Source organism: Suncus etruscus, chromosome 4, assembly GCF_024139225.1.
Source record: "Suncus etruscus isolate mSunEtr1 chromosome 4, mSunEtr1.pri.cur, whole genome shotgun sequence".
Taxonomy (NCBI): domain Eukaryota; kingdom Metazoa; phylum Chordata; class Mammalia; order Eulipotyphla; family Soricidae; genus Suncus; species Suncus etruscus.
Genome location: NC_064851.1, coordinates 146,651,314 through 146,763,483, shown reverse-complemented (window position 1 = coordinate 146,763,483; position 112,170 = coordinate 146,651,314). Strand labels below are relative to the sequence as shown.

The following is a 112,170-nucleotide window of genomic DNA, read 5'->3' as shown; positions in this document are numbered from 1 at the left end:
GCATCAGTGGTTCCTAGCAGAAAATCTGCTTGTTAGATGTAGAGTAAATAGTACTCTCAGCTTAATTTTAGTCTTTGTTCATTACAGTACATGTAGGAAAAAGAATTAAAAATCTGACTGCCCAACAGACTTGTTCCATATCCACTTACACTTTGGAAAGGAGAATCCAATGAGATGAATATATTCCAAAATCCATTTGCAAACCTGAAAGTCTGCTTCCAAACTAGAATGTTTTTATACATCAAATATTTCTATCTATAAGAATTTCATACCAGGGCCCGGAGAGATAGCACAGCGGCGTTTGCCTTGCAAGCAGCCGATCCAGGACCTAAGGTGGTTGGTTTGAATCCCGGTGTCCCATATGGTCCCCTGTGCCTGCCAGGAGCTATTTCTGAGCAGACAGCCAGGAGTAACCCCTGAGCAACGCCGGGTGTGGCCCAAAAACCAAAAAAAAAAAAAAAAAAAAAGAATTTCATACCAGCCCAAAACAAATCAAAATGGACTTAACCTTCTCAAGTAATGAGCTATAAAGTTTAGTACCTATTTGAAGATGTAAACCATCCCTGGCTATGAAGAAAAAAATAGGATTTTTTTATATCAAGCCAGCAGTCAAAAGTAATAGGATGGATCTTCCCTTTGCTTTTCCACTCTGTTCCAAAGACCCATTGGTGAATAAGTGGTGGGCAACATGCAGAAGTGATATGGCTGAGGTGAGGAAAACTGCAGCAACAAGTCAGTAGATTTTTCTGGGGAAGGATCCCCTCAGTGTCCATCTAGAGGAGAGAGCGGAGAAGAAGTCATCTTGCAGTCACAACAGGAAGGCCGCAGGGAGAATGCCAGAGCCTACAAATTTTCAAACTACATACCACTAAGGTAGGTAGCCTTTTGTAAACTGTTTTTAACTGAAATTCTGTTTCCATGGGGATTCTTAGGTGATGAGAACTGAATTTAGGGCCTAAAAATTGTGTTATGGACAAAACCATTAGCAAAACAAAACATTAAAATTTACGTTAAAGTGGTCACTTAAATTTTAACCAATTTAATTCATATTGGTTCCATGTATTTTAATCCTTCTATATCTGAGTAACTTAAATCTCATGCAAGGTAACAGAAAAGTGTATTTATATAGAGTGTGAGATTCCATAGTTCCTTAGAACATGTTAACATGTACAAATTACACTATATAACATGACATTTAAAAACTTACATCAAGCAGTCACAGATGGTTCATTTTTACTGTAAAGGCTGATCAAGGAAGATGCCCTGGGTTTGGTAGATTTCTTTGAGGACCAACAAAACTGTATCTTCAGATTCCCTACAAAGAAAAATGATGTGGTAAAAGAGGAAATAATATTTGTGCTAAGCTATTTTATATAAATTATCTAATTTAATGTACACAGCATAAATTGCAAAAGCTAAAAAAAATTAAATCTGACTAGATAAATATCTTCTACTTAACAAACACAATATAGGGCTTGATCAACAGTACAGTAGGTAGGGCTCTTGCCTTGCACTCAACCGATCCAGATTCAATCCCTGAACCTTCAATATGAGTTCAATATGCTCCTCCAAGCACTTCCAGGAGTAATTCTGAGTGCAGAGCCAGGAGAAAGCCCTGAGCACTTTCAGATATGACCCAAACAAACAAAAATATAATCTGGGTTATATATGATTTGGAGAAAACATATTTGTAATTTATATCAAAGACTAATCAATTTAGGGGCCGGAGAGATAGCATGGAGGTAAGGCGTTTGCCTTTCATGCAGAAGGATGGTGGTTCGAATCCCGGCATCCCATATGGTCCCCTGTGCCTGCCAGGAGCGATTTCTGAGCATAGAGCCAAGAGTAATTCCTGAGCGCTGCCAAATGTGACCCAAAAATCAAAACAAAACAAAAAAGTGAACTCAGACCTCCATCTAACACCATGCACAAAGACCAAGGGACAATTTCTGAGTGCATAGCCAGGAGTAATCCCTGAGTGTCACCAGCTGTAGCCCCGAAAGCAAAAACAAAAACAAAAAACGGGGAGAAAAAATGAACAAATACTTCCTCAAAGAAGAAATACAGGGCCCGGAGAGATAGCACAGTGGTGTTTGCCTTGCAAGCAGCTGATCCAAGACCAAAGGTGGTTGGTTCGAATCCCAGTGTCCCATATAGTCCCCCGTGCCTGCCAGGAGCTATTTCTGAGCAGACAGCCAGGAGTAACTCCTGAGCACCACCGGGTGTGGCCCAAAAACAAACAAACAAAGAAATACAAATGGCCAAAAGGAACATGAAAAAATGCTCCACATCACTAATCATCAGGGAGATGCAAATCAAAACAACAATGCCAGAGACTGGCGCACTTCACAAAGAACAAGAACAATCAGTGCTAGATGGGGAAGTGGGGAGAAAGGAATTCTCATTCACTGCTGGTGGGAATGCTGTTTAATTCAGCTCTTATAAAAAATAATACGAAGATTCCTCAAAAAACTGGAAATTGGGGGGCTGGAGAGATAGCATGGAGGTAAGGCATTTGCCTTTCATGCAGGAGGTCATCGGTTCGAATCCCAGCGTCCCATATGGTCCCCCGTGCCTGCCAGGAGCAATTTCTGAGCCTGGAGCCAGGAATAACCCCTGAGCACTGCCAGGTGTGACCCAAAAACCACAAAACAAAACTGGAAATTGAGCTCCTATATGACCCAGCTATAACACTCCTAGGGATATATACACAAAGATACAAAGATATAAAGATACAAAGATGCACCTATATTCATTGCAGCATTATTTACAATAGCCAGACTCTGGAAACAAACAAGATGCCCTTCAACCAATGAATGACTAAAGAAACTGGTACATTCACAATGGAATATTATGCAGCCATCAAAAGAGATGAAGTCATAAAATTTTCCTATACATGGATGTACATAAAATCTATTATGTAGAATGAAATAAGTCAGATGGAAAGAAATAGATGCGGAATAGTCTCACTCATCTATGAGTTTTAAAAGACAGGCCGGAGAGATAGTGCAGCAGTAGGATGTTTGCCTTGCAAGCAGACGACCCAGGACCAAGTGGTTTGAATCCCAGCATCCCATATGGTCCCCCGTGCCTGCCAAGAGCAACTTTTGAGTGCAGAGCCAGGAATAACCCCTGAGCAATGCCAGGTGTGACCCAAAACGCCCCCCCTCAAAAAAAAGACTTATTATAAAACTTTTTTTTTGGTTTTTGGATCACACCAGGTAGAGCTCAGGGGCTACACAGAGCTTTGCACTCAGAAATTCCTCCTGGCAAGTTGGGGGGACCATATGGGATGCTAGGAATTGAACGGGGATCCTCCCTATGTTGGCCGTGTGCAAGGCAAACGCCCTACCGCTGTGTTATCACTCCGGCCCTTTAAAGCTGTATTAATTAAGGTTAAGTGTTGAGCCAGAGATTGAGTACAAGAAGGCACTTACCAATGATGTGGTCTACCTAGGCTCAATGCCCAATACCATAAGGTCCCCTTGAGCACAGACCATTTTACTCAAAGACATTATTTGCTATAAAAATTGGTAAGTCAGGGCTAGAGCAATTAAACAGCATGCAAGATGCTGTTATTGAACTATTGTTGCTGTTACTGAACATGCCTATCCAGGAGTGATCCCTGAGTGCAGAACCAGGGGTTAGTAATCCTTGTACAATGCTGGGTATGGCCAAAACCAACCAACAAATACAACAAATACACAACCAAACAACAAAAACATAAACGAACAGAACAGCCAAGGCAATTCAGTGATTTAAAGATTTGGTTTATCCGTGTAGATAAACTAGCCAAATGCTAGAATGTGGATCACCATAATATAAAAGAGTGAGCCTCAAGTTTTACCTTTTACCATATTAAAATCATAGACATAAAGATAAATGGTAAATGATGGGGCCAGAGTGGTGGCGCAAGCGGTAAGGTGTCTGCCTTGCCTGCACTAGCCTAGGATGGACCACGGTTTGATTTCCTGGACTCCCATATGGTCCCCCAAACCAGGAGCGATTTCTGAGTGCATAGCCAGGAGTAAGCCCTGAGCATCACCGGGTGTGGCCCAAAAACAAAAAAAGAATAAATGGTAAATGAGATCTGTATAGAGAGTTCAGAGGGCTAGAAACCAGGCCTGGTACATAGTGGACCAGAACAATAACCAGCACTATATGTTTACTCCCTCTCCACCCCCTCACATTGCCAGCATTGAGCACTGAATCATCTTGCTTGAACAGCTGGGTTTAGAAACTCCACAGCTTATGGGTCCCATAAGCTACTTCGGAGACCACAAATCGACAAGATTTGAACCCTCACAGCTGTACCTGCATCCAAGGCAAGCAACGTATCCCCTGTACTATTTACTATTACTCTAGCCCCACAAGAAAATCTTTTTTTTTTTTTTTTGGTTTTTGGGCCACACCCTGTGACGCTCAGGGGTTACTCCTGGCTATGTGCTCAGAAGTTGCTCCTGGCTTCTTAGGGGACCATATGGGATGCCGGGGGATCGAACCGCGGTCCGTCCTAGGCTAGCGCAGGCAAGGCAGGCACCTTACCTCCAGCGCCACCGCCCGGCCCCAGAAAATCTTAATGACGTTGGGTTTATCAAAAATTTCTGGGGCTGGAGTAATAGTCCAGTGGGTAGGATACTTGCCTTGCATGTGGCCAACCTACATTCAATCCCAGGCACCCATCTGGGTCCCTGAGGCCTACCAGGATTTATCCCTGAGCTCAAGTGTCAGGTAAGCCCTAAGCACATCCATGTATGGCCCCCAAACCTGAAGTTAAATTAAAAATACAAAGCAGGGGGCTGGAGAGATGGCGCAGCGGTAAGGGTATTTGCCTTGTATGTGGCTCATACAGGACAGACTTCGGTTAGATCTCCCGGTGTCCCATATGGTCCCCCAAGCCAGGAGCGATTTATGAGCACATAGCCAGGAGTAACCCCAAGCATCACTGGGTGTGGCCCATAAAACAAAACAAAACAGGAACTGGAGTGATAGCACAGCTGGGAGGATGCTTGCCTTGCAAATGGCCAGCCTGGGTTTGATCCCAGGTATCTCATATGGTTCCCCAAACCTGCCAGGGGTGGTTTCTGAGTGCAGAGCCAGGCATAACCCCTGAGCTGCCCGCTATGGCCCCAAAACCAAAGAAAAACACCAAAATAGTTTTTTGAGGGATGGAAGGATTAGGGGCCACAGCCAACAGTGCCCACAGTGTTTAGAGAAGAACATCAAGGACCACGTGCTAACTTCAATCCAGACATCCTAAAGGCTAAACATGCACTAATTCCATTGAGCTATCTTTGGCTTGTAAAAGAAACTTAGTAATAAAGATAATCCATTTCTGGACCAGAAAGATAATACTTGTTTTACACATGGCTGGCCCTGATTTGTTCTTAGACATCACATATTAAGCCCCAAGCACTCCCAGGAGAGATCCTTGCACACAACTGGGTACAACCCAAAAACAAAACTGAAAAAAGATGATTTTTATGCTAAGAGTTTACTCCTGGCTCTGCACTCAGGAATTACTCCTGACAGTGCTCTAAGATAATGTCATAATGGAGTGCTGAGGATTGAACCCAAGTTGGCTGCATATAAAGCAAACAAACTATCTACTGTACTATTACTACAGCCCAGCTGATCTATTTTTTATGAGAAAACTCAATTTATCAAAGATGATTCATGGGTAGCATATACAAGATAAAATATCTCATATTAATCAGTATGGTAATGAAAATTAAAACCATAAATGAGATACCATTATAATACACATCAAAAAGCTGAAAGACTGACCCCTAATATAGCCATACCAAGTGTTGCTGAGGATATAGAGCAATTCCAATATGCTAACAAGAATGAAAAAGTGCTAAGAAAACAGCATTTAAAAAAAAAAAAAAGGGCTTATCACATATCACCCATACCTGAAAAATTAAATATACTCATACCCATTTTATTTCTCCACCTCTCTCCTCTCTTCTCTCTTTGGTTTTTGGGCCATACAAGTGGTCTCAGGGCTTACTCGTGCTATGGCTAAGGGACCATATGGAATGCCAGAGATAGAACCTGGGTCAACTGCATACAAGACGAGCATCTTTACACCAAGTCTCAATTTCTTAGTAAAATGTCTGACACTTTTATGTTTAAGGTTGGGAAAATACTCCACTCCAGCTCCAGTTTTTGTATGTTCCAGCTCATTCATAGGTGTCTTGTCTTACAAATAACACACTTTTAGCATCATGCTAACTGAACTCATGGCTGCTAATGTTATTTTGACCCAGGAGCTAAAATTATAAAATGAAATCACTCTAGGGGCCAGAGAGATAGCCTGGAAGTAGGGTGTTTGCCTTGCATGCAGAAGGACGATGATTTGAATCATGGCATCTCATATGGTACCCTGAGCCTGCCAGGAGGAATTTCTGAGCGTAGAGCCAGAAGTAGACCCTGAGCGATGCCGGGTGTGACCCAAAAAAACAAAAACAAACAAAAAAATGAAATCAATCTAACAGCAAGAGTAGAACAAACTTATCCTACTTTCTACATCTATCAAATACCTATAGAACAAAAGATCCAGAAAGTAAGTAAGTAAAAAGCTTTTTACCAGTAGCACAGATGACTTTGTAAAGCAAATAAATATTCATTAAAACTTTCGATGGGCTTTTCCTGGAGAACATAGTCAATGCGTTGACCTCCATTCAGCAACCCCACGTTGATGGGTGGGTCTTCTTCCTTAATTGCGGGCTCTTCTGTGCTATCATCTGCACACAGAGGAACCAGATCAAGAACTGAAAAAAATCCCAATCTTCCGAGGTTGGCTTGCTATACCAAGTTAGATAATCTATTCTCTACTCAGAAAGCTTCCTCTCATTTCCATCAACCTCCTTAAAGGTGCTCAAGTCATCTGATTTTTTTTTTTTGGGTCACACCCGGCAACACTCAGGAGTTTCTCCTGGCTCTATGCTCAGGAATCGCTCCAGGCAGGCTCAGGGAACCATGTAGGAAGCCGGGATTCGAACCACCATCCTTCAGTGTCTAAGGCAAATGCCCTACCACTGTGCTATCTCTCCATCCCCAAGTCATCTGATTTTGTCCAAGCCTTTTCTTTTGTATACCTTTTAAAACTAATTCATAGTCCTTCCATTTACAAATTGAAAAAGAGGGGCTGGAGAGATAGCACAGCGGCGTTTGCCTTGCAAGTAGCTGACGCAGGACCTACAGTGGTTGGGTCAAATCCCAGCGTCCCATATGGTCCCCCGTGCCTGCCAGGAGCTATTTCTGAGCAGATAGCCAGGAGTAACCCCTGAGCACTGCCGGGTGTGGCCCCCCACAAAAAATAAAATATTTAAAGAATGTAATATGAAATTAAGAGGGTATCCTAGGGGCCAGAGTGATAACACAGCAGTAAGGCGTTTGCCTTGCATGCTGCTGACCCAGGATAAACCTGGTTCAATTCCCGGCATCCCATATGGTCCCTCTGCCAGGGGTGATTTCTGAGTGCAGAGCCAGGAGTAACCCCTGAGAGTTGCTGGGTGTGAACCAAAAAAATTTAAAAAAAATTAAAAAGAGGATATCCTAGCTAGGTATTCCTAGCCAGTACCCAGCCAGAAAAATAGAACTGAGCCATATACAGTTATTTCACTGTAAAAGGTAATTCATATAGTAGGCACCATCATCATAATCCCCAGTTGCAAATGGGTAACATTTCTGCATTTTTTGGTGCTGGGGATCCAACCCAGGGCCTTATACATACAGAGCATGCACTCTAACATTGAGCTTAATCCCTTACCCTAGAGAATCTTTTTTTGTTGATCTATTTTTTTTGTAACCACACTTAGTAGTGCCTGGGAGACTGTAGAGCAGTGGTCCTCAAACTATGACCCATGGACCACATATTGTACTTGTATCTGTTTTGTTTCTTCATTGCAAAATAAGATATATGCAGTGTGCATAAGAATTTGTTCATAAGTTTTGTTTTTACTATAGTCAGACCCTCCAATGGTCTGAGGGACAGTGAACTGGCCCCCTGTTTAAAAAGTTTGAGGACCCCTGCTGTAGAGGACCGTGAGGTTTAGGGAATCAATCCAGGGCCTACCACAACTAAGCAAGTGCTGTAAGCCATTTGAGCTATCTCTCTCACCCCAAGGAATGTGTTTAAGCCTCGTTACCAGATAATCAGATAATTATGCTGTTTTTCCTCACAATTCATTTTCCTATATAATTTGAGGCTATTAGATTATACAAAAGGTCAACAAAAAAGCTCAAGGATTTATGGTATTCACCTATACAATAAAAAAAGAAAAAGAGAGCCCGGAGAGATAGCACAGCGGCATTTGCCTTGCAAGCAGCCAATCCAGGACCAAAGGTGGTTGGTTCGAATCCCGGTGTCCATATGGTCCCCCATGCCTGCCAGGAGCTATTACTGAGCAGACAGCCAGAAGTAACCCCTGAGCACCGCCGGGTGTGGCCCAAAAACAAAAAAAAAAGATATATTAAAGGATATAAGGCCTTGCCTTGCATCTGTCAACCCTGAATCAAACTCCCAGAACCACATATAGCACACAAACACCCCCCAAGCACCAACAGGAGTGAGCAGGGGCAGGAAAAACCCCTGAACACAGCCAGGTCTGGACAACCCACCCTCTTCAAAAAAAAAGGAAAGGGGGGCCGGAGAGATAGCATGGAGGTAAGGTGTTTACCTTTCATGCAAAAGGTCATCAGTTCGAATCCCGGCGTTCCATATGGTCCCCGTGCCTGCCAGGAGCAAATTCTGAGCACGGAGCCAGGAAAAACCCCTGAGCACTGCCGGGTGTGACCCAAAAACCACAAAAAAAAAATAAATAAATAAAAAGGAAAAGAAAGAAGCCCCAGGGAAAACAAAAACAACACATCATGAGAGCTTCTTATCTGGCATAATATGGGAATCACTAACCATTAGGCTTCTCTGAACTTGATTCAGATTCTAGTTCCGTTTCTTCTGCAGCTTCTGCCACTGGTAAGGCAGGGTCTGGTGTTCTGGTGAAGGATTTCCAGGCCATACGTAATGAGCCTAGAAGGTTGTTCTTAAAGTCCATGCTCATCCTGGTCAAGCCCTCTCTCAGTTCTGAAATGAAGTGGACAAAAGAGCTTAGGGCCTAACACAGCTGGATGAATGAACTACAGCTAGTTAGTTTGTACTAATCAGAATATCAGAATTTGAAGTTCTACAGTCAGACATACCAAGGTGCATTCGTTTTCTGCCTTTATGATGTGGGATCAGCATTGGCTCAAATTCGACTCCTGGGACTATCATGGGTTCAATTCTGTAGGCTACAGGATCAAACTACACAGGACAAGTATGAGTTACATTCACCTCTCCTGAAGAAATGGAATAATCTAAGCAACTGTACGGTAGACTCATTATATTGAAAGATATTTTCTCAGTATGAAATTTGTTTGTAGTGGTGAGAAATAGGAGACATTGGTGGAGGGATGGTCACAATGGTGGTAAGATTGGTGTTTAAACACTGAGTGCCTGAAACAGCCATATTATGAACAATTTGGTGAATCAGTTACTTTAAAAAAAATTTTTAAGTTACATTTTCTGTTGTATCACTTCCAAGTCAACACTGTTTTAAGTTGTCTATTTTAAGTTGTTCTATAGAATAGTATAGAAAAAAAAAAAAAAAAACCGGGCCCAGAGAGATAGCACAGCGGCGTTTGCCTTGCAAGCAGCCAATCCAGGACCAAAGGTGGTTGGTTCAAATCCCGGTGTCCCATATGGTCCCCCGTGCCTGCCAGGAGCTATTTCTGAGCAGACAGCCAGGAGTAACCCCTGAGCATCGCCAGGTGTGGCCAAAAAAAAAAAAAAAAAAAAAAAACAGAAAAAAAAATCAACACAACCTTATTAAGGTAAGCCTATTAAAGCTATTGAAAAAAGAAAGGAAAAGAGCTACTGAATGCTTACAGGATGATAAATATTGAAGAAACCTTTGCATGTTGGAAATTTGTAGTTGGGATCGATTCTTTTTAGTCCTCGAACAGTAAGAAACATCCCAATGGGAGATCCAAAGGCAAAGAATATTTCTGGTTTATATTTAAGTCGAGGGTACCTTACAGACACCTGTAAAAAGGAAATAAAAGCATTTCTCATTGAAAGACAATTTTCAGGGGCCAGAGAGATAGCACAGCGGTAGGGCGTTTGCCTTGCATGCAGCCGACATAGGACAGACGGTGATTTAAATCTCAGCACCCCATATGGGTCCCCGTGCCTGCCAAGAGTGATTTCTGAGCACAGAGCCAGGAGTAACCCGAGCACCGCCAGTTGCGACCCCCACCCCCCAAAAAAAGACAATTTTCAAGCCAGATAGTACATGCCAAAGGTTTGATCTCTGGTACCATATCATCCCTGAGCATCACAAAATACAGCCTGGATGTGCCCAAGCATCTGCAGGTGTGGCCCTGGAGGCCTCCAAGCAATGCCAGGGTAGCCGTGGTGGTCCTGGGCACCACAGGTCCGAACAGTACTGCACTTTCAGCCGTAGCACAGAACAGTTGGCTGAATAGTATGAGGTGGTACTGGAAGCACACAGTGGGAGGGAAAAATAAATGCCAGGTTGGTCAAGTAGTTTAAAAGGAGGGCTGGAGCACTTGTTTTGCATGTAGAGACCTGGGTTCAATCTAATGCACTACATGGTCTCCCAAGCACTAAGCTAAAAGTATCCCTCATGTACCATCAAGTGTGGCCTCAAAACCAAAATTTCCATTTATTCCCACCATACCAATGGGAAAATAAAGAAACCAAAGGGAATTAATACTATTACCTGTCCAATGCCAACGTCCAAATACTCATTTCCGGTATCATCAATACCTTTGCAGACCTCTGAAACTTTGGGGTCAGACAAATTCATCCCTGAAGTTGATGGTGGGATCAGTCTATTAATACCCTAAAAATAAAAAGTAGTTTTGTGGAGCTGCTATGAATAAAAAATACCCAAAGGATTGTGTAATTTCATCTAGTTTAAAAGGATGCTTGGGAAATTGTTTATTTATCTTGCTTGTTGTTTTTGGACCATATCCAGCAATGCTCCGGAGTTACTCCTGGCTCTGTACTCAAGGATAACTTCTGGAGGGCTTGGAGGACCATATGAAATGCCAGGGATTAAACCTAGATTGGCTGGCTACAAGATAAGCGCCTTGCCCACTATACTATTCTTGTACTCTTGGGAAAGTTTTTAAATGATAGCCAATAATACTAGCTGATGGACACTAAAGTTGCTTTAAGTTATCTGTAAATTCATTTGTAGCAAATACTGAAATAACACAATGTTGAGGCGTAATGCGTTTTTAAAAAGTTGTATGTTGGCTGGAGAGATAGCGCACAGGTAGCGCGTTTGCCTTGCATGTAAAAGGACAGTGGTTTGAATCCCGGCACTCCAAATGGTCCCCTGAGCCTGCCAGGAGCGATTTCTGAGCATAGAACCTGAGCGCTGCCGGGTGTGACCCAAAAATCAAAAAAAAAAAAAAAAAAGTTGTATGTCTCTGTGGGAACAGAATAAGATGACTACTAAAGTAAAAACTGAGGGGTAGAATGATAGCACAGTAGGTAGGGTGCTTGCCTTGTATGGGGCAGACCTAGGCTCAGTCCCCGGCATCATTTATGGTCCCCTCCACCCACCACAAGTGATTACTGAGTTCAGAGGCAGGAGAAACCTATGAATATCACGTGGCTCAAAAACAACAACTACAACAACAAAAAGATGTTGGAAAAAATAAAGAACTGAGAAAGTTGCTTTAAAAATGCTATTTAAAAAAAAAAAAAAACAGAAAAACCAGGATCTCTAACTACGGAAACCTGACTGGGATAACTGTGACTGTGAAGAACTTTTACTAGGATCACAGAGAAAGACTTTGGGGTGAGACAACTTAGTATGCCTGGAGCCTGTCATTGGTCTTATACTTCATGGGTAAAGTCCCCTGTTTTTTTGTTTTGTTTTGTTTTTCATTAATATCATTTAAAAGGTCTCCCTGGTTTTTAGGCCAATGCCTGCCTGCACTGACCTGGGTTTGATATCTGGCAACCCATATGTCCCCTCAGCCTTCCAGGAGTAATCCTTGAGCACAGCCATGTTTAGTAGTGTCAGCATCACACTGAACAAGACCTGTACATAGACAGGCCTTAGGACTGAGCTATATGGCCTGACTGGCTGAGTACTGCCACAGTAGTACCCGAGACCCTAAAAACTGCTTGAGATCACCTCCCAACAAGGTCATACATTATAGAGTTCTGTTTATCATGAAACATCTAGAGTATAAGAAAAATTCTAAAGGGGTACCAATGGGTTGGAGCATTGCTTGCAGTGATCCCTGATATTAATTTAGAAATATCCCCAAAGCCTCACTGGATGTGGCCCCAAAATAAATACACACAAAATATAAATATATAGAAAAGAAGTCAAGAGTTCATAGGAAGAAATAATGGAGAGGAAGCACAAAGGAGCAAGGCCAGAGGGCTTTCCTTGCCTTACATGCAGCTGACAGGTTTGATCCCTATCACCACATATATGTCCCTCTAAGTAAGTACTTCTGGAATGATCCCTAAGCAGAGCAAGCAGTGAGCCCTCAATGTGGCCCAAAATAACAACAATAAAGAATATAAAATTGGGGCCGGAGAGATAGCACAGTGGTAAGGCGTTTGCCTTGCATGGAGGATGGTGGTTTGAATCCCAGTATCCCATATGGTCCCCCGAGCCTGCTGGGGGCAATTTCTAAGCATGGAACCAGGAATAACCCCTGAGCGCTGCTTGGTGTGACCCAAAAACCAAAAAAAAAAAAAAAAAGAATACCAAATTATTGCTAAAGAGTAATGAAAATGTTCTGGAATTAAGAGCAATTATCCAGTGTTTTTCAACCTTTTTGTGCAAAGGCACATCTTCTTCATGAAAAAAAAAAAAAAAACAATGAGGCACACCACCATTAGAAAATGTTAAAAAAAAAAATTAACTCTGTGCCTATATTGACTAAAGTAATTCTCTTGAATAGGAATAAAAAAAAAACACAAAAAAATTATTTTTAAAATACTTTACTATAAAATAATAAAGTACTTTATAATGGTTCATATTTCTGTTCACTTACTCAGTGCGAAACCTGGGCCTGTTTGGCTGACCACAAAGCTGATATCCTGGCAGGAATTGAAGAAAGACACACGTAGCTCTTTGTCAACAGCTCTCAGTTTCTCTCTGTCTTTAATTTTTTTCTGTTTGTTTTTGTTTTTTGGTGGGGGGACACACCTAGCACCGCTCAGGGGTTACTCCTGGCTCCATGCTCAGAAATCGCTCCTGACAGGCTCGGGGGACCATATGGGATGCCGGGATTCGAACCACCAACCCTCTGCATGAAAGGCAAACGCCTTACCTCCATGCTATCTCTCCGGCCCCATCTGTCTTTAATTTTTATAGGCCGTAACATGTGCTTCGGTTCACAAATAGACCAATTATGCTGAAGCCACATGTTATAGATGACACTGGAATTTTTTCCCACAGCACACAAGACAATATCACATAGCACACTAGTGTGCCACGGCACAGTGGTTGAAAAATACTGGATTATACTGTTCTGTAAATACAGTAAAAAGCATCCAGCAGGGCCGGGCGGTGGCGCTGGAGGTAAGGTGCCTGCCTTACCTGCGCTAGCCTAGGAGACAGACCGCGGTTCGATCCCCCGGCGTCCCATATGGTCCCCTAAGCCAGGAGCGACTTCTGAGCGCATAGCCAGGAGTAACCCCTGAGCGTCACCGGGTGTGGCCCAAAAACCAAAAAAAAAAAAAAAAAAAAAGCATCCAGCAACAACAAAAAAGCCAGTCAGCCATGTCCAAGGCCACTACCTTACCCACTATACTACTCTCCGGCCCTGGGATAAGACTTCTAATGATATGACTAATAATATTTTTATTTATTTATTTATTTTTGGTTTTTGAGCCACACCTGGCAGCGCTCAGGGGTTACTCCTGGCTCTACACACAGAAATTGCTCTTGGCAGGCTCGGTGGACCACATGGGATGCCGGATTCGAACCGCCGTCCTTCTGCATGCAAGGTAAACCCCTTACCTCCATGCTATCTCTCCAGCCCCAACTAATAATATTTTTAATATCAGTAAAAATATACTTAGGGGCTGGAGCAGTGGTGCAAGTGGTAGGGCATTTACCTTGAATGCGCTAACCTAGGACAAACCACGTTTCAATCCCCTGGCATCCCACACAGTCCCCCAAGCCTGGAGCAATTTCTTTCTTTCTTTTTTTTTTTTTTTTTTTTTTTTTGGTTTTTGGGCCACACCCGGTAACGCTCAGGGGTTACTCCTGGCTATGCACTCAGAAGTTGCTCCTGGCTTGGGGGACCATATGGGACACCGGGGGATCGAACCGCGATCCGTCCAAAGCTAGCGCAGGCAAGGCAGGCGCACCTTACCTTTAGCGCCACCGCCCGGCCCCTTTTCTTTCTTTTTTTACTGGGGGGGGGGAGAGGTTACTCCAGGCTCTACGCTCAGAAATCGCCTGACAGGCACGGGAGACCATATGGGATGCCGGAATTCAAACCACTGTCCTTCTGCATGGAAGGCAAATGCATTACCTCCACGCTATCTCACAGGCCCTTCCGGGAGCAATTTCTGAGCACACAGCCAGGAATAACCCCTGAGCGTCACTGGGTGTGGTCCCCCAAAATAAATAAATAAATAAATAAAAATATACTTAATTGCTAAAGAAACCTAAGACCAATCAACAATATGTTAGTTCATTAAACACAAAATACGAGGATATAAAAATTGTTTAAATCAGTAATCTATATTAATACATACCAATGAGTTTTTTCTGGTCCTAAAATAATTTAGTATCTTTTTCCTTGGTCCTAAGGGTATTCCCACATCTTGTAGATCCTTGTCAGAACATAAAATCTAGGCATAGGAAAAAAAACCCACATTATTATTAATTCATTTATTTATTTAAGTGTTTGGGTCATACCCCGTGGTAATCAGGACTTATTCCTGGCTCTGTACTGAGAGATCACTCCTAGCAATGTACAGGGTGACCATAGTAAGTACCTGGAATCAAAGCAGGCTCAAGAGAATGAATGATGAGTGCTTTACTAGCTGTTCTTATTTCTAGACAAAATAAGATCAAGCAGTGATCTTTTTTTTTTAGGGGGAGTTGGTTTTTGGGTAACACCGAGCAGCACTCTGGGGTCAATTGTGGCTCTATGCTCAGAAATCGCTCCTGGCAGGCTCGGGGGACCATATGGGATGCCAGGATTTAAACCACCATCTTTCTGCCTGCAAGGCAAACACCCTACTTCCATGCTATCTCTCCAGCTAATAAAAATTTTTAAATAAAATAAGTCAATAACTGGTATGATATATAAAGCTTTACAAAAACTGCTTACCAAAGCTTCCTTATCTATTTTCTCCTTTTCAAAGACACTATAAAATTCAGAGAGTTGAAGTTTCTTCAGATCTTCCTCTAGTGTCAATGTGTCTCCATGATCCATAACCACACTTGAAGAATTCTAAAAATCAAGTTGCAAAGTTCATATACTCTAAGTTCATTTGTTTTCCTTTACTAAGCAATTTTGTAGTAAAGAAACCTGATATGTAAGATTTCCACAAGATATTTCTTTTTTATTTTTTTCACAAGATATGTATTTCTTAACTTTAAAGAAGTTTAACTAAAATATAAATTAAGAAGTAAGCTCTAAGATTTTTAACTTCAGTTGAAACTTAAAATAATCAGGGGCCGGGAAGGTGGCGCTAGAGGTAAGGTGTCTACCTTGCAAGCGCTAGCGTAGGACGGACCATGGTTCGATCCCCCGGTGTCCCATATGGTCTCCCAAGCCAGGGGTGATTTCTGAGCGCATAGCCAGGAGTAACCCCTGAGCGTCAAATGGGTGTGGCCCAAAAACCAAAAAAAAAAAAAATAATCAAAGTATTTTTTCATCATCATTTACAAAAAATTCCTGAGTTCTTCTTAGGAAGAGAACTTTCATGTCTAAGGCATAAAACAATCTAAGATAAAGCTCCTAATCTGAAAGAACTCAGTGCCCAACACAATAAATAAAACATTTAAAATATATATATATATATACAATATTTGCTACATATTAAATTAGCACTATACATAAATGTTCACAACATTAAGAGATGCTTAAATACCAAGCCCTCTCACTATTCTTTGAAACATAATTTCTAAAATTTATCAGATTGCATATATTTCATCATCTGCAAACTCCATTTCAGCTCAATGATTCTAAAACAGGATTCTATTAATAAAGCAATAGTATAAATTTAGAATAGAAACCACCTAATTATTGTAGAACGTAGCAAATATTTAAAGAAGCATATTACTTCTATCAGACATAAATGACAGAAAAAATTACAAGTTTATTAAAACCAATATAAACCTAATGTAAAGGTTTGAGACTAAAATAATACAACATTCAAGTCTAAATTTTAAAAAAATCCATACAATAAGACAGGGGTCTCAAACTCGCGACCCGCGGGGCCGTTTGCAGCCCTTCTACAACATTTTGTGGCCCTGCCCTAGAGGAATCTTTTTTTGTTTTGTTTTGTTTTGTTTTGTTTTAGTTGTTTGGGTCACACCCCCCAATGTTCAAGGCTGACTTTGCACTCAAGGATCATCCCGACTTTGCCTCCTGCGGCCCCCAGGTAAATTGAGTTTGAGACCCCTGTTTAAGAGAACCTAACTGAACGTCTAAATTACCTTTTCACTGTCAATATCCCCCAAAGAATCTTTCTGATTTGTGAGGATATCAAACAATATAAGCGAACCTACAAGTAAAATAGAAAAAGGGACAATGTCTAAGCATCAGCACTACCGAGCTATCTTTTATATAAAAAATAATGTCAATTACCCAAGGTAGCAAAATCTACAAGCAAGCGGTCTTTCATTCCAATCTAATACCTCCCTCCAGCTCTTCCCAGGTTATCAGTTTTAGACCTAAGAATCTGATACTGATAAACATACTTGGGGCCGGAGAGAGAGCACAGTGTTAGAGCATTTGCTTTGCATGCAGCCAACCCAGGACAGACTGTGGTTCAAATCCCGGCATCCCATATGGTCTCCCGAGCCTGCCAGGAGTGATTTCTGAGAGCAGAGAAAGGAGTAACTCTTGAGTGCTGCCAGGTGTGGCCCAAACACCCTCCCACCCCAAAATAGGTGCCCTGGTAGCTGGAGAGATAGCACAGAGGTAGAGCATTTGCCTTGCATATGGCGACCCAGAATAGACCTGGGTTCAATTCCCAGCATCCCATTTAGTTCCCTGAGCCAGGAGTGATTTCTGAGTGCAGAGACAGGAGTAACCCCTGAGCACCATGGTTGTAGGGCCCCCCAAAAAATAAAATAAAATAGGTGTCCTTAAAATGTGAGTCTTCCCTGATCACAAAAAACTCATATGTTACCTAAACTATGACCAGCAATGGATACACCCCCTTTGAAATCAGGGTTCCTCTGTAGGAAAAGTGTATATATCCGATTCATTTCAGAAGCAACTGTGTCCACAATAGTCTGACAGTAGGTGGGGCTATTGTAGAAGAAGACATCCAGAATAGTGTCATTGGTGAAATGCCTGAGCCGGTTAATGCTGGGCAAAGTTATTCGCTGCAGATCTCTAAAAAAAAAAGGAAAAGATAGTTTAAGCAGGAAACTTAATACAATCCATAACCATTTCCAGCTTCTTAGACTTGGGGGTGGGGGCCTTCATGAAAAATTGTCATGGTAACCAATAGGTTTTAGACACTTAATAGTCAAATACTGATTCCAAATCAAACATGTAATGAATCTGAAGTATTTATGGAAGTACCAGAAAAATACTCAGCTCTGCTACACTTCATGGACAAAAAGGGCTTGTGAGTGAAAAATGATTCAAAAACCCTGATCCTAGTTACTATCCAGCTTAGTCTTGTCAAGCTTAAACTTAGGAAATTTAGAAAAAGGTAGCTGAGAGACCAGAGAGATAGGACAGTGGGTATGGCGTTTCCCTTGCAATGTTGTTGATCTGGATTCAGTCCCCATGGTTCTCTGAGCCCATCAGAAGTGATTTCTGAGTGCAGTGCCAGGAATAACCCCTGAGCACTGCTGGATGTGGTCCAAACTACCCCCTCAATTTAATTTACTTGAATTTAAATATATATATATATATATAAAAATGTATATAAAAAAAGAACAGGGGCCGGAGAGATAGCATGGAGGTGGGCATTTGCCTTGCATGCAGAAGGACGGTAGTTCGAATCCTGGCATCCCATATGGTCCCCCAAACCTGCCAGGAGCAATTTCTAAGCGTAGAGCCAGGAGGAACCCCTGAGCACTGCTGGGTATGACCCAAAAACCAAAAAAAATTAAAAAATAAAAAAATAAACAAATGGAACAACATTAAATTAAGAAGTTTCTGCACCACAAAGTAAACGATGACCAGAATATAAAAATAGCCCCAAAGACTGGAAGAAATTATTTGCCCATCACTCATCTGACAAAGGGTTAATATAAAAGTTACATAAAATGTTCGGAGAGATAGCATGGAGGTAAGGCATTTGCCTTTCATTCATTGGTTCGAATCCTGACATCCCATATGGCCCCCCGAGCCTGCCAGGAGCGATTTCTGAGCACAGAGCCAGGAGTAACCCCTGAGTGCTGCTGAGTGTCACCCCCCCCCAAAAAAAAAGTTACATGAAACAGTGGTAGAACTCTATAAGAAAAACATTAAGGGGCCGGAGACATAGCATGGAGGTAAGGCGTTTGCCTTTCATGCAGGAGGTCATCGGTTCGAATCCCAGCGCCCCATATGTCCCCCGTGCCTGCCAGGAGCAATTTCTGAGCCTGGAGCCAGGAATAACCCCTGAGCACTGCCAGGTGTGACCCAAAAACCACAAAAGAAAAACATTAAGCACTATCCAAAAATGGGGAGAAGAGTCAAATAGTGTAGCATTAAATAATTAACGATGGGGCTGGATGGTGAAGGATGGAGGTGGATGGATAGAGGGATTTTTCTCTGTCATCCCAGGCCACGTGGCTCCGCAATCCCCATTCAGCTGGCGGGTCCCAGGTTTAGGTGAACGGCAGAATCAGACTCATCCAGAGACAGGCATCAGGAAGTATCAGCTTTATTCAAACCCTGTCCACCACATTGTGGCCTATGTCATAAAGGGGGCATAAAGAATTTTCTAGATGCAGTAATTGTATTATAAATGTATTTCTTCATTACATTAAGATATATAAACTAACCAGATTCAATTCCCAGCACCACAGACTCCAAACCCTGTTGGGAATAAACCTTGAACCACAGAGCCAGAAAGCACTGAGCACTACCAGGTCCCAAATCAAACTAAAACAACAATATCTACAAACAGAAACATTTAAAGATGAAATGATAGGCAGTCTAAGATTTACTCCAAAATAACAAGGTGGGGAGGACAGAGAATGGCTGAGAAGAATAAAGGTACATGTTTGGGTTATTTGGGGGTTTTGTTTATTGAGGCCACAGTGGTGCTCAGGGGCTCTGTGATCTGCGGTCACTCCCAGAGGTGGAGACCATGCACTCAAGTCGTTTGAGCTTTCCTTGTCTCAAGACCGTGAGTTTGATCCCTCCTGACATTACATGTGCCACAATCCTGAAAGAACTGCTGTTTGGGACCAAACCAACTGCCACTGAAGCATGTGACCCCAGTAAGCAACATGGTAGTGTGTGTGAACACCAAGATCAAGGGTGTGAAATAGTCATAACAGTAGCAACAACCAAGGAAGGGAAGGAGAAAAAATATGTACATAATGGAAGATGGCCAGTAGACATAGGTATAAAGATAAAAAAAAAAAGGGCAGACAAGGGGCCGGAGCATAGTGGGTAGGTAGTTTGTTGTAGTAATAGGTGGTAGTAGTAGGCAGTTTGCCTTGCACATGGCCAACCCAGGTTCAATCCTTGGTATCCCACATGGTCCCCTGAGCCTGCTGTAGGTAATTTCTGAATGCAGAGCCAGGAGTAACCCCTACGCATCTTTGAGAGTGGCCCAAAAAACAAGCAAGAGGGGGTGAAGAACAGGGAAGATGTGTTTTGGCAAAGTGAGAGTAGGTAATCATAATCAACACATGAAAATTTACTACATATACTGCTTTTATGCATATAACTCTCTAAAATGAAACACTTAGAAAAAACACAGGGGCTTTTTATAGAATTCTCAACATTAGGTATTATTTTTAAAATTACAAGTCAAATGATAAACTGACCAGCTCTATCTAACAATGAAAAATTTCTAAAAGATTAGGGCTGGAGTGAGAACATAGCTGGTAGGGCATTTGCCTTGCAGCCATTGACCCAGGTTCCATCTCTGCCATCCCTCATGGTCTCCCAGGATAATTTGCCAGGGGTAATTTCTAAGCACAGAGCAAGGAGTAACCCCTAAGGACTGCCCCAAAACTAACAATATAAAATTCCAAAAGATGAAATAAAGTGAGTCAGCTAGAGGCCAAAGTCAAAATCAGAATCCACATCTCAAAAAAGGATGCTCATGGGGCTCAAGCACAGCGGTAGGGCATTTGCCTTGCAAGCAGCTGACCCAGGATCAAAGGTGGTTCGAATCCCAGCATTCCGTGTGGTCCCAACCATGCCTGCCAGGAGCAATTTCTGAACAGATAGCCATGTGTAACCCCTGAGCGCTGCCGGGTTTGGCCCAAAACCCAAAACCAAAAACAAACAAAAAAAAAGGATGATATGGAACTAGACACTACAGTGGGTAGAGTGTCGCAGGGCTGCGGAGCTGAAGTCGAGGAGTCAGAAGTTCAAAAAACTGAGGACTCGGGTGTCGGAGTCAGAGCATTTATCTACCGACTCCACAGTCCTGTTATCTACCAACTCCGCAGCCCTGATTGCACACAGCTGACCTGGATTCAAACCCCACCATGCCAAGCTCACCATGAGTGATCCCTGAGTGCAGAGACAGAAATAAACCTTGAGCACCACTGAGTGTGACCCCAAAACAAAACAAAAGGATTTTGTTGGTATAGTCTAAAAAAAGGATTTTGCTTGTATAGTCTAAATATAAAGTTCAAGTTTCCTCAAAACTCCCAGAAACGTTCTCAAAGATTCAACTGATGGGGCCGGGCGGTGGCGCTGGAGGTAAGGTGCCTGCCTTGCCTGCGCTAGCCTAGGACGGACCGCGGTTCGATCCCCCGGTGTCCCATATGGTCCCCCAAGAAGCCAGGAGCAACTTCTGAGCGCATAGCCAGGAGTAACCCTGAGCGTCACAGGGTGTAGCCCAAAAACCAAAAAAAAAAAAAAAAAAAGATTCAACTGCATATATATACTATATATAGTGAGAACATGTTCTAAGTCACTTCTTGTGAATCAGCTCAAATAGGAAAGTACAAACTCCATACCAAGTAACAGCAACACCACAACAGAGCATAGTCCAAACCACAGAAAGATAAAGGATATTGTGTCAATTGAAAGGCATAGGGAAACCATTTCCTTTTTATTTTCTTCTTTCCATTTTTGCTTTGGAAACACACTCGGCGGTCCTTAGGACTTGGCTCCTGTCATGCATGATGGATCACTTCTGGCAATGTTTGGGGAACCATATACAGTGCTTGGGCTGAATCCAGGTTCTCTATGTGCAAAGCAAGCACATACTATTTCTCCAGTCCTAGAAAAGCCATTTCTAAGAACAGCATGGAAATGTGCTCACTTTCCTTTATCTTCCAAAGAACCATGCAAGTTCTGTACCATAACTTTATTACACACTTTTTTTTTTTTTTGGTTTTGGGTCACTCCTGGTGGTGCTCAAAAATCACTCCTGGCAGACATGGAGGACCATATAAGATGCCAAGATTCGAACCACCGTGTGTACTGGATCAGCTGTGTGTAAGGCAAACGCCCTACCGTTTTGTTATCTCTCCAGCCCTATTACACACTTCTTTCGAAAGAGTCCACAGCTGAAAATTCTTAATGGAGACAGTAAAGTGGGTAGATCACTTGCCTCACATGCAGCCAAACCTAATTCAATCCCCAGCATCCCATATAGTCCCCCAAGCTCAGCCAGGAGTAATTCCTGAATGCAGAACAGAAGTAATCCTAGAGTATTGCTGGGTATGACAATCTTTTCTGCTATAACCACGAAATTTAAATTTGGCATTTATAAAATTTTCTGCAACAGACCAGAGTGATAGCACAACAGGTAGGGCATTTGCCTTGCACGTGGCTGATCTAGGTTCAATCCCTAGTATCCTATATGGTCCTCAAGCACTGCCAATAGTGTTCCTGAGTGCAGAGCCAGAAGTAACCCCTGAGCACTGCTGCATGTGGCACAATAACCAAAAAAAAAAAAAAAGTGCGATTTAAGAAAGTCATCACTTAGGGCCGGAGAGATAGCATGGAGGTAAGGCATTTGCCTTTCATGCAGGTCGGTGGTTCGAATCCTGGAATCCCATATGGTCCCCTGAGCCTGCCAGGAGTGATTTCTGAGCATAGAGCAAGGAGGAACCCCTGAGTGCCGCCGGGTGTGACCCAAAAAAAAAAAAAAAGAGGGGCCGGAGAGATAGCATGCGAGGTAAGGCGTTTGCCTTTCATGCAGGTCAGTGGTTAGAATCCCAGCACCCCATATGGTCCCCTGAGCCTGCCAGGAGTAATTTCTGAGCATAGAGCCAGGAGTAACCCCTGAGCGCTGCCAGCTGTGACCCAAAAACCAAAAAAACAAAACAAACGAAAAAAGAAAGGCATCACTTGAGGCTGGAGAGATAGCATCGAGGTAAGGTGTTTGCCTTTCATGCAGAAGGTTGGTGGTTCGAATCCCAGCATCCCATGTGGTCCGCAGAGCCTGCCAGGAGCAATTTCTGAGCATAGAGCCTGGAGTAACCTGAGCACTGCCAGGTGTGACCCAAAAAATCAAAACAAACAAACAAAAAAATCTAATAAAGAAGAAAGCCTGGGACCGGAGAGATAGCATGGAGGTAAGGCGTTTGCCTTTCATGCAGGAGGTCATCGGTTCGAATCCCGGCACCCCATATGGTCCCCCGTGCCTGCCAGGAGCAATTTCTGAGCCTGGAGCCAGGAATAACCCCTGAGCACTGCTGGGTGTGACCCAAAAAAATCACAAAAAAAAAAAAAAAGAAGAAGAAAGACGTAACTTAAAGGTCATTGTACTAATTATATTTCAGGTTATAATTGCTAACAATGTTTGGGGTTTCTTTTCTCTCCAATTCTGGGGAAACATTATTTAAGTATTGTCACAAAAAATAACTATCTGGGCCAGTGGTGGCACAAGCGGTATGGCGTCTGCCTTGCCTGCACTATCCTAGGACAGGCCATGGTTCGATCCTCTCACCTACCATATGGTCCTCCAAGCCAGGAGCGATTTCTGAGCGCATAGCCAGGAGTAACCCCTGACTGAGTATCATGGGGTGTGGCCCAAAAACAAAAAACAAACAAAAAAACTATCAACTTTGTACATCCTTTTTTTTGGTTTTGGGATCACACCTGGCAGCACTCAGAGGTTACTCCAGGCTCTACGCTCAGGAATCGATCCTGGCAGGCTCAGGGGACCATATGGGACACCGGGATCTGAACCACTGACCTTCTGCATGCAAGGCAAACACTTTACCTCCATGCTATCTCTACAGCCCCAACTTTGTACTTCTTGAGGTATGGTTAACTTTTGATATCTGAAGATGTGGACAAAATCATTGCACTACTGGGTATGGGACAAGAAACAAAGAGTTCAACTTTGCCATTATATGCTTTTAAAAAAGTCTGTTGTGTCGTCAGAAAAAAATGAAGTCATGAAATGTTCCTATACGTGGATGAACATGGAAACTATTATGCTGAGAGAAATAAGTCAGAAGGAGAGAGAGACACAGAACAGTCTCACTCATCTATGGGATTTAAGAAAAATAAAAGACATCATTTTAATAATACCCACAGACAATAGGAAAGAGGGCTGGCAAGATCAGCCCACGGTATGAAGTTTACCACAAAGAGTGGTGAGTTCAGTTAGAGAAATAACTACACTGACAACTATTATGACAATGGTAGTGAGAGAAATATAATGCTTATCTCAAATACAGGCAGGGGTGGGGGAGGAAGGTTAGGGGGTCATTGGTGGTAGGAATGTTGCACTGGTGAAGGGGGGTGTTCTTTTTATAACTGAAACCCATCTACAAACATGTTTGTAATCATGGTGTTTAAATAGAGATATTAATCAAAAATAAATTAAAAAATAAAATAAAATTTTAAAGTCTGTTGTGGGGCTGGAGCAATAGCAGTGGGTAGTGCATTTGCCTTTTACATGGCTGACCCAGGTTCAATCCCTAACATCCCATATGGTCCCTGAGCCCGCCAGGAGTAACCCCTGAGGACCATCGGATGCAGCCCAAAAGCCACAAAAAGAAAAAAAAAGTCTATTGTAATAAATATTAATGGTTAAATAAAGCAGAATAAACACCTATTACACACAGTTTATTACCTTTAACCCTGGCTACTTAACCTTTAATAACACTTAATCATACAAAACTAAGAAAAAGAAACAGAAGTACAAAACTTGGTGCAGACAGATAGAATAAAGTACCCATACTGCACACAGGTAACCTGCGTTGAATCCCAGCATCATATGTGATCTTTCAAACACTGCCAGGGTCAGAAATAAATACTGAGCACAGCAAAAAGTAAAAAACTCTCTAGGTTAAATAAATTTTAAATATACAATAATCCATAGCAGAAATGCCACTAAGCATGATCAGAAAACATACTACAATTCTAGTCAACAAATCAAACATTAGTATGGGAGTGAGAATGTAGCTCAAAGCTCTGAAGCATATGTCTTGCAAAAAACAAAGCTCTGGTTCTATCCCAGCTAAGTACAATCCCCATTCCCAGACAGCTGGATGTGGCCCTACTGGCTCCCAGCACCGCCAGACCCTAGCAGCACCACATCCCAACCAACAATAGAACCATTCGGCTCACACTTTCAGGCCAAATATCATTAGGAGGGCACCTTCCCTGCTAGCACTGCAAGTCCTTTCCAAATCACACTATTGGGGAGGCATAATCCCTACGACTATCCCCGCAAAAAAAAAAAAAAAAAAAAAAGTATTACTCACACATCCACTCCAGTAGAATGCAAAGGACTATGCCAGTTGACTGGAAGAAATTCTACCCTCCCAATCTGTTGATTTTCCTGAGCTTTCTTAAAATGTGTTTGCAGCAGGTTCAAAGAAACACTTCGAAAATCATTAACTGTAAGAGAAGATTAACTTAAGCATCAACAGAGAAAAATGACAAACCATGTAATTACATCATCAATATAGACTTAGCATACATATTAACTTGATTCAAATACAGCAAAAAGATATTCAGGAAAATTTGCCGGTATCAATATAAAAAGATATTTCTTTGAAATAGAAACAGCTTTTATCACATAAAACATTACATTAAAGGAAAAGTTAAATTCAGAACTTCTACTGTAGGTTAAAAAAACTGTTTCAATTTTTTTTTAGTTTTTGGGTCACACCCGGCAGTGCTCAGGGGTTACTCCTGGCTGTCTGCTCAGAAATAGCTCCTGGCAGGCACAGGGGACCATATGGGACACCGGGATTCGAACCAACCACCTTTGGTCCTGGATCGGCTGCTTGCAAGGCAAACGCCGCTGTGCTATCTCTCCGGGCCCCTGTTTCAATTTTTTAAATCTTATCAGTACTGCAAAAGACCTCAAAGTCAGATTCCTATCCTAATATTCTGGTTTTTAGAAACCACCAGTGCTTAGAGAATCAGAGCAATGGTACAGCCTGGGTAGAGCGTTAGCGTTGCATACAGCTGACCCAGATTGGATGCTCAGTATCCCATATAGTCCCCTAAACTTTCCAGGAGTAACACCTGAGTGCAGAGCCAGGAGTAACCCCTGAGCAACACTGGGAGTGGCCCCAAAACAAAACCAAAAAAACCAACTACTGCTCAATATTTCAGTTTTGTTTTTTGTTTGTTTGTTTGTTTTGAGGTCACACCCGGCAGTGATCAGGGGTTACTCCTGGCTCTACACTCAGAAATCGCTCTGGCAGGCTCGGGGGACCATATGGGATGCTGGGATTCGAACCACCGTCCTTCTGCATGCAAGGCAAACACCTACCTCTATGCTATCTCTCCGGCCCCAATATTTCAGCTTTTTAAAACATGCTGAAATTTATATCTTATCAATTTTAACCTGAAAGTTTATATTTAGTTGCATTAGTAGGGAATAAGACCCTCAAACTGGGACAGAAACACTTTAATTGCTATCAAGTTTAAAGACTGCTACCTTTCAAGATTGAATTATACTAGTGGCCTGCATCAGGGGTTTTTAACTGCAGGCGGTAAAACAGATTGAAAACCACTGACCTAATATATCAATTAGAATATCAAAAGGTTTATCATAATATAGTTACAAAAGTGGCTGAAGTTAAATTCCACAAAATTACATCATCATTTTTTTAAGTGATGCAAGGTAGTTTTGGGGGTTTGGTTTGGTTTGAGGGTCACTCCTGGCTATGTTCAAGGCTTGCTACTGGCTCTACACACTCAGGGTCACTCCTGGCGATGCTTTCACAGGGTCATATAGATGCAGGGAATTGCAGATCGACCTTATGCAAGGCCAGTAAGTATCTTACCCACTATCTTTCTAGCCCTGATACATGGTATTTTTTGCTGAACAAAAGTTGCTTAGAAAGATGTAAGAGAGGGGCCAGAGAGATAGCATGGAGGTAAGGCATTTGCCTTGCATGCAGAAGGTCAGTGGTTCGAATCCCGGCATCCCATATGGTCCCCAGAGCCTGCCAGGAGCGATTCCTGAGCATAGAGCCAGGAGTAACCCCTGAGCGCTGCCAGGTGTGACCAAAAAACAAAACAAACAAAAAGATGTAAGAGAATGAGGGGAAAATGTTCAAGAAAGAAAATAGGCTTTTCCAGCATGGAAATAAGCAAGCAAAGAAATAGAGACAGAAAGCAAGATCCGTGTTCAAGAGAAAACATGGGCTTGAAGAGCAAGCCTAAATTATATCAACATTATTTTTTAATATAATTTAATTGTATCACCATGATATACAGTTACAAAGAATGGATTTCAGTCATACAACGTCCAACACCCATCCTTTCACCAGTACACATTTCCCTCTCCCCCGACCTGTCTGTAGGGCAGATATTTTTCTTCTACTGTTTTTCTTTTATACACTGTGATTTGCAAAATTGTTACTGAGGGGTATCATGCATATCACTGTATTTCCTTAAAGCACCCAGTTCTTGTCCAGAGCAATCACTTCCAACTATCACTGTCAAAGTGGACTCTTCTCTTCCCTATCCCATATTTTTTGTGGCAAGCTTCCTAGAGGATCTGACTGATCCTCCTAGTCCTCCTCACTTTTGTCTGTTTTTTTTTTTGTTTGTTTTTTTTTTTTGGTGTTTCGGGCCACACCCAGTGACGCTCAGAGGTTACTCCTGGCTATGCACTCAGAAGTCGCTCCTGGCTTGGGGGACCATATGGAACACCGGGGGATCGAACCACGGTCCGTCCTAGGCTAGCGCAGGCAAGGCAGGCACCTTACCTCTAGCGCCACTGCCCGGCCCACTTTTGTCTGCTTTTGATTTTTAATAGTATCTTTATTTAAACACCATGATTACAAACATGGTTGTAGTTGGGTATCAGTAATAAAAAGAACACCCCCCCCTTCACCAGTGCAACATTCCCATCACCAATGACCCCTATCTCCCTCCTCCTCCCACCCCCCACTTGTATTCAAGACAGGCATTCTATTTCTCTCACTCATTAACATTGTCATGGTAGTTGTTAGTGTAGTTATTTCTTTCTTTTGTCTTTGGATATTATTACCATACTATCTTTTTGTTTAATATCCCAGAAATAAGTGGGATTATTCTATGTCTATATCACTCCATGACTCACTTCACAAAAAATTGTTAAAAGACTATTAGCCTAAGAAATATACTGTTACAATAGGTCTAAACTAAGAATCAAGCTGATTTAGATATTCTAAACTCACATGCTTTGCAAACCTACCACACTGTACGATGCTTCTAAAGCGGAGATCACAAGCTGGTCCAATCCCATGGACTACAAAAACCAAGTGATCTATTTGCAAAGGTTCCCCTATGAATGAAAAAAGAAAGAAAAATCATTCTACATAGCAAATCATGCGTTCTAAAACTCAAACATTCACAATAAATAAGTGATAAATATAGGCAAGTTAATATAAGCAAATATCTTTTTTTTGGGGGGGGGCCACACCCATTTGATGCTCAGGGGTTACTCCTGGCTAAGCGCTCAGAAATTGCCCCTGACTTGGGGGGAATTATATGGGACGCCGGGGGATCGAACCGCGGTCCTTCCTTGGCTAGCGCTTGCAAGGCAGACACCTTACCTCTAGCACCACCTCACTGGCACTATAAGCAAATATCTTAAAGGAAATAAATTGTCTTCTAATATTTAACTACTTAATAAAATTGATTTATCTTAAATAAATATTAAAAAGTTTTAAGTTATAAAGGAAAAAAAAAACACAAAGAAAAAGGTTAAGGCACTTGTCTTGCATGTAGCTGACCCCAGTCAGATCCCTAGCAACACATATGGTCCTCTGAGTACCACCAAATGTGGCCCAAACATGCCTCCTACCCCCCCAAAAAAAACTGTAAAAATATTTTTACTGGGCCCGGAGAGATAGTACAGCAGTGTTTGTCTTGCAAGCAGCCGATCCAGGACCAAAGGTGGTTGGTTCGAGTCCCGGTGTCCCATATGGTCCCCCGTGCCTGCCAAGAGCTATTTCTGAGCGGATAGCCAGGAGTAACCCCTGAGCAATGCCGGGTGTGGCCCCCCCCCAAAAAAATATTTTTACTATTAACTGCAATCTTAAGGAGAATCTGAATAAGTAATATGGAATATCCCCTACAGTTTACATATATATGTGTGTGTGTGTGTGTGTATATATATATATATATATATATATATTGAATATTAACATTGACCACATTTGGTTTCTTAATCTCTTGCCTTTTATATGTATATAAATCATATATTTACTTTCCGGAATTATTTGGGAACAGATTTCAAACAGGATCAGATTGCAAATATATATTTGTTATAATCTTATATACAACCATAGTGCAGCTATGTCAAACAATTTAACAGTAGTATATTTTAGCTAATATTCTTTTGTGTCTGTGGGGTGGGAAGAATGCTTGAATCAAATACTGCAGTGCTTAGCTATTGCTCCCAGAGGTGTTCAGAGGACCATGTGGTGTCAGGATGAAGCCTAGGGTTGATGTAACTCAAGCAATGTGCTTTGAGCTATCTCTCCAGCCCTCTAATACTATATATTGGAATGGGTGTTGTTGAGCCATATCAATAGTGATCATGGTACAAAACAGTGAAGAAATTGAAACCAGGCCTAACATGGAAGGCAGGTGCTCTGAGTCACATACCCAGTCTCTTAAATATATAACATATAACAGAACTGAAATTTTATTTTATTTTTGGGGGAGAGTGTTTGGGCCACACTTTGCGATGCTCAAGGGTTTCTCCTGGCTCTGCACTCAGAAATCACTCCTAGCAGGCACAGGAAACCACATGGGATGCTGGGGATTGAACCTGTTCCTCCCAGGTCGTTCGCGTGAAAGGCAAACACCATTCCGCTGTGCTATTGCTCCGGCCCCAGAACTAAAATTTTAAACTCATCTTTTAAATTACCCTAAGTCTAAGATTCTGTCCAAGAGACAAGCCTCTGTAAAATAAAAGAAATTTTATAATCCAGTTAAGTATATTATAAAACCAGGGGCAAGAAAGGTAGTATACCAAAGTAGCCATCTTCTTTAGATATGGCTGACCCAAGTTTGATCCCCAGCATCTCATATAGATTTAAGCACTGCCAGGAATAATTCCCAAGTGCAGAGCAAGGAATAATATCTGAGCACCATAGTAGTGAATCAGCCAACTGGGCTGGGAATTTAATTCAAGGGCCCATGGATGTGACACTTAACTTACCCAGGCAACTCTGATAAGGCTAGAGTCCTCCAGGCACCCCAACAATGACAACAACAACAAAGTATATTGTAAAACCAATCATAAATGGCCCCATTTAGACATCAAGGTGCAACTGAAAAAGTTTTCCTCAGTTCAAAATCTTTAAGGATTTAACAGGAATAATTTTTTTTGTTGTTTTTTTGTTTTGTTTTTGTTTTTTTTGGGCCACACCCGGCGGTGCTCAGGGGTTACTCCTGGCTGTCTGCTCAGAAATAGGTCCTGGCAGGCACGGGGTACCATATTCGAACCAATCACCTTTGGTCCTGGATCAGCTGCTTGCAAGGCAAACACCGCTGTGCTATCTCTCCAGGCCCAGGAATAAATTTCTAATCAAGTAGGTAGAATCACTCTTCTTAGAATTTAGGATTAAATCAGTTCATCTGTCCTAATGTCTACCTGATTTATATTGCCAAATTTTACCCAAACTCCTATATATACTTAGCAACTTTGTAAGAGACTTCCTAAGATTCTTATTTTTGGGGAGGTGTGGAATTTAGGCCACACCCAGTGGCACTTAGGGGTTACTCCTGGCTCTGCACTCAGAAATCACTCTGGGCAGGCTCAGGAGACCATATGGGATGCTGGGAATCAAACCTGGGTCCATCCCGGGTCAAGGCAACCGCATGTAAAGCAAATTATCCTTCTGCTGTGCTATCACTCCAGCCTCCTCCTAAGATTCTTTATAGGTGATGTGACCTTTTCAGGGTCAAGAGGTGGAGTCGAGGGCATGCTTTTTAGAGCCATAGTTATTCCTGGAATTGTGATCAGGAGTGACCCAGTGCTCAAGGGATCATATGTGGTACAGTGCAAGAAATCTGAACCAGTATTTGTAGAATACAAAGCAAATATCTTAATCCCTGTATTCTCTCTGGCCCATGGCTTTGATCTTAATTTAGAATAAAGTCATAAGATTAAAGATTATTCTTAATTCATGTTACTTAAATAAAAAATATATTTAAAAAAAGATTATTCTTAAGCCTGAGAAAATCCAAATTCATAGGAAAAGGTCATCATTGAAGTCATAAAAATGTGTCAGAAATGAAAAGTAAAAATTATTACCACAATGAATGTCCACAGAGATGTTCTCAACCCCTCTCTTCACTGTTCTTGGTCGACCTTGCTCAGTGGGTGTTGAACCCCATTCATCAGAGCCTGCAACTGGCTGGTAATGCACCATAAGCTTAAATATATAACATTAAAAAAAATCAGGGCAATAAAGATATTCTACTTTAAAGCCATGTCTATCCATTCAGAAAAGTATGATTCCCAATCCCTAATCAGGCCTTTTTTGTACTAAGAAATGCAAAAACCATCTTTCAACAATCCCCTATTACATGGAAGTCCACATAATTTCAGTGACTTCTTCATCTCAAGAGCAATATTTTCCCTAAGAAAATTTTGTCTTTGTGTTTTTGGGGTTGCTGATATAATACAAAGTATATGCTTTATCACTGACCACACATCCCTAACCCACTCCTAAAAACTTCTTTTTCATATTAGCTTAACAGGATAAGTAATAGTAGTTATTTAGTTTTAAGTTACTTAACTATGAAGAATATATAAAATATATAAATAAATATATATAAAATTTCTCAAAGATCATCCTAAATAGAATCCTTTTTTTTAAATAGAATCCTTTATTAAAAAAAAACAAAACAATCTAGTATCTTCCTTAGAAATGAAAGTAACCTTTACTCCCATATTACACAAAGGTTTTATTTTTCCTTACCTTTGGATTGTGTAATATAATAATTTCCCTATTAGGAGACTCTAGTTTCTTTTTCCATTCATCCTGTATTATAGCAAGCATGTAAGTTTCCTTGAAAACAAAAAACATTTTATTAAATTTCTCTAATGTATTTTTCTTAAAATGAACTTTATTCACAAGAAAACTGATTTAAAATATGAGTTATCTACTCCAATTTATCAAATTTGATAATCTTTTTAAAATTAGAAGAGAAAATAGCAAAGAATTTTTCCTACTTGTATCATTTAAACTGAAGTAAATTCTGTTCACATTTCTTTCAATAAGTTTACAGTATATTTTCCATAAACTTAAGAATGTAAATTTTTTTTTCCGTTTTGTTTTGGGGCCACACCCGACAGCACTCGGGTTATTCGTGGCTCTGTGCTCGAATATCACTCCTGGCAGGCTCAGGGGACCATAGTGGGTGCCAAGGATCAAATCTGGGTTTGTCCAGAGTCAGCCATATGCAAGGCAAACACCCTGCCACTGTGCTATTGCTCCAACCAAAAAAAAAAAAGTATTCTTAATTACATCCTCCAAACAAGGCCAGAGAGATAGCATAAAGGTAAGGCGCTTGCCTTGCATTCAGAAGGTCGTTCGTTCGAATCCCGGCATCCAATATGGTCCCCCGAGCCTGCCAGGAGTGATTTCTGAGCCTAGAGTCAGGAGTAAGCCCTGAGCGCTGCCGGGTATGACCTAAAAACCAGAAGAAAAAAAAAATCCTACAAACTAGAGATCACTGTCCATAATTTATATATTTTTTCTTTCCATAAATTAAAAAAAAAAAAAAGAAAGCAAAATCCAGACTGTTTTTAGTTTAAGAAAAATAAAAGCCAAAAAGCAAAAACCCATTCTGTGGTCATGGTTCAACTAGTAACAACAGGGCATCAAGGAGGTGACTCAGACAAATCACAAGCCTTGAATACATACAAAACTCTGGGCTCAATACCCAGCAATAAAAAAAAAATTCAAATATGATGGGGGTAGAAATATGGTTCAATTGATATAACACATGCCTTGCATGTCTAAGGAGGCCCTGGATTGAATCCCTGGCATCATATGTCCCACCACCAGCACCACACCTCCATCACATGTAGCCTCTACAACAATAATGTATTATATTGATAATGATCACGTTGAGGGCTAGAGAGATAGCACAGCGGTAGGGCATTTGCCTTGCATGCAGATGGATAATTTTCGAATCCTGGCATCCCATAAGGTCCCTGGAGCCTGCCAGGAGCAATTTCTGAGCACAGAGCCAGGAGTAACCCCTGAGCACTGCCAAAAAACAAAAAAACAAAAACAAACAAAAATAATGATCACTTTAAAGAAACATTTTTGGTTTTGGTTTTTGGGGGGATTACACCCGGCGGCGGCACTCAGGGGTTACTCCTGGCTGAGCTCAGAAATCACTCCTGGGTCGGAGAGATAGCACAGAGGTAAGGCGTTTGTCTTGCGTGCAGAAGGACAGTGGTTCAGGGCCCAGAGAGATAGCACAGCGGTGTTTGCCCTGCAAGCAGCCGATCCAGGACCAAAGGTGGTTGGTTCGAATCCCAGTGTCCCATATGGTACCCCGTGCCTGCCAGGAGCTATTTCTGAGCAGACAGCCAGGACTAACCCCTGAGCACCGCCGGGTGTGGCCCAAAAAACCAAAAAAAAAAAAAAAAAAAAAGGGACAGTGGTTCAAATTCCAGCATTCCATATGGTCCCCCAAGCTTACCGGGGGCAATTTCTAAGCATAGAGCCAGGAGTAATCCCTGAGCACTGCCGGGTGTGACCCAGAAACAAAAAAAAAAGAAAAAAAGAAAAGAAATCACTCCTGGCAGGCATGGGATGCCGGGATTTGAACCACAGTCTGTCCTGGATTGGCTGCATGCAAGGCAAATGCCCTACTGCTGTGCTATCTCTCCAGTCCCCCAAAAAAAACATTTTTTGAGAAACATTTTAAATTAAAGGTATAATAGTTTCCATAGTATTGAATCAGCCAACTGGGCTGGTAGCTGGATTCAAGGCCCCAAAGATGAGACGCTCGACTTTCTCAGGCAACTTTGATAAGGCTAGTCTTCCAGGCACCCCAAGTGCTCAGGGAGCCTTGAGGACTATAGCCAGAGATAGAAATCAGACACATGCGTAGTATGGACTCTGCTCGCTGTATTATCTCCTGGATTCAGGTCAGACACATGCCTAGTATGGACTCTGCTCACTGTACTACCTCCTGGATTCTTTTTTTTTTTTTTTTTTTTTTTTTTGTGGTTTTTGGGTCACACCCGGCAGTGCTCAGGGGTTACTCCTGGCTCCATGCTCAGAAATTGCTCCTGGCAGGCACAGGGGACCATATGGGACGCTGGGATTCGAACCGATGACCTCTTGCATGAAAGGCAAACGCTTTACCTCCATGCTATCTCTCCAGCCCCCATACCTCCTGGATTCTTTCTACAGTATTTTAAAGTTTGAACATTTCATTTAATCATAGGAGTTGAAGAGATTGATCTTAGACCTAGAGCACATGCCTTACATATGAGAGGTTTCAAATTTGATCTCTAGCACTGCATGTAGCCCTGGTGACCCACTTAACACAGTACACTGCAGGGCCTTACACAAGATCTGATCTTTCTTCCAAGAATCACAGTGAATAAGCCTCAGAACCCAAGCACAACTGGATTAGTGCCCTTGCAAAAAAATTACTTATCCTGGAATTTGCAAAATAATTTATATAAAACATGATGCAAAAGGACCTGAACTCTTTCTGGAAATTTCATAAAATTATTCATGAAGAAGAAAAGATATTAAATAAAGATCATTAAAGAAAAGATGAGTTAAAAAGGGTCAAAAGGAATACCTCTAACACTTGGCTGAAGTTCTCCGAATAAGGGACATATTTATTATCTTTGTCACCCTTGTAAAACCAGGTACACCGTCTCACTTCTGAAGCTAGTTCGTCCCAGTATACAGCATACCGCATCCTCTCCCCCAAATGAACGTCATATCTGCCCCCATCAGTGGGTACAACTTTCCCGTTACAATCTTTTCCTACCAAGGATTGGAAAGGAGGAAAGAAACATGTATATATCAAAATAAGTTTTGCAAAATACAAGACTGAGTTATATTCTATATAGCCTTATGAAACATAAAGTTCTGCTTGGTTAAACATTAAACAAAATGGCACATCTATCCTGGGGACCACCCGCATCTCAACCTGAAGCACGCACCTGGCACATTTCACTCACCTATGGAAAAGCCCATGTCCTTGTTCCTTCTTTCCTTCTTTGCTAAGCTAAGAGCATGCTTTCCTTGTAAAATGCCAGGGTTTGGGCTTCACACACAGCATGACATGATTCCCCTAAACACTACTACCAGAAGTTGCCTCTGGTAACTTTATGGCCCCAAAATAAAGATTTAAATAAAAAAAAATTAGTGGGGTGAGGGGTTGAGACAAACTTGGTACTCTTCAGGGGATCATATGAAGTACTAGAGATCTAACCAGAATCAGTCATATATGCAAGGCAGGCACTTTAACCCCTATACTATCAAACCAACAAAAAAATTTTCCCTTTTTTGTTTTTTTAGGGCCACACCCAGCAGTGCTCAGGGGTTCCTCCTGGCTCTGGACTCAGGAATCACTCCTGGCAGTGCCAGGGGTCCATTGAGATGCCAGAAGGGTCATCTGTGTGTAATGCAAGCATACTATCTCTATGGCCCCGATCCAAGAAAAAAAAAAATTTTTTTTAATTTTGGAAGGATTTTGAACCACATTTGGCAGGACTCAGAATTTATTCTTGGTTCTGTGCTCATCATTCCTCATGGTGCTGGGTATCAAACTAGGATCAGCAGTATGCAAAGCAGGTACTTTAATCCCTATACTATCTATCTTAAAAATTGGGGGGCGGGAGGTTGTACGTTTTTGGGTCACACCTAACTGCTCAAGGATTACTCCTTGCTCTGATTCAGAGGCCACTCCTTGTAGGCTCAGAGAACCATAGAGGAGATGCCAGAGATCAAAGCAGGGTAGACTGCATCCAAGGCAAATGACCTACCCACTGTATAATCTCTCTGCCTCCTCCCTCAATTTTAAGTTATCTAAGAAGGCTTTTCTAAATATTTTTATTCAAACAACAAGAAATAAATTAATCACCATGAGTCATGAAAACCAAGTAACAACAGCATCCTTCTAATTCCATAAAATTGATTGAAAGTTAAATTGAAAGATAGCACAGTGGTGTTTGCCTTGCAAGCAGACGATCCAGGACCTAAGGTGGTTGGTTCGAATCCCAGTGTCCCATATGGTACCCCGTGCCTGCCAGGAGCTATTTCTGAGCAGAGAGCCAGGAGTAACCCCTGAGCAACGCCAGGAGTGGCCCAAAAAACAAAAAAACAAAAAAAAGAAAGTTACATTTCTTCTTTTTCTAATATAACATTGCCAGGGATCGAACCTGGGTTGGCCATGTGCAAAGCAAATGCCCTTCCCCCTACTTCTGTGCTATCACTCCGGCCCCACCTTGCCTCCTTTAAGAACAAAACCTGGACATATGCTAAAACTCAAGAAATACTACATAACAATACAGAAATTAGAATACAAATTACAAATTTCAAAATACAGGCCAAATTCTTAAATATTACAAATTGGCTGGGTAGTAAGGTCTATCTTTTTAGGAAAATCTATAAGCAATACCTAGAAAATCTTGTTTTAATAGCATCACTACTGGGATAATAATATAATCTGCAAGAGATGAGAACTGGGAAATGAAAGTAATTTTGATCCTACCAGAGCCATAAGCCTCTTCCAGCTGCTGTGAATCCTCAGAGTTGAAAGGAATCCATGTTTCCTTAGAATCAACAATCTTACAATAAAACCAGTGAGGAGAAACTGGTTCATACAAACTGCCAGGATCCATGTCTAATAGTTCAAAGGAACTACATGAGTTGGACGATGGGGATGGATCTGACTGGGACAAATGTTCCTGTTGTGAGTTCACTGATGACATTTCACAACCTAAAAGGCACACACACACACACACAAAAACACAACAAATTTTATTGTCAGGAATATAATTTGGGGGGGGGTCACACCCAGCAGCGCTCAGGTGTTACTCCTGGCTTTATGCTCAGAAATAACTCCTGGCAGGTTCAGGGGACCATATGGGATGCCGGGATTCAAACCACCGACCTTCTGCATGAAAGGCCTTACCTCCATGCTATCTCTCCGGCCAGGAATATAATTTTTGACAAAAACACACACAAAACTGTGCAGATATGGAAAGCAAAGGGAACGAAATGCTTTTTCTTTTTCTTTCTCTTTTTTTTTTTTTTTGGTTTTTGGGCCACACCCAGCGGTGCTCAGGGGTTACTCCTGGCTATCTGCTCAGAAATAGCTCCTGGCAGGCACATGAGACATTGGGATTCGAATCAACCATCTTAGGTCATGGATCGGCTGCTTGCAAGGCAAAGGCTGCTGTGCTATCTCTCCGGCCCTGAAATGTTTTTTCTAAAGAAACCAACACCTCTGGGGATGGAGTGATAGCACAGTGGGTAGGGCACTTGCCTTGCATATGGCGGACCGGGATTCGATCCACAGCATCCCATATGGTTCCCTGAGCCTGGCAAGAGTGATTTCTAAGCACAGAGCCAGGACTAACCCCTGAGCATAGCCAGATGTGGCCCAAAAACCAAGAAAAAATAAGAAAAGGGGGGGGGGCAGAGAAATAGCACAGTGGTAGGGTGTTTGCCTTTCAGGTGACTAAGGACCAACAGTAGTTCAAATCCCCGCATCCCATATGGTCCCTTGTGCCTGCAAGGAGCAATTTCTGAGCAGAGAGCTGGAAGTAACCCGAGTGCCCCCAGGTGGGGCCCCCCAAAAAAAAACAAACAAAACAAACAAAACAAAAAAAACCCACCATCTTTGATTTAATTCTTATCTCTGCAACTTTTAATCAGATAAAAGCCCAGAGGAGCTGGAGATATAGTACAGCAGGACAGACTGGCATTTGATTCCTCATGTCCCATATAGTCCCTGGGCACCACCAAAGGTAATTCTTGAGTGCAAAGCCAGGAGTAACCCCTGAACATCACCAGGTGTGGCCCAAAAACAAAAGGGTAGAAGGAATGACACTGAAAATCACAAGAAACGCATCGCATCGTTAAAAACCAATTTAAGGGGCCAGATAGCACAGAGGTAGGGCGTCTGCCTTGCACACAGCCGATCCAGGACAGATAGTGGTTCGAATCACGGCATCTCATATGGTCCCCCATGCCTGCCAAGAATTTCTGAGTACAGAGCCAGGAGTAACTTCTAATTTTTTTTTTTTTTTTGGTTTTTTGGGTCACACCCGGCGTCACTCAGGGGTTACTCCTGGCTCTATGCTCAGAAATCGCTCCTGGCAGGCTCAGGGAACCATATGGGATGCCGGGATTTGAACCGATGACCTTCTGCATGAAAGGCAAACACCTTACCCTCCATGCTATCTCTCCGGTCCCAGGAGTAACTTCTGAGCGCCGCCTGGTGTGACCCAAAAACCAAAAATACGAGGAAAAAAAAATTTAAGGGGCTGTAGTAATCGCGCACGGCCAACCCAAGACCGATGGTGGTTCAATTCCTGGCATCCCATATGGTCCCCCGAGCCTGCCAGGAGCTATTTGTGAGCACAGAGCCAGGAATAACCCCTGAATACTGCCAAGTGTGGACCAAATACAAACAAAAAATATTTAAAACTTTTATTTTGAGGGCTGGAGTGAGAACACAGTAGGTAGGGCATTTGCTTTGCATACAGACAACGGGGTTCGATTCTCAGCATCCCATATGGTCGCCCAAACCTAACAGGAATGATTTCAAAGCACAGAGCCAGAAATAACCCCTAAGCACCACCGGGTATGCCCAACAACAGGCTTGGGAGATACTGTAAAGGGCTGTAGCATATGCCTTGCTTGCAGGAGTCCTGGGTTTGATCACTGGTACTGCATAGTCACCTTAGTACCATTAGGAATGAGTAATCCCTGAACAATGACCATATTAGATAGTACAGTGGGTAGGGCCTTGCATATAGCTGACCAGGGATCAAACCCCAGCATCCCACATGGTTCCCTGAGTACTGCCAAAAGATCCCTGTGGATCACTGGGTGTGACCCCAAAACAATAAACTAAAACAAAAAAGTTAGTAAGTACTTTCATTGGGAGGTTTTGGTTGGTTGGTTGGTTGGTTGGTTGGTTGGTTGGTTGGTTGGTTGGTTGGTTGGTTGGTTGGTTTGAGGGCCACACCCAGCAACACTTGGGTTTTCCTGGGACTATGCTCAGAAATTTTTCCTAGCAGGGTGATTGGAGCAATAGCAATTTGGGTATGGCATTTACATTACATGCAGCCCACCCGTGTTTGATTCCCAGTATCCTTATGGTCCCGAGCCTGCCAGGAGTGATTTCTGAGCACAGAGCTAGAAGTATCTCCAGAGCGTCGCTGCATGTGGCCCAAAAAACAAAATAAATAAATAAAACTTTTACTTTTATTAATTAATTTTTTTTTTTTTTGGTTCGGGGCCAACACCTGGTGGTGATTGGCGGCTACTCCCAGCATAGGAGCCGGCCAGGATCATAACCCAAGCGTCCTAAAGCAAAATATGAGCTGAGTTTCTGGAGCTCATTCGCTCTCTTTCTCGCATACAAGTTGCATCTGAGGGGCCTGAGCGGTGGTGCAGCGGCAGGGCGTTTGCCTTGCAGGCAGCTGACCTAGGACGGACCTGGCTTCGATCCTCTGGCATCCCATATTATGGTCCCCCAAGCCAGAAGCGATTTCTCATTGCATAGCCAGGAGTAACCCGAGTGTCATCGGTGGGGACCCAAAACCAAAAACTAATATTTATTATTAATATTATAATTAATGATCATAATTAACTATAATATTAAATATTGGTTATAATTAATATTATTGTTAATGATTAATAATAATAAAAATAAAGTTGCGTCTGAGTCTTCACCAAAGCCCCCAAACTGACACCTGGCATCTGGGCATCTGGAGTTCGGCCTCCAGGCCTCTTGGCCTTGCCCATTTAGGAGATGGTGGAAACCCTAAAATGTTTCCAATAAAATAGAAAACAAAAAAAACCCTCCTAGAAGAACCAGAACTCTTTGGAATGCTCCTTATTTCAGTGCATTTCATTGGGTGGGTGGGGGGCTAGATGCAGATTCTGGAGGCGAGGGGTGCCCCTGTCATCCGTACCCCACTCTACCCACCAACGTGCTGGAGAGACATCCGGGCATCGGGTTGGGCGCAGAGCTCAACCAGGGTGACGCCTTGAACAAACCCACGCCTGGGGCTCTGTTTTGGTTTTTGCGGGGTCACACCGGCAGCGCTCAGGGGTTAGATCCTCCTGGCAGGCAGGTGGGATGATGATGGGGGACCATATGGGATGCCGGGATTCGAACTCCCGTCGGTCCTGGGCGGGTCCGGGATGCAGGTGAACCAAGCAGCCTTCGGGACGGAGTGAACGTTCTCATCCGCGCAGCGCCGGCCCCTCCCGTCTCCGCGCGATCCCTGACCCCTGACCCCCGACCCCTGACCCACGACCCCGGCCGCCGCCGCCGCCGCCCGCGGAAGCCAGGGGACTCCTCAGCATCTTCGGGCACCGGCGGCGGCGACGCCAGCGAGAGGGAGGCCTGGCTGCGTCGAGCTCGCCAAGCCGGGGACCCCCCTCACCCCGCAGTGCAGACCGAGTCCAGCCAGCCCGGCCCCGCTTCCCGCGCCACCTCGGCTCCCCTCACCTCACCTGGCGGCCCTCCCGCCGCTCGCGCTGCCGAGCCCTCGCCGAGCGGGACTCATGTCCCCGTGGAGCGGCGCGGCGGCCTTTTCCCGGGAGCCGGGCGGGGCGGGGCGGGGCGGGGCGGCAGGGGAGGGGCGGGGCGAGTGAGGCCTCTGGCTCCGCCCCCAACTGGCTCGCGCGCGGGCCACGCAGGCGAGAGAGCAAAGGTGAAACGAGGCGAAGCGAGGCGAGGCGAAGCTGGCGGTGCTGAGAAAGAAGTCTCGCGAGAAGTGGAGGAAATCGCGCGAGATGTGAGCGTGTGTGGCTCCTCCCCTGCGGGCGCTGGGCGCGCAGCGAGGTGCGGAGGTGGTTGCTGTTCCCTCTGCCTCGAGGCGCTGCTGGCTCGCTCGGAGGAATTTTCCAGAGACTGTGTGGATGGATGATGGATGGAGTGGATCCATTCTTTGGGTTTCTAAAAAGATATTCTTCTGTGTGTGTTTTTCCCCCCTCATCTGGAGTGCTCAAAGGAACCAATGGGGTCCCCCACCTTGGAACTGGGCCCCCTACTTTGCATAGCATGCAACCAGAGCCCTTCCCTCAAGCTTGGGCCCTGTTTTTATTTACTTATTTTTTCACATTATAGGGCAAGGATTCAAGGAATATTTCTCCATGTTTTGGGTTTTTTTATTTATTTATTTTACTAGAGCACCGTTGTTTACAGTTATTCAGTTAGATTCTTGACATACTATGACCCAGTCACCAACTCCTACCTTCAGCATCAAGCTCTCTCTCCTAATGTTCCCAGAGTCTCTCTCATATTCCTCCATCCCCCCAGCCTGCCAAATTGACTGGTGCCTTTTTAAGTTTGGTTGTGAAAATTTGGGTCTCATGATTTCAGTGATGATGAAATCTCATGATTTCATCAGATTTCATGATTCTATATTTGGATATTTAGGTCTGTCATTCCTTAACCCTAAAGATGTACCTGAATACCTTTGACCCTGTGTCCCCATTAGTTCTCATCTGTCTCTTCCTCTACTCCCTTCCACTCTATTTCTTCCCTTCCCCCTATACTCTAGGTATGTGATCTAGCTATTTCCCCCTTTGAACCACAGCATTCCCTCATCCAGTTACCCTAAATACCACATTCAAGTGATATCATCCTGTGCTTATGCTCCTTCTTCTGGCTTACTTCATTTAACATATCTTCCAGTTCCACCTATGTTGCATTCCATGTTCTCGTTTTAAGAAAATAAAAGAAAATGGAAGAAACCAAAGGACATAGAAAAAGGGATTTTTGGAGCAGGGCAGTGGCGCTAAAGGTAAGGTGCCTGCCTTGCCTGCGCTAGCCTTGGACGGACCTCGGTTCGATCCCCCGGTATCCCATATGGTCCCCCAAGCCAGGAGTAACTTCTGAGCACATAGCCAGGAGTAACCCCTGAGCGTTACCGGGTGTGGCCCAAAAACCAAAAAAAAAAAAAAAAGGGATTTTTACAATACATTATCCTATATTATTTTGTTCTGTGTCAAATTTACAACTCCTTGAAAAGTTCCAGAAATTCTCGACAGAGGATGAAGAAACCTGGACTGTCCCACTCTAGGATCTTATCAAATAATTTACTAATTAGACTATTAATAGTAGCTAACACTTACTGAGTTTTATGTGCTAGAGTAATATAGCCTGGATAGTTATGCTTATTTGCAGAGGTAAAATGACTCAGTCATGCTACCAGCATGTAAGGAACCCAGTAGTCTGACTCAATGCCCACAGTTGAGTAACTTAACCTAAAATAATCAAGTCAAGTCAAATGACAGAATGCAAGCTTGAATTCAGTCTACCTACAAATCCCATCCTATAGGCCTATAAAGTCCATCAGTTTGAACACAGGCCCATCATGGCCCTGACCTCGGTTTGATTTCCAGCACCACATGATCTACTAAGTATTGCAGAACAGAGGCATAACTCAGGTACTCCCCAACAGAGCAGGGTCTGAGCAGCACCTCAACCCCCCACATTCAATCACTGGCCCCTGGTGCTGGGGACCCAGGACCTCCCAAGCACTGTAAAATTAAAACAAATTCCACTATATCCTTTCCAAATTAGTTTTTTTTTGGGGGGAGGAGGGGGCACACCCGGTTAGCACTCAGGTTACATCTGGCTCTACACTCAGAAATTACACTCCTGGCAGGCTCAGGGGACCATATGGGATGCCGGTGATCAAGCCTGGGCCAGTTACTTTTAACAAAAAAATTCTAATAGAGCCACTGGCAGTAGAGCTCAGGGGACTTAGAATTGCTCGTAATGAGGCCCTTTGGGTGCAGCCCAGAGTGCTAGAGAAGAGATGAGAGTTGTACATACAGCCAGCAGAGGGGGAAGGGAAGTCTTATAGTATCAGAGATTGATTTCTGGCCTCTATATTTCATTTATTTTGGTTTTGGGGTCACACCCGGTGGTGCTCAGGGGTTACTCTTGGATCTGCACTCAGAAGCGCTCCTGGCAGGCTCGGGGACCATATGAAATGCAGAATTCGAACCTTCTATCCTCTGTTGGCTGCGTGCAAGGCAAACACCTTACCACTGTGCTATCGTTCCAGCCCCCTGGCCTCTATATTTTCAAGTAGCTTATATCAACCACTATCTCAAAATTGAAACTGAAATTTTTAAAAATTCATTTCCAAATGACAATGACGATCATATTTCATATATTTTCATGGGAAATAACTTCTTCATAGCTGGAGCAATTATACAGAGGGTAGGTAGGGCACTTACTTGCACACAGCTGACCTGGGTTTGATCTCCCGTATTTCATATGATCGCCCAAGCACTGCCAGGAGTAATTTCTGAGTGCAACGCCAAGAGAAACACCTGCACATCATTAGGTGTGACCAAAAATAATAAAATAAAAAACCTCTAGGGCAGGGGTCCTCAAACTTTTTAAACAGGGGGCCAGTTCACTGTCCTTCACACTGTTGGAGGGCCAGATTATAGTAAAAACAAAAATTATGAACAAATTTCTATGCACGCTGCATATATCTTATTTAGAAGTGAAGAAACAAAATGGGAATAAATACAATATGTGGCCCGCGGGCCGTAGTTTGAGGACCATTGCTAGGGGATGGAGTAATCACACGCACGCACACACACACACACACCCTCTAAAGGATTTTTAAAAACTGGAGAAAATAATCATGGAGTAATCACACACACACACACACATGCACACACACACACCCTCTGGAGTAATCACACACACACACACACACACACACACACACACACACACACACACACACCCTCTAAAGGATTTTTAAAATTTTAAAAACTGGAGAAAATAATCACTTTACCTTTTGTTTTTTTTGTTTTTGGATCACACCCAGCAGCACTCAGGGGTTACTTCTGGCTCCACACTCAGAAATTGCTCCTGGCAAGCTCAGGGGACCATATGGAATGCCAGGATTTGAACCACCGTCCTCCTGCATGCAAGGTAAATGCCCTACCTCCATGCTATCTCTCCAGCCCCCACTTTACATTTTTAATGAATGTCTAATAGCTGGTTTAATACAAAACAGCTGTCATTTATTTCCACACTCAACTATTAAAACTTTTATTTTTGGTTGAAGCGTATGAAAAATAAAATCAAACCTCAGAGAACTTGGAGAACAAAGAGGTAGTTCAAAACCCTTTTCAGATAATTACAGATATTCTTTTTAAACAATACATTAAAATTGAACACATGGTAGCTTCTTTTGGGAGATGATAACACTCGGCAGCATTGAGGGGCAACTCTAGCTCTGATTCTGATTCACTTGGGGGTTGTTCCCAGAACTGCTGAGGAATCTTAGGGTTTTTTTTTTTTTTTTTTGGTTTTTTGGTTTTGTTTTGTTTTTTTGTTTTTGCTTTTTGGGGGCCATACCCAGTGCACTCAGGGGTGACTCCTGGCTGTGCACTCAGAAATCGCTCCTGGCTTGGAGGACCATATGGGACGCCAGGGGATTGAACCATGGTCCATCCTAGGTTGCTGCATGCAAGGCAAATGCCCTATGGCTTAAGCCACAGTTCCGGCCCTGGGAATCTTATAGTTTGGGGGATCAAAATCAGAGTTCCCACATGACTCCGGTCCTTTGAGCTATCTCTCTAGGCCAATTAATGGTAGTTTATTACAAGTTAGTTACACAATAACAGCTTATCTTAATATGAACTTTTTGCACCAAGATAAATTTAAATCCTATGACCTTTCTTACACTTTGAACGGTCCTTTCACCCGTGCATCATTAATGACCTCAGGACTTCGGTCATTTGGAAAGTACCAGTTCACTGAAAGACGCAGTCTTCCATTTTAAAACATTTTATTACACAATATGTACCTTCTATATTACTACGTCTCATTACAAACTCATTTTTATGAGCTATCAAGCTCAAAATGGATACGTTTTCCAAAATTATTTTTATCAAAAGACCAGATTTTATCTTTAGTAATAAATACTTGTCTATCAATAGCCTGTATCTAAAGAACCATATAGTTTGTAAGTTGTACTTTTTTTTTTTTTTTTGAGTCACACCCGGCAGCGCTCAGGGATTACTCCTAGCTCTATGCTTCAGAAATCGCTCCTGGCAGGCTCGGGGGACCATATGGAATGCTGGGATTCAAACCACCATTCTTCTGCATGCAAGGCAAATGCCCTACCTCCGTGCTATCTCTCTGGCCCACTTTATTTTTTTTATTTTTTTTATTTATTTATTTTCTTCTTTATTTGAACATCTTGATTACATAAATGATTGTGATTTGGTTTCTGTCATGTAAAGAACACCCCCTTCACCAGTGCAACATTCCCACCACCAATGTCCCAAATCTCCCTCTATCCCACCCCACCCCCACCTGTACTCCAGACAGGCTTTGCAGTTCCCTCATTCATTCACTTGATTATGGTAGTTCTCTGTTTAGCTATTTCTTTTTTTTTTTTAACAAGAAGTTTATTTAAACAACAAGACGCTTGACTTGAAGGAAAAACTATCTAGGATTCATTTCTTTTAGAGTAATTTATCCCTACTTAAAGACAGATTGCCCTACATGTAACAGCTACGTACAAAAAAGTTATAAAATTGTCCTTGGTTTTACAATGATAAATGAAAAACATTAAAATTCTCCAATCAAACAAGGTATGCAAGAATTTTTATGTCGTTTTTTGTGTTTTTTTTTTTTGGTTAAACATTGAGAGCAAAATAACTTACTAGAATATAAAGATAAGAGCTGAATGAGCATGCCACTAATGGAGAAAGGGGGACTTTTCACAGAACCATTATTTTTTCTCCATCCCATCTCCATTTGATGTCAAATCAAAACATACCATTGGCCATTTAGTTAAAAAAAATGCAATGCTTGTGCACAGACACCAGTTACTTTATGTACAATAAAGGAATGGGGAAGGGGAAAAATGAAAGAATAGAGGAAACTATACTGTAGTAGTCAGGTTGTGGTGTAACCAAATTGTAGTTTTCTTTTTTTTTGGTTTTTGGGCCACACCCGGCGTTGCTCAGGGGTTACTCCTGGCTGTCTGCTCAGAAATAGCTCCTGGCAGGCACGGGGAACCATATGGGACACCAGGATTCGAACCAACCACCTTTGGTCCTGGATCGGCTGCTTGCAGTGCAAACACCTCTGTGCTATCTCTCCGGGCCCAAATTGTAGTTTTCTAATTGAAGATGTCTTCTTGGTCTGGAGAAACTGAGTTCTGAAGTCAAGTAGCAGGGCCCTTTTAGTAGACACCTCCTGTCTGCTGCTGGAACACATCAATTGTATCTTCATCCTCCATTTCCAACTGTGCAGGTGTGTCTGTTTCATTGATTGGCTGCCCGTCAAATCGGAATCTGATCTGCCTCATCGACAAACCCTGTCGTTCACAATAAGCTTTCATGAGTTTACTAAGTGGAGTATGCCTCTTAATCTTAAACTGCACCACAGAACCATCCTGACCCGCCACCTTCAAATTAATGTGATCGTTGTTCTCGGTCTTGACACCTTCCTTGGGCTTCTCCTCGGCCATGGCGAGGCCTGGGGAGGCTCGAGAGCGGCCACGGGTGGAAGACGGAGCCGGAGCCGGGCCGAGCGCGCCGAGGCCGCACAGGCGAAGCGAGGCGCTTGAAGCGGGAGCTGCAGCGGAAGGAGGCGCCTCTAGAGGTTTAGCTATTTCTATAGCTGTACTCACCACTCTTTGTGGTGAGCTTCATGGAGTGAGCTGGTGTTCCGGCCCTCCTCCCATTGTCTCTGAGGATCGTTACAAAAATGACTTATTTTTCTTAAAACCCATAGATGAGTGATGCGTCTCTCTCCCTCTGAGCATGATAGATTCCATGTACATCCATGTATAGGAAAATTTCATGACTTCATCTCTCCTGACGGCTGCATAATATTCCATTGTGTATATGTACCACAGTTTCTTTAGCCATTTATCTGTTGAAGGGCATCTTGGTTGTTTCCAGAGCCTGGCTATTGTGAATAGTGCTGCAATAAATATAGTTGTGAGGAAGGGGTTTTTGTATTGTATTCTTGTGTTCTTAGGGTATATCCCTAGGAGTGGAATAGCTGAGTCCAATGGGAGCTCAATTTCCAGATTTTGAAGGAATCTCCATATCGTTTTCCATAGAGGCTGTACTAGGCGGCATTCCCACCAGCAGTTGATGAGTTCCTTTCTCTCCACATCCCCGCCAGCACTGATTGTTCTCATGCTTTGTGATGTGCGCCAATCTCTGCGGTGTGAGGTGGTATCTCATCGTCATTTTGATTTGCACCTCCCTGATGATTAGTGACGAGGAGCATTTTTTCATGTGCCTTTTGGCCATTTGTATTTCTTTTTTATCCAAGTGTCTGTTCATTTCTTCTCCCCATTTTTTACGGAATTAGATGTTTTTTTCTTGTAAAATTCTGTCAGTGCCCTGTATATTTTGGCTATTAGCCCCTTATCTGAAGGGTGTTGGGTGAATAGTTTCTCCCACTCAGTGGGTGACTCTTGTATCCTGGGCACTATTTCTTTTGAGGTGCAGAAGTTTCTCAGTTTAATGTATTCCCATCTGTTGATCTCTGCTTCCACTTGTTTGGAAAGTGCAGTTTCCTCCTTGAAGATACCTTTAGTCTCAATATCATGGAGTTTTTTACCAACGTGTTGTTCTATATACCTTATGGTATCCGGTCTGATATCAAGGTCTTTAATCCATTTGGATTTTTACCTTCGTACATGATGTTAACTGAGGGTCTATGTTTGCTTTTTTGCAAGTGGCTAACCAGTTCTGCCAGCACCACTTGTTAAAGAGATTTTCCCTGCTCCACTTAGGATTTCTTGCTCCTTTGTCAAAAATTAGGTAATTGTATGTCTGGGGAATGTTCTCTGAGAACTCAAGCCTATTCCAGTGATCTGAGGGTCTGTCTTTATTCCAATACTATGCTGTTTTGATAACTATTGCTTCGTAGTACAGTTTAAAGTTCGGGAAAGTAATGCCTCCCATTTTCCTTTTCCCTAGGCATGCTTTAGCTATTCGAGAGTGTTTATTGTTCCAGATGAACTTCATAAGTGTTTGATCTACTTCTTTGAAGAATGTCATGGGTATTTTTAAGGGGATTGCATTAAATCTGTATAATGCTTTGGGGAGTATTGCCATTTTAATTATGTTAATCCTGCCAATCCATGAGCAGGGTATGTGTTTCCATTTCTGTGTGTCCTCTCTTATTTCTTGGAGCAGGGCTTTATAGTTTTCTTTGTATAGGTCCTTCATGTCTTTGGTCAAGTTGACTCCAAGATATTTGAGTTTGTGTGGCACTATTGTGAATGGGATTGCCTTCCTGACTTCCATCTCTTCCCTATCATTATTGGTGTATAAAAAGGCCATTGATTTCTGTAGGTTGATTTTGTAGCCTGCCACCTTGCTATATGAATCTATTGTTTCTAGAAGCTTTTTGGTATAGTCTTTAGGGTTTTCTAAGTAGAGTATCATGTCGTCTGCAAACAATGAGAGCTTGACTTCTTCCTTTCCTATCTGGATTCCCTTGATATCTTTTTCTTTCCTGATCGCTATAGCAAGAACTTCCAGTACTATGTTGAAGAGGAGTGATGAGAGAGGACAGCCTTGTCTTGTACCAGAATTTAGAGGGAAGGCTTTTAGCTTTTCTCCACTGAGGATAATATTTGCCATTGGCTTGTGGTAGATATTTTCAACTAGATTGAGAAATGTTCCATTCCCATCTTGCTGAGAGTTTTGATCAAGAATGGGTGTTGGACCTTATCAAATGCTTTCTCTGCATCTATTGATATGATCATGTGATTTTTATTTTTCTTCTTGTTGATGTTGTGTATGATATTGATAGATTTACGGATGTTAAACCATCCTTGCATTCCTGGGATGAAACCTACTTGGTCGTAGTGTATGATCTTCTTTTTTTTTTTTTTTTTTTTTTTTTTTTTTTTTTTTTTTTTTTTTTTTGGTTTTTGGGCCACACCCGTTTGACGCTCAGGGGTTACTCCTGGCTATGTGCTCAGAAATCGCCCCTGGCTTGGGGGGACCATATGGGACGCCGGGGGATCGAACCGCGGTCCTTCCTTGGCTAGCGCTTGCAAGGCAGACACCTTACCTCCAGCGCCACCTACCCGGCCCGTGTATGATCTTCTTGATGATGCATTGGATCCTATTTGCCAGGATTTTGTTGAAGATCTTTGCATCAGCATTCATCAGGGATATTGGTCTGTATTTTTTTTTTTTTTTTGGCAGCGTCTCTGTCTGGTTTTGGTATCAAGGTGATGTTGGCTTCATAAATGCTGTTTGGGAGTGTTCCTGCTTTTTCAATTTCATGGAAGAGCTTGGCTAGGATTGGTAGTAGCTCCTCTTGAAAGATTTGAAAAAATTCATTAGGAAAACCATCTGGGCCTGGGCTTTTCTTTTTGGGCAGATGTTTGATTACAGTTTCAATTTCCTCAGTAGTGATGGGGGTGTTTAGATATGCTACATCCTCCTTACTTAAATATGGAAGGTTATAAGTGTCCAAGAATTCTTCCATTTCTTCTAGGTTCTCATGTTTAGTAGCATAAAGCTTCTCAAAATAGTCTCTGATTGCCCTTTGGATCTCTGCAATTTCTGTCGTGATCTCCCCCTTTTCATTTCTAATACAGGTTATCAGATTTCTCTCTCTCTCTTTCTTTGTGAGTTTTGCCAATGGTCTATCAATCTTGTTTATTTTTTCAAAGAACCAGCTTCTGCTTTCGTTGATCTTTCGGGTTGCTTTTTGATTTTCTACTTCATTGAGTTCTGCTTTCAGCTTTGTTATTTCCTTCTGTCTCCCTATTTTTGGTTCCTTTTGTTGGTCATTTTCTAACTTTTTGAGCTGCGTCATTAAGTTATTCAGGTATGCTCCTTCTTCCTTCCTGATGTGTGCTTGTAGAGCTATAAATTTTCCTCTCAGGACTGCTTTTGCTGTGTCCCATAGATTCTGGCAGTTTATGTCTTCATTATCATTTGTTTCCAGGGAAGTTTTGATTTCCTTTTTGATTTCATCTCGGACCCACTGGTTGTTCAGTAGCAGGGTGTTTAATTTCCAATTGTTAAAGTTTTTCTTCTGTGTGGCTTTGTAGTTCACATATAATTTCAGAGCCTTGTGGTCAGCAAAGGTAGCCTGCAAGATTTCTATCCTCTTGATTTTATGGAGGTATGTTTTATGTGTCAGCATGTAGTCTATTCTGGAGAATGACCCATGTACATTGGAAAAGAATGTGTATCCAGGTTTTTTGGGATGGAGTGTCCTGTATATTTCTACTAGTCCTCTTTCTTCCATATCTCTTTTCAGGGCTAGTATGTTTTTGTTGGGTTTCAGTCTGGTTGACCTATCAAGTGTTGATAGGGCTGTGTTGAGGTCTCCCACAATGATTGTGTTATTATTGATTTCTTCTTTCAGATTTGTCAGTAATTGTATTAGATAATTTGCTGGTCTCTCATTGGGTGCATATATGTTTAATAGTCTGATTTCTTCCTGTTGCACATATCCCTTGATTAGTACATAGTGTCTATCTTTGTCCCTTACCACTTTTCTGAGTATAAAGTTGGTGTCATCAGATATTAATATGGCCACCCCAGCTTTTTTGAGGGTGTTGTTTGCTTGGATGATTTTCCTCCAGCCTTTGATTTTGAGTCTATATTTGTTCTGACTATTCAGATGTGTTTCTTGTAGGCAGCAGAAGGTTGGATTCATCTTTTTGACCCAATTTGCCACTCTGTGTCTTTTAATTGGTGAATTTAGTCCATTGACATTGAGGGAGATGATTGTCATAGGATTTAATGTCATCTTTGTAGATAAGTTTGCTGTGTTTGTTGGTCTCTCTTGTCTTAGAGTAGGCCTGTCAGTTTTTCCTTTAAGGCTGATTCATCATCTGTGAAGTTTCTGAGCTGTTGTTTATCCATGAAGCTGTGTATTCTTCCTTCAAACCTGAACGTGAGTCGGGCTGGGTGCAGTATTCTCGGTGAGGCATTCATTTCATTCAGTCTTGTCACAATATCCCACCACTGTCTTCTGGCCTTGAGAGTTTCTTGTGACATGTCTGCTGTAAGTCTTAGGGATCCTCCTTTGAATGTAATTTCCCTTTTTGATCTTGCTGCTTTCAGTATTCTATCTCTATGGGATTGGTCATTGTAACGAGAATATGTCTTGGGATATTTTTCTTTGGGTCTCTTCTAGCTGGTACTCTTCGGGCATGCAGGATTTGATTGCATGTAGCCTTTAACTCTGGGAGTATCTCTTTGATGATGTCTTCGACAGTTGATTCTTTCTGGAGATCTTCTTCCTGGGTTTCTGGGACTCCAATGATTCTTATGTTGTTTCTGTTGTGTTTATCAAAGACTTCTATTTTCATCTGTTCGCATGCCTTGAGTACTTTTTCCAGTGCCTGTTCATTTGACTTAAGGTTCTTTTCCCATTTCTTCTGTTGTGTTGAGTTTTTCTGCATCACATCTTCCAGTACTCCAATTCTCTCCTCAGCTGCTGATACCCTGTTGGCAAGGCTATCCATTGAGGTTTTCAGTTGAGTAACCGTGTTTTTCAGATCTGTTATTTCAGTTTGGAGTTTTCTGATTTCTGTCTTTGGGTTCTCTTCAGATCGATCTATGCTTTTTTTGAGTTCTACGAACATATTCCATATTTCTATTCTAAACTCCTTATCTGAAAGGTTAATCAGGTGGTTGGAATTTAATAGGTCATCTGAGCTTTCGTCTTCATTCTCTGTGGATGGTGTTTGCCTGCGAGGTTTCCCCATTGTCATGCTTGTAGTGTAGTTTTTCCTGCGTGTTGTGGTGGGGTTCATTGGTTAGAAAGAGTGTGCGGCTGCGAAGTGAAGCGAAGCTCTTCTGCTGCTTCTAGTTGACAGTACTCAGAGTGAACAAAGGCACAGCAGGGCGGAGCCTCCACAGGCCAGAGACCTCAGCTTATTGGACAGCAACCCCCGCAGCCAGAATGTACTTACTCAGCAGCTTCAAAATGCAGTTTTTTGGGGGGTGCGCTCCCTAGGCCTCTGAGGAAACCTTCTGGGATTCAGAAGCACAGGCAGACAGGCATAGAAGTCGCCCACTTTATTTTAAATGTACAACTTACAGGGGCCAGAGAGATAGCACGGAGGTAGGGCGTTTGCCTTGCATGCAGAAGGACGGTGGTTCAAATCCCAGCATCCCATATGGTCCCCCAAGCCTGCGATTTCTGAGTAGGAGTAACTGCTGAGCGATGCCAAATGTGACCCAAAAAATAAAATAAAAATAAAGTGCCATAAAAATAAGCTAGTTCTGGGGCTGGAGAGATGTTGTAAGTCAGCCTCGGAAGAGGTTGACTGATGGAGGGATGGAGGATGAGGTCTTTCCCCTCCAGCTTGGAGCACGCATCTGCCACCCCGTTCAGCAGACGGTTCTGAGGTGAAACGGCAGGTAAACAGCTCACAGTCAGGCTTGTGGAAATATTAGCTTTATTCGGTGGACAAGACTGAAGTCCAGAGTCTCAGCCTTAGTTCCAGCAAAATCCTCTCGCCTTCCACAGACCCTTGTTTTTATCCCCCAGAATCAGGTACCACCCAATGGTGGGATCAGATACCACCCAATGGTGGAAGCAGAATCAGGTGCCACCCTAGGGTGGGGCAGAATGCCAGGTCACACTCTAGGGTAGGACACAATCTATCAGGATAGGGTCAGTAACATAATAATCCCATAAAATGTTTACATATACAACAGAGAGATAGCATGGAGGTAGTGTGTTTTGCATGCAGAAGGACAGTGGTTCGAATCCCGGCATCCCATATGGTTCCCTGAGCCTGCCAGGAGCAACTTCTGAGCAAAGAGTCAGGAGTAACCCCTGAGTGCTCCCAGGTATGACCCAAAAAAAAAAAAAAAAAAAGCTAGTTCAATTAGCCATCCAATTAGAGACTAAGTATGTGAATTCTAAGTATTCATAACATTTTACTGCTTACCAAATAGTGCTAGTGGAGTTGCTGCTATTTTTATTATGAATGCAAGGTAATGGGCAATGATGATAGTACTTTTGTTTTCACTGCTTTAGTTTGTTAAGACACCACCAGTTTTTTAGGGGGGTTCTTTTGGGAGGCATTGATTCAGAAATTTTCAGTCCCTGGTTGACATATAGGCTTCCTATAATTGAGAAAAATCCTGTTACCTGTGATGTCTTGATTATTAAAAAAATATATATGAGGATTGGGGCCAGAGTGATACAACAGTGGTAGGGTGTTTGCCTTGCACTCTGCCAACACAGGATGAACCTTATGGGTTCGATCCCTGGTATCCCATATGGTCCCGAGTCTGCTAGGAGTGATTCCTGAGCACAGAGCCATGAATAACCTGAGTGCCACTGGGTGTGGCCCAAAAACCAAAAAAAAAAAAGAAAAGAAAAGAAAAGAGGACTTCCATTGGGACAATCATTGTCAAACTCTAAGAAACTTAAAAGGGTCAGAAATAATACAGCAGGTAAGGCACTTGCCTTGCACATGGCTGATCAAACAGGTTTGATCCCTCCTGTAATCTGGTAATAGTCATGGGTTAATTCTGGCTCTGCATTCAAAAATTACTCCTGACAGTGCTTGGGGGACCATCTGGGATGCTGGAGATTGAACCCATGTGTCACCCACATACAAGGCAAACATTCTACCCTCTATAATGGCACTCTGGTCGTAGCACCACCAATTTTTTACATCTATGTTGCAAATGTCAATAGCACAGCAAAAAAAAAAAAGGACAAATCATAGTATTACAAACTAATTTTGAGAGGGCTGGAAAGATAACAGTTAAAGCATTTGCCTTGCATGTAGCCAATGCCAGTTTAATTCCCAGTACATGGTATGGTCCCCCACATCTAGGGGTCATGACTCCAAGTCCCCACCACATCATTTGACCTTGTGATCCCATGGACCATCCTTTGAGAGCCACAGCAATTACATGACAACCCTGGCATTTACTTATAAAAATGAAAGCATTATGTCCACCCTGAAGTTTAGTCTCAGTGGAGAGAGTATATAAATAATATATTTTGTTCAGTGTATGAGACAGTAGTCAAATACAGTAGAAATTATAAAAGTAGGATTAATCAGGGCCGGAGAGATAGCATGGAGATAAGGTGTTTGCCTTGCATGCAGAAGGTTAGTGGTTCAAATCCCGGCATCCCATATGGTCCCCTGAGCCTGTCAGGAGTAATTTATGAGTGTAGAGCCAGGAGTAACTCCTGAGCAAAGCCGGGTGTAACCCAAAAATCAATAAAAAAAAAAAAAAGGATTAATCAAATGCCCAAACATACCTATAGAAATTCTCATTCAGGGGCCGGGCGGTGGCGCTAAAGGTAAGGTGCCTGCCTTACCTGCGCTAGCCTTGACGGACCGCGATTCGATCCCCCGGTGTCCCATATGGTCCCCCAAGCCAGGAGCAACTTCAGAGCACATAGCCAGGAGTAACCCCTGAGCGTCACCGGGTGTGGCCCAAAAACCCAAAAAAAAAAAAAAAAAAAAGAAATTCTCATTCAGAGCAAGAACGAGTACAGAGGGTAGGGAGCTTGTCTTGCACACGGCTGACCTAGGTTCAATCTCTGGCATTCCAGGTTCCCCAAATCCCTCTATAAAATTCCTTGAGCACAGAGCCAGGATTAAGCCCTGAGTAAGCCACTAGGTGTGGCTAAAAAAAAAAAAAAAAAATTCTCATTCAGTTTATTTTTGGTGAGATTCAGAAATCTGGATTTTAAACAAGTATTCATGATGTTTTAAGTGCAAACAGGATGGCATACATATTGTAACACTGGCCTACCACTGGACACATGACTCAAAGGCCTAAAGTACATAGATCAAACCTAAGGTTCCTACAGGCAAAGTATGTTTCCTTTTATATTCTTTTTTTTTTTTTTTTTTTTTTTTTTTTTTTTTTTTTTGTTTTTTTTTTTTTTGGTTTTTGGGTCACACCCAGCAGCGCTCAGGGGTTACTCCTGGCTCTCAGAAATCGCTCCTGGCAGGCTCGGGGGACCATATGGGACAACGGGATTCGAACCACCATCCTTCTGCATGAAAGGCAAACTCCTGGGGCCAGAGAGATAGCATGGAGGTAAAGTGTTTGCCTTGCATGCAGAAGGTCGGTGGTTCGAATCCCGGCGTCCCATATAGTCCCCTGAACCTGCCAGGAGCGACTTCTGAGCATAGAGCCAGGAGCAACCCGAGCACGGCCAGGTGTGACCCAAAAACAAAACCAAAAAAAAAAAAAAAAAAAAGGCAAATGCCTTACCTCCATGCTATCTCTCCTGGCCCCAATAATTTTCACAACTTTTATTTTTGTTGTTGCTGTATTCTTTTTTTTTTTTTCTTTTTGGGCCACACCGGTGACGCTCAGGAGTTACTCCTGGCTATACGCTCAGAAATCCCTCCTGGGGCCGGGCGGTGGCGCTAGAGGTAAGGTGCCTGCCTTGCCTGCGCTAGGCTTGGACGGACTGCAGTTCGATCCCCCGGCGTCCCATATGGTTCCCCAAGCCAGGAGCGACTTCTGAGCGCATAGCCAGGAGTAACCCCTGAGCGTCACCGGGTGTGGCCCAAAAACAAAAAAACAAAACAAAACAAAACAACAACAACAAAAAAGAAATCCCTCCTGACTTGGGGGACCATATGGGGTGCTGGGGATGGAACCACGGACCGTCCTAGGCTAGCACTCACAAGGCAGACGCCTTATGCCCTACGCTACCGCTCCGGCCCCTCCTTTTATATTCTTTATTTTATTTTATTTGGTTTTTGGACCACACCCGGCAGTGCTCAGGGGTTACTCCTGGCTCTCTGCTCAGAAATAGCTCCTGGCAGGCATGGGGAACCATATGGGAAGCCGGGATTCAAACCAACCACCTTAGGTCTTAGGTTGGCTGCTTGAGGGGCAAACGCCGCTATGCTATCTCTCTGGTCCCTATATTCTTTATTCTTAGGCTTTTGGGTCACACCGAGCTGTGGTTAGTTCTTATTCCTGACTCTGCAATCAGGCAATACTCCTTGTGGGGATTAGGAGACCATCTAGAGTGCTGGAGATTGAACCTATGTCAATTGTGTATAAAGTATGTGTGATTAGCCATGTGCAAGGCAAGTGCCCTACCCATTGCACTTTTTTTTTGGTTTTTGGGCCACACCCGGCGGTGCTCAGGGGTTACTCCTGGCTGTCTGCTCAGAAATAGCTCCTGGCAGGCACGGGGGACCATATGGGACACCGGGATTCGAACCAACCACTTTTGGTCCTGGATCGGCTGCTTGCAAGGCAAACGCCGCTGTGCTATCTCTCTGGGCCCTCCCATTGCACTTTTTGTTGTTTTGTTTTTGGGCCATACCGATGATGTGCAGGGGTTACTCCTGCTGGCTATGTGCTCAGAAATCGCTCCTGGCTTGGGGGACCATATGGGACTCCAGGGTCCGTCCTAGGCTAGCACGCGCAAGGTAGACACCTTATGCCCTGCACCACCGCTCTGGCCCCCACTGCACTCTCTTAGCCCCACACTCTCACTCTTTAAGCTGTCTCCCCAGTCCAATAGTTTCCAGAAGAAAATTTCAGTCCCTAGTTGACATATAGGTTTATAAAATTGAGAAAAAGGTAATAGAGTACCTGTGATGTCTTAACTATATTAAAACATTACCCATTGGGGCATGATTGTCAAACTCTTAAGAAACTGAAAAAGAGCCAGAGATACTATAGCAGATAAGGCACTAGCCTAGCACATGGCTGATCACAAAGGTTTGATCCCAGTATGGTCCCCTGAGCCTGACAGGCAGTAGCTTGAATGCAGAATCAATAGTCGGTCCTAAGAGAACTACCAGGAGTGGCTCAAAAGCAAAAACAACAAAAAAAGACTATGCTAACAAAATTCCTTGAAAATGTGGATTTCCCCACCCCCGCATGAAGTCCATGAATCTACATTTTAATCTGGAAAACAGGCTGCTACAGAGAAATAAGGAATTTAAATCAGAAAGTAAAAGACTTAAACTATAATCTCATCAGACCACTGATTGACTTTGTTCATAAAAAATGTTTTGTTTTCGTTCATAAAGAATGTTAGAATTAGAGGTCCGGAGATGTGTCTCAATGATAGTGCACATGACTTATGTGAGGCCATGGTTTCAATCTGTGGATTAAGGTGTTGAGAATAGGAAACATGTTAAGACTAGAAGGAACTTTAGAATTATTCAACTGTGATGTTAATAGCTCAAAGTCAGGAAATATTTATAAGCTCATAAATCATTCATATAAATGCATTTTATTAATCATCACAACCAATTAGTTCCTGCTCTCAAATTGAATAAGCTTAGTTTTTTATTTTTCTTTTTTTTTTTTTTTTTTTGGTTTTTGGGCCACACCCGGCGGTGCTCAGGGGTGGTTACTCCTGGCTGTCTGTTCAGAAATAGCTCCTGGCAGGCACGGGGGACCCTATGGGACACCGGGATTCGAACCAACCACCTTTGGTCCTGGATCGGCTGCTTGCAAGGCAAACGCTGCTGTGCTATCTCTCCGGGCCCTGGTTTTTTATTTTTCAGAAGAACATTTTTTTTTTTTTTGGTTTTTGAGTCACACCCGGCGGTGCTCAGGGGTTACTCCTGGCTGTCTGCTCAGAAATAGCTCCTGGCAGGCACGGGGGACCCTATGGGACATCGGGATTCGAACCAACCACCTTTGGTCCTGGATCGGCTGCTTGCAAGGCAAACGCTGCTGTGCTATCTCTCCGGGCCCTAGTTTTTTATTTTTCAAAGAAAGTGATCTATATCTCCTATCACTGAGGAACGTTTTTTTTTTTTTTTTTTTTTTTTTAGTTTTTAATCTGGTAGCTTCAGAGTATATGTACATTAGGTGGTCCTTCTAGACCTTGGAAATTATCATCAAGCTAAGGTTTTCTCTTGGTTAAAGTGGAAAAATAGTAATGGTCCAAAGATCAAATTCAGGTCAGCTGTGTGCAAAGCAAGCACCCCTACCCACTGCACTAACACTCTAGCCCTATAAGATATAAAATCTTTTTTTTTTTTTTTTGGATTTTGGGCCACACCCGGCATTGCTCAGGGGTTACTCCTGGCAGGCACGGGGGACCACATGGGACACCGGGATTCAAACCAACCACCTTTGGTCCTGGATCGGCTGCTTGCAAGGCAAACGCCGCTGTGCTATCTCTCCGGGCCCTAAAATATAAAATCTTTTGAAAACAAGTGTCAATCTTGGCAAACTAGAGGATAAACAAAGAGTTCTTAGATACTGAAATTTTGTTTTGGGTCACACGCGGCACCATTCAAGGGTTACTCCTGGCTCTACACTCAGAAATTGCTCCTGGCAGGCTCAGGGGACCATATGGGATGCCGGGATTCGAACCACCATCCTTCTGCATGCAAGGCAAATGCTCTACCTCCATGCTATCTCTCTAGATCCCCCCACCCCGCCATTTGAAATTTGATACCTAAAAGAAAAATTTAAGGGACCATAGTGTTAGCACTATGAGTAAAGCACTTGCCCTGCATGCATCTGTCCTGGATTTGATCCCTGTATTCCGGTATGGTGCCCTGAGTGATTCCTGAGCCAGAAATAACCCCGGGGGGCTGGAGAGATAGCATGGAGGTAAGGCATTTGCCTTGCATGCAGAAATTGGTGGTTCGAATGGTCCCCTGTGCCTGCCACGTGTGATTTCTGAGCATAGAGCCAGGAGTACCCCTGAGCGCTGCCGGGTGTGACCCAAACCCCCCTCCCAAATAAAAGAAATAAGCCCGGAGTAACACTAGATATGGCCTAAAATCAAAACTGATAAATAGGATTTTAGAAACATTCAAAGCTTTTGCTCATACAATGGTCAGAAAAAAAAAATTAAGATTACAAAAAACCTTTTTTAAGAAAATGAGAAGGGGACTGGAGCAATAGCATAGCAATAGGGTGTTTGCCTTGCACATTGCTGACCCAGGATGGGCCCGGGATCAATCCCCAGCATCCCATATGGTCCCCTGAGCCTACCAGGAGCGATTTCTGAGAATAGAGTCAGAAATCCTGAGTGTAGCTGGGTGTGGCCCAAAACAAAAACAAAGAAAAAACTGATTCGACTGTAATAAAACATTTATAAAACACAATTCCGGGGCCGGAGAGATAGCATGGAGGTAAGGCGTTTGCCTCTCATGCAGAAGGTCATCGGTTCGAATCCCGGCGTCCCATATGGTCCCCCCGTGCCTGCCAGGAGCAATTTCTGAGCACGGAGCCAGGAATAACCCCTGAGCACTGCCGGGTGTGACCCAAAAACCACAAAAAAAAAAAAAAAAAAAAAAAAAAAAAACACAATTCCAGGGTAGGAGTGATAGCAAGCTGGTAGGGGGTGCTTGCCTTGCTTGTACAGTTGACCCTAGCTTGATCTCTGGAATCATATGATTCCCAAGTCCTGCCAGAAATGAACCCTGAGCCCAGATCCAGGAGTAAGACCTAAGAACCTTTAAAACAAAAAAGCAAAACAAAGCAAAGCAAAGCAAAGCAAAACAAAACAAAACAAAACAAAAAAAAACCCAGAAAAATACAAATTCAATAAAGGATTACAACCTAGAAAACATTTTTTTCTTTTTGAGTTGTATCTAGCATGCTCAGTGACTTCTGGCTCTACTCAGAAGTGACTACTGGAAGTGCCAGGGATTTGAACCAGGTGCAGATTTGCACCTGCATCTTACCCCTGTACTATCTCTCCAGTCCAAATACAAAGTGGTTTTTGTTTATTTTGGTTTTGTTTTTTTCCACTCAGGGATCACTTCTGGCAGAGTTCACAGAACTCTAGAGAGTGCTGGGGATCAAACCCAGATCAGCCACATGTAAGGCAACCCCCCCTGGGACCTACTGTACTTTTCTGCAGCCCAAAACAAAGAATTCTTTAAAATGAACAGTGAAGTTCAGGGAGGTAGTTCAGACTTTGCTTGTAGGCCCTAACCCTTAGGCTAGTGACCTCACAGCACTATGTGATATGATGTCAACAACCCCCCCCAAAAAGAAAGCCAAGGGCTGGATGGTATACATGGTTATGGAGGGCTAGGCATGATATCTTTCACCTCTCAGCACCACTCGGAGTAGATCCCAAACACCACACAATGTACCCCCAAACAGAAACAAAAAACTAAGTATGAAGTGAAATGTCTGAACCTGGCTAGCTATGTAACTCCCAGACAGACAATGTACTTGCTTTGCATGTGTGGGGCTCAGGTTTTATTCCTCGTGCCACCACCACCAACAACAAAAAAATCTGAATCCATGCTATGACTGGCTAAACAAAAAAAAAAAAGGAAAGTAAACAATTTTCCCTTACAAGAAAATTTCAAACAACATATTATAGGTAAATAAGTAACCTATAATCAGATTGAAAAGATAGTGGGGGGCCAGAGAGATAGCCTGGAGGTAAGGTGTCTGCCTTCCAGGCAGGACAGTGGCTCGAATGCCGGCATCCCATATGGTCCCTGGTGCCTGCCAGGGGTGATTCTGAGTGTAGAGCCAGGAGGAACCCCTGAGCACTGCCGGGTGTGACCGAAAAACCAAAGGAAAAAAAAAAAAAAAAAGAAAAGATAGTGGAAAAAGCATTAGGACTACAGTGGTGTTATGATGGCTATGTATGTGGCATATGTATAAACCTTAATCTTTATCAGCTATAATGTAGAATCAGTGAAAATGATCTAAAAGTTATAGTATAGAGGGATAGCAATACAATTATATTGTTTTAAAACAATTATTTTTTCTCTTTTTTTTGGGGGGGGGGGGTTTTGGGTCACACCCGGTAGTGCTCAGGGGTTACTCCTGGCAGGCTCAGGGGACCATATGGGATGCCGGGATTTGAACCACCAACCTTTTCCATGCAAGGCAAACACTTAACCTCCATGCTATCTCTCTGGTCCCTCTTTTATTTTTGAGTCAAATCCAGTGACGCTCAGGGGTTTATCCTGGCTCTGTGTTCAGAAAATACTCCTGGCAGGCTGGGGATCAAACCCAGGTCAGCCACATGTAAGCAAATGCCCTACCCATTGTGCTATACCACGGTCCCCAGGATATAACTTTTATTTTATTTTATTTTGGTTTTTGGGTCACACCCAGCAGCGCTCAGGGGTTATTTCTGGCTCTATGCTCAGAAATCGCTCCTGGCAGGTTTGGGGACCATATGGGATGCCTGGATTCGAACCATCGTCCTTCTGCATGCAAGGCAAACGTCTTACCTCCATGATATCTCTCCGGCCCAGCATATTACATTTTTTAACTCAATAAAAAATGGTTAGCTCTGTGTAAGGAAAACTGGGAATGAGAACAGAGAATGTCCCTTTCATAGAAGTGAGTAAATGTCCCAGTGCTCTACAGAGGTGACACTTTGCCACAAGTCTTTCACTTGTACATTGTGTTCATCATGTTGCCAAGTTGTTCATACACACATCCTTGCCAGGGTTGTGCTTCCTAAACGTGGTGCTCAGTTTATTTTGTTTGTTTTTGTTTTTGTGCCACACCCAAAGGCGCTCAGGGGTTACTCCTGGCTCTGCAATGAAAAATCGCTCCTGGTGGCCAGAGATAGCAAAGCAGTAGGACATTTGCCTTGCATGCAGCCAATTCAGGACAGATGGTGGTTCGAATCCCAGCATCCCATATGATCCCCTGTGCCTGACAGGAGCGATTTCTGAGTGCAGAGCCAGGAGTAACCCGAGCACCACCAGGTGTGACTCAAAAACCAAAAAGAAAAAAAAGAGAGAAAGAAGAGAAAGAAGAGAAAGAGAGAAAGAGAGAGAGAAAGAAAGAAAGAAAGAAAGAAAGAAAGAAAGAAAGAAAGAAAGAAAGAAAGAAAGAAAGAAAGAAAGAAAGAAAGAAAGAAAGAAAGAAAGAAAGAAAGAAAGAAAGAAAGAAAGAAAGGAAAGGAGGGAGGGAGGGAGAGAGAGAAGAGAGAGAAAGAAAGAAAGAAAGAAAGAAAGAAAGAAAGAAAGAAAGAAAGAAAGAAAGAAAGAAAGAAAGAAAGAAAGAAAGAAAGAAAGAAAGAAAGAAAGAAAGAAAGAGAAAGAGAGAAAGAGAGAAAGAAAGAGAGAGAAAGAAAGAAAGAGAGAAAGAGAGGGAGGGAGGGAGGGAGGGAGGGAGGGAGGGAGGGAGGGAGGGAGGAAGGAAGGAAGGAAGGAAGGAAGGAAGGAAGGAAGGAAGGAAGGAAGGAAGGAAGGAAGGAAGGAAGGAAGGAAGGAAGGAAGGAATCGCTCCTGGCAGGCTCAGGGGACCATATGAGATGTCAGGGATCCAACTTGGGTCTGTCCCGGGTCCACCGCATGCAAGGCAACCACCCCACTGCTTTGCTATCACTCCAGATCCACATATTTTTCTTTAATTACAAGTCTTTCACAGTTATATTTAAGGTGCAGTAAATTAGGGCAATTCCTATCACCTCCCCTTCCTCTCTGGTCCCACCAATGTTGACCTCCCTCTGCCACTGTTCCCAGCATGCACCCTATACCTCCCCACCTTATACTCCTAGACTGCTAGTATAACAGGTCCCTTTTGTGTATACCTTGTAGTTTGGGTCTCTTGATTGTATTGACATTGGGTTGGGTATTTAGGTCTGATCTTTTTTTTTTTTTTTTTTTTGGTTTTTGGGCCACACCCGGCGGTGCTCAGGGGTTACTCCTGGCTGTCTGCTCAGAAATAGCTCCTGGCAGGCAGGCACGGGGAACCATATGGGACACCGGGATTCGAACCAACCACCTTTGGTCCTGGATCGGCTGCTTGCAAGGCAAACACCGCTGTGCTATCTCTCAGGGCCCCATTTTTTTTAATTTTTCATTCAATGTTCATGAGACTGCTTTGCCCCTGGTACCATCTACTTTTTCTTTTCTCAATTTGTAGGAAGACATAGAAATATGAGGCAGAACAAGATGATTCATATTCTATGGTTCTGTTAAAAAAATAAAACAACAAAAAGAAAGTGGGCAGGAGCCCCTGTCTAGAAGTTATAAATATAATTTTGTTTGTTGGTTTTTGGGCCACACCCGGCAGCAATCAGGGGTTATTCCTGGCTCTCCACTCAGAAATTGCTCCTGACAGGCTCAGGGGACCATAGAGGATGCTGGGAATTGAATCTGGGTCCGTCCCGGTTCAGCCACATACAAGGCAAATGCCCTACCACTGTGCTATCTCTCTAACCCCCTAAATATAAATTTAAAGAAAGAAAAAGGGGGACTGGTTTCGCACGGTTTGTTGTTGTTTTTGCATAGGCACAGTAAGTGTTGGGGAAATTAGAAAGGAAATTCCCTTGGCCTAAGAGATACAGGGTGTCTCCACCATTGAAATGTACTGTAATGAGACAGTACAGGCTATGGACATGTTCAGAGTCGAACCCTAAGGTCTTTCTTTGTGGTGCCAGGAAATGTTCTGCTCTGTTCTGCTCAGTCCCACATATATATTTTTTGCTGTGATGCTCTGCCACACACCTGTAGTGCCAGGATCACAGACAGATAGTAGAGCTGCCAGGGTCACTTCCAGCACACAGGGCACAATGAGGGTTAAACTTCCAGCTAACCTTGTATTCATTTTAAAAATTTTAATCAGCCCATCTTTAATGGCATTACAACGATCAACTAAACTGATTCCAAAGACAAATTCCTGAAAGCATAAAAAAGAATTCCATACCAGAGATGACGCAACATGCTGGAGCACAGGCATTGCTTGCAGATGAATCAGATTTGATCCCAAGAACCCAAGGTTACCTGGGCATTTCCAGGAGTGATTTCCAACTCCATACAGTGATTCAGTTGACCCTGAGTACTGCCAAGAATGCTCCCCCCACCAGAAAAATTCCACACTAGTTCATCTCCCAAATGGTTCATTAGGACTTGCCTATTTATATTAGCATTTATCATAAAGAAAACAGTTGTGATTAACATGCCAGGTCTGGGTAACTTTATTCAAGATTTTGACAAAAATTATCCCCACAGGAATATAAATTAGACACGTTTTAAAGTTCACATATCAATAAAATTTTAAATTCTGTCTAGAGTCAATATTTAATCAAAACTTGAACCAAACCCACAAAATTATATTATTTTCCTTATTAAGTTCATTTTATTTTCTAAAACAAATCTTAATTGTCTTTCCTTTGCTATTGGTATTTGGAATCATTTTAACATGGTTTACACAGCTTTCAGAGTTTATACTTATCCTGAATCTTACTATAATTAAAAATATAATCCAGAAGTGATTGACCCTTCCCTTACAGAAAAATTCCATTGATGAAAACATAAAAAGAATAGGAGAAATAGAAATCACCATTTGGCCACCACAGAAAGGAACTGCCACAAGCAGTATCTGCCAGTGGCTCCAAAAATGAGTGGGTAAAAGATTAAGCAGAAACAGGACATTTGCATAGTCTCAAAGTGTCCAGCAAATATATAGTCATTACAAAGGAGAACATAGGAAGATTAGGCTAAAGAATTCCAGCAGGCTCTACCTTAGGTTGTGAGTAGGGTAAATAACACTAGAAATACATTACAACATTAGATGTCAATACACTGTCACAGACTGGAGGACACAGTGAGACATGACAGCTACATGGGATCCCCAATTAGATACTGAAACAGTAAAAGGACATTTGTGAAAAGACTAAGAAAATCTCCACTTTTTAAAATGTCTACTTTAGTTGATATTAATATTATTGTATCAAGACTAATTTCATGTTTGATAAATGCTCTATGGTTATCAGATGTTAACAGGAAGTTTAGTAAGTGTTTACAGAACCCTTACTATTTTATAACTCCTCTTCATTAAGTCAAAATTACCTCAAAATTTTTTTAAAAATACAACAAAAATATACACATAATGTAAATATATATGCAGATTTCATGAAAATTATTATCTTGGGTGCTCTGTTAAATAGTAAAGTTCATCCCCTGAATTACCACTGTCTCACAGTTTTCCTTAACTTAGCTTTGAGTCTTCCTTCCAAGGTCTCAAGTTTAGGAAAAGTTTTTAGTTTCTAAAAGCTTAAAATTTTTAGTTTCAAGTTTCTCATTTTCATATAAAAGCTTTTTCAACATACTTACAGTAAACCAAAAAATACTACAGTAAAATTATCATGATATTCTCTCATAAAATTCATTCTAGTAAGATGATTATTTTTACTATATTTAATGTAGCCAATATTTCTACTCACGTTTTTCATTATATTTGTTTCATCAATTGTGTTTCATGATTAAGGTTAAGAGGGCTGAGAGATTAACAGGCCTAACAGTTTAGAAAAAAAACATTATCATTTGAATATTTTATTAGAAGTCGCTGCTTTCCAGTAACAGATACTGTATACTAGAGCTCACTTCAGATGTAAAAAGTAGCTATTAACCTAAATCTCTTCCATGTAATAGCAGAGTGCTAACCAAGAAAGTCAGATTAGACTATTACAATATCCTCTCCCTACATGGGGATCTAAAATGAGTATCAATGGTAATAAACATCTCTTCCTATAAAACAGTCAATACTGTGTGTGCAATTTATTCCAAGAAAATAAAGATTAAATACCATGGGCCTGGAGAGATAGCACAGCGGTGTTTGCCTTGCAAGCAGCCGATCCAGGACCTAAGGTGGTTGGTTCAAATCCCGGTGTCCCATATGGTCCCCTGTGCCTGCCAGGAGCTATTATTGAGCAGACAGCCAGGAGTAACCCCTGAACACCGCCGGGTGTGGCCCAAAAAACAAAAAACAAACAAAAAAAAAGATTAAATACCACAGCTATCTTGGGACTGGAGGACAGTAAAGGAGGTAAGGCGCTTTGCCTTGCATTCCTGCCTACCCTAGTTAAAATCCCTGGCACCACATATGATCTAAGCACTGCCAAGGGTCATTCCTAAGCTGAGAGCCAGGAATAAGCCCTGAGCACTGTCAGATGTATCCCAAAACTTCATTCTTCACCCCACCAAGAAACAAATATATCTTTTAAAGATTATTTCCCATTCTATATGGCTGATTCATTCCCTGAGCATGAATCCTTTTACTTATACTCAATATTTTTTACTATGAACTGAGCTGAAATCTGCTCATTGGGATCTTGAAATTGAAACTAATATTTTAGGTCAGGGGTCTCAAACTCGCAGCCCACAGGCCATTTGCGGCCCTCCGTACAACATTTTGTGGCCCTGCCCTAGAGGAATCTTTTTTTGTTTTCTTTTGTTTTAGTTGTTTGGGTCACACCCCCCAATGTTCAAGGCTTACTACTGACTTTGCACTCAAGAATCACCCCGACTTTGCCTCCTGCGGCCCCCAGGTAAATTGAGTTTGAGACCCCTGTTTTAGGTGGGGAGTAGAATTTCCATGTCATATTTGCTTTTGCAGTTATTATTCTACTCACTGTGGCATTACATTTTTAACTACAGTTATCATGTTCCATATGGAAGCAAATAGTAGTGAAAAGATAATTTTATCCTACAAAGAGGATCTTTATCCAGCTATAATTTTAAAAAACTGAAAGATGGCCACATATAATTTCATTCCTATGCAATGCCATTTTCAAATTTACCTTCCTCTCGTAATGTGAAGAGATGTGCTAAAACTTTCAATCTAATGATCTATACAAAAGAGGAGACAATTTACCTCAGAAACTCACGACACAGACTGCAGTATATTGAAGTCATGAAAAGATACAAATTCATTCAAAACTGTCATACTATCTGGTTATCAATCTCTTGAATAATATTAAACATAGTACTACAAAATATACCAAGAAATAGAGAATAATACTCTATTTGTGAACTACAAATAACAAAACAGATCAAGAAAGGCTAAGGTCCAAGTTGTAATTTACACATGAAATGTGTGCTGAAAGTCACAATGTACAAAACTGTGACAAGTGATCCAGATGTTTAAAAACAGAACCTGTCTCAGATTATAAATCCAGTCTTGTCTGGTAGGTTTCTGATAAGCCTGTTACATACATGTATTTTCTTCCTGCTGATAAGAAGCAGCCTGCTAGATTGTCCGTTTATTTTAGAGAAGTAATGTAATGGCAATATTGATAACTCCAGTTTCTTATTACATTCATTAGTCTGAAAACGGAAAACAATTCATAACTAAAATGTTCTTCCAAGTACATTACCAGTTTTTCAAACTTTAACTCAAAGTTGGAATGTATTGCTTCTTGTTATCAACAGGCATTTCAAAAAGTGAGGAATTAACCAAAATCACGTTTCTTTGGTCAAGTTAATAACAGGCTTCCCTTCCCCTTTGTTTTAAATCTACTCATAATCCTTTTTTTTTCCAATTTTTCCAGTATGGCCTGGATTTTACAAACGGCCTCTTTCCTGGCCTGCCGAATAGAGTCCTGGCCCCCAGTTTCAACTGAATCCAGTTCCAAAAGTTCCTTGGTCAACATTTCTTCCAGAAGCCAGTATGCTTTGTCTGTCTTTTTTCCTATGAACTCTTCTACTTCTTGCTCAAGATATTGGACTTTCTCCAGCACATGTATGATTTTTTTAATACCTGGGGGAGTACTTTGATCTGAAGATAAAGGCTCTTCAGGAAGATTATTCTGGTCTTGATTGCTGGGATGTTCATTTGTGGTATTACCATATAGCTGAGGCTCAGCACTATACTGGACTTGGGAATCCACAGGATCTGAATTATCATTGTTCACTGTTCCTGAGCACTGATACTGATGGACACTGCAAGGAAAGTTGTGCTGGTTCATGCCTTGATCTGATTGGCCATAGGGGTATGAGGAATCCTTTAAGTAGAAATAGAAGAACAAAGGAGGGGGAAAAAGCATTTTAATGGGAAGAAATCCATCAGTATTACAATTGTTTGCTCACATCTTTCAGCCACTTTCTTTAATCATTTGGGAAAACACATCTCTAAAAAGGGACCGACCCATAGAATGCTCTGTCAAATAAAAGACAGAGAATTCCTGAGCACAATGGCTGGAATCTACCCTGAGGCAGAGCATCATAACAATATCTCAATAATCTATTCTTAGCACATCACAATCTACCCAGTGACTTAATAAGTAGAAATCATAGTTTCCCCCATACCTCAAGACAGATTACGAAAAGGAACCCAAAGTAAATGATAATCAAGTTTACTGATTAAACCTTTTAGAAACTTCACCTGAGTTTTGTCTTCATTCTATATATTAAGGCAATAAAACACAATTTCTGATTTTAGCTTTTTTTTTTTGGTTTTTGGGTCACACCCGGCAGCACTCAGGGGTTACTGGTTCTACACTCAGGAATCGCTCCTGGCAGGCTTAGGGGACCATATGGGATACCGGGATTCGAACCACTGTCCTTCTGCATGCAAGGCAAACACCTTACCTCCATGCTACCTCTCTGGCCCCGATTTTAGCATTCTTATAATATAAAACCTAACAGTAAATGAGTACTTTTTTTTTGTTTTGTTTTGTTTTTGGGCCACACCCGGTGACACTCAGGGGTGACTCCTGGCTATATACTCAGAAGTCGCTCCTGGCTTGGGGGACCACATGGGATGCCGGGGGATCGAACCTCGGTCCGTCCAAAGGCTAGCGCTGTCAAGGCAGGCACCTTACCTCTAGCGCTACCGCCCGGCCCCTAAATGAGTACTCTTACAGTTAGACAAAGGACATGATGGGGCTGGAGAGATAGCATGGAGGTAAGGCGTTTGCCTTTCATGCAGGAGGTCATCGGTTCGAATCCCGGCATCCCATAAGGTCCCCTGTGCCTGCCAGGAGCAATTTCTGAGTATGGAGCCAGGAGTAATCCTGAGCACTGCCAGGTGTGACCCAAAACCACAAAAAAAAAAAAAAAAAAAAAGACATGACCAGGGTCAGAGTGATAGTATAGAAAGTAGGGTGCTTGCCTTGCATGGTGCTTGCCTTGCATGCAGCAGTCCTGGGTTCGATCAATCCCCAACACCCTATATAGTCCCTCAGAGCCCACCAGGAATAATCCATGAGCACAGAGCCAGGAGTAAGCCCTAAGTATTGTCAGGTATGGCCCAAAAACAAAAACAAAACAAAACAAAAAAAAAGGATATGAACCTAAAACTTCTAAAAAACTAAGCCTTTATAAAAAAATAAATCTGTGGGGCCGGGTAGGTGGCGCTGGAGGTAAGGTGTCTGCCTTGCAAGCGCTAGCCAAGGAAGGACCGCGGTTCGATCCCCCGGCGTCCCATATGGTCCCCCCAAGCCAGGGGCGATTTCTGAGCACATAGCCAGGAGTCACCCCTGAGCGTCAAACGGGTGTGGCCCAAAAAAAAAAAAAAAAAAAAAATCTGAAAATCTAGGCCACATAAATCAACCAACTTTTTATGATCCGTCCCCAGTTAAAACAGGTCAATGTTTTCTACAGAAAAGGTCTAGGGCTAGGCTGTGCTCTCTTAATTACCAAACATCTGAAGAGCCCTACCTTGGGTTGCTGTGGTGGTGAAGGAGGTGGATGAGAAGGATGAGGAGAGCCATTGCCAGGCCATGGAGTATTTTCGCTCATATAGAGGTTGCTAGGTGGTCCTGCAGGTGCAGCTGAAGGCCAGGGGTAACGATTTACCATTCCATAAGTACCAGGAGATGCCCATGAGTCCTCTTGTGATCGTACACTAGGTCCTGGTTGCGGAATGCTACGATTACCATCCCCATAAGTATAATGAGGTAGGGTCATTCCAGGGTTCTAGATTGAGGAAAGTGCTGATTACTCTAAAAGACACTTGAATGAAAATACGCCAGTATAAATCATAGCACAACTGTCGTAGGCTTTTAAATAAGTGATATCATATGCTATATATATATATAGGATGCACAAATAGAGACTATTAAGAATTCCTTATGGATGGGCCAGAGTGATAGCACAGTGGTAGGGCGTTTGCCTTGCATGCAGCTGACCCAGAACGAATCTCGGTTCGATCCCCAGTGTCCCATATGGTCCTCCCTGGCCCCCCTCCCTCCCCGTGCCTGCCAGGAGCAATTTCTGAGCAGAGTCAGGAGTAACTCCTGAGCGCCACCAGATACAACCCAAAAACCAAAAAAAAAAAAAAGAATTCCTTATGACACAAACAGAAAAAGAATAATTTGAAGAACATTTAAAAATATATGCCTGGGAACTAAAGAAATATTTTTGAGCAGGTTAAGGCACTTGCCTTGCATCTCTGGAATCACACTGAGGGGTTTGAGACAGAGCCAGGAATAAACCCTCAGCACCACCTCAGTACACACAAAATAAATATGCCTACACTGGGGAATGTGGCTGAGTTGCAGAACATATTGCCACATATGTGAAGCCTCGAGTTTTATCCTCAGTACCACCAATAAAATGTGAACATGTACATTTATAAACAAGAAAAAAAAAACTAAAAGAGAAGCTTTCAAGAAACAACTAAAGATTTCCCTTCATAAAATTTTGTAATTATATAAGATTCTATGATTATGTATGATATCTTTAAGATACCCTCTGCTAAAATCCATCCACTACTCCTCCATAACTGCTACAAGTGAGAAAAGGAATGAGGTTTTTTTTTTTTTTTTTTTTTTTGGGGGGGGGCATGAGATTTTTTTTAAAAAAGGAGTCTTTGCCCTTTTTTTTTTTTGGTTTTTGGGTCATACCTGGCAGCGCTCAGGGGTTCCTCCTGGCTCTATGCTCTCAGAAATCGCTCCTAGCAGGCTCAGGGGATCATATGGGATGCTGGGATTTGAACCACCGGCCATCAGCATCCAAGGCAAACGCCCTACTGCTGCGCTATCTCTCCGGCCCCAGTCTTTGCCTTTCAAGTCACTACTAGGGCGTCACTGACAGCTGAAGTGTTCTACTAAGTCAGCATTCCTGTAATCAGCACCCTTCCCCTATACACAATTCAAGAGGCAGAGAGCGATTTTTCTCCCAAGAGAAAACAGGTTACCTGTGAAGCAGGATATCCTGGAACCTGTCCCCTAAGAGCAGGTGTTTCAGGCTGGCAATCCTGCTGAGGATACATCCAACGGGAAACCGGGGTTGGGCTGTTGCCTGATGAACAGTAGGTGTTTGGAATCTCTGTAGAGTAATTGGTCTGAGTATATCCAGGTGTGTAACATGCCCCAGAGTATGAGGCAGTATTGGCACTAGGACCAGTGGGGTATGGTGGGCCGTATGCTCCATTTGTATAAGAATTCAAACTCTGTCAAGAAACAAATTTGAGAAAATAAAAGATGAATTAATAGAAAAACTAAATGCCCTGACTGAATACTCAACTGAAAACTTTAGGAAGAGTTCAGTAGGTGGAGAAAACATGAATGACATAAACATCTGAAGCTTTCTTTTTCACATTTCATAAACATATGCCATATTAAATTCAGATTATCATAAAATGGGAGAGTGATGAATAACAAAAAGAATGATCTTAGAGGGGCTGGTGAGGTGGCGCTAGAGGTAAGGTGCCTGCCTTGCAAGCCCTAGCCAAGAAAGAACCGCAGTTCAATCCCAAGGCGTCCCATATGGTCCCCCCAAGCCAGGGGCAATTTCTGAGCGCTTAGCCAGGAGTAACCCCTGAGCATCAAATGGGTGTGGCCCGAAAAACCAAAAAAAAAAAAAAAAAAAAGAATGGTCTTAGACACAAAAAAGAGCTGAAAGTTCCAGCTCACCTCAGGAAGCTCACCACAAAGAGTGATGAGTTTAGTTAGGGAAATAACTACATTTTGAACTGTCCTAATAACGAGAATGTATGAGGAAAATGGAGAGCCTGTCTAGAGTACAGGCGGGGGTCGGGTGGGGAGGAGGGAGACTTGGGACATTGGTGATGGGAATGTTGCACTGGTGATGGGTGGTGTTCTTTACATGACTGAAACCCAAACACAATCATGTATGTAATTAAGGTGTTTAAATAAATTAAAAAAAAAAAAAAAAAGAATGGTCTTAGAGTAGTCTCAAATATTGACGCAAGTATACCTATTATACCTAGCCACAGAAAACTTGAACCTGAATTCAAGAGGGAAACCAGGCTGTATGGCTAGAGAGAAGAGGAAACAATGCTATCACAAATAATGAACAGGAAAAAGAAAAACCTATAGAAACAGATTCTGACAGATTCTCAGAGAGTATTTCTCCATTTCTTGAAAGAAAAAAAAAAAAAACAGAAATCAATCTAACTACACTATTGTGAATTGTGAAAATTCAATGACTGACATGTATTTAATACTTAAAGCACAGGCCAAGTATTCAATATGCTCAATAAACCCGGCAGCGCTCAGGGGTTATTCCTGGCTCCAGGCTCAGAAATTGCTCCTGGCAGGCATGGGGGACTCTGGGATTCGAACCAATGACCTCCTGCATGAAAGGCAAACGCCTTACCTCCATGCTATCTCTCCGGCCCCAAGAGATAAATTCTTATTTATTGCTTACAGTGTTTTTTATATTATTTGTTCATCTTACATTAGCTTCTATTTATTGTTTTCAAATCACCTGTCTAGATTACTATTGATATTCAGAATCTCTGGTTTAATTTTTTAAAAATATTAAAGCTAAGCTTGAAATACTAGTTTTAGGGGCCGGAGATATAGCACAACAGTAGGGTGTTTGCCTTGCATGCAGCCGACCCAGGATGGAAGGTTGTTTGAATACTAGCACCCCCATATGGTCCCCCAAGCCTGCCAGGGGCGATTTCTGAGCGCAGAGCCAGGAGTAACCCCTGAGCGCTGCCGGGTGTGACACAAAAACAAAAAACCAAAAATACTGATTTTGCTATTATTTTTCAGGTTTTCTTTCTCTCTCTCTCTCTCTCTCTCTCTCTCTCTCTCTCTCTCTCTCTCTCTCTCTCTCTCTCTTCCTCCCTCCCTCTCTCTCTCTCTCCTCCCTCCCTCTCTCTCTCTCCTCCCTCCCTCCCTCCCTCCCTCCCTCCCTCCCTCCCTCCCTCCCCCCCCCCCCTCTCTCTCTCTCTTTCTTGGCAGGCACAGGGGACCATATGGGATGCCGGGACTCGAACCGATGACCTCCTGCATGAAAGACAAACGCCCTACCTCCACGCTATCTCTCCAGCCCCTGATTTTGCTATTATTTTTCTATAATGATAAAAACAATCAATTTTTTCTATTTATCTTTGTCTAAAAAATAAAATAATCTTCCACATTAAAGTAGAATGTTTTTATTCTTTTATATAACTGTTGATGACTAAAGAAAATAAAATTAACATTTGACTCCTAATCTAAAATATCAGAGTGAAATGGATCAAAGTGGAAGGAACATCTTAATTCTGTGGAAAATATCTTAAAACTTTCTTTTTTTTTTTGTTTTTGGGCGACATCCAGTGATGCTCAGGAGTTACTCCTAGCTCTGTATTCAGAAATTATTCCTGGTATGCTTGGGGGACCATGTGGATGCCAGGGATCAAGCCCAAACTGGGTAGGCTGGGTTGGCCGCATGCAAGGCAAACACGCTATCTGCTATGTTATTGCTCTGCTCCCACCTTCCTTTCTTTGAAGGGCAGGGAGGCCAAAGATCACACCCAGGATCTCACAGTGAAGTGCTCTACTACTGAGTTTCATTCCTGACACCTAAACGTTAGTTTTTGTTTTTGTGCACACACAGTGGTGCTCAAGGCTGACTCTGCATTCAGGGATCACTCCTGGCAGGTTCAGATTAAATCCAGGATATCTGCATGTAGGCAAACATCCTACATTCTGTACCTTCAGTACGCAATCTATCCCATTATTTTATTTTATTTTTTTGTTTTTTCTTTTTGTTTTTATATTTTATATTTTTAATTTTTAGTTTTGGGTTTAATTTTGGGCTAACACATCTGGCTATGCTCAGGACAGGAGGAACCATATGGGCTGCTGAGGACTGAACCTGGGTCAGCTGCTTGCAAAGGAAATGCCCTAGATGCTGTGCTAATCTCTTGGGCTCCTGACACCTATATCTTTAAATTTAGCCATGTTTGTGACAAGATAAAAAGACAGTGTAGGAGGTCAGACCTATAGTACAGCAGGTAGGGTGTTTGCCTTGCACTCGGCAGACTCAGATTCGATCTTCAGCGTCCCTACTGGTTCCTGAGCCTGCCAGGAATGATTCCAGAGCACAGAGCTATGATGTAACCCCAAAAATGGACAGAATGTAATCATTCATGGCCAAAAAATTCAATGCAGGTTCAGGTGCTGTAGAAAAATCAGCAATACATATCCTGGAGGAGGATAATAAAATCACAAACCTTCTCCCCTTTGTTACATCTACTGGAGAACTGCTAAGATCTTCCACTTACAGGCAACTGAGCCTACGCCAAGAATTTCTTTATATAATAATATGCATAGCTATGAACTTGAAAAAACACCAAAGTACTATTTTCAGCTTCTAGAAAGCCTTCCTGAGGAAAAGCTTCAAATTAGAGAAAAAGCAATAGGCATGAAGTTGTTCAAACTATTATTTTTAATCACACAAAATTATAAACATCCTAAATGATCTTATGAAATGATCAGGTTAGTTATGGGACATTCACTTGAGTTTTACTGACTTAACTTACAAGAGTATAATGATTGGGGCCGGAGAGATAGCATGGAGGTAAAGCGTTTGCCTTTCATGCAGGAGGTCATCGGTTCGAATCCCGGCGTCCCATATGGTCCCCCGTGCCTGCCAGGAGCAATTTCTGAGCCTGGAGCCAGGAATAACCCCTGAGCACTGCCTGGTGTGACCCAAAAACCAAAAAAAAAAAAAAAAAAAAAAAAAAAAAGAGTATAATGATTTTAAAGAACCAGTTTTTTTATTCATCATGGTGATTTGTTTTGTTTCTGGGTTGTGCCCAACAGTACTTGCTCAGGGGACAGGCAATGACAGGGATCAAGCCTATGAGTCTCTCAAGCAAAGCAGACACTCCAGACCTTTGAATTATCTCCCCTGTCCAAATTTTAATAATGGCATCTTGATAGTTTTTAAAAAATACTTTTTTTTAAATACTTCTAAACAATCATACATATTAACTAAAATAATAGAATTTGATCCAAAATACTTCAAGGATACAGACACTAAGTGAACCTGAGAGATCAAAAGAAGTAAGATCGAGGGCCGGGAAGGTGGCGCTAGACGTAAGGTGTCTGCCTTGCAACCGCTAGCGTAGGACGGACCTCGGTTCGATCCCCTGGTGTCCCATATGGTTCCCCCCAAGCCAGGAGTGATTTCTGAGCGCATAGCCAGGAGTAAGCCCTGAGCATCAAACAGGTGTGGCCCAAAAACCAAAAAAAAAAAAAAAGTAAGATTGTTAATTTCAAAATTGTTTGAAATTTTCCTTAATATTAAAAAGGACAGTTCTTGTTAGGCAGTGTACCTGCTTTGTAGTAAGGCAATCATTTGCATTCAATCCCCATCATAACATCCTCAATCTCTGCAAAGCCCCCCATGTGCTCAACTATCAATCCTGGAAACGCCAGGGGGACCATATGGGAGTCTGGAAATTGAACCCAGTTGGCCACATACAAGCAAGCACCTTACCTTCTATACTATCTCTCTGACCCCAGGATACATGTGATTTCTATTTCTTGCCTGTGTGGAAAGATGATATTCACTAACAGTAGTGGATAAAGAGGATATGCTTGACTTGTGCCTGATCTCAAAGGGAAGTTTTTAGACACTGAGTAGTCTGTTACCTGTGCCTGTTGTAAATAGCTGTTACTATCTTGAAACACATTTCTTCTATCCCTAGTCTGTTGAGGGATTCTATAATGACTGGATGTTGAATCTCGTGGAAAACTTTGTTTTAATTAGATCATATAGTTTTTTCTTTCATGTTATTGTATGTTATATTGATTTATATATTGAACCATCATCATTTCATCCCTGGAATAAACCATACTTAATCATGGCAACATGGTGTATAGGATTCAGTACACTAAGATTTACTAAGGTTTTTTTTTTTTCCCCCTTTGTTTGGTTTTTGGGCCTTAGGTGTTCAGGACTGAACTCCTAGTTCTGTACTCAGGAATTACTCCAGCCAATGCTTGAGGGACTGTAGGGATGGAATCTGGGTCAACCATGTGCAAGGCAAATGCCCTACCTGCTATACTATCACTCCACTCCTTTTTGTTATTGTTGTTGTTTGTTTTTTTTGGGCCACACCCAGTGATGCTGGGAGATCAAACTGCAGTCCCTCCTAGGCTAGTGCAGGCAAGGCAGTGCCTTGCTGCTTGCGCCACTGCTCCACCTCCATTCCAGTCCTTTTATTAAGGATTTTTGCATCAATATTTATTAGGGGAATAGGTTTATAATTTTTTAGCAGTATCTGTCTGCTTTTGGTATTAAGGCTACGTTGGCTCAATCAACGAAAGATTACCATTTCTCTGATATTGGAAAAGCATGAGGCCCGTAAGTAGTAAATCTTTGAGAAAATCATAGAACTCACTAGAGAACCCATCTAGACCTGGGTTTTTATCTTGGGTATAAATATGCTTGGTTAGGTTTTTCACCCAGGAAAATATATCTGTTCTATTTATCCTCTTTTCATTAGGCATATAATATCAAACAACAGCTATCCCTGGGAAGAAGAGAAAGATTTCCTCTAGCAACATAACTTCTTAAAAAAACAAAATGCTGGAGCTGGAGAGATAGCAGAGAGGTAGGGCATTTGCCTTGTATGCAGAAGGATGGTTGTTCGAATCCCGGCATCCCATATGGTCCCGAACCTGCCAGGAATAATCCCTGAGCACTGCTGGGTGTGACCCAAAAATTGAAAGGGGAAAAAAAAGAACTTAAAACTCCACAATTAGTAGTAGTTAACATCAACTTATACTCATTGGATTAATACTTATTTTTAATAACCAAATTTATTACAATCCACCTGTTACTTTCTCAGACAATAAATAATAGAACTACTCTCATTTTTAATTATAGATTAGGTAGTTAAAATGTGTTAGCAATATGCAGAACCATTATTGCCCACCAAATGAAATGCACCCACAAGGCAAGAGCAATAGCACAGAGGGAGGGAGTTTACCTTGTATGTGGCCAACCCAGGTTTGATCCTTGGCATTTCATATGATCCCTAGAGCCTGCCAGAAATGATTACTGAGCACAGAGCCAGAGCATGGTCAGGTGTGGAAAAAAAAAAAAAAAAGTAAATAAAAGATGCCCATAACCCTTGACCACTGTTCTTGCATCTATTCTAATGTGGTCTTCTTTCCTTTCTTCCCCTTTTTCCACAGTTTGGTCATTAGCTTTGCATTCTAGTACCAAGGATTCTTCATTGATCAGTACTATCTATTCTTTAGTTTTGACTTTCTATATTTTGCAGTTGAGTAAGATCATATGCTATTTGTCCTTCTGTTTCTTCCTCTACTTCACTTGATAACTTTCAATTTCATCCACATTGCAAACTGCATGTTGTTATCTTTTCTTATAGCTACTTAGTGCTCCATTATGTATACATATTGCTTTTTATTTCTTTCATTTTAGTGAAGTACCCTGATTTGTGGTATGTTTATGATAGTTTCGACAAACATCATTCCAACACCATACCTACCAACAGAGGGCTCACTTCCCTCCATCAATGTCCCAAGGCCCTCTTTCTCCACCAACCCCGAAGCAGTTTACAAACCAAACTTCAGTTCTGTTACCTTTGGATATTTGTTGCTCTCTTTAGTATGTATCTTTATTTTATTTTTCAGGCTGTTTTCAATGTTTTAAAGTTTTGGGCTGTTTGTTTTTTGGGTTTTGGTTTTGGGGCCACACCTGGTGACACTCAGGGGTTACTCCTGACTATGCGCTCAGAAATCACTCCTGGGGGCTGGTGCGGCTAAACTAGGACAGACAACAGTTCAATCCCCAGCATCCCATATAGTTCCCCAAGCCAGGAGCGATTTCTGAGCGTATAACCAGGAGTAACCCCCAAGCGTCACCAGGTGTGGCCCCCAAGGTTCATCCTGGGTTAGTTGCGTGCAAAGCAAACGCTCTACTGCTATGCTATTGCTCAGGCCCCATATTTTAAAGTTTCAAAACTTTGTTGTTGTTGTTGTTGTTTTGTTTTTTTTTTTACGTTTTTTGGGTCACACATGTCAGCGCAAAAGGCACCTGGCTCTGTTCTCAGAAATTGCTCCTGGCAGGCTCAGGTAACCATATGGGATGCCAGAAATCAAACCACCATCAATTCTGGGTTGGCCTCGTGCAAGGCAAAGGCCCTATCTCTGTGCTATCTCTCTGGCCCAAGTTTTTGTTTTTGTTTTTGTTTGGTTTTTGGGCCACACCCGGCGGTGCTCAGGGGTCACTTCTGGCTGTCTGCTCAGAAATAGCTCCTGGCAGGCACAGGGGACCATATGGGACACCGGGATTCGAACCAACCACCTTTGGTCCTGGATCGGCTGCTTGCAAGGCAAACGCCGCTGTGCTATCTCTCCGGGCCCATCCAGCCCCAAGTTTTAAATACTCTTAATTTAAATCTGAAGAAAGAATGAAAATCTAACTTTCAAGATTATATAAATATCTTTTATTTTTTTGGGGGGGATAACACCCAGCAGCACTCAGGGGTTACTCCTGGCTCTACACTCAGAAATTGCTCCTGGCAGACTTGGGGGATCAGATGGGATACCGGGATTCAAACCACCGTCCTCCTGCATGCAAGGCAAACACCCTACCTCCATGCTATCTCTTCAGCTCCAAAATTATATAAATATCTTAAAACATAAGTTGAACATTTTAAATATAGTTTTTATTGAAAACTTCCTTGGAACGATGTGAGATGTTGTGGCCAAAGAGATAGTATAATGGGTAGGGTGCTTGCTTTGCACGCAGCCTACCCAGGTTCCATCACTAGCATCCCAAATGGTTCCCTGAGAGCAAAGAGCCAGGAGCAACTCCTGAGCATTGCCGGGTATGGCCTAAAACAAAAAACAAAATCATAAAAAGGAAGCAAAATAAGAAGAAAGATGTGAGAGGAGAGAAATATTCAAGAAAAATTGGGCTTCTCTAGATTGGAAGAAAAAAAAAAAAAGGCAAGCAAAGATAGAGACAAACATGTACGTTGTTTTCCCTTAAACAAGGTACAAGTTCAAGTGAGAAGAACCTGGGCTTAAAGAACAAGCCAATTATCTTTCTGTTTGTTTTTTGGGCTGTACCCACCAAAGGGTTTTACTTCTGTCAGACTCCGGGGACCTGGAATGAATGCTGGGGCTCAAACCTGAGTTCACTACATACAAAGCAAATGCCCTATTCACTGTTTTCTCTCTCTCCTCTCACTCCTCCATAGACACACTTGCACGCAAGGCACACACACGCATGTCCAGTGCCTTTTTATTTTAGCTCAGTTTATTTTTCCATACAAAACCCTTTTTTATGGGCCCGGAGAGATAGCACAGCGGCGTTTGCCTTGCAAGCAGCCGATCCAGGACCAAAGGTGGTTGGTTCGAATCCCGGTGTCCCATATGGTCCCCTGTGCCTGCCAGGAGCTATTTCTGAGCAGACAGCCAGAAGTGACCCCTGAGCACCGCCGGGTGTGGCCCAAAAACCAAAAAAAAAAAAACAAACAAAAAACAAAAAAAACAAAAACCAAAAAACCCTTTTTATTTCATGTAGTCCGATTTCTTTATTTTTGTTTTACATTTTGTTGTCTTGGCCTCGTAGAGTCAAATCATTGAAGACATCTCTAGGATCCACAGTCAAGAGTTCTATGAATTTTCCTTAATGTATTTTGTAGATTTTGATCTTTTTGTTGTAGTTGTTTTTGGGCCACACCGGTGACGCTCAGGGGTTACTCCTGGCTATGTGCTCAGAAGTCGCTCCTGGCTTGGGGGACCATATGGGGCACCGGGATCGAACCGAGGTCTGTCCTAGGCTAGCACAGGCAAGGAAGGCACCTTACCTCTAGCGTCACCACGTCGGCCCCAGATTCTGATATCTTTTTTTTTTTTTTTTTTTTTTTTTGGTTTTTGGGCCATACCCGGCGGTGCTCAGGGGGTTACTCCTGGCTGTCTGCTCAGAAATAGCTCCTGGCAGGCACGGGAGACCCTATGGGACACTGGGATTCGAACCAACCACCTTTGGTCCTGGATCGGCTGCTTGCAAGGCAAACACCGCTGTGCTATCTCTCCGGGCCCAGATTCTGATATCTTAAGGTCCTTAATCCACTCACGAGTTTTTTGAAGTTTTTTGTTGTTGTTTGTTTGTTTGGCTTTTTGTTTTTTGGGGAGATTTTCTTTTGGGGGTGCAAAGTGATGCTCAGGGCTTACTCCTGGCTCTGTATTTAGGAATTACTCTAGGCCGGGGTCTCAAACTCAATTTACCTGGGGGCTGCAAGAGGCAAAGTCGGGGTGAGGCAGGGCCGCATAAGGGATTTCGCTTACCGAATATTCGCAATAAAAAAATCGCATTAGTAAAAAAAAAAAAAATCGCAAAAAATCGCATTAAACATTTGCATACCCCGAAATGAACTGCTCGGGGTATGCGAATATTTAATGCGATTTTTATCTTACTAATGCGATTTTTATTGTGATTATTCGGTAAGTGAATAATCACGAATACTGCGATATTTGAAGGCCACAGGCCACAAAATGTTGTACGGAGGGCAGCAAATGGCCTGTGGGCCTCGAGTTTGAGACCCCTGCTCTAGGCGATATTGGGGACCATTAAGTATGCCAGGGATCAAACCTTGGGTCAGCTGAGTGCATGACTACCAACCCTACTATTGTTTCGACCCCGTGTGAGTTATGTTCTAAATTTGGTGTGAGGTTTAGTTCGTTTCATTTTTTCACATGTGGATATCCAGTTTCCCAACACCATTTGTTGAAGAATCTTTCCTTCTTCCACTTTATAACTTTAACTCCTTTGTTATTAATTATACATAATCAGAGGGTTTATCTCAGGACTATGGGTCTGTTCTTTTGTGAGTCTATATTTATTTCAGTACCACAATGTTTTGATTACTACTGCCCTATAGTAAAATATGAAGTCAGGAAATGCAATATCTCCTATCTTCATTGTTTTTCTTACAATTATTTAGCTAGTCGGGAAAGTTTCATGAGAACTCATAATTTTTGTCCCACAGAATCTTCCATGCCATGATACATAGTAATATATATTTTATGCCCAGTTCCTCTTTAAATTAAATGAGAAATGTAATAGTTTTGATTAATATCTTTCTATATCATGACTTAACAATTCAGAATATTAAAAAAAAAGCTTGTTTTCTTTGTCAGACTATTTCCATTCCTAACATTCAGTGTTCTATTATGCAATTTCCAAAAATCAAGAAATTAATATAAAAACATTTAACACCTTTCATCCTTTAAAAGGCATATTAAAAAAACTTTAGCAACATATATTAATGACCAATAATAGGAATTTACAAAAGCAATAGGAAAAATACAATCATATCTAGAAAGCCTACCTATTTATCTTACAAATTAATTTCTGGTTTTTAAATGTCTTCATGAGTCTATACCATTTTTCGGGGGAGCAAGACACCCAACTATGTTCAGAGGTTACTTCTGGCTCTGTGCTCAGGACTCATTCCTCCTGGTATTCAAGGTACCATACAGTGTGCTAAAGATCAAAACCCGGTTATCAGCGTGCAAGTTAAGCTTCCTACCCACTATACTCTCTGGCCCCAAGTTCATACCTTCTTTTTCCAAGTACCTACTAAGTCCATAGATCACAGAGCTACAACAGGGATATTAACGAAAGAACATGGAGTCAGAAGACTATGTATAAACCTTACATTTGACAAAGATATTAGCTAAGGATGAGCTAATGATCATATTTCAGAAATGTTCCAAAGTCTTTAAGTCTTCTGAAATGCAGCTTGGAAGTAGAGCAAAGGAAACAGGAGTTCCTGGACCAGTTTCAGAGCTCTAATACAGAGATGAAAGAGGAAGAGAATGCTGAGCTTAAGAAGACAAAGTTCATTGACCTCTGAAAATCCTTGATGGAAATGAGGGAATTAGGAGCAACCAAGAAACAAACTTAAAGAACTCGAGAATATACCTCACAAGCTTCAACAGTCTGGTGAGACAATACCTTCTGCCTCCTCTGTGTGAGATGGTGTGCTTCAGTGCTGCTCACACCCTGCTCCATGAACCGCCCTACATGTTCCTCTCAACAATCCTTACTATTAGCTGAAGAATGAAGTTCTGAAAAACGAGGAAAGCTAGATTTCAAAAATTGCTACAATACCTGCATAACACACAAATTATTCCTGGAGCACAGCCACCTAAAATCAACGCTGGCTGATCAAGAGGGCTCGCCAATAGTAATAGTTTCTAAAAAAAAAATGCATGTAAATTCCACACATTAGGGGACAAAGTGCATGAATGTATTCTGTACTTATAGGGTTATTTCTAAATTTAAATTTAAAGGATTTGTAAAACTCACCAAACAGAAGAATGAGTGCTTGGCTACTAGAACTCAAATAAATGAAACCAACTAATGTTTATATCTATATCCCAGAAATCTACTCTGGTTAGGGAATAAATGTGTAATCAATCTCCTCGGGTCATTAAACAGAAAATACATTTGTGCCAATCCCATATATATCTGATTATCTTTTAATTTAGAATTTAATAACTTGTTAACATCTAAAAGGCTCTCACAAATTTGTTACTCTTTAAAAAAGACATTAATAAATTATAAGTGTATAAGTGGATCTTTCTTAACTATCTTTTCTCTAAAGAGGGGAAGAAAGAATAATCTTGGGGGCTGGGGAGATAGTACAGCTAGTAGGGCACTAGTCTTGTATGTGGCCAACCTGGGTTTGGTCCCTCAATCTCCATTTTGTCCCTGAGCTTCCCCAAGAGTGACCCCTAAACACTGAGTAAGGAAGAAAGAAAAGAAGGAAGGGAGTGAGTAAGAGAATGAGGGAGGGAGGTAGTACAAAAAGACAGTACAGTACCAATAAGGTCAACTGACAACATCAGAAGAGTTAACAATCCTGAGAAAAAATTAGATTTGTGATTTTTTGGAGTATTGTCTTCTCTTACATTAAGTGTAAAAGTAGTGCATCAGGATATGTCTCAAGTGGTAGTACACAAGGTTCGCCTGTAAAAGGACCTCAGTTCAGCCCCCAGTAGCAAAGGATCTCCTATTATACCACTAGGTATAATACATGGAGGCTCTCAAAGACTGCAAGCAGTGATCCTGGTTGCCCCAGGACTGTATTACCACCCAGACAACTGGGCTTTAATTAAAAAAAAAAAAAAGAACAGAAAGAAAACCAACACTGCAAGTTATTCTCCAAATTGATCTACATGCAAACCAATATAAATCCCAGTTGTCTTTTTTTTCTTTTTTTTTTTGGTATTTGGGCCACACCCAGCGGTGCTCAGGGGTTACTCCTGGCTATCTGCTCAGAAATAGCTCCTGGCAGGCATGGGGGACCATATGGGACACCGGGATTCGAACCAACCACCTTTGGTCCTGGATTGGCTGCTTGCAAGGCAAACGCCGCTGTGCTATCTCTCCGGGCCCCCCAGTTGTCTTTAATGCTCAACTTGACAACTAATCCTAAAATTCACAGGGAAATATAAAGTACTCAAATAACTCTGAAAAGGAAGAAAACAGGATTGGGTCTAACTCCAGATTTCTCCATTTTAAAGTTGTTGCAAAACTATAATCATCAAAACAGATGCAGGCGTAAGGATACACAAATAGATCTGTGATAAAGATTGAGTCCAGAAATAAAAACTTGGGGCTGGAGAGATAGCACAGTGGTAGGACGTTTGCCTTGCTCGAATCTGATTCAGGACAGATGGTGGTTCAAATGCTGGCATCCTAGATGGTCCCCTGAGTCTGCCAGGAGCAATTTCTGAGCACAGAGCCAGGATTAACCCCTGTGCGCCACTGGTGTGACCCCCTCCCCCAAAAAAACCAAAACAAACAAAAAGCCAAATGAAAACTTATAATCAAATGATATTTAAATGAGGGTATTAAGAAAATTCTGCTGGGAACAGATGATGCTAAGATTCTTGGACAGCCACATGTTATAAAATGAATCCAGGGCCAAAGTAATAGCACAGCAGTAGGGCGTTTGCCTTGCACACAGCCAACCCAGGGCGGACTTGGTTTGATCCCCGGTATCCCATATGATCCTGAGCCTGCCATGAGCGATTTCTGAACACAGAGCCAGGAGTAGTAACACCTGAGTGCCACCGGGTGTGGCCCAAAAACAAAATAAAAAATGAATGCAGGGGTAGGAGAGCTGGCGCTAGAAGTAAGGTGTCTGCCTTGAAAGCACTAGCCAAGGAAGGACCGCGGTTCAATCCCCCCACATCCTATATGGTCCCCCTAAGCCAGGGGCGATTTCTGAGCGCTTAGCCAGGAGTAACCCCTGAGCATCAAACGGGTGTGGCCCAAAAAACAAAACAAAACAAAAAAGAATCCAAACCGTATCTTACAATAAATATATAATTAACAAAATTTTATCGTAACCCGTCTAAGAACTAAAAATAAATCTTTGTGACCTTTGTTTTGGCAATGATTTCTTCTTTTTTTTTTTTTTGTTTTTGTTTTTGTTTTTGGTTTTTGGTTTTTGGGTCATACCCAGAAGCAGCACTCAGGGGTTACCTCAGAAATTGCTCCTGGCAGGCTCAGGGGACCATATGGGATGCCAGGATTTGAACCACCGTCCTCCTGCATGCAAGGCAAATGCCTTACCTCCATGCTATCTCTGCAGCCCCTGATTTCTTAAATGATACCAAAAAAGCAACAAAAGAAAAAAATTAAGTCTTAATAAGGGACCAGAGTAATACAGTACAGCAGGTAGGGTATTGCTTTGCATGCAGCCGATCCAGGTTTGATCTCCAGAATCCCACAATCTCCCAAGTACCTCCAGGAGTGATTCCTGAGCTCAGAGCACTGGGTTTGGCATCCCGTCCAAAAAAAAGATCAAGCAATGTGAAAGAAAATATTTGCAAATCATGTATGAAATAAGAAACATGTATACATAGAATAAAATAAACTTTATATCAATAAAGACAAATATCCTAATTTAAAAGTGGGTAAAGGGCCAGAGAGATAGCATAGAGGTAGGGCATTTTCCTTGCATGCAGGACAGTGGTTGGAATCCTGGCCCCCCATATGGTCCCCTGAGCCTGACAGGAGCGATTTCTGAGCAGAGAGCCAGGAGTAACCCGAGTGCTGCTGGGTGTGACCCAAAAACAAAACAAAACAAAACAAAAAAAGTGGGTAAAAGCTAAGTATAGGAATTTATAAGATAGCTTGTGAAAAAGATGTTTAACATTGGGGATTTAAATCTCAAAACCATAATGAGTCATATGACTTAAAACCTAGAATGGGGGGCTGGAGAGATAGCATGGAGGTAAGGTGTTTACCTTTTATGAAGAAGGTCATTGGTTCGAATACCGGCATCCCCTATGGTACCCCCGAGTCTGCCAGGGGCGATTTCTGAGCATAGAGCCAGGAATAACCCCTGAGTGCTGCCGGGTGTGACTCAACAACCAAAAACCAAAAAAAAAAAAAAAAAAAAAGACCTAGAATGGATAACTAAAATAATAATAGCAATAGCATGAGGTAAATACGGAGAAATTAAAATTCATTCATTCATCCCAACTCAATTAGTATATATTCAATAGTATAATTACTTTGAAAACCATTTGGCAATTTGTTAAATCATTAAATACAGTTAGATTGGGGTTGGATTGATAGCACAGCAGTAGGGCATTTGCCTTGCATGCAGTTGACCCAGGACAAACCTAAGTTCAATCCCTGAAGTCCCATATGGTCCCCAAGCCAGGAGCAATTTCTAAGCACATAGTCAGGAATAACCCCTGAGCATCACCGGGTATGGCCCAAAAATAACAATAAACAAACAAACAGACCATGTGATACAGCATTTCCACTCCTAGGTATATACTCAAAAGAAAAAAATACATCTACATTTAAAATAAATATGCACGATATATATATAAATATCAGTAAATTATATAACAGCATTTTTGTAATAAAATTTTTATTTTTAAAAGGTATTTTTGTTGTTCTTGTTGTTTTTGTTTTTGGGTCACACCTGGCAGCGCTCAGGGGTTCCTCCTTTCTCTGCACTCAAAAATCGCTCCTGGCAGGCTCAGGGGACCATATGGGATGCCAGGATTCAAACCACTGTCTGTCCTGGGTCGGCTGTGTGCAAGGCAAACACCCTACCGCTGTGCTATTTCGCTGGCCCATATTTTTAAATCTTTTTTTTTTTATTTTAATTATGAGAACAATGATGCAAAGAGGACAAGGTAAAGTTACAGTGAAAGAACAATCGCCCATAAACAGAGTTCTCAGAAGAAATCCCCTTGCTGACGCCTAAATATTGAACTTACAGTCAAAAAAACATTAAGAAAAATAAGGCAGAACCCATGTAGAATTACTTTGTCCACAAGTCCCTAGATTGTAGTACATTATAACATTTCTTAGCAGTACACAAAGCAACCTAAAGCCATGAGATTGATGTGACTCCTTAACTTTGAAGGCATAGTATTTTTATATATTCATGCACATACATATTAGTTTAAGTTAACATCAAAAGTTTAAGGTTTTTTTTTAAGGGTTAGTCAAAAGGGCACGGTAAAAATGGTGTTAGAGTGGCAAATATTGTTTGCATAGGCCCACCAAAATATGGGGGTTATAGAAAGGAATAGCCTTGGTCTAAATACAATGAGACCACTACCCCTGAAGTTTCCTGGCATAAGACCAACTCTAGGCTCCAGGAAATCTAGTTTATTCAATCCAAGTCACTGTCTGTAGTGCCAATATAGTTTTATTTTTCACGCAGTCCTATTGTTGGCATCAGGGTTCTGTATTAAAGATCCTGGAATCTGCACATCCTACATTGAAGTCAGGCTGGTGTGGAGTATCCTCTAGTTTCACCTCACAATTAACGGGTAATACAGCAAGCCCTGTCCAGTAAGCAGGTCATTGTTCTTGTTAAGTCTTCTCAGTGTTAAGGGAAGTCTCTTTTGAATAGATCGATGTCAGAGCAGCTGTAGGGTCTTTCCTGGAAGAGGATTGCCTCCAGGTGATGTTATAGACAACCTTAGATATTTTGTAGATGTCTTCTCTAGATCAGGGGTGAATGGAGAATGTCCATTCTTCTGAGGCTTGTGCCAGGTCTTTATGTCAATGTTCAGGGTGTAAGGTCCCATTGCACTACAAGATTTGTGTGTTCCCATCTCTATTAGATAAGAACTTATCGGTATGTATAGTATTTTCCCATTTTAGTGTGCCTAAGCAAACAAGAAATAAAGCCACGTGGCATTATCAAAGTATATGGGGGCGTAAGAACAAGTCCAACAATACCCATGACTTGGTTCAAACATAAGCATTAAACTGAGGGATTCTTTCACACCAAATTCCATATCGAGCAGTTCACAAAGAGAAAGTAAAAAAAAAAAGGGGGGGGGGGGATCGTCACTGTATAAGAAAATATTCAGCAAAAGTTATAGCCGTCAAAGAAAACACCCATAAAATGTTGAAAAGACATACGTGTCCCTTTTATGCCTTTTGGAATAGTTGGGTGGGTGTTAACTCGAAGGCACCACTTTGGTCTGTGACTTAGGTTAAATGAGGAGTAATGATGATAGGGGTTAAGGAAGTTAGAGAGAAAAATGATCTTTTGTAGGGGTGTGCAAAAGGGCAGAGTACAAAATGGACATTCTGCATACATAAAAACATAATTCAATGATAGTACTATTAATGTATCTTGTGCGCACAGGGGCTCTGAAAATATAGACTGGAAAGAGATTACCAATGATTTCAAGAAGCTGGGAGGCCAGAAGTTCAGAGCCCCACCCAGATCCTCCCTAAGGAGTCGAATGGATAATGGGGGAAAGCCTAGGGTACCTTCAAGCTCCGCCAAGGGGCCCAACTCACCGGCTTGCCCAGGCATGTGGCCCGGGGAAGCCCTGGAGATCTGGAGCAAGGTGGTAGAGGGCTGCTGGGGTTACCCAAGTCCCGCACCTCCCCTAGGCCTGGTTAAGAAGGCCTCCGGCATGGCAGGGGCCTGCCAAACCCCATCCTGCTAGAATCTCCATTTTTAAATCTTTAAAAACTTCAAATTTCTGGGCCCGGAGCAATACCACAGTGGGTGAAGCATTTCCCTTCCATGAAGCTGGCCTGGTTTTGATTTCCAGCATCCTACATGGTCCCTCAGCCTAATAGGAGTAATTCATTTATTATTCCTTCTTCTCTCTCCTCTCCTCTCCCCTCCCATACCCTCTCCTTTCCTTTCTTTTCCTTTCCCTTCCTTCCTTTCCTTTCCTTTTTTTTTTTTTTTTTTTTTGGTTTTTGGGCCACACCCTGTGATGCTCAGGGGTTACTCCTGGCTATGCGCTCAGAAGTTGCTCCTGGCTTCTTGGGGGACCATATGGGACGCCGGGGGATCGAACCGCGGTCCGTCCTAGGCTAGCGCAGGCAAGGCAGGCACCTTACCTCCAGCACCACCGCACGGCCCCTCCTTTTTTTTTTTTTTGTTTTGCTTTGTTTTGTTTTTTTGGGCCACACTCGGTGATGCTCAGGGGTTACTCCTGGCTCTGTGCTCGAAATCACTCCTGACAGGCTCAGGGGACCATATTGGATGCTGAGGATCGAACAAGGGTCTGTTCCGAGTCAGTGGCTTGCAAGGAAAATGCTCTACCACGGTGCAATTACTCTGCCCCCCTATGATTTCTTTTTTTAATACAGCAAATACATTATTTCTATAAAGGGGCCGGAGAGATGGTAGATAAGGCACTTTTCTTGAATGCAGCCAACCCAGATTAGATTTGCAGAACCAAATTGTCCCCCCAACGCCACTGAGTTTTTCAGGACACAGCTGGGCATGGTTCAACCACACACACACACCCTAAAAAAATTTATTTCTAAGTTGCACCAAATAAACAGACTGCTTTAATAGTTTCTTTAGGTAAATAGCAAATATTGTGCTAATTTTAACAAAAGCTCTTCAAACCAATCTTAAATGAGAATATCATGATATTAATGGGAAAAGAGAGAACATAAACAAAGTCTTGGGCTTAATCCCAACACTAACTTCCCTCAAACAATTCTGGACTAAACACTGCTAAGCTGGGCCCCACAACTGATAAAATAACGGGAGCCAGGGACCAGTATAGCACTTGCCTTAATGCAAACAAGCTGAGTTTGAATCCTAGCACTACCACATATGGTCCCTAGAGAACTGCCAGAAGTGATTCCTGGGGCAGAGAGATAGCATGGAGAGAGGGCATTTGCTTTGCATGCAGGAGGACGGTGGTTCAAATCCCTGCATCCCATATGGTCCCCCAACCCTGCCAGGAGAGGTTTCCGAGTGTAGAGCCAGGAGTAGCAGAGCTAGAAATAAAGTCTGAGCACTGCTGCATGTTACCAAAACAAAGAAGGAGCCAGAAAAATAGGACCAGAAGTGAGGGGGTCGGGGCACAGAATGACAGTACAGTGGATAGGGCTCTTGACTTGCTTGTTCTATCACTGGCACCAAATATGGTCCCGTGAGCATCACCAAGAGTGTTCCCAGAGTGCCCTGACCAGCCATTTTGAAAAGTAATCTAGCTCTATTTAGTAAAACAACTTTACAACCCTAGGAAATTCCTATCTCATATGTGCACAATAAAATAGTGATAGTGTTAACTGAAAGAAATAAGCTGCAAGAGAAAGCTAGTATAGGGGGCCGGGCGGTGGCGCTAAAGGTAAGGTGCCTGCCTTGCCTGCGCTAGCCTTGGACGGACTGTGGTTCGTTCCCCCGGTGTCCCATATGGTCCCCCAAGCCAGGAGCAACTTCTGAGCACATAGCCAGGAGTAACCCCTGAGCGTTACCAGGTGTGGCCCAAAAACCAAAAAAAAAAAAAAAAAAAAAAAAAGTAAGCTAGTATAAAACTTCACCAAGTTTATCAACATGTTAATATTGTAAGTATATATACAAGATATAAAAGTAGGGGCCGGAGTAGTGGCGCAAGGGGTAAGGCATCTGCCTTGCCCGAGCTAGCTTAGGAGAGACTGTGGTTCGATCCCCCCAGCGTCCAACATGGTCCCTCAAGCCAGGAATGATTTCTGAGCGCATAGCCAGGAGTAACCCCTGAGTATCACTGAGTGTGGCCCAAAAACAAACAAATAAAGTAGAAAGTACATCAGGAGCCAGATCAGTGGCACAACAGTAGGGCGTTTGCCTTGTATGCGCTAACCTAGGATGGACCACGGTTCAATCCCCAGCCATCCCATATGGTCCTCCAGCCAGGAGCGATTTCCGAGCGCATGGCCAGGAGTAACCCCCCTGAGCATCACTGGGTTTGGCTCCCCCCAAAAAATTGAAAAAAGAAATAAAAAGATGTATTTTTTTTCCTGTACCCTTGTTTTATATGTTTAAGTTTATTTTGTTTTATTCTGTTCTCTTCTTTGTTTCTGGGCCACACCCAGCTGTGTTCAGGACTTACTCCTGGCTAGGAGCTCAGAGACAGCTCCTAGTAGGTTCAGGTGACATAAGGAATGCCAGGGATCAAATCTAGGTCAGCTGCATGCAAGGCAAGTGCCCTACGAGCTCTGGCCCTAATATACTTGAAATATTTAAAATAAAAAACTTGGTTTTGGTTTTGTCTCTTCCTGTTTTTTTCTTTTTCTGTTGGATCGACCCAGCGGTGCCAGGGCCCACTAGGGCTGACCCCACCAGTGCTCAGCAAACCATGTGGTAACATGGAGCTGAACTTCAGCCCCTGGTGTGTGCATTCCACACACCAGATCTGAATGATCTCTCTAACTCCTAAAATTAAAGACCTGCCAAAAGAAGACAATTTTGAAAAAAGGTACACTTTGTCACTTCCAGGACCCAAGAGTTAATCTACTCTCCTTCAAACGACTTTTTGCCATAGGCAGTATTTGTGACTAGAAAGTTCCTTTTTTTTTTTTTGTTTTTGGGCCACACCCATTTGATGCTCAGGGGTTACTCCTGGCTATGCGCTCAGAAATCGCCCCTGGCTTGGGGGACCATATGGGACACCGGGGATCGAACCGCGGTCGGTCCCGTCCTAGGCTAGCGCTTGCAAGGCAGACACCTTACCTCTAGCACCACCTTCCCGGCCCCTAGAAAGTTCCTTATCTCTGAACTAAAGACACAAAGGTGATTAAAATGGAGTCATTAAAGAGCAAAAAACCCACCCACACATTCTTAGGAAATCTCCACAGATACTGAAAATAAAATGATTTGTTAAGAAAAATTTTCATAAAAGTCTTTTTCATACCTGGCCTTGTATTTCCGGTCTTACAGGGTATGTACTTGGATAGGAAATCCTAGATCGGGCAGTAGAATTCCAATAGTTAGAATTATAGTTAGGATATGATGACTGCTCCTAAGGAAAAAAGAAAAATTAATTCATTTTCTGTACATTCTTATACCATTCTGAAAGTTGACAGAGGAAGATAAAAACATTAAGATTAATTTTTTCTTCACCATGATTAACAAGAGTCGTATATGGGGCTGGAACAATGGCAAAAACGGTAGGGCATTTGCCTTGCATTCGGCTGACCCAGGACAGACCGAGGTTCTATCCTTGGCTTCTCATATAGTCCCCTGGGCCTGCCAGGAGCAATTTCTGAGCACATAGCCAGGAGTAACCCCAGAGCATCACCGGGTCACCAGGTGTGGCCCAAAAACCAAGAGAGAGAGACAGAGAAACAGAGACAGAGATAGCAACAGAGAGAGAGAGAGAGAGAGAGAGAGAGAGAGAGAGAGAGTAGTATTTACCTACCTCAACAACTACAGAACTTAGAAAATGGTATTTTCTTAAGTACTACTCAAGGGAAAAAGTCTACCTTTCTGTGGAGTGTTTGTCTCCACAGCTTTTCACTTCAACTCAGAAAATTAACGCAGGATTCAAGGAGACAGCTGAAAAGCTAGAGTGACACCTGACACATACAGGACACACACTGGTTCAATCCCAACCTTACTTATCTCCCATGCATGGCCAAGGTAGTCCCAGTATCTACTTAAGATATGGATCTCTGCTAAGGAAGCCACCCCCCCAAAATAAAAAACAAGGGACCAGAAAGATAACATGCTGGTTATGTGCTGAAGCACATGTTTTGCATGCAGGTGTCCTGGGTTCGATTCCTAGCACTACATGATTCCCCCAAGCACAACCAAGATTTTCTTTCTTTTGGTTTTGGGGCCACGCCCGGTGGCACTCAGGGGCTACTCCTGGCTGTCTGATCAGAAATAGCTCCTGGCAGGCACGGGGGACCATATGGGACACCGGGATTCGAACCAACCACCTTAGGTCCTGGATCGGCTGCTTGCAAGGCAAACAACGCTGTGCTATCTCTCCAAGCCCACAACCAAGATTTCTAAGCATTGAACTAGAATTAGTCCAAGTACCACCAGCTGTACTTCCCAAATCAACCCAAAAGTTCAAAAGTTATTAATTTGTAACAGGACAACAATTCAAATACAGAATTAATCAACAAAAATATATTAAATTTTAAAAAATATTCTTTAACTAATATATTATCTTAGGCCAGAGACATGGTACGGAGGTTAAGACATGACCTAGGTTCAAACGCAGGTAACACATTTGGTCCCCAAAACACCACCAATATGGTCTCTCTTCACAAAGCCAGGTGAGGTTTCTTAGCACTGCCAGAGCTAAGGCTCTCCTCAAAAACACAGTATCCTTTAAGTTATTTTAGATTTTGTGGCGGTATTTATTCTGGGAGGGCCACACCCAGTGATGCGCAGAGGTTTGGGAGTACAATGCTTGGGAGATTATGTGGTGCCAAGAATGGAACCCAATTACTATAGTTTGCAGTTTGAAAAGAACTTACAGGAGGACATGAAATGGCTTAAATGGTCAGAAAGCATGCTTTGCATCCATAAGAATTAGAGTTCCGGGGCCGGCAAGGCCAAAAAAAAAAAAGAATTAAGAATTCCCTGGAGGTCCCTGTACATGGTTTCCCTGAGCACAATTTAAGAGCCTCCTCAAAATGTACTTTGAATTTTTCGCCAGAACATTAATTTTTTTTTGTTTCAGGCCACACCCGTTTGATGCTCAGGGGTTACTCCTGGCTAAGCGCTCAGAAATTGCCCCTGGCTTGGGGGGACCATATGGAACGCCATATGGAACACCGGGGATCAAACCGTGGTCCTTCCTTGGCTAGCGCTTGCAAGGCAGACACCTTACCTCTAGTAAGGCCCCCAGAACATTATTTTTTACTTGAAAAAAAATTTATTATAATGCCATGACTTACCAAGTTGTTCATAAAACAGTTGTTTTGGGCACTAAATATTCCAACATTAATCCCTGTACCCCAGCTTGTCCCCTTACAGACACATATAAATTTATTTCATATTGTTTGCTACAACACAAAGGCATATGGAATTAACAAAACTTAGATCAGCAAAAATTTTTATCAATTATCAGTTATCTATTTATCTATTTATCAGTTATCTATTATATCTCACAGTAGTGCAACTGATACTAGTTGAGCTTTATGTGTTGTTTTCATTCATTAACTTGGTGGTCTTCTATACAACTTTCCCATCAGATTTGCTGTGATCCTACCAGGATGAAATCTGGAGATGTCAAATAGCTGCATTTGCAGCCATGAGTCCAGGAGCTCTGGAGCTGGGATGATTTGGTGCTTTGGCAGCTTGATGAGGCCCAGAACATTAAATAAAATTTCACAAACTGGGCCCGGAGAGATAGCACAGCGGTGTTTGCCTTGCAAGCAGCCGATCCAGGACCAAAGGTGGTTGGTTCGAATCCCGGTGTCCCATATGGTCCCCCATGCCTGCCAGGAGCTATTTCTGAGCAGACAGCCAGGAGTAACCCCTGAGCACCACCGGGTGTGGCCCCCCAAAAAAAAAAATTCACAAACAAATGTACTGGCCAGGGATGAGGTAGGGTGTTTTTCTTGCACAGCAGACCTACATTTAATCCCTAGCATACCATATCATTCTCCAAGTACCGCTAGGAATAACTGCTAAAGCACAGAACCAAGAGTAACCCCTGAGCACAACTGGGTGTGACCCAAATAAAAAGAAAGGTACTTATGTACATTTTGTACATATTGTAATTACTGTTTAATAATCACTATTTTGGGTCCAGAGAAATAGCATGGAGGTCGGGTGTTTGCCTTGGCAAAAGGATGGTGGTTCGAATCCCCGGCATCCCATGTGGTCCCTGGAGCCTGCCAGGAGCGATTTCTGAGAGTAGAGCCAGGAGAAACCCCTGAGCGCTGCTGGACGTAACCCAAAAACAACAACAACCAATAAAACACTATCTTTTTTTTAATTTTTTTTTTTTTTTTTTTTTTTTTTTTTGGTTTTTGGGCCACACCCGGTAACGCTCAGGGGTTACTCCTGGCTATGCGCTCAGAAGTCGCTCCTGGCTTGGGGGACCATATGGGACGCCGGGGGATCGAACCGCGGTCCGTCTCCTAGGCTAGCGCAGGTAAGGCAGGCACCTTACCTCCAGCGCCACCGCCCGGCCCCTAATTTTGTTTTTTGGGCCACTTCCGGTGACACTCCACAGGGATTGAACCTAGGTCCTCCCTGGGTCATTGGCTTGCAAGGCAAACACTCTACCACTGTGCTATCTCTCCGGCCCAATAAACACTTTTTTTTGTTTGTTTTTTGTTTTGGTTTTTGTTTTTTTTTTTTTTTTTTGGTTTTTGGGTCACACCGGGCGGCGCTCAGGGGTCACTCCTGGCTGTCTGCTCAGAAATAGCTCCTGGCAGGCACAGGGGACCATATGGGACACCGGGATTCGAACCAACCAACTTTGGTCCTGGATCGGCCCCTTGCAAGGCAAACGCCGCTGTGCTATCTCTCCGGGCCCAATAAACACTATCTTAACTCAGCTTCTTTCCCCACATTTTTACCAAGGATCTGAGATCAGAGGGCTGGCATTGTGGATGTGATGACGACAGGGTTTGGCTCCTGACCTTGTTCATGCCAAAGGTTGTTTTTTGAGTAGAAATGAAAAGAGGAAGTAACCATGGAGCACAGAACCAGGAGTAAGCCAGGAGCAACTCCAGGTGTGATCTAAAAATGGAACGGAACGGAACGGAAAGAAAAGGAAAGGAAAAAGGAAAGGAAAAAGGAACGGAAAGAAAAGGAAAGGAAAAAGGAAAGGAAAAAGGAAAGGAAAAAGGAAAGGAAAGGAAAGGAAAGGAAAGGAAAGGAAAGGAAAGGAAAGGAAAGGAAAGGAAAGGAAAGGAAAGGAAAGGAAAGGAAAGGAGGAAGGAAAAAAGTGAAACTGATTCACCTTCCTAACTTGAGTGGGGTGAGGGAAAGTGGAGAAGTAGTAAAAATGAAGGTGTGGCTCACAGAAAGAACAGAAGTCAAGATTCAAACCCTTAGCAGAGAAAAATGAATGTCAGCTGCTCACCTAACAAGGAAAAGAGCATTCATTAATCAGGAAAAATGGCCTCATGAGAAATCTGGTAATAAGAAACGAAAGTTTGAGTACATTTTCTTTTAACTTCTAAAACTTTTGTGGGTTTTTTTCCTAGCTTGACCAGATTAAGGCGAGAAATACAAACTATGATTTCTTTATAAATTTACGATAAAAAAATCTCATGAATGTACTATATTAATAAGCTCTATCAATTTTTCTTTCCCTTTCTTTTTTTTTTTTTTGGGGGGGGGGGTAGGGAAGGGTTGGGCCAAAGGAGCTACAGTCTTACTCCTGTCTCTGCACTCCGGGATAACTCCTGGTAGAGCTTGAGGGATGCTATATAGTATTAGGGATCAAACCCATGTCAGCTACATTACAAGGCATGCCTTCAACTCACTGCACTATCTTTCACCCTCAAGTGTGTGTATATATATATATATATTGAGTGTTTGGGGGTTGATTTGTTTATTGTTTTACCTTTTTTCTTCTTTTAGATTTTTGTGTGACATATCAGTGGGGCTCAGGGCTTATTTATTCCTCCTGACTCTGAGCTCAGAATTCACTTCTAGTGGGCTCAGAGTAACCATATGTGGTGCCAGGGATCAAAACTGGGTCAGCTGCATACAAGGCAAGTGTCCTCCCTACTGTATCTTGTTTCCAGTCCCTGTTCATTTTCTTTCAAGCCATTTGGATCTCTAAGTCTCAAAGGTATCTCCTAGAGACTGGAAAAGAAAAAAAGAAATACCTGTTTCTCATTTACTCTCACTCACCATTACACTTCAAACCCTTTAACACCACCTGTGTGGGGTTCTCCCCCCTCCCACTCAGCAATTCTGCAATACCAACTGGGTACCCTACCATTTAACTCTATTTTGACATCATCTATCTGACAAATCATCCGGTACCATAAATTAAGGGTTCAGTTCTACCAGACTGCCTGACACTTCAGATACAATCACATGGAGTATAGGGCTGGGTAGAGAGCATTTCCCCAGCATTCTCTATGGTCCCTTGAGCACAGCCAGGAGTGATTCCTGAGTGCAGGGCCAGGAGTAACTCTTGAGCACTACCAGGTATAGCACCAAAATAAACAAAAAACAAATCACCTGGAGTAGCACCTCAAGTAACCCACAGTTATCTGGCCTGGCTACTTATTAAAGGATTACATCCTCCTCCTCTCCCTGTTGGATTTAACATTTTGCTACAACAGTTCCCAGAAATCAGGGGAAGATTTATTAACTTCATATTTATTAGAGGCTATGATAAAGGACAGAGATGAAGAGATTCACAAGGGTCCCAAGGGCAAGACTTCTGTCCCTGTGGAACTGGGATGTGTCACCTTCCTGGAATGTGGATGTGTTCAACTACCTGGAAGGTCTCCAAATTCCAAGCTTTTTTCCTTTGAGGTACTGTGGACCATTCATGTGACAGTGCTTTACCACTCACCCACATCCATAGAGCTCTATTGGGATTTGGAGGGGATCCTCACCTGGCAGTACTCAGGGCTACTCCTGGCTGAGATCGGGGTTGTTATCAGTATTGCTTGATGGACCAGGAAGTGCCAAGGACTAAACTGGGGCTAGCCATGTGCAAGGAGAGTGCCCTAATCCATGAACACTCCCTCTAGATCCCTCTACTAGAACTTTTTTGTTCTTGTTGTTTTTGGGTCACACCCGGCAGCACTCAGGGGCTCCTCCTGGCTCTATACTCAGAAATTGCTCCTGGCAGCCTCGGGGGATCGTGTGGGATGCTGGGATTCGAACCACCGTCCTTCTGCATGCAAAGCAAATGCTCTACTTCCATGCTATCTCTCCAGCCCTCTAGAACTTTTTTTTTTCTTTTTAGAGCCACATCTGGCAGTGCTTAGGGACAAATCCTGGCTCGGTTCTTGGGGTTGGTTCCTGGCAGTACACAAGGGATCATGAGATGCCATAGATCAAATCTGAGCCTCCTACATGTAAAGCATGTGTTACAGCCAAAATGAGAGTTACAGGTAGGGAGCTTGTCTAGCATGAAGCCAACTTGAGTTCAATCTACTGAGCCACATATGGTCCCCCAAGTTATTGCCTCGAGTGATTCCTGAGCATAGAACCAGAAGTTAGCCTTGAGCACCTACCAGTATGCTCATAAAACTCCAAAATACGTGTTCCAATCCTTTGAGCTATATCCCAGGCCTAATTACTGGGATTTTCATGGTGGCTCTCTCAAATAAACATTAATCATTCCTCCTCAGGAGACCATACGGGAGGACTGAAGATATCAAACTTCTAAACTTTGTACTAGCTGGTCCTGATCTAGAAGCCTTTAAGGAGATCAAGAGGAATGTCTAACTAAAATAAAAGACCATCCAGGAAATTTCAAGGGGTTTAAGTGTCCTTCAATAAATATTAGAACAAAAATGTTCCTGGAGCTGGAGCAACAGTACAGCAGGTAGGGTGCTAGCCTTGCATGCACCAACCAGGTTTGATCCCTTGAGCACCGCCAGGAGTAATTCCTGAGTGCAGAGCCAGGTGTGACTCAAAAATAAAGATAAAAAGTGTTCCTAGGCTGGAGAGACAGCTCAGTGGGCTGCAGTGAAGGCTTTGCAGGTAAGAAGCCCAAAGCAATCTCTGGTGGCACATAGTCCCTATGGTCCACTCAGAATGAATGACCCTTGAGAAGCACTAGCTAGGTAAGAGTTGCTAGAAGTGACCCCAAACCAAAAAAAGTTAATGTTTGTAATGTCCCTAGTACAAAGACCTCTGTGCCAAGTATATTAGGGAAAGAGACTGAGATAGATATTCCGTTATTTCACAAAACCATGTAATTCAATCCTTTTCTTAGTACAGTCTGAAAATACCTTTGGATTGTTTAATCCATTCACACTTAATGCTATTAACATAGTTAAATTACACATACCATTTTACTTTTTCTTGGGGGGAGGGGACACCTAGAAATACTAAGGGTTTCCTCCTAGCTCTGTGCTCAGGGATCACTCCTGGAAGTCAAGGGGGACTATATGGGATGTCGAAGTTAGAACACGAGTCAACTTGGTGCAAAGCAAATGCTTTCTTTACCCACTATACTATCTTTTCAGCCCCTAGTGGAATTTTTTGAACTTCTTTATTTTGGCTAAGGTTCTGTGATTGTTAATGGTGGTTTCCCATGCACATATTTCTTTCTTCCTTCCTTTCTTCCTTCCTTCCTTTCTTTTTTTTTTTTGGGGGGGGGTGTTGGGTCACACCCGGCAGTGCTCAAGGGAAACTCCTGGCAGGCTCGGGGGACCATATGGAAAGCCAGATTTGAACTGATGACCTTCTGCATGAAAAGCAAACGCCTTACCTCCATGCTATCTCTCTGGCCCCGCACATAATTTCAATACCACACCCCTCCCTAGCAGGACCATCTTCCTCCACCGAAGACCCCAGCACCTCTCCCTTTTCAACCCCCAGCACATCCTCCTCTTTTGGCCATAACTCTTTTCTTTTTAAGGGGGGGGGGGGCACAGCCACAGTGCTGGAGGAACCTTGCAATGATTACTGACTCAGGATAGCACAAATCTGCTGTGTGAACATGTGCTCTGGAGCCGGAGTGGTGGCACAGTGGTAGGGTGTTTGCCTTGCACGCGGCTAACCCAGGACGGACCCGGGTTCAATCCCTGGCATCTCATATGGTCCCCCAGAGTCCACCAGGAGTAGTAATCCATGAGCACAGAGCCAAGAATGATTTCTGAGTGAAGAGCCCGGAGTAACACCTGAGCCCTGCCAGGTGTGGCCAAAAACAAAACAAACAAAAACCATGTGGTCCAACCCTTTGAGCCATATCACTAGCATGAAGAGTAAATTCTGTGCCAGTTATTAAGCTATTATCTCTTAGCTACAAACACTGCATTCTATAACTAATCTCAATGACACAAGACTGGGAGTCAAGCATTTCTTTGACAACTGGCTAATCTTTGGTTCTGCCTATAGGAGGCACCCTAAGCTAGGAGGGAGAAGACTAATTCCTTCTTGTATGCTTGCTTGCTCTTGCTATTTCTTTGTTTTGGAGCCATACCCAGCAGTGCTCAGGGCTTACTCCTGGCTCTGCATTTTGGGGTATCTCTTGTGGGCTAGCAAGGCCATATGGGGTGCTGGGGATTGAACCTGGATTTACTGAGTGTGCAAATCAAGCACCCTACCCATTGTACAACCTACCACTGCTTTGGCACCAACTCTTGCCCATATATGATCATCAGACGACTCAATGCTCTCAGACAGTGATATGATGCTGCCTGGGCTAACCACTGCTGAGGGCAACCAGGTCCCAGGCTCAAACTCATGGCCTTGTGCATAGCTAGACATGTATTCCAGCCCTTCAAAATTCTTCCTGACCCAAATTCTCTCTTCTAAAAGAATATAGAGCCCTAAAAAAAATGACACAAAGGTAAAAGCACATGCCTTGCATGCAGGTTTGATTCCCAACATTGTATATGGACTCCCAAACCTCACCAGAAATGATCCCTAACCACCTTGCAAAAATAAAAATAAAGTAACAATTAGGCTGTTTTCCTGCCTACATCCTGACTTGCACAGCTTCTACAGTTACCTATTTTATAAAAATTAAGATTTGGGGGGCCGTGGCCGGTGAGGTGGCACTAGAGGTAAGGTGTTTGCCTTGCAAGCACTAGCCAAGGAAGGACTGCGGTTTGATCCCCCGGCGTCCCATATGGTCCTCCCAAGCCAGAGGCAATTTCTGAGGCTTAGCCAGGAATAACCCCTGAGCATCAAACAGGTGTGGCCCCCCCCCAAAAAAAAAAGATTTTGGGGGGGCCGAAGTTATAATATAGTGGAGTAGGGCAATTGTCTTGCACGCGGCCAACCAGGACCATCCCATATGACCCCCAACATTCCATATGCCCCACCAACCCAAGCCTGCCAGGAATGATTTATGAATGCAGAGCCAGGAGTAACCTCTGAGTACTACCAGGGATTTTTGGCTGTGACCCCAAAACAAAAAAAATTAAGATTTGGGGGTAGGAGTGCATAGCTATAGTATAGTTGCCAACTGGTTTTAATCTCCAGAACCCTATATGGTTCCCCAAACCCCATAAGGAGTGATTCCTGAGTACAAAGCCAGAAATAAGCCTTGAGCACTGCCAGATATGACTCAAATTTAAAAAAAAAAAAGTTTCTGGGGCTGGAGATAGTACAGTGGGTAAGGTGCATACTTTACATGAACCAACATTTGACCCCAGCATCTCATATGGTCCCGCAGCACTGCCAGAAGTAATTCCTGAGAGCAGATCCAAGAGTAACCCCTGAACATCACCAAGTATGACCTCAAAACAAAAAGCATTAAGAATTCTGGAGCCAGAAAGAGTACAGTGGGAAAGGCACTTGCCTTACACAGTTAACCTGAGTCAATCCCTGAGCACGGGACCAGGTAGCTCAAAAACAAAAGGGAAAAAGGTTAACTTCCTTAAAGTAATGATTAATTATATGTTTTGAACAGAATATAGACAAAATAAACCCAGCCAAAAAATATCACAGCAGTCCGAAAATAGTGAGCCAGAGACTAGAGAGATTCATGTACATGCATACTATAAAAATGAACTCATATGAAATTTTTTTCAAAGAAAAAGAATATTCAAAGACATGGCTCAGAGGTCAATCACCTCTTTTGTAATTGTCAAGACATGAGCTCAGTTCCCCAGCACTGTAGCTGTGATCCTTGGCACCACCACAAGCCCTGATGTCTGTCTACTCTGGCAAGTCCAACCAAGTTTGTGCATGTAGAGGACATCACAGCAGCAGCAACAACAACAAAGGAGGGGAAGATGGAAAGAAACACGTGGCACATTCCTTTCCTGTAATTTTATGGAGCTTACATATATATACATATACATATAAGTGAAATTTCAATCATCCATCTTGAACCCCCCCCCCCATTTTTTTTGGTTTTTGGGTCACACCTAGCAGCTCTCAGGGGTTACTCCTGGTTCTAATCGCTCCTGGCAGACTTGAGGACCATATGAGATGCCAGGATTTGAACCATCATCGTTCCGCATGCAAGGCATGCTATCTCCATGCTCTCTCTCTGGCCCCAAGCGTTTTTCTTTTTTCAAGTTTTTAGGCCATATCTTGCATCTATGAGCGTTACTCATCAAGAGTGTTACTCTTGGTGCTTGGCTGTTACTCCTGGCAGTATATTGGGACCATCTCCATAACTAATGAGTCTGTTTGTTTTGTTCTGTTCCATCTAGGTTTTTGGACCACACCTAGCTGTGTCCAGAATTTACTCTTGGCAGTGCCATGGATCAAACACAGGTTGGCAAGCACCTTACCCTCAATACTATCTCTCCAACCCCATGAGTCTTCTCTTTTTTTTAAATAGTGGATCATAGCTATCTACACCTTGATTGTGGTTGTAGTTTGACTACATATTGGTCAATAACTATGGCTGGAGAGATAGGTCAAAGACCTGGAATACATGCCAACCTGGTTCAATCCCTGATTCTCCTGACCAGCTCCCCCCCACCAGCTAAGAATAGTCCCCAGCACTACCTAGAGTGTGGCCAAAACCAAAAATACACCTTAAAAAATAAAACAGGCTGGAGAGATAGCACAGCGGAAGGGAGTTTGCCTGACACGTGGCTGATCCAGGACAGACCCAGGTCGAATCCCCAGTATCCCATTTGGTCCTCAGAACCTGCCAGGAACAATTTCTGATAGCAGAGCCAGGAACAATTTCTGATCGCAGAGCCAGGAGTAATCCCTGAGCACTGCTGGGTGTGGCCCAAAAACAAAAACAAAACAAACTATAAAATTTACATCAAGTGGGCCAGAGATAGCATGGAGGTAAGGCATTTACCTTGCATGCAGAAGGTCGGTGGTTTGAATCCCGGCATCCCATATGGTCCCCTGAGCCTGCCAAGAGCAATTTCTGAGCGTAGAGTCAGAAGTAACCCCTGAGAGCTGCTGGGTGTGACCCAAAAACCAAAAAAAAAAAAAAAAAAAAATTACATCAAGCAAAAATAACTATTTTAATTTTTTTCCCCCTCCACCACCCTATTTTATTTTAATTTTTACACTCCGCTCTTCCCCTCACTGTTGTTGATGCTGTTTCGATGACTGCAGATTTTACAAACTCCTGGCTGTGGTGCTCACACATTTTTAGTTATGATTTCACAGGCAGAAGTGGCCACCAGAGTTTGCAGTCCTTTAGCTGCAGTGCTTGCACACTGTGCTGGTCAAGGATAGCACCGTTTACAAAGTGACTGCTGGAAGCTGCTACACAAAGATACTTGCCAGGAGTCACATTTCCTGTGCAAGATGCTTATACATCTTCTTAGTTGCAGTACTCCCCTTCTTTTGGGGGGTGTTTACATACCTGGTTGTGGTATGGCCAGAAATCATTTGTGGGGCCAGGAATGCGGACGGCAGAGATGCCAGGACCACGCTCAGTACATCTGGAACACTGAGGGATTGAAACCTTTGCTTGCAAAGTAGTTTCTCTAAGCTCCTATGCTATTCCTTTGGGCCCTACCATAAAATTTTTATTTGTTTTGTTCTATTTTGGGGCCATACCCGGTACTTCTCCTGGCAGAGTGTTCAAGAGTCATTCCCACTCATACTAAGGGAACTATGTATTACTAAGGATCAAACTCTGGGCTCTTATATGCAAAGCATTCACTTTAGCTCTTTGAGTCACCTTCTTGGTTCCCCTACCATAATCTCTAAATGAAAAAAGGTTCTTAAGCAGTAAAAAAAAAATTATATATAAAGTCAGTAAAATATATTGCCTTTGGTCCCTTCACCCCATTTTTGGACAAAATCTAACCAATAATAAAACATTCACAGTAACCAAGTTTTTCAGCTAGGAGGTCCCTATATCATGCCACTAATTCTTGGAAATTAGAATTTTGTTTTACATAAAGCTAGCTAAACCTAAACTCACTACTCTAAAAACCAAGTTACTGACTTTACTATGTACCTTCCTCTTTCCAAACATATTTTTATCTGAAACTAGACAATAGTGGGCTGAAGAAATAACTCAAAGGGGGGGCAGGAGTGATAGCACAGTGGCAGGACGTTTGCCTTGCATGTGGCTGACCCAAGACAGGCTTGGGTTCAATCCCTGGCATCCCTATGATCCTCCAAGCCTGCCAGGAGCGATTCCAGAGCGCAGAGTGAGGAGTACCCCTGAGCACCGCGAGGTGTGGCCCAAACAACAAAAACAAAAACCTCAAAAAATAGAACACAGGTTCTACATGCAGAAGACCCAGATTCAATCCCCAGTACCTCATATGGATCCCCTGAGCACCTCCAGGAGTGATCCCAGATGCAGAACCAGGAGTAAATCCTGAGTACAAGCCAGGCATGACTCCCAAAAAACTCAAAAAGAACCCAGATATAGGGCCCGGAGAGATAGCACAGCGGTGTTTGCCTTGCAAGCAGCCGATCCAGGACCAAAGGTGGTTGGTTCGAATCCCGGTGTCCCATATGGTCCCCCTTGCCTGCCAGGAGCTATTTCTGAGCAGGAGTAACCCCTGAGCAACGCCGGGTGTGACCAAAAAAAAAAAAAAGACTAACCCTGGGGTCAGAGTCACAGTACAGCAGGTACAGTATTTGCCTTGCATACACCAATCCAGGTTTGATCCCCGGCATCCCATTCAGTCCCTGAGCATGCCAGGAATGATTCCTGAGTCAGAGCTGGGAGTAAGCCCTGAGCACCACCACATGATGGTGGTGGGAAAAAAGGGAAGGGAAAAGAAAAGAAAAGGAAAGGAAAGAAATGAAATGAAATGAAAACAAAACAAAACACCCTAAACCTTCAATGATTCCTTCAATCTTGGTCCCTTAAGTGGTCAGCATGTCATCATCTATTTTGAAATATTCAACATAATCAATATAATATTTTTGGTGGTAAGGTTTGGGCCATGCATCAGTGGCTACTCCCAGATATATATATATATATATATATATATATATATATATATATATATATATATATATATATATATATGCTTAGGGATCACTTCTAGTGGTGCCCAGAACCTAGGGTAAACTATGCAGTGCCAGGAATAGCCTCCCCCAAGCAAAGTACACAGTTCTTGAGCTATTATCTCAGACTCCAAAAGTACCTTTTTTTTTTCTTCTTCCAGTTTTTGAGCCACACCTAGCAATACTCAAGGTTTACTCCTGGCTCTGAACTTCTGGTTCAGAAATTCCTGCTGGCAGGCTCCGGAGACTATATGGGATGCCAGAATTCAACCCAGGTCCATGCCGGGTCAACTGCATGCAAGGCAAACACCCTACCGCTGTGCTATCACTCTGGTCCCCAACAGTATCTTTTTAATTGTCAAATGACAAAGTTAATTTTCAGTTATCATATCACACTGTGATATGTAATAACTGTGCCCTGTGTTACTTTCTGGCTCTACTGAATTTACTGTGTGTGTTCTCTCACTGTCTTTTTTAGTTGTTGGGTTTGGGGGGGGGGGTGTGGGGGATACATCTACCTGGCAGTAAGCTCAAGTCTTACTCCTAGCTCTGCGCTAAGGGGTCACTCTTGGTAGACTCAACAGACTATATAAGGTACTGGGAATTGAACCAGTCTGCCACATACAAGGCAAGTGCCTTTCAGCTGTATATCTCTCTGGCCCTCATTGTCTTCTTTTAGAACCTCTTTCTCTAGCATCTATTCTAAACTCAAAAATCTCCCAGCAACAGTTTCCTTTTTAGTAATTCAGTTTAAGCTTATATTGGATGACTCTTAAAACACTATCTCCCACCTAACTCCTTAGCCTCTATCTATTGTGTTCTTCCCACAGAGTGCTTCTGGATGATATGATGGCTCTAAAATTCACCCTTAAAATCAAAGCAATCACAAACTTCACTCTTAATTATTTCCATGCATTTGCATCTGCACTTGGCTCATAGCAATCATGATGACTAAATGGCTACTGGCAGAAATAAAATAAAGACAGCACATACATCCTTGCTAAAGTCTTTTTATTTTTTAAAGCCCCCTTCAATTAAGAAATCAATCATTAGGGGGAATTTGGGGGCAGTTGGTCACATCCAACCTAGAGGCTACTTGAAACATGGCACTCAGGAATCACTCCAGCTATGGTGCTTGCCAAAACACTCAATACCAGGAATCAAACCTGAGTCTCCAGCTTTCAAAGCATGCATTCCATTCCATTGAGCTATCATTCTATCCCTTTCTTCCTTTTGCTTTCATATATATATGCTAATACCTCAGAATCATGTTTTTCTCTTGCATTTCTCATTTCCAATTGATATATACCTTAAAGAATGTCTTTCAAATCTATGCAACTTGTTTAGAAAGGCAAAGATGTGGGGCTGGAGTTATGATAGCACAGCAGTAGGGCATTTGCATGCAGCCGACTTGAGTTCGATTCCCAGCATCCCAAATAGTCCCCTGAGCCTGCCTAGGGTGATTTCTAAGCATAGAGCCAGGAGTAACCCCCTGAGTGCTGCCGGTGTGGACCCCCCCCCAAAAAAAAAGTAAGGCAAAAATGTTATTTCTAAAATCTAGATTGCAGATCTATGATTGTTTAATATATAATTCTTTTAGTTTTACGTATAAAAATTTTATAATAATAAAAAAAGAAGAGAGAATCTGGGGCTGGGCACTTGCCTTGCATGTGGCTGACCCAAGTTCACTTAATCTCTAACATCCCATATAATCCCGAATTTGCCAAGCATGATCCCTGAGTGCAGAGCCAGGAATAACCCCTGAGCATCACTGGGTATGCCCCCCCCCCAAAAAAAAAGAGAAAAAGGGGAAACATTCAGGTATTGTTTAAATGCGCATACTTTCTGAGGGGGGGCTGTGAGTGCTGCTCAGGGTTTACTCCTAGCTGTTTTTAGGGGCCATTCATGGCAGTACAGTATTCCGGGAACCTGGCACCTCTGGGATTGAGCGAGAATCAGCCTCATATCTAAACCCTGTACTATCTATCCTCCTGCTAGCCCCCAAAATATACTTTCCACCTTTCTTCTGAACTTAAGTGAGCTGTCTTTCCACTGTAATTTTCCTCCACTAAGGGAGCCAAATTTCCCTACCTCCTAATAAGCACACCCTTGTAAGTTGCCACCCATGCTTACCAGCATTGATATCTATGATCAATAATATATGGCACAAGTTAAAATATCGCTTCCAAGATTAGTCTGTGAAAGACTATGGCTTCTGTCTCAGCATGCTCCCTGGAATGACTGGTTCTGGGAATGTGCAAATCGCCACAAGATCTTGTTTAAATGTAGTTTCTGGTTCAGAAGCTTTGGGCAAGGCCTGAAATACATTTCTATTTTTTTTGGGGGGGGGGGTCACACCCAGCAGTGCTCAGGGGTTCCTCCTGGCTCTACACTCAGAAATCGCTCCTGGCAGGCTCGGGGGACCATATGGGATACTGGGATTTGAACCACAGTCCTTCTGCATACAAGGCAAATGCCTTACCTCCATGCTATCTCTCCGGACCCTGAAATACATTTCTAACAAGCTCTTAAAAATTACACAGGGGCCGGGCGGTGGTGCAAGAGGTAAGGTGCCTGCCTTGCCTGCGCTAGCCTTGGACGGACCGCGGTTCGATCCCCCGGTGTCCCATATGGTCCCCCAAGCCAGGAGCAACTTCTGAGCGCATAGCCAGGAGTAACCCCTGAGCGTCAACGGGTGTGGCCCAAAAACCAAAAAAAAAAAAAAAAAATTACACAGATGGGCCCAGAGAGATAGCACAGCAGTGTTTGCCTTGCAAGCAGCCGATCCAGAACCAAAGGTGGTTGGTTCGAATCCCGGTGTCCCATATGGTCCCCTGTGCCTGCCAGGAGCTATTTCTGAGCAGACAGCCAGGAGTAACCCCTGAGCACCGCCGGGTGTGGCCCAAAAACCAAAAAAAAAAAAAAAATTACACAGATGGGGCCCGGAGAGATAGCACAGCAGCGTTTGCCTTGCAAGCAGCCGATCCAGGACCAAAGGTGGTTGGTTCGAATCCCGGTGTCCCATATGGTCCCCTGTGCCTGCCAGGAGCTATTTCTGAGCAGCCAGGAGTAACCCCTGAGCACCGCCGGGTGTGGCCCAAAAACCAAAAAAAAAAAAAAAAAAAAAAAAAATTACACAGATGCTGCTAGTTCAAGTAGAGATATATAGTAAGACAAAGTATTACTAAGACAAGAAAAGGAAGGAATTGAGAAAAATGGGGCCAGAGCAATTTAGCCAGGGAGATTGGGGCATAGTGCTTGCTTTGCATACAGCTGACCCATGTTCAATTCTAACACATATTGTCCCCTGAGCACCAGCTGAAGTGCTCTGAGCACAGAGCAGGGAGTAAGCCCTGAGAAGCACCACTGTGGCATAAAACAAAAATAATACAAAGAAATGTAGCATTTCCCCCTATATTTGTGTTAAATTTTGTTGTGGCTAGTTCATCTAAAAACATTTGGTTCTATAGACCAGTACTTCTCCAACATTAATGTACATGATTCCAGAATCTTAAAACTGCAATGGTAGGGACAGGAGAGATAGCCTGGAGGTAAGGTGTCTGCCTTCCAAGCAGAAGGAGGTTGGTTCCAATCCCTTCATCCCATATGGTCCCCGGTGCCTGCCAGGGGTGATCTCTGAGCATAGAACCAGGAGTAACCCCTGAGCACTGCCGGGTGTGATCCAAAAACAAAAACAAAAACAAAAACAATGCAATGGTAAACCAGGAAAGGAGTTACTGGTGCATTTCTCACCAACACTAAATATGAAGCCCTGGATCATGAACCACACTTTTTGAGTAACCACTTAAATGACATTTTAAATGGCTCTCTACCATTTTTCTTTAAGTTAGTTCAGATGGGAAATGCAAAACTTGCCTGTCAAAAATTCGTTAAAGTTAAAAAATAGATAGCACCTAGAGTTTAAAGAAAATATGACAGCATGCTTATCTTTTCTTTGGAGGGTGTTAGGATCAAACCTGAGGCCCTAGACATATATGGCATCAAACTATATTCTGAGCTTCAATTCTGTACCTTTCTAGCTTCATAATCATCAATCTAAAATATAAATGCTTGCTGTTAGCAAGGATGTGGGGAAGGGGTAAAGAGACACATTCACTGCTGGGAGTAGGAAATGGGGAATGGCAACTGATTCAGCCTTTTTGGAAGACAATATGGACAGTCATCAAATTCTAGGCACTGAGGGACCACAGCAATAGCACAGCAGTAGGATGTTTGCCTTGCACGAGGCTGACCCAGGATGGATCAAGGTTCGATCCCCAGCATCCCATATGATCCCCTGAGCCAAGAGCGATTACTGAGCTCATAACCAAGAGTAACCCCCCCCCGCAGCGTCATCGCGTGTGGCCCCAAAACAAAACAAAACAAAAACCTAGGAATTGAGCTTATATATGACCAGCAACTCCTGGAAATATACCTAAGGGCCCCAAAACCAATGCAGAAAAGACTTCTGCTCACCTATATTCATTGCAACGTTATTCACAATGGCCAAAATATAGAAATAACCAAAATGTCTGTGAACAGATAACTGAAAAAAAAACCTATTGTACATCTACACAGTACTACTAGGCTATAAGGAAAGATTAAGTCATGCCATTTGTTTCAAAGTGGATGGGTCTAAAGAGAATCAAGTTGAATGAAGTTGGAGGCAGAGGAACAGACACAGAATGTTCTCTCTCATGTGGGAAATAAAGCTTTGTAGGGGAATAAATACACAATGGCAATAGAAATGAAGAGCAGGAGAAATGGTCTTCAGTAGAAAACTTGCCACTGGAGGGGGCTGAGCGTGATAAGTCAGAAAAGCCTGCCACAGAGGCAAGCTGGGAGGCAAGAGGGAAACTGAGGACACTGATGGGGGATAGTCTGGTGAAGGGACTGATGCTGGAACAATGTACATCTGAAATTCAATCGTAAATATCCTTGTAGTTTTGTAATTCATGGTGATTTAATTTTAAAAATTAGAAAACAAACGTTTGGAATAGTATACAGATGTGGATTATACATTCTAATGAATCGCCAAGGAGAGGCATCGCCACCCTTTAAGCACACCTGTCTCCAATGAAGCCTGATGATTCCTACACAACACAAACACAATCTTGAAGATCTGAACTTCTCTAACCTTACCCACAAACTCACTATTTTTTTTTAACAAACTCACTTTTATTCTGAAAATAAAGAAGCCCAAGTAGAAGTCAACAATTTGGCAAGCCTCTTTTATTCCTTCACTGGATTCTCAATCTGGTTTATTTACTTACAGACCAAGCATTGATTACTCTTACCACGAGCGGCCAAAAAGGGTTCAATTTATGCATCCCAGAGAGTCTCCCAAGCACCACCAGGAGTGATTCCTGAGTGCAGAGCTGGGAGTAAGCCCTGAGCATTGCCAGGTATGACCAAAATAATAAAATAAAATAGTCCCACAAACCTATTTATCCCATATTTAGGCAGCCCAAATACACAAGAATCTTTCATCACGGGGCTGGAGAGATAGCATGGAGGTAGGGAGTTTGCCTTGCATGAAGAAGGTTGGTGTTCAAATCCTGGCATCCCATATGGTCCCCCGAGCCTACCAGGAGCGATTTCTGAGCCTGGAGCCAGGAGTAACCCCTGAGCGCTTCCAGTGTGACCCAAACACCAAACAACAACAACAACAAAGAATCTTTCATCACAATTCATGACACATTTTCTTTTCTCATACAATTTCATAAAGAAGACAAAAACAAAACCAACTCTCTTAAGTATACAATCAGGAACCAGAGCCATACTACAGCGAGTAGAGAATGTGCCTTGCATGCAGCCAGAAGGCCTGGTTTGGTTCCTGACATCCTACCTATATGGTCCTCCAGCCTGCCAGGAGTGATTTGTGAATGCAGAGCCAGGAAGAAGCCCTGAGCATCACCGGGTGTGTTCTCAAAACAAAACAAAGCAAAAGTATACAAAACAAAGGTTTTTGGTGAACACAAAGTAGTACAACCATCCTACTAGATAATTCCAGAACATTTTGATCAGCCCAGAAAGAAAAGTCAGACTCTTTAGCATCCCCTAAATCTCCAGTTGGTCGGTCCCTGGCAACGACTATTCTATCTCTACAAATTTGCCTGTTCTGTATATCGCAGGTAAATGAAACCATAAAATGGGTCGTTTTTGTGACTGGCTTCATTTATATAATAGCATGATGTATTTTCAGGGTTCACTCACATGGGAGAATATATCAGCGCCTCATTCTTTTCTAGGGCTAAATAATTTCACCGTATACCCACTTTATCTAATCATGAACATTTGGGTTATTACCAACTTTGGGCTATTAATGATTCGTGCTGCTATGACCCTGGGCGTACAGGCCTTTTATGTCCATCTTCAATGACCTCGGCTGTATGTCTAGGAGTAGTACATTTGCTAACTCTATGCTTACGGTTTGGAGAAACTGCCACGCTGTTTTCCAGAGCCCCGAACCATTTTCCATTTCTAGCAGCAAGTTCTGGGAATCTCAGAACTAGACTGCCAACCAATGAAGATAGTATCATTTCAGAAGAAAAAAAAAAGAGAGGGGGATGCCCTATCATATCAAGATCACGCTACTAAAGATCCATGTACAAAACGCGATGTCTTTCCAGGAGGCCTAAAATAAAGTATAAATACGAGTAAATTGAGCAAGTGAGTTAAATAATCTCTCAGGGCAGGAGAGAGAGATTAGTAGGGCGTTTGTCTTACACGCAGATAGACGGTGGTTCCAATCCCGGCATCCCATAGGGTCCGTCCCCCATCCCCGAGCCTGCCAGGGGCGATTTCTCAATGCAGAGCCAGAAGTAACCCCGTCAGGAGCACTGACGGTGTGACCCAAAATTAAATAAAGAACCTCTCAGAGCCGAAGGGTCTTTTCCCATCCTAAAAGCAGGAACGCTATGACTTTCCCCTCTATAAACTTCAGATGAAAAAATACGCAATCCACAAATCCACACAAGGTTTAGTGCTGCCCAATCCTGATGATTCCGGGTCAAAGCATCGGGGAGCAAAGGTGCTCAGAGCCCAGGAGCTGAGAGGAGAGAGGGTGACAGACGGAGCGACGGCGGGGGGGTTGCTGCCAACCTCCCTCCCAGCTCCGGGAACGTCCGCCCGCCCGGCCTGTCAGACAGACAGACAGACAGACAGACAAGCCACGCAGGATCCACTTGGAGAGCAGCTCGAAGGCAAAGCCGGGCCGGGTCCACGCACGGCAACCCCAACCTGGTGGTGGAGCGAGCGAGAGGTTCGGGTCTGCGGCCCGTGCGTGCGTCGTGCGTTCCAGGGCAAGGTCCTTTTCCCTGGGTCCTCGAGGCCGGTCCCCGCCGCCGGCACCAAATCCGTCGCATCACGGGCCAAGCACGAGGCGAGGCGAGACGACGAGCCCCCAGCAGAGCTCCCCCAACCATTCTGGGGCGGGGTGGGGGCTGTCCGCCCAAAGAAACGAACACCCACACCGACCCAGGACGAGCTCTTGCTCTCCGGGGGTTCGCGTCGCACCCGGCACTGCCTAATCAATTAAGGCTTCCTCCGGACTCGGACCGGCGACCCAGTGCGCGCGAGGCGAGCTCCCCGGCGCCGGACGGAGCCAAGCCGGACCCCGCCGGACTCACCTGCGGGCTCCCGCCGTTGCGCCCCGGCTCCGACCAGCTCCCTCCGGGCGCGAAGCCGCCCTCGCCGCCCGCCCCGGCCCAGGGGGTCTCCGCCGCGCCGCCCCCGCGCCCCCGCCAGGAGACGGGCGGCTGAGGAGGGTCGGGTCTGGGCGGGTAGAAGGGCGGAGGCGGCGGGCGCGCCGGCACGTCCCCTCCACCGCCGGCGCCGTAGTAGCGCCCGTAAGACGCGCCATCGCCGGGGCCGGGGCCGGGGCCGGGGCCGTAGCCCG

The 112,170-nt window shown here is 42.9% G+C and overlaps 3 protein-coding genes across 5 annotated transcripts; all 3 read right to left on the bottom strand.

Moving 5' to 3' along the window:
- Positions 1-555: 555 nt before the first annotated feature.
- Positions 556-40,677, bottom strand: DDHD2 (DDHD domain containing 2). 2 transcript variants are annotated; one of them, XM_049771822.1, is made up of 18 exons: positions 40,555-40,677; positions 36,574-36,801; positions 34,651-34,841; positions 31,794-31,883; positions 31,124-31,244; positions 28,049-28,138; positions 25,110-25,245; positions 17,432-17,640; positions 16,734-16,801; positions 15,400-15,522; positions 14,819-14,914; positions 10,791-10,913; positions 9,935-10,090; positions 9,208-9,310; positions 8,921-9,091; positions 6,593-6,749; positions 1,208-1,315; positions 556-773 (listed from the first exon to the last, which is right to left on the bottom strand). In XM_049771822.1, exons 2-17 carry the CDS (start codon positions 36,791-36,793, stop codon positions 1,234-1,236), a joined length of 2,136 nt encoding a protein of 711 aa, XP_049627779.1. In that variant the 5' UTR covers positions 36,794-36,801; positions 40,555-40,677; the 3' UTR covers positions 556-773; positions 1,208-1,233. The 2 variants fall into 2 exon arrangements, with proteins under 2 accessions (XP_049627779.1, XP_049627778.1); XM_049771821.1 differs by having other exon boundaries at positions 40,560-40,658.
- Positions 40,678-46,223: 5,546 nt separating this feature from the next.
- On the bottom strand, positions 46,224-46,573 carry LOC126006474 (small ubiquitin-related modifier 2-like). Its single transcript, XM_049771907.1, has one exon. It carries the CDS (start codon positions 46,571-46,573, stop codon positions 46,286-46,288), a length of 288 nt encoding a protein of 95 aa, XP_049627864.1. The 3' UTR covers positions 46,224-46,285.
- A 19,843-nt stretch (positions 46,574-66,416) lies between these two features.
- BAG4 (BAG cochaperone 4) lies at positions 66,417-91,262 on the bottom strand. 2 transcript variants are annotated; one of them, XM_049771875.1, is made up of 5 exons: positions 91,153-91,262; positions 81,920-82,065; positions 70,899-71,153; positions 69,419-69,676; positions 66,417-67,761 (listed from the first exon to the last, which is right to left on the bottom strand). In XM_049771875.1, the coding sequence occupies exons 2-5, from the start codon at positions 82,007-82,009 to the stop codon at positions 67,234-67,236; spliced, it is 1,131 nt and encodes a 376-aa protein (XP_049627832.1). In that variant the 5' UTR covers positions 82,010-82,065; positions 91,153-91,262; the 3' UTR covers positions 66,417-67,233. The 2 variants fall into 2 exon arrangements, with proteins under 2 accessions (XP_049627832.1, XP_049627833.1); XM_049771876.1 differs by having other exon boundaries at positions 81,953-82,065.
- Positions 91,263-112,170: the final 20,908 nt, after the last annotated feature.

What these genes read in the sequence shown, in the direction of transcription:
- DDHD2 (XM_049771822.1), bottom strand. Translation starts at nt 36,793, where the DNA reads ATGTCATCAGTGAACTCACAACAGGAACATTTGTCCCAGTCAGATCCA. An exon ending in GGACCAGAAAAAACTCATTG is followed by an intron (nt 10,914 to 14,818) that starts GTATGTATTAAT and finishes TTTTATTTTTAG; the next exon opens with GGTATTAATAGACTGATCCC. An exon ending in AAGTTCAGAGAAGCCTAATG is followed by an intron (nt 6,750 to 8,920) that starts GTTAGTGATTCC and finishes CTCTGTGTGCAG; the next exon opens with ATGATAGCACAGAAGAGCCC.
- BAG4 (XM_049771875.1), bottom strand. Translation starts at nt 82,009, where the DNA reads ATGGAGCAGGGTGTGAGCAGCACTGAAGCACACCATCTCACACAGAGG. An exon ending in CAGGATATCCTGCTTCACAG is followed by an intron (nt 69,677 to 70,898) that starts GTAACCTGTTTT and finishes TCCTCAATCTAG; the next exon opens with AACCCTGGAATGACCCTACC. An exon ending in CACCACCACAGCAACCCAAG is followed by an intron (nt 67,762 to 69,418) that starts GTAGGGCTCTTC and finishes TTCTACTTAAAG; the next exon opens with GATTCCTCATACCCCTATGG.
- LOC126006474 (XM_049771907.1), bottom strand. Translation starts at nt 46,573, where the DNA reads ATGGCCGAGGAGAAGCCCAAGGAAGGTGTCAAGACCGAGAACAACGAT.